This window comes from Oncorhynchus gorbuscha, linkage group LG01 (assembly GCF_021184085.1).
Source record: "Oncorhynchus gorbuscha isolate QuinsamMale2020 ecotype Even-year linkage group LG01, OgorEven_v1.0, whole genome shotgun sequence".
NCBI classification, from domain to species: domain Eukaryota; kingdom Metazoa; phylum Chordata; class Actinopteri; order Salmoniformes; family Salmonidae; genus Oncorhynchus; species Oncorhynchus gorbuscha.
In genome coordinates, this window is record NC_060173.1 from 77,029,207 (window position 1) to 77,133,180 (window position 103,974).

General features: G+C 42.4%; 2 protein-coding genes and 1 pseudogene across 6 annotated transcripts; 1 reads left to right on the plus strand and 2 right to left on the minus strand.

Moving 5' to 3' along the window:
• Positions 1-4,339: 4,339 nt before the first annotated feature.
• On the plus strand, positions 4,340-62,628 carry LOC124042573 (sodium-driven chloride bicarbonate exchanger-like). 5 transcript variants are annotated; one of them, XM_046360704.1, is made up of 26 exons: positions 22,958-23,319; positions 34,247-34,328; positions 38,470-38,613; positions 38,844-38,982; positions 39,860-40,020; positions 40,491-40,673; positions 43,656-43,747; positions 46,637-46,794; positions 47,076-47,163; positions 47,260-47,406; positions 47,529-47,623; positions 48,742-48,916; positions 49,926-50,059; positions 50,966-51,211; positions 51,997-52,102; positions 53,306-53,467; positions 53,890-54,003; positions 54,125-54,286; positions 54,699-54,950; positions 56,534-56,602; positions 56,815-56,988; positions 57,884-58,006; positions 59,242-59,309; positions 59,442-59,528; positions 60,039-60,056; positions 60,986-62,628. In XM_046360704.1, coding segments are annotated over exons 1-25 (3,219 nt in total). In that variant the 5' UTR covers positions 22,958-23,262; the 3' UTR covers positions 60,040-60,056; positions 60,986-62,628. The 5 variants fall into 5 exon arrangements, 4 of the variants coding, with proteins under 4 accessions (XP_046216658.1, XP_046216659.1, XP_046216657.1 ...); XR_006840185.1 differs by having other exon boundaries at positions 22,957-23,319; positions 59,442-60,056; XM_046360703.1 differs by lacking the exon at positions 60,039-60,056 and having other exon boundaries at positions 22,957-23,319.
• Positions 62,629-66,104: 3,476 nt separating this feature from the next.
• On the minus strand, positions 66,105-67,590 carry LOC124017502 (annotated as a pseudogene).
• Positions 67,591-81,438: 13,848 nt separating this feature from the next.
• On the minus strand, positions 81,439-96,643 carry LOC124042636 (interferon-induced helicase C domain-containing protein 1-like). The gene is made up of 16 exons (XM_046360714.1): positions 96,017-96,643; positions 93,948-94,122; positions 93,612-93,788; positions 92,026-92,097; positions 90,509-90,729; positions 89,401-89,611; positions 88,077-88,294; positions 86,810-86,911; positions 86,540-86,663; positions 84,974-85,189; positions 84,611-84,867; positions 84,217-84,366; positions 83,797-83,958; positions 83,463-83,656; positions 83,120-83,213; positions 81,439-82,560 (listed from the first exon to the last, which is right to left on the minus strand). The coding sequence occupies exons 1-16, from the start codon at positions 96,455-96,457 to the stop codon at positions 82,366-82,368; spliced, it is 3,009 nt and encodes a 1,002-aa protein (XP_046216670.1). The 5' UTR covers positions 96,458-96,643; the 3' UTR covers positions 81,439-82,365.
• Positions 96,644-103,974: the final 7,331 nt, after the last annotated feature.

Genomic DNA, 103,974 nt, shown 5'->3' on the forward strand with positions numbered 1-103,974 from the left:
AGCTCCCGCTCAGCCCAGTCAAAACTGTTCGCTGCCCTGGCCCCCCCAATGGTGGAACAAACTCCCTCACGACGCCAGGACAGCGGAGTCAATCACCACCTTCCGGAGACACCTGAAACCCCACCTCTTTAAGGAATACCTAGGATAGATTAAGTAATCCCTCTCACCCCCCCCCCCCCCCTTAAGTTTTAGATGCACTATTGTTAAGTGACTGTCCCACTGGATGTCATAAGGTGAATGCACCAATTTGTAAGTCGCTCTGGATAAGAGCGTCTGCTAAATGACTTAAATGTAATGTAAATGTAAAATATCTCAGTTGTTGAATATTGTTAATATTTACACATTTTAAGTTTGCAGAAAATAAACGCAGTTGACAGTGAGAGAACGTTTCTTTTTTTGTTGAGTTTGTGTGGAGGACAGAAATGTTAAACACTATTATTGCATGCTCAAACACAGGGATGGAAAGACTTAGCTTAACAATTGCAGTCTACTAGCCCGGCTGGCCTGTGCCCAAAAGCCTTTGTCATTTCAAATATTGCATGTTACAGATTATGGACCCGTGCTGAGAAAACATGCAGTCTACTAGCCAAGCTGGCCAGAGCCAAAAATTCTTAAATTCCATCCCTGCTCAAACATGATAACAAAATCAATACTGCTAAATTCATTGTTTTTAGAATTTTCAATTCTCCTTGATGGTCTAGCTTATTTGTTTGGTGACTGTTAGTTCTCAAAGATTATATTATTACAAAATGTATAGCTCTATTTACTTTTCTACATACTTTATCTTTCCCCAAAAAACATTTAAATTGTTTTTTATTTTATTTAGACTGTTTGAACTTAGGTGGCCTGAAAAACGCTTAGGTAGCCCGCCGGCTGTCCAAGGAGTACAATGGCAGAAAAACCCCTTGTTAAAAGTAAGAACACAGTTTATAGAAAAATGTTGGAATTTCAGTTGTGATTGGGGTATATTGACCCAATTATCAGGTCATTTTTGGATGTATTTTCCCTTCATGACCACGGACCCCCCCTAGAGGAGTGTTGACACTGGAACCCATTGACCTTGAATCCCACCCCCAATATGCAACACAAAGTTAGTCCCTGTGCAATATAAAGGGAATAGTGTGCCATTTCAGAGAGAGAGAGAGAGAGAGAGAGAGAGAGAGAGAGAGAGAGAGAGAGAGAGAGAGAGAGAGAGAGAGAGAGAGAGAGAGAGAGAGAGAGAGAGAGAGAGAGAGAGAGAGAGAGAGAGAGAGAGATAGATCATAGATCATGAAGATTATTATGGGGCTAGACTATGCAGGTATTATTTTAAGTCACTGATGGTGAGGTGGGCCAAGGGCACCATTCAAGGGCCCCATTCAAGTGTTCACAGAAAAGGCTAATAACCCCTTTTCATCACTTGGAGAAAGCATTCTTTATCTCCACAGTAAACAGTGCACATCCAAAGCACATCCACAATTGTATTACCCTGGAAAACTTTGGTAAACCTTTGGATACTGGTTTTGATGTAAAATAGTCCGTTACATTAATACGCTTACATCAAAAATTATGCAGGGACAATACAAACCGTCTCTGTTACTCAGGACATGTAGGCCTGCATACTGCATCTCTACCACTGTCACCTTGTGGCTATCACAATGCATTGCATGTTCAATCGTGTACTTATTCAGTATATGTTTAGGTAGACAATACAAACACAAGTCATAATTGAGTTATATGAGGACTATTTCGCTATGCGAGGCATTCTCAAATACAATGTCACTTTTCACAATGACTGTTGACCAATATTCTTGTCTAAATTACGCAACACTCTCTCAGTGTATCGTATTGATGCTGTTCCATTCATATACACCAGAGGGCATCAAGTACTTTCCCAAATATGAGAATTGTTGAGGTGTATCAGTCAAAACAGCATCAACTTCGCAAGTTGACTGAATGATTGTATTGATATATGTTATATCATGCCAAGCAGCAGGCATTGTGCCAAGCAAGGAGTGATTGTATTTGTGGTGGATGGTAAGCTCTTTCTGAGGAGGACATGGGATTGGTACAGAGCATAAATGACGTGTTGCGTAGAGTGGGAGCACAGTGACACCTAAGGGAGGGCAATGTGGGCTTCCCCTTTGATGCTCTTTGATGCTGAGAGCCAAGGGAGAGCTGCTGCCATGGCTTTTGAACCATGGCCAAGTTGGACACTGAATTTGGATGGAGGGAGCATGGCCCAGTAGTGAGTGGGTGTGGCCAGTCTGAGTCATGTGATGTCCTAGCTTGGTAACCTTTAGGGCCTGTCTTCATAAAAGGGGGTCTCAGAGTAGGAGTGCTGATCTAGGATCGGATTCCCTCTGTCCATGTCATTTTAATCAATTATGATAATAAACGACTAAACATTGCCCCTGTTTCTTATAGTATTTTTTTTGGTAAAGTTGAAGCTCATTTACTGCATTTCTATACAATTTTTAAAAAACGTTAAAATACTATTTGGTGAACAGCAAAAACAACCAAAAATGAACCCAGCCATTGCCTTGGCTGCTGTAGTTTCATTCACCGCAGTCGATGTACAAACACATATAGCCATACAAATCTAATGTTATACCCCTGAAAGCTGAATAATTCGCACTGACGTGTAGCATCAGCGACTCTTCAGTCCATTGTAATGATGAATTGCATAAAATCATCAACTCTTTTACATAGATATCTCTTTTCTAAAATGACATAGTGTTCACATTTGTATTCCTAGGCATTACTAATCAAGCTCTGCACAAAAAGACGTCAATAGAGCACACAGAGGATCGTATGATCACATTCACATGAATTATTAGAATATTACTTATGATTCTGTATTAATATCAGTGAAGTATTGGTAAGAAAAAGGTGGGTAATGGGAAAACTATAAACTCCAGTGGGTGATCGAGATAAGACAAACAACCACTGATATAAATGACATTTGTACAACTATATTGTTTGCCATTTAATCTAGGCCTATAGGGAAGATAGGCCACGTGAAGATGTTCATAATGAAACATATCTTTATCTAATAAAATAAAAAAAATAGAACTTGTTTGATAAGATTACTACAGATTTTCTCAGGGGACCCCACATGGGGCTCCGACAGCAAGTTTGGGAACCACTGTACCACAGGAGGTCGGTGGCACCTTAACTGGGGGAGGACAGGCTCTTGGTAATGGCTGGAGCGGAATCAGTGGAATGGTATCAAATACATCAAACACATGGTTTCCATATGTTTGATGCCATTGCTTTGACTCCGTTCCAGCCATTATTATAAGCCGTCCTCCCCACAGCAGCCTCCAATACTGACTGTACTAACCTCTCTCTGTCTCCTCTGCTCAATTGCATGCATTGCAGCCTGCCTCAGCCTCACAACTCACTGAGCGCCACATCACTGTCTGTCTCAGTAGCCTACTCTCTGTAAAGCAAAGTTATTATAAGAATTTAGTAGCCTATTTTTTGCTCATGTAAATATAGGCTCCGTTTAATGTCAGCTCCTTACTTCATTCTTCTAGCTGGCTAAGTAGGCTTGCCAGAGACCTTCAACGTTACTGCAATATAAATCTCTGCCAGCAGCCACCTTTCCATGACATATATATTTTATCTATAACAAAGCGACTATTTACCATTTGTGCACTCATTCTCCGAGAGTAGGTTTTTGGTTGTTTGAGGGATGTCTGTAGACGCGGCAGGAATCGCAGGGTGGTTTTAAAAAGGCCTTTTGTCCGGCATCTCGCAAACTCTGCCAGCAGCGTCTCTATTTGCCTACTTGAGCTGACTTCATGCTGGGGTAGGCTTGTTCGTTTCACGTCTCAGGCCCTCGGTCTGTGCCGCGAGAAGGCGGGTTAGCCGTTTAAGAGAGCGTGGTGAATGTGCTGGTAAAAGGGCACACCCGGAAGTCAAGTGCTGGGGATGCAGGAGAACATAACGAACAAACCACTGTTGATGATTCCACTCGTTCGCAAAAAGGCAGTTGCGATTAGAATGGTCAGACCAATAATATAATAAGCGTTCTGAGCTTTGATAAACTCAAGGGGCAACATTTAGATATCGACCCGTCATTTATTTTATTTATTCTGTACAAAATATATATTTTTATTATAATATACATATATATTTTTTTACAGGTGTGCTTATATGTAGTTACGTCCATGCATATGCTCTCTGTTCTAATGCAGTTTGAGTCAGTGAGTTGTGTAAAGTTTGTCTCGGGTGTCTTTTAGAATGATACTTTTGTCGTAATAAACATCAGCAAGATATGGTAGCCTACCAAAATTCTACATTTTATGAGAAACTCTCTCGATAATAAATGTGCTTACAACAATCTATTCTGCGGCGTCACAAAGCAAGAAGGATGCTTATGGTTTGTGTGTATTGATAAAATATAAACTGCGCCTATGTGAGGAATAATGATATCTACCAAGGCTTCACGACTTCTGTTAAACATGTGACCATAGCGTGCCAGTTCGTGGTTTTCCGTACTGCACTTTTCAGATCTAACACTGGGAATAGTAAAAATAACACCACCATTCCATACTCCGGGAATTAGACTATCGAACATGGACATTAAGGACCAAGGCGCTCAAATGGAGGCGCTACTGCCAACGGTAAGAAGCTACTCTTTCCCATTGTAATACACTGATTAGGCAGACGTTATCTTCTTTGTGGGGCACTCATCTTTAAGATCCAAATATTTGAGGGTGTAAGTAATTTAGATATTTGACAAGTATCATGTTCAATGTACTATAGTGTCATATTCTAGACGATATCAAAATCAGCGATATCGAACTAATTAGATCAACAGGGAAGCAGGTATAATTGTTATATCCGCTATGATCAATCACCTGCAGTTTTTTAAACATTTTATTGTATTTTTATTTAACCTTTATTTAACTAGGCAAGTCAGTTTTAAGAACAAATTATTATTTACAATAACGCTAATACCTAGCATAACATATGCCATATTCTTTTCACACATCAGACAGATTCAACCTATTCACGAATGACTTTTGTAATTTCATGTGAAATGCAATTTAATTTATTTTTGACAACTTTGAATGACGTTGCATTAAGCAGGCATTCTATTATAGGCTTCTCATAAATGTAAAATAATAACATCAGTGAAACTCGATATATTTATCATCTCCTCAATAGGCTACATACACTCATGTATGGATGCTCGTTCCTGTCATGCAAAAAAACGAACCTGACTACAAATTATGACATAGTAATTCATAATTATGAGAGTAAGACATTATTGTGAGATAGTAAGTCGTTGTTATGAGAGAGTTGGTCCTAATTATGAGATATGTCAGTATAATGATATAGTAAGTAATAATTATAAAATAGTAAGTTGTTATTATGAGAGTGCAAGTCATAATTATGAGATAGTATGCCATTATTTTGAAATAACAAGTCATTCTTTTGAGATATGTAAGTCATAATATTATAGTAAGTTGTAAGTGTGTACTAAGTAAGTTAGTCATATTAAAGTACTAGTAAGTAGTAAGATAGGGTGCATATGTGTGTGTGAGAGAGAGATAGAGAGAGAGAGTTAGTTTGTGGTGATATTGTCCTATATTAATAAGGGGTATGGAGAGTTTTGTTGACGTGAGTTGGTGCCTGTTTGAAAATCAGGGACTGGTACATCCATTTTTGGACTTTTAAATTATTATTGAAGTATATAGCTTAGAAATGCCTCATGAGCAAACAGTCTTACCCCATCAGAACCCCCAATATAAACTTGTTTAACTCCATTGTTTGTAAACAATGTAATTGTAAACAAACACTGATTATATTCAAAACATGGTTAAAACTATCATTTTGATCTCATAAATGGTCAGTCCATGCATCCATACAGGGCATTCGGAAAGTATTCAGACTATTCAGACCCCTTGACCTTTTCCACATTTTGTTATGTTACGGCCTTATTCTAGAATGGATGGATGAAAAAATCTTCATCAATCTACACACATTACCCCACAACGACAAAGCAAACACAGTTTTTCAAAATTTTAGTAAATGTATTAAAAATAAAACCTGAAATATCACATTTCTAAAGGTATTCAGACCCTTTACTCAGTACTTTGTTGATGCACCTTTGGCAGCGATTACAACCTCAAATTTTCTTGGGTATGACGCTACAAGCTTGGCACACCTGTATTTGGGGAGTTTCTCCCATTCGTTTCTGTAGATCCTCTCAAGCTCTGTCAGGTTGGATGGGGAGCATCACTGCACAGTTATTTTCAGGTCTCTCCAGAGATGTTCGATCGGGTTCAAGCCTGGGCTCTGGCTGCGTCACTCAAGGACATTCAGAGACTTGACCCGAAGCCACTCCTGCGTTGTCTTGGCTGTGTGCTTAGGGTCATTGTCCTGTTGGAAGATGAACCTTCGCCCCAGTCTGAGGTCCAGAGCGCTCTGGAGCAGGTTTTCATCAAGGATTTCTCTGTACTTTTCTCTGTTCATCTTTCCCTCGATCCTGACTAGTCTCCCAGTCACTGCCACTGAAAAATATCCCCATAATATGATGCTGCCACCACCATTCTTCACTGTAGGGATGGTATTGGCCAGGTGATGAGTGGTGCCTCGTTTCCTCCAGACGTGACACTTGGCATTCAGGCCAAAGATTTAAATCTTAGTCTCATCGGACCAGAGAATCTTATTTCTCATGGTCTGAGAGTCCTTTATGTGCTTTTTGTCAAACTCCAAGCGGGCTGTCATGTGCATTTTACTGATGAGTGGCTTCTGTCTGGCCAATCCACCATAAAGGCCTGATTGGTGGAGTGCTGCAGTTATGGTTGACCTTCTGGAAGGTTCTCCCATCTTCACAGAGGAACTTTGGAACTCTGTCAGAGTGACCATTGGCAGCCAGCTCTAGGAAGAGTCTTGGTGGTTCCAAACCTCTTCCAATTAAGAATGATGGAGGCCACAATTCCTTCGACCTTATGGCTTGGTTTTTGCTTGGACATGCACTGTCAACTGTGGGACCTTATATAGACAATCAATTATCAATTTACCACAGGTGGACTCCAATCAAGTTTAGAAACATCTCAGTTATGATCAATGGAAACAGAATGCACCTGAGCTTAATTTCGAGTCTCATAGCAAATGGTCTGAATACTTACAGTTGGACAAAAAAAGTATTTAGACAGCCACCAATTGTGCAAGTTCTCCCATTTACAAAGATAAGAGAGGCCTGTAATTTTCATCATATGTACACTTCAACTATGGCAGACAAAATGAGAAGGATTTTTAATGACTTTATTTGCAAATATGGTGGAGAATAAGTATTTGGTCACCTACAAACAAGCAAGATTTCTGGCTCTCACAGACCTGTAACTTCTTCTTTATAATAATAATAATAATAATATATGCCATTTAGCAGACGCTTTTATCCAAAGCGACTTACAGTCATGTGTGCATACATTCTACGTATGGGTGGTCCCCGGGAATCGAACCCACTACCCTGGCGTTACAAGCGCCATGCTCTACCAACTGAGCTACAGAAGGACTCCTCTGTCCTACACTCTCCTACACTCGTTACCTGTATTAATGGCACCTGTTTGAACTTGTTATCAGTATAAAAGACACCTGTCCACAACCTCAAACAGTCACACTCCAAACTCCACTATGGCCAAGACCAAAGAGCTGTCAAAGGACACCAGAAACAAAATTGTAGACCTGCACCAGGCTGGGAAGACTGAATCTGCAATAGGTAAGCAGCTTGGTTTGAATAAATGATTAGGAAATGGAAGACATACAAGACCACTCCCTCAATAATCTCCCTCGATCTGGGGCTCCACGCAAGATCTCACCCCGTGGGGTCAAAATGATCACAAGAACGGTGAGCAAAAATCCCAGAACCACACGGGGGGACCTAGTGAATGACCTGCAGAGAGCTGGGACCAAAGTAACAAGGCCTACCACCACTATGCTGCCAGGGACTCAAATCCTGCAGTGCTTAAACCTGTACATGTCCAGGCCCGTCTCAAGTTTGCTAGAGAGTATTTGGATGATCCAGAAGAAGATTGGGAGAATATCATATGGTCAGATGAAACCAAAACAGAACTTTTTGGTAAAAATTCAACTCGTCGTGTTTGGAGGACAAAGAATGCTGAGTTGCATCCAAAGAACACCATACCTACTGTGAAGCATGGGGGTGGAAACATCATGCTTTGGGGCTGTTTTTCTGCAAAGGGATCAGGGCGACTGATCCGTGTGAAGGAAAGAATGAATGGGGCCATGTATCGTGAGATTTTGAGTGAAAACCTCCTTCCATCAGCAAGGGCATTGAAGATGAAACGTGGCTGGGTCTTTCAGCTTGACAATGATCCCAAACACACCGCCCGGGCAACGAAGGAGTGGCTTCGTAAGAAGCATTTTAAGGTCCTGGAGTGGCCTATAGCCAGTCTCCAGATCTCAACCCCATAGAACATCTTTGGAGGGAGTTGAAAGTCCATGTTGCCCAGCAACAGCCTCAAAACATCACTGCTCTGGAGGAGATCTGCATGGAGGAATGGGCCAAAATACCAGCAACAGTGTGTGAAAACCTTGTGAAGACTTACAGAAAACGTTTGACCTCTGTCATTGCCAACAAAGGGTATATAACAAAGTATTGAGATAAACTTTTGTTATTGACCAAATACTTATTTTCCATCATAATTTGCAAATAAATTCATTAAAATCCTACAATGTGATTTTCTGGATTTCTTTTTTTCATTTTGTCTGTCATAGTTGAAATGTACCTATGATGAAAATTACAGGCCTCTCTCATCTTTTTAAGTCGGAGAACTTGCACAATTGGTGGCTGACTAAATACTTTTTTTGCCCCACTGTATGTAGATAAGGTATTTCTGTTTTCGCTTTGGGGCATTGTGTGTAGATTGAGGAAACATTTGTATTTAATCCATTTTAGAATAAGACTGTAATGTAATAAAATGAGGAAAAAGAGAAGGGGTCTGAATACTTTCGAATGTACTGTATTGGAGAGTCCTTTCGTCTATGTATTTGAGAGTGGTTAGATTTATCCTGTCCCATTCCTTAGCTGTTTACCAAATAAAGTTATGATTTATCATCTCATAATTTACTTACTATCTCATAGATTTTATTGGGTGGCAGGAACGAGCTTCCATACTCATGTCATTTCGAATAGAATATAATAGAGTTCTTTATTTTCTTCTAAGAGGAAATTCCTTGCACAAGGACAAATTATACCACTGTGTTCTAAAATATTAATATAAACATATTGCTAATGAATACATTTGCGAATCTGTAGGAAAAAGCTGACTTTCAACAACAGGATACCATTTTCAGTGAAGAGTGTAGCTTAGCATTGCAGGCCTGTACATATAGTTGTAATTGCTTCTCCTATGGCAGATTCCATTTAATTTTACATTTGGTAAAACCAGTGGTGACCTCATGCGCTGAGATTATACAGTAAATTAACCCAGGGAAATAGATTGTACAGTATGTTTACACTGACATTCACTGAATCACAGACTCATGAGTGCAACCTATGAACTCATAAGCCTGATGCTAGGGGATCGTCTCAGGGTGCCTGCCAAGTGCCCTGCTAAAGATCAGAGAGAGAGCCTTCTTAATACAAATTAGATAAGTGATCAGACAAATTGTATGCGTTCCAATGGCAGCCTATTCCTTTCAGTACACTACTTTTGACCAGGGCTCATAGGGCTCCCGTCAAAAGTAGTGCACTACGGAATAGGCTGCCATTTGTAACAAATATGTTGTCCCACCTATAGAGACCACCCATTGGGCAAACCATGTCATTTCAACTTGGAAATGTGGGTAATATTTGGTCGAGATGTTGATCAATGAGATTTCAACCTTAATTCACCGACTCAAAAAGACAGACAGAGGTTTTCTGATTTCCCAGTGTGTTACCACTATGCATTCAACCATATGAAAGCTCAACCAAATTCCAATGGAAAAACAATGTCAGATTTTTGGTTTAGTTGCCATCTAAATATGTTGTCACTGTGCTTTCAACCATTTATATTGCAACAAAATTCAAATGGGAACACAATGTCAGATATTTTGTATTTATACAACTTAATGTGATATCACTGTGCTTATCTAATAGCACAAGTAAATGACCTGGATTGCAGTTGAGATCACATTAAAAGGACATAGTGCAAGTGATCAATGCTGTACAAGATTCTGTGCCGATTATTATAACAATTGTGAATGTCTCCTCAGACCTGCAACCTTTGCATTGAATCAAATCAAATTGTATTTGTCACATACACATGTTTACACATGTTTACACATGTTATTGCGGGTGTAGCCAATTGGTTGTGTTTCTAGCTACAACAGTGCAGTAATATCTAAAAATTCACAACAATACACACAACCTAAAAGTAAAATAATGGAATTAAGGTATGTATATATATATATATATATATATATATATATATATATATATATATATATATATATATATATAATGTGGCATGCAATAGAATAGAATACAGTATATACATGTGAGATGAGTAAAGCAAAAACATGTAAACATTATTAGAGTAACTAGTGTTCCATTATTTAAGTGGCCAGTGATTTCAAGTCTATGTATACGGGGCAGCAGCCTCCAAGGTACAGGGTTACGTAACTGGGTGTAAGCCGTCTTGTGATGGCTATTTAACAGTCGGACGGCCTTGAGACAGAAGCTGTTTTTCAGCATCTCGGTCCCAGCTTTGATGCTCTTGTACTGACCTCGCCTTCTGGATGATAGCGGGGTGAACAGGCAGTGGCTCGGGTGGTTGATGTCCTTGATGATCTTTTGGCCTTCCTGGGACATTTGGTGCTGTAGCTGTCCTGGAGGGCAGGTAGTTTGTCCCCGGTGATGCGTTGGCGAGACCGCGCCACCCTCTGGAGAGCTCCGCGGTTGCGGGCGGTGCAGGTGCAGTACCAGGCGGTGATACAGCCTGACAGGATGCTCTCAATTGAGCATCTGTAAAAGTTTGTGAGGGTTTTAGGTGCCAAGCCAATTTTCTTCAGCCTCCTGAGGTTGAAGAGGCGCTGTTACACCTTCTTCTCCACACTGTCTGTGTGGGTGGACCATTTCAGTTTGTCAGTGATGTGTACGCCAAGGAACTTGAAGCTTTCCACCTTCTCCACTGCGGTCCCGTCCATGTGGATAGGAGCGTGCTCCCTCTGCTGTTTCCTGAAGTCCACAATCAGCTCCTTTGTTTTGTTAACATGCTATCTTGAACATGCACACTTTCTATGATTACACAAGAAAACATTTATAGTTACTCTAGGCTAACCTCAAAATGTGGCCATGGATGTGTTATTTATTTTAAGGTTGAATAAATATGGTTACATTAGTTTGTAAGATAGGCTATTTACTGTATTTAAAAAAAATATTGAATTGTGTTTGGTTGACAACTTATCAAAATATGAACATTTAAAGGATATCTAATGCTTGGAAGGTTTCATCTGAGCCACTGGCTTAATCCTATTCTTTCACTTTTATTTTTGGTTTAGTTGGAATCCAACATATAATTAAATATATTTTAAATGTTGTTAATTGATTGCGTTGTCAAACAAACACAATCCAAAATTACCTTTGTAACACATCCATGGCCACTTTTGCAAAACAGTAAACAGCCTATTAACTTGTTGACAGATAACACATTATGTTAACAAGTTAATATGTTATTTACTCTATTGCCAAAGGGATATTGAATTGTGTTTGGTTGTCAATGCAACCAAATATCAACATTTGAAGGAGATATATCTTTCGTGCCATTGGTTGTCAACGCAGTTCCATCTGTGCCACTGACTTAGTCTGGCTTTAATTCCAGTTTGTCTACAAATGAATAATTGTTGGATTCATGCCTCCATCTGAACCAAGAATCAAAGTAAAGAATAGGACTAAATCAAATCAACCTTTATGTAAAGTGCATTTAATGTTTGATTTGATTTAGTCTTATTCTTTACTTTGATTGTTTGTTGAGATGGAGACGTACATCCAACATATCATTTATTCATTTGTAGACAAACTGGAATTAAAGCCAGACTAAGTCAGTGGCACATGTCTCCATCTCAACCAAACATCTAAGTTAAAGAATATGACGAAATCATATCAAATCAAATCAAATGAATTGCACTTTGATTTGATTGAGTCCTATTCTTTAACTTAGATTTTTGGTTGAGATGGAGACGTGAATCCAACATATTAATGACTAACATTTTAATTCAACCAAAGCTTGAAACCGTAGGCCTATACATTTATGTATGGTCTATTTTTAGTTGAACCCTGGGCTGAATTGAAATGGAAGCTGTTGATGACTTTGTAATTGCTATACTATATAGGCCTAAATAGTGTCATTGATGAAATTTGACTTATAAAGTATGGTTACATTTCATTTGCGCTTTTATACCTACCCTCTGGAATGACTTCGAATACATTTAGGTCTTAAGATTGAAGAATAATCACTCTCAAGATAACACATTGGTAGTAGTCAGTGAGTACGTTTACGTGCACAGTAATAATTAGATATTATACTGATTTTGGCAGTAGGCCGATTACACAATAGTCATGTAAACACCTTAAAACATCTGGTTTTCTGCGAAATCTCAAATTGTTAGGACACCTAATCGGCATTCCAGCGGTGTTTTTGATCTGCGGGTGTGCTAGCACCAGCCAAGCGAGCCTCCCTCTTTAGCGCAAGCGAAGTGAGTTCGGAACAACTGAATCTATGTGTCTTATAGGCAGTTTTCACATACAAACGTGTATGTCTGAACTCAGAATCAAATATGTTTCCCCAAAATAGTGGTGTAGAAGAGAGTTTATTCTGATGAGTGATTTTCTGCATTTATCGGATTGCCATCAGGTAGCCTGATTTCAGATGTGTCCGTGTAAACAGGATTATTAGGGACATCGATCTTTTTGTAAAGCATGTAAGCATTTTAATCTAAATATTACATTAATCTGACTATCCACAATAATCTCCTGTAACCGTACACAGTGACAAATATTAAGCAGGGCTTGGTTGAAACCATTGGTGGGAGAACAACTGAATAGCTGTAGATAGGGCAACACTCCATAGGTAGAAGCTGCCCAGCCTATATATATTTTTCTGATAGTGGGAAAAAGGTTGAAAATCTGACTTAGTTTAAAAGGTACAAATTCAACATATTTTATAGCGGGTTTGTCTATGTTGAAAATAGGTTACAATGATGACATAATCCTGTGGTTGAAATTCCACCCTCAAACAAAAGTTTTTGTTGATGACGTTTTTCAAACAGCTTCTTTTTTTTTAAACGTTGACTTTTTGATGACAATATATTTTCCATGTAGATTCCACGTCCCAATACGTCAAAAAATTACACTAAAACAACGTTGATTCAACCAGTTTGATTCCAGTGGTTATATACAGTCATCCATCCCTTCGAGTGCAGTTTAGGCCAAGGGTGTCTGTAACCAGGAATAAAACTATATTCGACATTTGCCTGTGGACAAAGTTAACGTATCTTGCACTGCACATAACTGTTAAAGTATTTTGGTTGGCTGCATTGGTGGTGGAATGGCCATTTCTAGCTTTTTGGGGGCCCTAAGTGAGATTTGGTTGGGGATCCCCGCCACCTCACGGGCAAAACATTTTAGAGGAGTGGCGAGAAACCTTTACAGCTTTAAATATAATATCCTGCAATTCTACACACTTTGGCCTTCAGCCGTACAGAAAACCACAGAGCCACAGACTGTTCACACCGTTAACATCCAGAAGGCGAGGTCAGTACAGGTGCATCTGTCACGACTTCCGCCGAAGTCGGCCCTTCTCCTTGTTCGGGTGGTGTTCGGCGGTCGACGTCACCGGCTTCCTAGTCACCACCGATCCATGTTTCAGTTTCGTTTTGTTTTGTTTGTATTACACACACCTGGTTTCAAATCCCATATCATGTTCCTTATTTAACCCTCTGGCATAAATGTCTGTTCTCTCCGTGATTGTTGGTGTCTTTAGTGGTTGTTGATTGTGTTAGTGTGTTCCTATTTGGAATTTTGCTTGACTTTTTGAGTAAACTCAGTTGTGTTGCTCAAAACCTGTGTCCTGCGCCTGACTCCGCTACATCTCTGCACCCAATTGCTGACAGCATCAAAGCTGGGACAGAGAGACTGAAAAACAGCTTCTATCTTAAGAGCATCAGACTGGTAAATAGCCATCGCTAACCCGGTTACGTAACCCTGCACCTTAGAGGCTCCTGCCCTGTATAAATGGACTTGGAATCACTGGCCACCTTAATAATGGAACACTAGTCACTTTAATAATGTTTAAATAATGTTTACATACTGCTTTACTCATCTCGTATGTATATACTGTATTCTATTCTACTGTATTTTAGTCAATGCCACTCTGACATTGCTCAATCGAATATTTATATATTTCTTAATTCTGTTCAATTACTTTTAGATTTGTTTCTATTGTTGTAAATCTTTTTTAGATACTACTACACTGTTGGAGCTAGGAACACAAACATTTCTCTACACCCGCAATAACATCTGCTAAATATGTGTATGTCACCAATACAATTTGATTTTAATTTGATTTGAAATGTTGCAGTTTTAAAGCAGATTTTCTGCAATTCTACTCTTTTTTCCCCCTATGGGACAGAGAGACAACTTTGCAGTTTTAAAGCAGATTTTCTGCAATTCTACTCTTTTTTTCCCCTATGGGACAGAGAGACAACTTTGCAGTTTTAAAGCAGATTTTCTGCAATTATACTATTTTTTCCCCCTATGGGACAGAGAGACAACTTTGCAGTTTTAAAGCAGATTTTCTGCAATTCTACTCTTTTTTCCCCCTATGGGACAGAGAGACAACTTTGCAGTTTTAAAGCAGATTTTCTGCAATTCTACTCTTTTTTCCCCCTATGGGACAGAGAGACAACTTTGCAGTTTTAAAGCAGATTTCCTGCAGTTCATCACATTTTGCTATGACTTATGCCATGTTCATATGATATCTGAGGGAGAGTGACTAACAAAATCAATTGGGGCCCTCTAGAGGTCAGGGCCCCAATTCGGCCATGATTACTACAAGGTGTAGATAGCTGGCTAGACCAACTTACCTAGCAATCTATTAAATGTTAGCTGACATGGGTTAATTAAATGACTTTCAGTGACTGACATAACAAAAGGAAGGCTGCTCATGCACTACCAAATCTCGAAATTGCGCGTTGTGTAGCCTATTCTACTATCCAAACTAACAGTAAGTTTAGACCCAGACTGACTTCATAGTGGTCTTAAGCTGCTTATGTCGCTTATGCCTCGAAACGGCACTGGATGATGGGCTTCCTAAGAGCACATCCAGCAACTGCACAGGCCGCTGATGTCAACCTCAGTTTAGCATGTCTCTGAGTGCTTCCGGAAGGAAGGATGCAATTAACATTTTTCAAACTAGTCCAGATGAAATTAAAAATAGAATTTTGATGCACTTCCGGCATCTCTGCTGCTCTAATCACTTCCGAAGAGATTTGTTTTCATTATCCATTTGCTGTTGACAGTAAAGCAGCTTTTTATATAACCCCCAAAATACAATCCTCTTCATAGACTGCATTGACTGGTGTGATGACTGACAGGAGGACGACTGGTGGACGAGGCTGTTCTGTTCTGTTCCTGTGCGTATTGCGTACCAATTTCACAGTCATTTAGGTGTGGGGAAATAAAATAATGTATAACTTTCTCCAGATCAGTGACTGAAATAAAAGACTTGACTTTACCTATATTTTTTAGATGATAAAAGCAGGACTGGACAACCTTCTTAACATGCAGATGGAGGTTTAGGTCAGGATCCAACATTTGAATGCTCTTTAGGTTGTTTTGAGCCATGTGGAATGATGAGTACAGTAATCTCTGCTTACAGCACTATACTGTATTCCTGACTCTCTGTGCACAAAATGTTGATGTGCTCATTATCCAATCAGACCTCACACTTCATCAGCAATTTGATTTAGATCAGATTTACTTCCTTGCCTGTTGTTTACAGAAACGTAATTTACGTGCAGAAAATGACCCGTGTTAAAAATCCACAACAAAAAGATGAGATATAAAGATTTAAAAGATACATACAAAGAATTCATGAAGATGACAACTTATTTTATGCGACATCCCACGAGGCACAGATGTCAGTTCAACGTCTAGTTTTGATTTACATTTGGTTGAGTTGTCAACTAGAGTGAATTCAACGTGAAATCAACAAAACCTTTCACCACGCCATTGGATTTAGGTTAAAAGTCGGGTGAAAACAAGTCTAAATTCCCTTACCGTAATGACTTTTTGCAAATCCAAGCAGTTTTCCACATTGATTCAACGTCATCACATTGAATTGTCTTGTTGAAATGTCGTGGAAACAACATTGATTCAGCCAGTTTCTGCCCAGAGGCAGAATACATTGTACATTGATACATTGTCTTCATGTATTGCCCACATGGCTTTGCTGTATTTACTGCATTCATATATCAGACTCCTATTCAGAGGCATCATCATCATAAATATTGGATATTCTTTCATTATATTCTAGTCCAGTAGTTGCTGAAAGCTATATAGTACACAGTGCCTTCGGAAAGTATTCAGACCCATTGACTTTTTCCACATTTTGTTACGTTACAGCCTTATTCTAAAATGGATTAATTCGTTTTCTTTTTTGCAAATGTATTAAAAATAAATAACAGAAATATCTTATTTACATAAGTATTCAGATGCTTTGCTATGAAACTCGAAATTGAGCTCAGGCACATCCTGTTTCCATTAATCATCCTTTAGATGTTTCTACAACTTGATTGTCCACCAAGGTCCCACAGTTGACAGTTCATGTCCAGGCATAAACCAAGCCATGAGGTCGAAGGAATTGCCGTAGAGCTCCGAGACAGGATTGTGTAGAGGCACAGTTTCGGGGAAGAGTACCAAAATATTTCTGCAGCACTGAAGGTCCCCAAGAACAAAGTGGCCTCCATCATTCTTAAATGGAAGAAGTTTGGAACCACCAAGACTCTTCCTAGAACTGTCCACCCAGCCAAACTGAGCAATTGGGGGAGAAGGACCTTGGTCAGGGAGGTGACCAAGAACCCAATGGTCACTCTGACAACTCTAGAATTCCTCCGTGGAGATGGGAGAAACTTCCAGAAGGACAACCATCTCAGCAGAACTCCACCAATCAGGCCTTTATGGTAGAGTGGCCAGACAGAAGCTACTCCTCAGTAAAATGCACATGACAGCCTGCTAGGCACATAAAGCCTCTCAGACCATTACAAACAAGATTATTTTGTCTGATGAAACCAAGATTAAACTCTTTGGCCTGAATGCCAAGCATCACATCTGGAGGAAACCTGGCTCCATCCATACGGTGAAGCAGGGTGGTGGCAGCATCATGCTGTGGGGATGTTTTTCAGCAGCAGGGACTCTTAGACTAGTCAGGATCAAGGCAAAGATGAACGGAGGAAAGTACAGAGAGATCCTTGATGGCAACCTGCTCCAGAGCACTCTGGACCTCAGACTGGAGAGAAGATTCACCTTCTAGCAGGACAATGACCCTAAGCACACAGCCAAGACAACGCAGGAGTGGCTTTTAAGGGACAAATCTCTGAATGTCCTTGAGTGGCCCAGCCAGAGCCCGGACTTAAACACAATCCAACATCTCTGGAGAGACCTGAAAATAGAAGAATGGGATAAACTCCCCAAATACAGGTGTGCCAAGCTTGTAGAGTCATATCGAAGCAGAGTTGATGCTGTAATTGCTGCCAAAGTTTCTTCAACAACGTACTGAGTAAAGCATCTGAATACTTATGTATGTAAATGTAATATTTCAGTTTTTTCTTTTCAATAAAGAGCAAAAATGTCTATTAACCCGCTTTTGCTTTGTCATTAAAATGTATTATGGTAGCTTCACTCCCATTCCCCAGGCACTCTCATTTGTTAACTTCTGTAACTGTAAAAGTCTTGGTTTCATGCATGTTAACATTAGAAGCCTCCCTAAATTTGTTTTATTCACTGCTTTAGCACACTCTGCCAACCCGAATGTCCTAGCCATGTCTGAGTCCTGGCTTAGGAAGGCCACCAAAAATCCTAAAATGACCATCCCTAACTATAACATTTTCCAACAAGATAGACCTGCGCGCGTAATGGGTCCACAGTGAAACGACCACCCCCCATCACTGTCAAACGCTCCCTAAAACACGAGCAGGCATTTCTAATCGACCTGGCCCGGTTATCCCGGAAGGATATTGACCTCATCCCGCTAGTAGAGTATGCCTGGTTGCTCTTTAAAAGGGCTTTCTTCTCCATCTTAAATAAGTATTCCCCATTCAAAAAATGTAGAACTAATAACAGATATAGCCCTTGGTTCACCCCAGACTGGACTGCCTGTGGTGGTCTGCATTAGCATTGAATAACCCCCGCGATATGCAACTTTTCAGGGAAGTCAGGAACCAATATACTCAGTCAGTTAGGAAAGCTAAGGCTAGCTTTTTCAAACACAAATTTGCATACTGTAGGACTAATTCCCAAAGGTTTTGGGACACTAAAGTCCATGGAGAATAAGAGCACCTCCTCCCAGCTGCCCACTGCACTGAGGATAGGAAACATTGTCACCATCGATAAATCTACGATAAGTGATCATTTCAATAAGCATTTTTCTACGGCTGGCCATGCTTTCCACTTGGCTACCCCTACCCCGGCCAACATCTCTTGGATGGTCCTGTAGCTCAGTTGGTAGAGCATGGCGCTTGTAACGCCAGGGAAGTGGGTTCAATCCCCGGGACCACCCATACGTAGAATGTATGCACACATGACTGTAAGTCGCTTTGGATAAAAGTGTCTGCTAAATGGCATATATTATTATTTATATATTATCTCAGCACCCCCTGTAGCAACTTGCCCAAGCCTCCCAGCTTCTCCTTCACCCAAATCCAGACAGCTGATCTGAAATAGCTAAAAAATATGGATCCCTACAAATCAGCTGGGCTAGACAATCTGGACCCTCTCTTTCTAAAATGATCTGCCAAAATTGTTGCAACCCCTATTACTAGCCTATTCAACCACTCTTTCATATCGTCTGAGATCCCCAAAGATTAGAAAGCTGCCGCGGTCATCCCCCTCTTCAAAGGGGGAGACACTCTAGAGTCAAACTGTCATAGACCTATATCCATCCTGCCCAGCCTTTCTAAAATCTTTGAAAGTCAAGTTAACAAACAGATCATAGACCACTTCTAATCCCACCGTACCTTCTCCACTATGCAATCTGGTTTCCGAGCTGGTCATGGGTGCACCTCAGCCACGCTCAAGGTCCTAAACGATATCATAACCGTCATTGATGAAAGCCAGTACTGTGCAGCAGTCTTCATCGACCTGGCCAAGGCGTTCGACTCTGTCAATCACCGCACTCTTATCGTCAGACTCAATAGCCTTGGCATCTCAAGTGACTGCCTTGCCTGGTTCACCAACTACTTCTCCGTCAGTGTGTCAAATGGGAGGGCCTGTTGGCCGGAACTCTTGCAGTCTATGGGGGTGCCACAGGGTTCAATTCTCGGGCCGACTCTTTTCTCTGTATATATCAATGATGTCGCTCTTGCTGCTGGTGATTATCTGATCCACCTCTACACAGACGACACCATTCTGTATACATCTGGACCTTCTTTGGACACCCTAACCAAAACCTCCAAACGAGCTTCAACGCCATACAACACTCCTTCCGAGGCCTCCAACTGCTTTTAAATGCAAGTAAAACTAAATGCATGCTCTTCAACCGATTGCTGCCAGCACCCTCCCGCCCGACTAGCATCACTACTCTGGAAAACTCCAACTTAGAATATGTGGACAACTGCAAATACCTACATGTCTGGTTAGACTGTAAACTCTCCTTCCAGACTCACATTAAGCATCTCCTATCCAAAATGAAATCTAGAATCAGCTTCCTATTTCGCAAACAAATCCTCCTTCACTCATACCCTCGTAAAACTGACCATCCTACCGATCCTTGACTTCGGCGATGTTATTTACAAAATAGCCTCCAACACCCTCCTCAACAAACTGGATGTAGTCTATCACAGTGCCATCTGTTTTGTTACTAAAGCCCCTATACTACCCACCACTGCGACCTGTACACTCTCGTTGGCTGGCCCTCACTGCATATTTGTCGCCAAACCCACTGGCTCTAGGTCATCTATAAGTTTATGCTAGGTAATGCCCAGCCTTATCTCTGCTCCCTGGTCACCATAGCAACACCCACCCGTAGCATGCGCTCCAGCAGATATATTTCACTGGTCATCCCCAAAGACAACACTTCCTTTGGCTGCCTTGCCTTCCAGTTCTCTGCTGCCAATGACCGGAATAAATTGCAAAAATCACTGAAGCTGGAGTCTTATATCTCCCTCTCTAACTTTAAGTATCAGCTACCATAGCAGCTTACCGATTACTGTATCTGTACACAGCCCATCTGTAAATCGCACAACCAACTACCTCACCCCCATATTATTACTTACCCTCTTGCACACATCATCATCTGTACATCCATTACTCCAGTGTTAATGCTAAATTGTAAGTATTTCGCATCTATGGCCTATTTATTGCCGACCTCCCTACTCTTCTATGTTTGCACACACTGTACATTGATTTTTCTATTGTGTTATTGACTGTACGTTTGTTTATGTGTAACTCTGTGTTTGATTTTGTCGCACTACTTTGCTTTATCTTGGCCAGGTCTCAGTTGAAAAGGAGAAATTGTTCTCAACTGGCCTACCTGGTAAAATAAAGGTGAAAAATAAAAATAAAAATATTGTGTGTAGATTGATGAGGGAAAACATTTTAAAATACATTTTAGAATAAAGCTGTAACTTAACAAAATGTGGAAAAAGTCAAAGGGTCTGAACACTTTCTTAATGCACTGTATATGTTGGCTTCCCCCTGAGAAGTTTTTGGCCTAAAAACCATAACTGTCATCTCAACCCTGTTGAGAAGTACTGGGGGCTCAAACGGATGTGATTGATGAACCATATGGCATAGAACAGTATCATGCCAGTAATGTGCCCCACTAGACATGTGGAGGCCTTTGCTCTCGTGTATTATCTAGAGATTATGTAGAGATTATATCGTTATAGGACACATCACTGCACTCTATACTCTTCTGTAAACTGGTCATCTCTGTATATCCGTCGCAAGACCCACTGGTTGATGCTTATTTATAAAACCCTCTTTCAACACCCGTTCTGCCAGTCACATTCTGTTAAAGGTCCCCAAAGCACACGCATCCCTGGGTCGCTTGTCTTTTCAGTTTGCAGCAGCTAGCTATTGGAACGAGCTGCAACCAAACACTGAAACTGGACAGTTTTATCTCCATCTCTTCATTCAAAGACTCAATCATGGACACTCTTACTGACAGTTGTGGCTGCTTTGCCTGATGTATTGTTGTCTCTACCTTCTTGCCCTTTATGCTGTTTGTCTGTGCCCAATAATGTTTGTTCCCTGTTTTGTGCTGCTACCACGTTGTGCTGCTGCCATGTTGTGTTGCTACTATGCTGTGTTGTCATGTTGCTATTTTGTTGTCTTTAGGTCTCTCTTTATGTAGTGTTGTGTTGTCTCTCTTGTTGTGATGTGTGTTTTGTCGTATATTTGTATTTCATTTATTTGTATTTTTAATCCCAGGCCCCGTCCCCGCAGGAGGCCTTTTGCCTTTTGGTAGACCGTCATTGTAAATGAGAATTTGTTCTTAACTCACTTGCCTAGTTAAATGAAGGTTAAATAAAAAATATAAAAAATACTGATGAGCAGCACAAGTTCTGCCCTACACAGGTTACCATTTCTGCTTTTGTAATTGTTATGTTTCATGAACTGCCATGGACTTGCTAGCCTAAAAAATGCTTATAATGACAATACTGTTCATTCAGGTGTCAACACCCGGACACAGAAGTGTGTTAAGTTAGTTCTCAGAAGCATTTTTTTTATGTGCTTGAAAAAGCATTTTATTTCTGTTCACTGGTCTCTCTATCAAAGTACATTCTTATGTGTCTCTAAAATAGATTCATAAAATCAATGCTAAACAATTGAATTATCTCAGTGTCAGTGACATTGTTGTGTTTGTTCAAACTGGCATTGATACACAAATGAACATTGTTCAATATGTAAATGCATGGTACTGGTAGGCAATGCATCACGTAAAGGTCCAACGCAGCTGTTTTTATCTCAATATCAAATTATTTCTGGGTAACAATGAAGTAGCTTACTATGATTGTTTTTCAATTGAAATGGTCAAAAATAAACAAAAATAGCTTCTTAGCAAAGAGACATTGCTCAAGCAAGAATTTAGCTAGGGCTGTCTGGGAGTGGTCTGAGTGGGAGGAGAGAAACTGAACATTTGCTGTTATTGGCAGAGGTTTGGAACACAACTCCCTCCCACCAAAACTGGTGCAAATTTCAGGCGGTCTTTTCAAACAGCTCTTACACTAAAAAGGCATTATCATATTATTCCAACCTCATAGTGTAGAAATATAAAACACATGTTTTTGACTGCACTGGGCCTTTAAAATAATGAACTTACACTGTTTTAGTTGGCTACGTTGGGGTGATAGCTCCCCATCTTTTGTATTGCCTCATGGATTACCTGATCTCCAGTCTGCAGAGAGAGAGAGAGAGAGGGAGAGAGAGAGAGAGAGAGAGAGAGAGAGAGAGAGAGAGAGAGAGAGAGAGAGAGAGAGAGAGAGGAGAAAGAGAGAGAGAGAGAGAGAGAGAGAGAGAGAGAGAGAGAGAGAGAGAGAGGAGAGAGAGAGAGAGAGAGAGAGAGAGAGAGAGAGAGAGAGAGAGAGAGAGAGAGAGAGAGAGAGAGAGAGAGAGAGAGAGAGAGAGAGAGAGAACAAGGTCAGGCCAGAGTGGCTAGGCTGACAGGTCAAGGCGGAGCGGTGCAGCGATGGCAAGCTGCTACAACAGGGGCTTTACTCTGAAAGCCATACAAAAAGAGGGAAACACAATGGCTTAGCACCAGCTATCTCCCACTTAAAGAAGAGTCTGGACACCAGTGATGTCATTGTTGTAATCTCATGCAGGATTGGTGGATAAATGGTTGCTCAGTTGTTAAAATCAACAGAGGGAGTGAGTGTGCATTTGTAAGGCTGTTCCTGTCATCGTGAGAAGGTAGACTGCCTTGCAGAGTGTGTGCCTGTCCAGGCAGCAGTGGCACACAGGTACTACGGAGCTCAGATCAGCCTCCTGACCTCGGCTCAGCAGCACTCCTAAGTACAAGAGGACACCTTAAGGATATGTTCATGCATTCTGCTGGAGGCTTGGGTCCTAAAAGTCGTTTTTATTCTTTAAAGGTATAACCTTGCTCTGTTTACTCTGTAATGGTGTGACTATGCTCTGCTCTCTGTTCTGCTCTGTGTTTGGGAGGATGTTCTTAAGGCTATCTAAGGTTAAAGTGTGTGTGTGTGTGTGATGCTGATGTTTCCTGTTAATGCTAAAAGCCTTTTAGATATATCTGTACAACTCAGTGTCAAACAGCTTCACTTTATCATGCTTGCAGTATCCTGTGCTTTAATGACATCAGGGCAAAGTTAACACAGCGAAGTATATCAAATCAAATCAAATCAAATTTATTTATATAGCCCTTCGTACATCAGCTGATATCTCAAAGTGCTGTACAGAAACCCAGCCTAAAACCCCAAACAGCAAACAATGCAGGTGTAAAAGCACGTGCAAGTATACTATTTGAACGGTGTAACGTTAATATCGGAGTGAACACTGTATCGAAGGGTACAGTAAGTACACCTCTCAGAGATAGGAGAAGATAGAGGGCAGCCAGGGGGCCGAGGTGGGAGAGATAGGAGAAGATAGAGGGCAGCCAGGGGGCCGAGGTGGGAGAGATAGGAGAAGATAGAGGGCAGCCAGGGGGCCGAGGTGGGAGAGATAGGAGAAGATAGAGGGCAGCCAGGGGGCCGAGGTGGGAGAGATAGGAGGAGATAGAGGGCAGCCAGGGGGCCGAGGTGGGAGATAGCCTGTCCTGCTGATGTCAGCCATTGATCCTTGGGATACAGGAGAGGAGATGAGTGCACCCATATTAATTCCTGCTTGCCATTTTGTATTACAGAGCCTGTAGGGATGATATGTTTTTGGATGTCCTTTGTGATTCTTATAGAGGTGCCAACTTTGTTGCGGGAAAAGTGAATGGAGGTTGAAGGACTGTAAATTCTTTGTATAATGTACTATGCAAAGCTGAGCTCATCTGAGCAGTTGACGCTGATCTTGGGTCAGTTTAGCCTCCCCCCACTAATGGTTAAGGTTAGGCTTGGGGGAAGGGAAGCTGAATCTAGATCTGTACCTATGGGAAACTTCACCCCGGGGCCATCTGAGCACGGTGTTGTTGTCATTATGAGGCTGCTGGTGCTATTGCTGCCAGAGTGAACATTGCCATCTGCACGGATCAGACCCCAAATTATGTCTGCCTCATCCAATTAAATCACTTGGGCTGCCCCCACTAATCCCGCACAGTCCTCTGCTCTTAAATATGCCTTTTGCCTTTGAGTGCACAGCGCTTCCACAGTGCGAGTTAGGCCAACACTATTCCACATCACCACCCTTTCTATTTTCACCACCGTTGTTCATGTATTGTAGCCTGCTGATCTCTGGTCATCTTTTTTTCTCTCTTGTCATTCATTCCTACAGTATGTCATGCTGCTGCTGTATGCTCGAGGTCATTCTCATTGGGAGTGTTGGATGTGGTGTTGGATGTAGTCACTATCAAATCAAATCAAATGCATTTATAAAGCCCTTCTTACATCAGCTGATATCTCAATGTGCTGTACTGAAACCCAGCCTAAAACCCCCCAAAACAGCCTAGCAATGCAGGTGTAGAAGCACACATGTAGTGTTGGATGTCACACCAGGTTGGCCAGAAACACCACATAGAGAGGTGTTGTAGTTTGGGGCTAAAATGGGTCACAAGCCATTGCTTCCTAAAACACACTACATGAACACTTTACACGCGCAACAATACACGCCTTGGCCTGCTATATTGTACAGACAGCGTAGAACGCTACCCACGACAAACATGAACACTTCCGGGTGCACACAGACAAAACTGAATACAGGGAGAACACATTTCAATGGAAGCTAATGTACTGTGCAGTCGGGACAAAGAGGACTAAGTATGTAAATGTTCTGTTAATATATCGCTAAGCAAAATGCGCGGGGTGCACTTTAATCCTGAAGCACTGTACAGACTTTGATCCCTCCTGTGTATCAGCATGCAGATTACCAACCTGGGTCCTGGCCACGGAGCCTGACCCATGTGCCACAGCAGCTGTGGAAGGACAGCAGTGTCCTTCAGCATCCAAATGGGCCCTTATGTCCTTGCGCTGGTCCAGGGCCAGAGCTTCTGTTGGAACTAGGAACACAAGTATTTCGCTACGCCCGCAATAACATCTGCTAAATAAGTGTATGCGACCAATCACGTTTCATTTGATTTTGATTTGATGTCCAAGACAGGTTTCAGAGAAACATGAGCCAAGGCAAACCAGAAATGCTAGATCTATACAGCACATGTAATCAATGATAACACACTTCACCCATACTTCAGTTGTACTGTAGATATCATTTGTAGATGAACCTCTATGCTCGTGTCTGTGTTGTGGGAGTGACAGGTCTGATAGCAGAGCGTGCTACTGCGTCATTGAAGCACTACAGTAGTGTGTGATGTAATGCTCCCAAGTCCAGATGTTTGCTCGAACACAGAAATGCTGCTGCTCTGTAGTTACAGCTTGGATGTACTCTTACTGCACTTGATGAGACCTGACCATTAGTACATTATTCTACAATAGATTGGTTGCGTCCCAATGGGCACTGGTTGGTCAAAAGTAGTACGCCGAATAGGGAATAGGGTGACATTTGAGACGCGGCCATGGAGAGATATCATCAATGCTTTCGAAAACTTGATCTTTGACCTCTGAACTTTGTCTCTAATTGTCTCTGTTTTTTATTCTTTTTTTATTTAAACATTTCCCCCCCCTTTTTTCCCCAATTTTGTGGTATCCAATTGTTAGTAGTTACTATCTTGTCTCATTGCTACATCTCCCGCACTGGCTTGGGAGAGACGAAGATCGAGAGCCATGCCTCCACCGAAACACAACCCAACCAAGCCGCACTACTTCTTAACACAGCGCGCATCCAACCCGGAAGCCAGCCGCACCAATGTGTCGGAGGAAACCCTGTGCACCTAGCAACCAGGCCCGCCACAGGAGTCGCTAGTGCGCAATATATTGTCTCTGTTTTTGATGCTTTCTGAATCCGAGAACCCCCCCCCCCCACAACCTGTTTACACACATAATATATAATATAATATAATAATATATACCATTTAGCAGACGCTTTTATCCAAAGCGACTTACAGTCATGTGTGCATACATTCTACGTATGGGTGGTCCCGGGGATCGAACCCACTACCCTGGCGTTACAAGCGCCATGCTCTACCAACTGCTAAGCTAGCTAGCTTACAAAGAATAACAACAAAAAATATCTAGTTAACAGAAGAAAGGAAGACAAAATAAGGACAAAAGAAGGACAGAAGAAAAAGGAAAAGAAAGAGGACAACAAAGTGAAACAGTCAGCACTTCTATTGCAACTTCGTATTTCGTCGTCCTAACGTAGTCTACACTGCTATCTGCCCAGCAGCTAGCCAGCTAGCAAACGTCCACCGTCTACCGAATAGCAGCACTGTAGAAACTATTACACTCAACTGAACGACTTGATTAGTGTAGTGTTAGCTAGCTACATAGTTGTCTTTGCTGTCTTCGTATCCAAGATAATTGTGTAGTTTAGAGCGTGTAGTCTTAGAGTGATTATCTTAATTTACCGAGGTTAGCTAGCCAGCTATTTGTCGTCCTTAACGTAGGAGACACTGCTAGCTAGCCAACAGCTAGCCAACGTCTACTGAATAGAACTTCCGCACTCAACAACCCGGTCGCATTCCGCTTCGCTCCACAGGTAGTATCACATTTTTCATTTCATTTCATTACAGCACAACGGTTTGATTTGTTTGATCGTAGCTAGCTACATAGCTAGCTACATAGCCGTCTGTGTATCAAAGATAATTGTGTAGTCTAGAGCGATTTTCTAGGTTAGCTAGCCAGCTATTGTCGTTCTTTTAACGCAACGTAACGTAATCAACACTGCTAGCTAGCCAGCTAGCCCCGAATAGCAGCACTGTAGAAACTACTACACTCAACGGAACGACTTGATTAGTGTAGTGTCAACAACGCAGCCACTGTCAGCTAGCCTACAAAGTCAACAACGCAGCCACTGCCAGCTAGCCTACTTCAGCAGTACTGTATCATTTTTAATAATTTTAGTCAATAAGATTCTTGCTACGTAAGCTTAACTTTCTGAACATTCGAGACGTGTAGTCCACTTGTCATTCCAATCTCCTTGCATTAGCGTAGCCTCTTCTGTAGCCTGTCAACTATGTGTCTGTCTATCCCTGTTCTCTCCTCTCTGCACAGACCATACAAACGCTCCCACACCGCGTGGCCGCTGCCACCCTAATCTGGTGGTCCCAGCGCGCACGACCCACGTGGAGTTCCAGGTCTCCGGTAGCCTCTGGAACTGCCGATCTGCAGCCAACAAGGCAGAGTTCATCTCAGCCTATGCCTCCCTCCAGTCCCTCGACTTCTTGGCACTGACAGAAACATGGATCACCACAGATAACACTGCTACTCCTACTGCTCTCTCTTCGTCCGCCCACGTGTTCTCGCACACCCCGAGAGCTTCTGGTCAGCGGGGTGGTGGCATAGGGATCCTTATCTCTCCCATGTGGTCATTCTCTCTTTCTCCCCTTACCCATCTGTCTATCGCCTCCTTTGAATTTCATGCTGTCACAGTTACCAGCCCTTTCAAGCTTAACATCCTTATCATTTATCGCCCTCCAGGTCCCCTCGGAGAGTTCATCAATGAGCTTGATGCCTTGATAAGCTCCTTTCCTGAGGACGGCTCACCTCTCACAGTTCTGGGCGACTTTAACCTCCCCACGTCTACCTTTGACTCATTCCTCTCTGCCTCCTTCTTTCCACTCCTCTCCTCTTTTGACCTCACCCTCTCACCTTCCCCCTACTCACAAGGCAGGCAATACGCTCGACCTCATCTTTACTAGATGCTGTTCTTCCACTAACCTCATTGCAACTCCCCTCCAAGTCTCCGACCACTACCTTGTATCCTTTTCCCTCTCGCTCTCATCCAACACTTCCCACACTGCCCCTACTCGGATGGTATCGCGCCGTCCCAACCTTCGCTCTCTCTCCCCCGCTACTCTCTCCTCTTCCATCCTATCATCTCTTCCCTCTGCTCAAACCTTCTTCAACCTATCTCCTGATTCTGCCTCCTCAACCCTCCTCTCCTCCCTTTCTGCATCCTTTGACTCTCTATGTCCCCTATCTTCCAGGCCGGCTCGGTCCTCCCCTCCCGCTCCGTGGCTTGACGACTCAATGCGAGCTCACAGAACAGGGCTCCGGAAGGCCGAGCGGAAATGGAGGAAAACTCGCCTCCCTGCGGACCTGGCATCCTTTCACTCCCTCCTCTCTACATTTTCCTCCTCTGTCTCTGCTGCTAAAGCCACTTTCTACCACTCTAAATTCCAAGCATCTGCCTCTAACCCTAGGAAGCTCTTTTCCACATTCTCCTCCCTCCTGAATCCTCCTCCCCCTCCCCCCCCTCCTCCCTCTCTGCAGATGACTTCGTCAACCATTTTGAAAAGAAGATCGACGACATCCGATCCTCGTTTGCTAAGTCAAACAACACCGCTGGTTCTGCTCACACTGCCCTACCCTGTGCTCTGACCTCTTTCTCCCCTCTCTCTCCAGATGAAATCTCGCGTCTTGTGACGGCCGGCCGCCCAACAACCTGCCCGCTCGACCCTATCCCCTCCTCTCTTCTCCAGACCATTTCCGGAGACCTTCTCCCTTACCTCACCTCGCTCATCAACTTATCCCTGACCGCTGGCTACGTCCCTTCCGTCTTCAAGAGAGCGAGAGTTGCACCCCTTCTGAAAAAACCTACACTCGATCCCTCCGATGTCAACAACTACAGACCAGTATCCCTTCTTTCTTTTCTCTCCAAAACTCTTGAACGTGCCGTCCTTGGTCAGCTCTCCCGCTATCTCTCTCAGAATGACCTTCTTGATCCAAATCAGTCAGGTTTCAAGACTAGTCATTCAACTGAGACTGCTCTTCTCTGTATCACGGAGGCGCTCCGCACCGCTAAAGCTAACTCTCTCTCCTCTGCTCTCATCCTTCTAGACCTATCGGCTGCCTTCGATACTGTGAACCATCAGATCCTCCTCTCCACCCTCTCCGAGTTGGGCATCTCCGGCGCGGCCCACGCTTGGATTGCGTCCTACCTGACAGGTCGCTCCTACCAGGTGGCGTGGCGAGAATCTGTCTCCTCACCACGCGCTCTCACCACTGGTGTCCCCCAGGGCTCTGTTCTAGGCCCTCTCCTATTCTCGCTATACACCAAGTCACTTGGCTCTGTCATAACCTCACATGGTCTCTCCTATCATTGCTATGCAGACGACACACAATTAATCTTCTCCTTTCCCCCTTCTGATAACCAGGTGGCGAATCGCATCTCTGCATGTCTGGCAGACATATCAGTGTGGATGACGGATCACCACCTCAAGCTGAACTTCGGCAAGACGGAGCTGCTCTTCCTCCCGGGGAAGGACTGCCCGTTCCATGATCTCGCCATCACGGTTGACAACTCCATTGTGTCCTCCTCCCAGAGCGCTAAGAACCTTGGCGTGATCCTGGACAACAAACTGTCGTTCTCAACTAACATCAAGGCGGTGGCCCGTTCCTGTAGGTTCATGCTCTACAACATCCGCAGAGTACGACCCTGCCTCACACAGGAAGCGGCGCAGGTCCTAATCCAGGCACTTGTCATCTCCCGTCTGGATTACTGCAACTCGCTGTTGGCTGGGCTCCCTGCCTGTGCCATTAAACCCCTACAACTCATCCAGAACGCCGCAGCCCATCTAGTGTTCAACCTTCCCAAGTTCTCTCACGTCACCCCGCTCCTCCGCTCTCTCCACTGGCTTCCAGTTGAAGCTCGCATCCGCTACAAGACCATGGTGCTTGCCTACGGAGCTGTGAGGGGAACGGCACCTCAGTACCTCCAGGCTCTGATCAGGCCCTACACCCAAATAAGGGCACTGCGTTCATCCACCTCTGGCCTGCTCGCCTCCCTACCACTGAGGAAGTACAGTTCCCGCTCAGCTCAGTCAAAACTGTTCGCTGCTCTGGCTCCCCAATGGTGGAACAAACTCCCTCACGACGCCAGGACAGCGGAGTCAATCACCACCTTCCGGAGACACCTGAAACCCCACCTCTTTAAGGAATACCTAGGATAGGATAAAGTAATCCTTCTCACCCCCCTTAAAATACTTAGATGCACTATTGTAAAGTGGTTGTTCCACTGGATGTCATAAGGTGAATGCACCAATTTGTAAGTCGCTCTGGATAAGAGCGTCTGCTAAATGACTTAAATGTAAATGTAAATGTAACTGAGCTACAGAAGGACCATGACAGGTCTGCCTGAAGAATCAAAGCAAGCTGTCTTCAAAGTTTCATTTAGCATTTTTGCCACATCCAGCATGGTTTTCACGCACTTCATTTGGTTTACACTTTAGAAGCTTTTAGTAATTTAAAAATGTTTTCACTTCTTTTGGTTACTAAGTAGATTTAATTTGTCAGTTTCTGACTATGTTAGAGAACCCATCCAAACAAAGCTGATTCTGTCATTCTTAGTGCACACAGATGTACAACATACCGACTTTGTCAATGTTTCACATTTCTTATGCTTGGTATGAACATGGCGCACTAACTGTGTTTGAAGAATATAGCATAACTTGTTCAATTGGCTTCCGTTCACTCGCAACGGCTCGTAACAACTACCTGTGGAAAAATGTTGTGTGATATCCATGTCATGATGCCCTGTCCAAGTTGCCACAGTGAAGCAGTGAGACATGGGATCCTGTTTGTTTATTGACTGTGTTCAGGGTGTGCTAATTGTATACATAGCACTATTGACAGGCCAGACCTTCTTATTGATTTACTGCAGCGCTGGTGCTATAATACTGATATACACTGAGTGTACAAAACATTAGGAACACCTGTTCTTTCCATGACATAGACTGGCCAGTTGAATCCAGGTGAAAGCGATGATCCCTTATTGATGTCACCTGTTAAATCCACTTCAATCAGTGTAGATGAAGGGGAGGAGTCATGTTAAAAGAAGGATTTTGAAGCCTTGAGACAATTGAGACATTGTTTGTGTATGTCTGCCATTCCTGGGGTGAGATGGGCAAGACGAAAGATTGAAGTGCCTTTGAACGAGGTATGGTAGCAGGTGCCAGTCAAGAACTGCAAGAGTGCTAGGTTTTTCACACACTTTTCACAAAGTTTCCCATGTGCATCAAGAATGGTACGCCACTCAAAGGACATCCAGCCAACTTGACACACTTGTGGGAAGCATTAGAGTCAACATGGGCCAGCATCCCCGTGGAACGCTTTCGACACCTAACTCGTTGTCAGTAATGAGGTTATTACTGCTAGTTCTCCGGAACACTCCGTAGGCTTCGGCGGTTAGGGAGAAGACAGCTATTTGGGTCACACATTTCCATAGACATGCTGACATTGTAATGACATTATTTATGTCAGGAGAAGAGGGATCTGGATCATGTCTTATACAAACTAAATGTCACATTGTTTAGCACATAAAATGCTTATCTTTTGGATTAAGTGCTCTCATGTCTGTGAGCCTATGTATGTGTGTGTGTCTATGTGTGTGTCTGTGTGTGTGGTGACTCATAGAGAGCGACTCATATATAGAGCACATGGATCTTTCACATATATCTCCGCGCATTCATCAAATGTTAGCAACTTTCCGGTTAATGTTTGCAGGCCTGTCCAATGTTGCAGTATGTTTCTGACAGTTCATACTGATAAACCAATCAAAGAGTAGATCTGTCGAGCAGGATTGACAAAACATTCAAGGGCTCTTTGTTGGGGGCAGTATCATTGAAGTGCTGCACTTAGCTTACTAGAGCCTTCCCACAATTCACTTGCTCTGCCTGCTACTCCATGCCCCTGTGTGGAAAGGCCAAGGTGTTAGAGGGAATATATCTTCATCTGGCCATGCTTCTCTCTCTGCTTGTGTGCAGATCTCTCTCTTATGTCTCCTCAAAGGCTCCCTTACAGGCAGTGTATGTACCTCTTGCAGAAATCACTGAGTGGGCTGGTGACATACACTCTTCTGCTCCATCCTGCAGTACCAGATCCCCCCCCCATCTCCTGGGAGTTCTGGTCATAGACCTCCGAGCTGCCACCTGCACACATTAGCATATTAAGTGAATGGAAGGCACTCAATAAGGCATGTTAAAATATAGAGCTGTGAACTACTGCGAAGGCTTGAACAGAGTTGAGATGATAATTCAGTGCCCTTGTCCGGCTAGCTGTGTGTCTGGGGAAGCAGCAGTTCGTGATAGAGCTGGCCAATGTCTGCTAACAGAACAGCAGAAGTACTTGCATTTAGACAGCACACCATGTAGGGTTTGTGTTCAACTGAAGCAGGGGCAAGACATCTTGAAGTTGTTGGGTTGTTGGATTTCCGTGCAATCTCTGTTATTTGTACATTCTTATTGTTTGCAGCAGCAACATAATATTTGGACTTCGAAATATAACAGCCACCCTGAGACCATAGCCCAAGTCATAACAATGACAGCATAATTGTGGGATTGTAATCTACATTGGTAACACGTCACATCCGGACAAAGACTGCTCAGTTGGAGGTTGTAATTCCTAGGGTTTCGAAGGGGAAATCCCTTTAAATTAGATTTGTGAGCATCTTGCTGTGTCGTGACACCCATCTGTCCCTTCTGTCTCTCTCTCTCGCTCTCACACTGTTTCTCTCTCTCTCATCATCCTCCCTGCCGCCTTACATAGGTGGACATGTGAGGTCATCAAATCAGCAGCACTCACCACTAATACCCCCACGTCTCCCTCTCATCAGCACCACACATCTGACACGTTCACACTTCATTTAGACACTTCTTCCTCCGTCTATTGTTTTGAAGAGCAGAGGATTCGTTGCACAATGATTATGTGGTGTAAGGTGCCATATGTGTTAAAATGTGTTAAGTAACTGCATCACAGTTCATTCGCAATAGGACTGAGTGGTTGTTCGTTCTGATAAGGGTTTTTAGAAGAGGCTCTTTTAGTCAGACTGGGGCTTTGCCAAACAGGAAACGCCGTGTGTAAATCTACACTATCCAGCTGTCTTTTTGTCACCATTTAATGACCTTTTCTGAGGTCAACTTACTTCTCACAAAGGTCTTATATACCCTTTCTGTTTTGATGTTACAACCTCGCTCACTTCTATAGCCCCAATGCTTATAGTAGCTAACGTGCCAGTTTCTAATTCTTGATAATATGTAAGTCTGTCAATGTTATTTGTCAGGAATAAACTATACTTTGAGTACTTTTTGTTGTTGACCCTGGAGTAGATTATTGTTTGAGCTGGAACATTGAAATGCTTAGGTGACCTGGCTCCCATGAGCATACAGCTAAGACAACAAGCATAACGTGCTATTCTGATGAACCGAAGTGTGATATAGCTACTAAAAATATTGCCTAGTCCGACCATTACTCTGTTCCAGCTGGTTGATAGGGGTTATTAGATAAGTACTGCCATCTTGTCTATTTCAAATCTTCTCTCATTGATCGAGACAGCTGAGTGTCATCGTGACCTGCAGCACTTTGGGGTGGACACCCACCTGTCTCAGTCAATGAGAGAGACGATTTGAAAGAGACAAGATGGCGTCGTATACATTGGTGGATTACTTCATGGAGCAAAACATGTATTTTTATTTCATAACGGACATTGGTTGTCTTCCAAGTCGGGAATTGAGGAAGTATCGCCAAGTTAAGGTTGGTGAAAAAATAATCTGTGCTACGCCAAACAGTACCTAACCTGTATTGGTTAATGGCGCGTCACATTAGCCGTTTACAATCTGCTAGCTAAGTGTGATCAGTGTGATTTAGTGCACCTCAAAGCAACCATGCCAAATGAGACTCCTGGCTGTTATCCAGTCTTTTATATTCTCTTGGGGAAGATAATGACTACATGTACATAATGACTATATGGATTCAACATTCCAATTATGTAATTTCAATCATTTCAGTTTTTGTCTCTCCTTCACAGAGAAATGATGAAGAGGCTGTGGTGGACAGAGGTGGATACCGGTCCATGGTGAAAACCAATTTTGAGAAGGAGGAACTCGAAGGTACATTGACATTATGTAGTACAATACCGTAAGTTAATTGTGTGGAAGCCTGAAAAGAAGGTTAGAAGGCAACCAACCCACAGGGCCAATTGAGAGAAGGCCGTTGTTATCAAGACTGAGGCTGTCCTAATATGGACATCGTACCCATGAGACTAGAGAGGGTGGTAACGAGAGCTGCTTGAGCTCCAGTGCTCTGATTGGTCGGTTAGTCGTGACTCTTGATTTCAATAGTGTGTAGATCGCTGAAAATCACCTATCTTTGTATCTGAATTGTAAAAACCTGACGACCAAAGAGAAGACCTGCTAATTTTAGCGCATAGTAACACATTGTGAAGTTTGATTTGCCTGGTTCTTAAGTTGCTCTAATGCACAGTGGCTGGTGACTCTGTGTTGTGTGTTGTGACTAGGATTCAGCTCACGCCAACAGTGTGTGCTCAGGTCTCTTCCGTGTGAAGTCACTCACAAGCCCCCAGGCCAGAATCACAGTATCTGAACAACACAGTCTGAGAACACACCAGTGGCGGTCCGTGCCGTTTAAGATGAGGGAGGACAAATAAAAAATGTTATGAGCATGGCCTTATTTCTATTACAGCATATTGGATAACTGTCATTCATATTCCCTTCACCCAGTTCAATGTAACATTGATAGGTTTAGGCTACTATGTGATACTCACATTTTCCCTATACCTATAATGAGGTTGCTTTAACCTAGGCTATTAATGAAAGTTTACAACGTAAGTGCACAGGCCGAGAGAAAAATGTGTGTAATCAAGGTGACAGACAGTGAGACATTCAATACACCTTGCACACTCTTGCCTGCATCTAGCTGATCTAGGGTGTAAACATTAGTGCAACAGTTGCAAACTAGAGTTTCTATTGGACACATTCAGGCATGTTTATCACCGTTCCGTTTGCTTCCGTTTAAGAAACAGTTTTCAAAAGAATCGGCGGAATGATTACACCCTTGATTACCTGCAAACACTTTCATAGCACCCACATACAAACAGCATGATCACTTTGCTCATTGAATTATTCCTTCTCACATCTACGTACTCTCCTCTCACCTTTTCCATTCGCTTGTGGACTTCAGTGCACAACACAAAACAGCTGTCTCTGACCAGTCGAAAAAAACATATCATAACTGCTAACCGCTACACACAGCCTACATTGTTGTCACCATATTACCTAACGTCATAGTCAACATAGCTACTAGAACTAAAGCGTTAGAAAACCCGTTACAATCATGCAGGACAGTGTACAGTCAGCAAATTAATAAAACCAAACGCTTACCTTGACTTGGAAGAGTTCCAGTGTTGGATAGCCATAGCCAGCAAGCTAACATAGCATCCCTCTCTGTTTGAGCTGGGTGTTTCTGTAGGCTAAACTAGCTATCTGCATTCGCTAGCTAAGTAAGTGAAGAAACTACAATGAAATATATCTCTCGCTCTTGCTTTTCCTTCATTTTTGAAGAAATTAATTTGTTTAAAACTGTTGAACTATGGTCTTTCTCTCTTTTTAAGTCAACTACTCACAACACTGTATGCACTGCAGTGCTAGCTAACTGTAGCTTATGCTTTTGGTCCAAGATACATTCTATGATCCTTTGATGGAGGATATGTCAGTTCATGCTGCAAGAGTTCTGATAGGTTGGAGGACATCTTCCTGAAGTTGTCATAATTACTGTGTAAGTCTATGGAAGGGGTGAGAACCTTGAGCTCCCTAGGTTTTGTATTGAAGTCAATGTACCCAGAGTAGGATGGAAACTAGCTGTCCTCTGGCTACACCATGGTTCTACCTTACAGAGTGCTGTTGAGGCTACTGTAGACATTCATTGCAAAATAGTGTGTTTTAATTAATTATTTGGTGACGTGAGTATATTTAGTATAGCTGTAACTTTTTTAATGTTTCACTATTTACATTTTTCTGAAATTCTGAAAATTGGTCCTCTGAGGAGCCTCCACTGGCACTGGCACTGGCTCTCTCTCTCTCTCTCTCTCTCTCTCTCTCTCTCTCTCTCTCTCTCTCTCTCTCTCTCTCTCTCTCTCTCTCTCTCTCTCTCTCTCTCTCTCTCTCTCTCTCTCTCTCTCTCTCTCACGAAAACATATACACACACGCACATGAAAACATATACACACACAAACACATGCATGAATGCACATATTTATTTATGCTGAGCTTTCAAGGATGTTACTTACAAATAATTTCATTTTCATTTCCAGCTATGCATTTATCATCGCACTGAAGTTCCCAGTACTTGTGTAAATAGAGGAAGTGATTAGCAATGATACGCTAGTGTTTGTGGGATAACTGGAATTGGTTTGAACAGCAGAGGCTGCTAGCTGCCTTCTTAAAGCCCCAGGCCTGAAGGAGCTGTCACAAAGCTGTGTTTCTCCCCGAGGCAAGAGCGAGCCTGGAATCAGGGCGGATTACCCTTACACTGTCACAGCAGCACATCAATTTAGTCTCACTGATATCAGCAAGGTGACGGTCCACACCCCTGCTGCATATCCCATCTAAACTCCTTGCTGTCTCATCATCCTCCCCATTCTGCAGTTGTCTGGTTGCACAGATCCCGGTCAACTGCAAATGGTTTAGTTTCTATATGAGACTAGCGTGAATTACTCATCAATTTCATCATATTCATCTGTACTTGACTCAATATTGCATGTTATTCTAACAGACACAGCCATATTTCAAACTCTCACGGTCTTTTTACTGCAATTCATGTAATAAAAGGTGACGTCTTTTTTATTTATCGTACCAGATGATGCACTAGGGGGATTTTAAGAGGCCTGTATAGTACTTCTATGGCAGATGTTGAAGATAACACAATTCCTAGAGATGTATTTTTAGACCTCCACTGATACAAAACAACGATGTCAATAAAAGGGTTGTGTACAGTTGTTTAATGTCAGAGATTTGTGGTAGGTTATTGTATCGCTCAATGAAAAATCAGTGGCTTGACCTCAGAAGTAGAAAAACAGATTATTCTAAGATATTTATGCAATTTGTGTCTTGCTTTATTTTATAGCCGGTATGTAAGCTGGTATTTACTTATAGCTGGTTTAGAAAGTAAAGTGTAAACCACAATGTTTGTCTTTGTTGTGGGTATATCTGTTGATATTGACCTGTAAATACAAACAGAAACGGCAGCCTTAATCAGTGACCTCTTTGAATAAAATGATTTCTCCATCTCTTGTCACGTTGTATAAATGATTTGGAGACAGGCGCAGGAATACTTAATAGGGGGTTCTAATACTCTACTCAAAAATAAAACATGCCATGAAAGGCACGGGGACGAAGCCCAAAACAAACATATATATACAAAAACGCTGGTATGTAACCCGAACAAAAGAGCGAGGTAAAACCTTGAATAAATACATGGGACGTGACCTGTAATAACAAAACACGGGACGAGACCCATAATAACAAATGCACAACATTACACGGGACGAGACCCATAATAACAAGTGCACAATACACGCAGCACAGAAGCCGAAATAACAAAGCACAGGTACTCACAGACCAACGGACATGGGAACAATAACCGACAAGACAATGGTGAACAAAGCGCACATATATACAATTACTAATCAGGGGAATTGGAATCAGGTGTGCATAATGAGTGACGTTCAGTGACTCCTAGAGGCCGGTGACCTACACCTGCGGAACTGGTGCACGGAAGGGCAGAGGTACAGGGGGAATCCGTGACAGTACCCCCCTCCCCCGGGATGTCCCCCGCAGGAGCCCAGCACCGCTTCTCTGCACCGTACCCATCCCCTGATGACACCGGCCTTGAGGATGACCACAGGAATGCGGTGCGGGTCGATCAGGGCCAGTTGCAGCTGCCGACGTTGCGGCGGCGTTGGACGGACCAGTTGCAGCTGCCGACGTTGCGGCGGCGTTGGACGGACCAGTTGCAGCTGCCGACGTTGCAGCAGCGTCGGACGGGCCATTCCCGCTGTCTCCATTTAGGGTCGGTTATTCATGGCATGTTGTATTTTTGGGCAGAGTATTAAAACCCCCAATTACGCATTCCTGCGCCTGTCTCCAATCCTTTATACAACGTGACACCTCTCAACCTATTATCTTATGTTATCATCTTATCTCATCATATTTATATCCCTGTGGCTGCATCTAGGTCACAGGACACTCTACATTGGGGTACATGTCCCCATTGGGAAGAAGAGCCATCGAAGACATCGGCATCACGGACACAGACACAGGAAGAGAAGCAGGGAGCTGGACTCTGGAGTGGACAATGGAAGAGAGTCTCCCACATACTGTAAGTATTGCCACTGTCTGACTGGCCCATGTAAAAAGCAGCAGCCGGATTATATTTCTATCGTTTTATGAGCTATACGATATGTTATGTCTACATGGTGGCATAGTGCATTTCAAAAGAGGGGATGCTGTTCACACTATGGGCATAACCTGCTGCAGAGCTCCTTAGTCAGGGAGTCTGTATGGCAGACAGTACTGTAAGTGATGCCCTTACTCGACCCTGCGCTCCAGACACGCCATCCCAGAGAGTGCAGTTCCTGCTGGGCACAGAGGATGACGACGAGGAGCACATCCCCCATGACCTCTTCACTGAGCTGGACGAGATCTGCCTAAAAGACGGAGAGGACGCCGAGTGGAGGGAAACCGCCAGGTAGGGAGTCACATGACACACCCCTTGTCACTACTGAAAGCTTTTCATCGAATTCCAATGACACATCCTAGGGATTCCATGTTGGTCCATGGGTTGATTTTTTTTTAATCATGCAAAGTGATGGAATTGATATATATATATATATATGATATGATTTATTTATTTATAATTTTATTCTCTGTGATAATATCCTAATGACCAAAACTGTTACCTGAAAGACTCAATGATACATAAGGAGGGAGTGTAGACCTTGGGGACGGATGGGCTAAGTAAAGCTCTGATTATAAAGTCTGGTGCATAAAGTCTGGTGCATGAGTACAAGGGAGCCCAGATTTAAAGGAAACTAACCCTTATCTACTTGTAGTAAAAATGTCTGTACCTCTACTTGTAATCAACAAGCATAAGGTCTGGACTGGATAAATATCCTGTTGTGCACACTACACTACAATACTTTCTGTCATGTTGATATTGACTGATACACCTTTACATGGAATGTCAGGCAGTCAGTATCTTCCATAGCATAGACATATTCCTTTTGTGTTTTTAAAGCAAATCAGAGATCCAAACATCCTTTCATATTGGGTTTTTAGACAGGACAGGGGGCAGACAATTAAGGAGGAATGACTGGTAGGGAGGGCACAGACTGCAGCAGCCGGACCAAGGTTCGAACCCCATCACTGAGGGGCATGGTCCGGAGTCGAGTGCATTACCACTCGACCAGACTCCGGCACAGCATCAGCACGTTCTTGGTGTCCCCGTCTGTGTAAGCTGAGCTCTATCAGTACAGGGCTTCCAGATGGCTGGACAGCTGGCTGTCATCTATCCCCTAGTCCCCTGGAACAGTTTGACTGAAACTGGGCCTCTGTCCCTCATACAGGTGGCTGAAGTTTGAAGAGGACGTGGAGGATGGAGGAGAGCGCTGGAGTAAGCCCTACGTGGCCACGCTGTCCCTGCACAGCCTGTTCGAGTTGCGCAGCTGCATCCTCACTGGCATCGTGCTGCTAGACATGAGGGCTAGCTCCGTGGAGGAGGTAGCAGGTATTGTACAGTAGAGCAGCGGTTCCCAACCTTTTCCATTCAGGGGACCATCAAGTCACAGTTAACATTTCTGGATGACCACCATTAACTGAGTCACGGAATGTCTTAACACAAAATGTCTTAGCGTTAAAATGTAGAGTCAATTTGATCAGGGAATGTAACAGATTAAAGGCAGATTATTACAGATAGATGTTTGTTAAACAATTTGCATTGTGAAAAGTAATGTCTGCAGACCACAGGTTGAAAATCACTGCTGTGGTGCTGAGTGACATCTGGAACTACCACCTGCATTGTATTCATTAGTGCATACCGTAGAGAAACGTTTTGCAACATAACGTTTTGTTCCTAGTGAAAATGACCCTGTTCTATGATCTTCATTTCAATCTTGAATTGTAAGCATTGTAATCAGAATGTTATAGATGGTTTCCTAATTGCTGTCGAACTGTTGACTGTGTGGTCCTGTTTGTCAGACATGGTGTTGGACCAGCAGGAGACCGTGGGTCCTCTAGGGGACGAGGTGAGGAGGAAGGTGAGAGAGTCCCTCCTCAAGCAGCACCACCACCAGAACCAGAAGAAGCTGGCCAACCGCATCCCCATTGTACGGTCCTTCGCTGACAAGAAGCAGTCCGAGCCCCAGTCCATGGACAAGAACGGTGAGTAGCAGGCAGCTCTCTGCTCAAGTAAGTAGCAACAATCATCTTAAGAAGACATTTGAAAAGTTCTTATCTAATTTAATCCAGCCAGTCCCTGGATCTAAAACCTGAAAAATTACTCTTTTCATTTGATCTTATCTTTTATGTCCTCATATTTAGCCTCACATTGAAGTGTTTTCTCAGGACAACCAGGGCTACGAGAAGAACACGAAATTGACATAAGAAGTTGGCATTCTTGAGTTTTATTGACAAATGTCAATTAAAAAATAAGGTCTGTCAAGCAAAAACCTGATAGTACAGAAATTGGAAATTAATATCCAACTAGTCAGTGACAACTGTGTGGAGTTCGGAGTTTGTGACAGAAACGATGTGAGGTTATTACAATATTTTATAATCTATGTCCTGGGCGGAATTTGTCCTTGAACTTGAAATGAGGGAAATAAACGTTAATATCCACAAGATGAGTGTCTGAAATACATCTGAGAGATATAGGAAAGCTTGAGAAAACACTAGGCTGGATCGCAGTGCAATAATTGAATATGAAGCGTTTTCGAGTCTCGCAAACCTCTAGTTCAGCCCCCGTCAATTGCATAGACTAATGGTTGGCATCAGTGGATGCAGAAGAAATAGACAGATCTGATGACAACAATGAACTACAGAAGTCTTTAGCTCAAACACATAATGTTTAAGAGGGTATGGAAGCACTAAAATATTGCAGAAGATAGCGTGGGATTTAAGGATAGTTCTTAGGAATTGCACCTAAGAACTATCTTATGAACTTCTTATTTTTCTTTTAAGAAATATCCTTGATTTTTTTCCTCAAAAATGTTTGGTGAAATCTGGGCCCTGGTGCATTCAGAAGTGTTTCAGTTCTCCTCACTTTTTACTTCTGGTCACAGCAACTTTAAAATTGGAAATAGTCTTGTAAGTAGTGGTTTCAATCATCCCATGTGGATAACGGCGGCAGCGTAGCCTAGTGGTTAGAGCATTGGACTAGTAACCGGAAGGTTGCGAGTTCAAACCCCCGAGCTGACAAGGTACAAATCTGTCGTTCTGCCCCTGAACAGGCAGTTAACCCACTGTTCCCAGGCCGTCATTGAAAATAGAATGTGTTCTTAACTGACTTGCCTGGTTAAATAAAGGTAAAATAAATAAATAAATAACTTTCTCATTCTACATTACATTGTCCATATTTTACCTTCTGTTCAGTGTTCAGTGTGTCTCTCTTCTCTTGTTTCCTTGTGTGTGTCTGTATATGTGGATGAATGTGTGTATGTGTGTCTGGCAGGTGGTCCATCACTCTGTTCTACCCTTAAGTCCTCCTTCTGGTGCTCATTTATGGCAGCAGGGTCTTGCAGTGAAAGGCAGGTCTCATCCTGCACCCCACGGTCACTGTGTTGTCCCCAGTGTGTCTCCTCCTCCATCTCCTCTCCTGACCTCATCCACCACCCGCCACCCTCCAGCCACTCCACACACAGGCCCCAGAAACAGGCCCGTGGACAAGGCGGATGACCCAGACCCAGGCCACTCTTAAACCTTGACAGGACCTTTCTCTACTGCTAGCACATCCTAAAACATAACTTGTGAAGGTTGCTAATTTCAAAGCCGTTTCTGTCAATAACAGTTAGAGGTTGTGCTTTGTGCTTCAGGTCATTTAACCAAGAGTCAGTTAGTGTATAGTGTAGACAACAACTCATATCATATGAGCCGTACATTGTAAATGTATGCCATTGATCACAATGAGACATCAGTGACAGTTATTAGGCGTATTTATCAAGTCGCTGTACTTACCATGAACATTAACATCGACTATACATTGAGTTATATGTTTTTAATATCAGAATTGAAAATATGGAGATACGGTGTGATCAGTGTAGAAGATGTGGACAGGGAAACCTTCAGAAGAGAAAAGACCCTGAGCAGCAGGGTTCACCGATAACAAGGAATGACCTTATTCAGAATGTCCATCACCTTTTACAGGAATTATGTTTCGAGAAGCAAGTTTGCCAGCATTCCACATGGCAATTTGGATACACGAAGACCACCCAAAACCCTTTTAGCGAGTCACTCTCTGCTGTAATTTTATTCAGAGTGGTGTGACACAGGCACATTCATTTAGGTAGAGTGTTTATCCAAAAGCTACATTAAAGAGCGGCAAAACGGCGAGCGTGGGACTAATTAACAAAACCAGGGCCATGTTAGTGAGGGCACCCTCCTACTCATTGCAAGTAATGCCATTTAAAGCTAAAGAGGCTGTGGTGTTTCTTCATGGGCAGCCAGCTTGGTAAATAGCTTGAGGCTTCTCTCGTTGAGTTCATGTGGAACTATGAGTCAAAATGAATCATTGCAAGGCATGCTTTTATTTCTGATTATTTTGATTTGTTATGCATCTGATAGTTTCTGCTGGCTTGTGGACGGATCAAACACTGAAATTAGTATTAATCTGTGCCCTCTCACAAATAAAAAGTAATCCTTCCAATTTAAATCCTTTTGCTCTACTCTGGCAGCTGTGGGCTAATTTCCTGTTTGCATCAGTCAGTCTCCTTGACACAATGATAATGCTAAAATGATCATGCTGAAATCCTAATGGACAAGCTTTGCCCACCCATCCTCACCAAGGCCATCTATGACTCCCATCCTCCCCCATGCAGCCACTCTTAGGCTTTATCTTCAGTCCTCTCTTGGGATCTGCACTAAATAAGGGTACTTTGCCAATGTCTGATAAATACCAGATTACATCACCATTACAGTGCAAATCTATAGATATCTAAAGCACTGTTGGTCATTTTGGTATCCCAAGAGTGCGCGCTCTCTCTCTGTCTGTCTCTCTCTGTCTGTCTGTCTCTCTCTCTCTGTCTCTGTGTGTGTGACATTGTACTTTATTACCATTGGCACCTGCACTGCTGTGAAACCTTGATGTTGGTCTGATATAGAGGGCTCAGTAGTTGACTTATTGGACTCCTTCCTGTCTTTTTGTTCCAGGTCAGGTGATTCCTCCCCAGACCTCTCTACCCATCCCCAATGACGGCAAAGCTGATGTCAGCAGAGAGAACAGTGCTGTGGACTTCAGTAAGGTACAGTAAGACATTCTGGGCCCGTATTCTCAAAGAATCTCAGAGTAAGAGTGCTGATCTAGGATCAGGTCCCTCCCTCTCATTCATGATGATTTAAAAGGCCAAACTGATCCTAGATCAGCACTCCAACTCTGAGACACTTTATGAATATAGGCCTTGAACTCACTAACGTACAACACTGCCACATACTGCACATAACACACCAGCTGTTGCAGTTGACGGGTGTATGAACTTTAAAAATAATCTGTTCCATTTTCATTTGTTTGTACTTGTTGCTTTTTTGAGCCACAAAAAGTTCTCTTTTTTGTGGATTAGGATTTAAACCATTATAACCACTCTATAGCAAAACAGTCATCTCACCAACACTGCCATTAGCACTGTAGATTAGACTGGGACAACAGCAGTCTCACTTACCTCTAAATCCTAACCTTTTGTCAGTAACCATTTGTCTGTGACCTGATACCAAAGTATCAGAGCCTTTTGTTCTTGTTCTGAGAATGTATTTAAGACTGTCTAATGTGGTTGAATAAAGCCATAAATAAAATGCAACCAAATATTTTTTTGGGACAAAGAAGCTTAATAGAGAGTGTTCTACGGATGTTCTAGATTTAACATGCCTATTTAACATACTTAGGCCTGTATTTGGACTGTACACTTTAACAATAGCACCTCTATTCAAATGAAAATCAAAACAAATGTATTTATATAGCTCTTTGTACATCAGCTGATATCTCAAAGTGCTGTACAGAAACCCAGCCCAAAACCCCAAACAGCAAGCAATGCAGGTGTTGAAGCACGGTGGCTAGGAAAAACTCCCTAGAAAGGCCAAAATCTAGGAAGAAACCTAGAGAGGAACCAGGCTATGAGGGGTGGCCAGTCCTCTTCTGGCTGTGCCGGGTGGAGATTATAACAGAACATGGCCAAGATGTTCAAATGTTTATAAATGACCAGCATGGTCAAATAATAGGTCTGGGGCAGGTAGCACGTCCGGTGAACAGGTCATGATTCCATAGCCGCAGGCAGAACAGTTGAAACTGGAGCAGCAGCACGGCCAGGTGGACTGGGGACAGCAAGGAGTCATCATGCCAGGTAGTCCTGAGGCATGGTCCTAGGGCTCAGGTCCTCTGAGAGAGAGAAAAGAAAAAGAGAAAGAGAATTAGAGAGAGCATACTTAAATTCACACAGGACACCGGATAAGACAGGAGAAGTACTCCAGATATAACAAACTGACCCTATCCCCCTCTGACACAAACTACTGCAGCATAAATACTTGAGGCTGAGACAGGAGGGGTCAGGAGACAATGTGGCCCCATCCGATGATACCCCCGGACAGGGCCAAACAGGAAGGATATAACCTCACCCACTTTGCCAAAGCACAGCCCCCACACCACTAGAGGGATATCTTCAACCACCAACTTACCATCCTGAGACAAGGCCGAGTATAGCCCACCCACTAGAAGCTCATGTTACACATTTATTGTCCTATAATATTATAAATAAAATGCAATTGCTAAGATACTTCAATTTGCTACACATTCTATAGGCTGCACTTTTCTGTTCCACTTCACTACAATATAGTTTGAGGCCTCCGTATTCTGTTAGCAGTGAGCATGGAGCTTATAGTTGGGACTCCGATGCCCCTACTGCCTCTTCTTAAAGTTACCTCACTTCCATTTGACGCAGTGCGGCTCCATAGCAGGCAGACAGGATCACAGCAGAACAGAGACAGGAGGATCAGCTTGCAGGCAGCCAGGCAGGCTCAGGTCTGGATGGATGTGTCACTGCGGGGGCAGACAGTGTAACAACAAGGAGATGATAACCTCTGGAAATGTTATGTAAATGGAGATTGCACTTTAGAAGGATTTATGGTATTCTTCTGTAATAGTCTATTATAACACATGTTCATGTGTATGTTATGATGGTTATGTTATGAAATCGGATCCAGTTGGCCAATCTATGTCTAGCTATTAACATGAAATGCACTATTATCACACACAGGGTTGCAAAATTCTGGTAAGTATCCCATAATTCCTAGATTTTACAGAAATCCTGGTTGGACGATTCCAGGAATCAGGAGAAAACTAGCAGGCAATCCAGAAAACCAGGGAATTTTAGGAAAGTTACCAGAATCTTGTATCCCTAGTCACACATTTTCAGTAGAGTTATTTTTGTTTTTAGAATATATTTCAGATGTTCTGCTTTTCTTTACTTATTTATTATGGGTTGCACCTTCATCACTCGGTTACGTCATGCCATTGTTAAGAGCATTTTTACAACACCTGTGCCATTAAAGGCGACTGGTGCCCACACATAACAGGGACTAATGACTGTTTCGTTAAAATTACACTAACGTGGCCTCGATATATGATGACATTGCTAAAGTAGGCAAATTATTAGTAGGAAACAACGTTGGCATGATTATGATGTGGTCAAATTTCCTTTAGAGAGATGGCAATGTTGCCATTAGCTATCGAAGTTTGTCAAAAATAGCTAGCAATGCTAATGTCAACTAGCTAAAATTCGGTGGCGTCCCCTCAATTCTATCTAGCTAACTAAATACTGCATCTAAAGTCAATCTGGCGACATCACAATGATGACAAAAGGTTTCCCAACAAATGTTTTGCCTACTTTTGAAACGTCATCGTGATTCCAAGCCACAGTAATGCATTTTAGACAGTGCCCACTGACAATGCATTGAGTAGAATTCTCAGTTGGACATCAGTCTTAAAACAAACATTCAAAACAATATTGTGACGAAACGTGCCACCCATGAATACTCTTCTTTTGAATTGAGGAGTTGAGATACTAATACAGTAAAATGCTATATTAAGACTTCAGTCGTAAAATGCTCCACTAAACGTTGGCATATTCTATCCTGTGTCCATCCAGATAGACCTCCATTTCATGAAGAAGATTCCCCCGGGAGCGGAAGCGTCCAATGTGTTGGTGGGTGAGGCGGAGTTCCTGGACAAGCCCGTGGTGGCGTTTGTACGTCTCTCACCTGCAGTCATGCTCAACGGGCTGGCTGAGGTCCCCATCGTTACCAGGTTAGTAACACTATGACCCCCAATTAACTTTGCAGTATTCCCGTAACTCTCCCAAAATTCCCAGGATTTCTTGAAATCCCGGATGGAATATTCCTGGAATCAGGAGAAAATAAGCAGGACAACCAGGAATCTTCCAACCAGGATTTATGGAAGCCTGGGATTATTTTTTTTTAAGTTACGGGAATTTCACAACCCTACCTTCTATAAGTCAGTAACTATGGTCTTCTGTCTATGACTAACATTATACCCTCAACTGTTTCTACACCGCTCTGTTTTTTTAGGTTCTTGTTCATCCTACTAGGGCCTCTTGGGAAAGGGCCACAGTACCATGAGATTGGCCGATCCATCGCAACACTAATGACAGACGAGGTAAGACAGCCTCTCCGATAATGAACATAGCTGTTGGGCATGACTGAATTAACATGTCAATTCATGACTGAATTTATTCTTGTTCTTCGTTCCAAGGTTTTCCATGATGTTGCCTACAAAGCGAAGGACCGCAATGATCTGATTGCTGGAATCGATGAGTTCCTGGACCAAGTTACTGTCCTGCCACCAGGGGAGTGGGATCCTTCTATACGAATAGAGCCACCAAAAAATGTGCCGTCTCAGGTAAGTTGAAGCCTTTTCTTTAACAAGTCTGTCACCAGCAGACATACAAATCACAGCATTTTTCTTTCATTCAGCAACAAAAAAATGAAAGAAATAACAGATAAGTGTTCTTTGAATAACAGGAGAAGAGGAGGATTGCAGCACAGACCGGCACAGACCTAGGTGATGAAGAGGAGCACGAGGGACATGGTGGTCCAGAGCTGCAGCGGACAGGACGGTAGGTGAGGCGGGGCAGCCTGGTGCTCAGAGAGTGTGAGCGTATGTGGTCGTGGTTGTGTATTAAGAAATAACGATAGATTCAAAGTAACCAGGTTTTTCACCTATTTTTTTTGAACAACATCTACGGATCCTTGGACAGAGGACAGGATGCCATTGCATGCAGTTCATTTTAGGTGTGAACGAAAGTCATGCAATGGTTGCCATACGCTCTCAGAATAAAGGTACGATTAGGGTACAGTATTGTTCCATGGGGTACAAAAGATCAAAATACACATAATGTACTTACAGAGGTACACATATGATCTCACATGGTACTGTCCGGTACCTTTAAGGGTATATGTGAAGACAATCTAGTATAATGGTACATTTGTGTACACAACATTTTGAATGGAAAGGTATAATTATTGGAGGTGTGGCTTAGTGGGGGAGTGGCTTTCAGTTAGTTCTTTTTGCCACCCGTGAGGGGAAAATTTGCCTATAGTCTGTTAATTCAAGTTTGAGCATGGCCTATAAGGGTACAATTATGTACCTATAACTAATAGTACAATTGATGTACCTTATAGTGTACAACTATAGTGACAAGCGTTTGTACCAATTTAAGTACAATTTGCAACCTCAGAGTGTAGCAACCTATTGATGGGTTCCCAAATGCCTGGTCTATATTCTTCCGCATGAGCTCATGCGAAGTCATCCTCATTACTCTCTCTACAGTATTTCATGCTCATTAAGTAGTGTGAGGAGTACATAAAGTTTTTAAAAAATTGTATAGAAAGGCTCCAACTGCAAAATCCACACTTCACCACAAGACAGCAGATTACTTATGCGGTTGGATGTGGATTTGAAATGCAGGCAGTTGTAAGGAGGTTAGTTTCAATGTGAGCATCACAAGAGATTAAATGAATGACCATTATATAAAATAAAATCATTTTACCTGTGCTGGTATTAGATATACAGTAGGTGTTCTGTGTCTTAGTTGATAGAGCATGGAGCTTGCAAAACCAGGATGGTGGGTTTCGACTCCTGCTGGAGCCACCTAAACGTGTACGCACACAATAATATTAGTCATTTTGGATGAAAGCGTCTGCTAAATGGCTTATGTTATCATTATGTTTACAGATTATTTGGTGGTCTCTTGATGGACATCAAACGCAAGGCGCCCCACTACCTGTCCGACTACACAGACGGTCTCAGCCTGCAGTGCTTGGCCTCCTTCCTCTTCCTGTACTGTGCTTGCATGTCACCTGTCATCACGTTCGGCGGTTTACTGGGAGAGGCAACAGAAGGACGCATAGTAAGACACCATGGGTTTCATCCCAAATGGCTTCCTCTATTCCTTACATAGTGCACTACTTTTGTGACCTGGTCAAAAGTAATGCACTATATAGGGAATAGCATTCCATTTGGGATGCAACCCATCCCGATCAAGTACACAGTAATAGAATAATAAACGGCTTAGACTTTTATTGAGAGATTTCTCTTGCTCATAAATGTTATCTACGCTGTAAAACCAATTCTGTCTGCTCAAACATTTTGAGGAAACCAATTACCTAAAAAAAAATCAGTTAAGAAGATTAAATAGCTGAAGTGAGCAGTACTTCCTCCATATAAGTAACACAAATGCATTTTTTTGTTTATTGTTGTAAAGGTATACTTAAATTCAACGCCCCCACATGGGCATATCAGTCCTGCAAGTAGGGTTGCAAAATTCCACAAGCTTTCCCAAGTATTTTTTCAGGTATCTTCCAACCAGGTGTTCTGGAAAACCCTGGGACATTTAGCAGAATTTTGCAACCCTAACTGTAAATCACATTCTGTTGGCTTGCAAAGTGATGTTTAATTCCTATTGGAACCTAGCCAGCATTAGGCTATCCAACAGTTTACATTTGTATTCATCCGTAACCAGCATTCAGAATGACTGCCAGGGTCAAAAGCCATTTAAACTGGAACAACCATTTCAGTAACGGGATGTAAACATTCAATGATCGGATAAGATTCTAAAATATATTCGTGTAGCTAAACATTTAATCAATCAATCACTCAAGGTACATGCAAAAATGCAGATGTTAAAAACAATTGCATTAAAATCAACCTGCAAAAGCGCATGCTGGGATTAAAAAAAAAATGATGTTATACGTTTTTTTAAATATGTAGTTGGTGTGACTTCTCATTTAGATTTGAGTCAGTACCACATTAACATTTTAAGTAATACTGACTTCATTGAGTTTGAGTACAACTTACTAGAAGTATTTGAGTTAAAAATGCCTTGGGGTTTACAGTGTATGTTTCTTTGTGTCCCGCAGAGTGCAATTGAATCGCTGTTTGGCGCCTCAATGACAGGAATAGCTTATTCCCTCTTTGCTGGTCAGCCACTCACCATATTGGGCAGCACAGGGCCTGTGCTGGTGTTTGAGAAGATATTGTACAAATTCTGCAAGTAAGTTTGTTGACAATAGTATAGTTGTATTGTTATATATAGTTATAATTACATATACAGTAGTATAACGCTATGGGCCCACATGATTAATAATCTCTATGTATTGTCTATAGCACTCAGGCCATTTCTGTACTCACATCTCTGTGTTGTGGAAAATTCGATCCAAAGATTAAAGCAGAGATATAATATAATATAATGATATCATAGAAACATTTTTAATACAAGGAGCTGGAAGGGAGATCCCACCTCTGATTTCACAGGGAAGAACTCAAATAATAAATGGTTACATGCCCCTTATATAGTGGGAGGTGACAATACAATCATATTGTTACCCAACAGCTCTTTCAATACAAGCAACAGTCCTGGAACACAATGGCTTTGTGTTAACGTGCAGACATACCAGGAGTCTGTGAAAGGCATGACATCACAGTCCAACACATAACATATCCCTTGAGAAGTTACAACAGCTCACCCCAAATTCTGCCACCACATCTGATAATGTGCGATTTGATTTCGTGATGATCATCCGTCCCTATAACAATAGTTAAGGTCACATACTGATGGCGGATGACCGGATGTCATATACAGTACTGCCACAGTACATTGATCATTTGTTTTAATGTTCTATACGGCTTTAAATAGTATTAAAATACCATTGTGGTAATGACAACCTCAGATCCCATATCCTGCAGATACATCAGAGAGGATGTTAAAACCTCATATGTTGTCATATAATATACGAAATGTTAGTGCTGCAGTGTCAGTGATTTTTCTTCCGGTGCTGTGCATGAACTGTACTGTGAAGGATCTATGTGTTTTTTAATTGAGCTCCCCTTTTTGGGACTTCCTGAATAAAAAAGATTTACAAATATAAAATAAAAGGGATGTTTTGCACTCTGTCCTCAGGGAGTATGGATTATCCTACCTCTCACTGAGAACCTGTATAGGGCTGTGGACAGCATTCCTCTGTCTGCTCCTGGTGGCCACAGATGCCAGCTCCCTGGTCTGTTACATCACACGATTCACAGAGGAGGCCTTCGCCTCGCTCATCTGCATCATCTTCATCTACGAGGCCATGGAGAAGCTCATCCACCTGGGGGAACACTACCCCATCAACATGAACAACAACCTGGACAAACTCACACGATACTCGTAAGTGTGCACACACTCCATTGAATCAAATCAAATCAACATTTATTGATCGCGTACACAGGTTTGCAGGTGTTATAGCAGGTGCAGCGAAAATGCTTGTGGTACTAACTCCAACAGTGCAATAGAACAAGTACAACTTTTTTTTTGTACAATTTTTTTAAGAAAAATGAAATAAAAAATTGACAGAACGGGTCCAATTAATAATCCTGAGAAGATACTGTATATTAGAGTGAGCATGTGTCAGAAGCAGAATATAAATACGTGGTGTGTATAGACAGTATATCATTTGGATATAAATTGGTATGTACAGTAGTAGGTATATTAGGATGGGCTATGTCGAGAATACAGTATAAATACACCGTGAGAAAACAACAGTATATAAACAGAATATTAGGTGACCAGCGTTCAATGACTCTCTATATACAGTACATGGCACATTAGTCTCAAACTGCAGGGCAGATTCCCAGGTGGCTAGGGATGGCCTGAAGATAGAAGCTGTTATTGTGGTTATTCAGTCTCTCTTTGATGCATCTGTACCACCTCTTTCTGCTAGAAGGTAGAGTGAACAGACCGTCTCGGTTCGCTGAGGTCCTTGATCATCTTCTTGGCTTCTTAAACTGCATTTTAATCCAGAACTAGGCATAATCTGTGTCAAGCAAACCGTCCCTTAGAGTTCAGAATGACAGCAACATCTTAACTTGTGTTTGAAAGAAGTCCTGCATAGCATTTGAGATGATCGTGATCGGTAAGGGATTTGATGGTGAAGTGTTCTGTTGTTTCCATAGGTGTTCATGTGTTGAACCTCCGGATCCCAGTAATGCCACCCTACGGTACTGGGAGCAGAACAACATTACTGCTTCGGAGATCTATTGGGAGGCACTTGAGGTCAAGGTAGTGTATGAGAGGGTGTGGCATAATTTGTTGATAGGATCAAGCTAAATTAGGAAGATGATGGATACTGTAAATATAGAACAAATGGTTAGTCTTGTGGTTTTTCCAGGTTTTGTCACATGTTGAGGATAAACGTTTTACTCTACACACAAAAGGAAATGTTGTATTGTATTTTTGATTAAGCAGCACACCCCCAGCATGATGGTAGAGACCAAAAAAGAGCACATTTAGGTTGTTCCACACAAAGTGGCAGGCTCTCCCAGATGGAGCTGGCCCAGTGCAGGGGATTAAGGACATGTGGGCTGGATTACTCTGGATTACCCCATGACAAATCATGAAAACACATTTTTAGTATTAATTTAACTTTTTTGTGGACAAGCATGCTCTTATCCCAGCAGAACCCTGGGGTCAATTCCATTTAAATGTAGAAGGTTCCAATTCCAATTCCCTTAAATGCTCTGAGAATTTTTTTAAAATTGTAATTTCAGTTAATTCAAATCAAATCAAATTGTATTGGTCACATACACATATTTAGCAGATGTTATTGCGGAGATGTCCCGGAGGGCAGGAAGTGTGCCCCCGGTGATGTGTTGAATATGTCCATAAACACTCCAACCAGCTGGTTTGCGCATGCCCTGAGGACGTGGCTGGGCATGCCGTCTGGGACGGGTTAACACGCTTAAATGTCTCTCACTTCGGCCACGGAGAACGAGAGCCCACAGTCCTTGGGAGCGATCTGCGTCGGTGACACTGTTATCCTCAAAGCGGGCAAAGAAGGTGGTTAGCTTGTCTGGGAGCAAGATGTTGGTGTCCGCGACTTGGCTGGTTTTCCCTTTGTAATCCGTGATTGTCTGTAGACCCTGCCACATACGTCTCATGTCTGAGCCATTGAATTGCGACTCCACTTTATCTCTGTACTGATGTTTTGCCTGTTTGATTGCCTAACGGAGGGAATAACTACACTGTTTGTATTCAACCATATTCCCAGTCACCTTGCCATGATTAAATAGAATGGTTCGAGCTTTCAGTTTTTCGCGGGAATGCTGTCATCTAGCCAAGGTTTGGGTAGGTTTTAATAGTCACATTTGGAACAACATCCCCTATACACTCAGTCCCCTTGTCCGTGTAAATTGACTGATTTGAAATGGAATTGACCCCAACCCTGTAATACAGGATGTTTTGAATGACCACCTGTTATTGCAGGACTGCATAAAGAGGCGAGGGGAGTTTGTGGGCACCGCCTGTGGCCCTCATGGACCCTACATTCCAGATGTTCTCTTCTGGTCTGTCGTTCTCTTCTTCTCCACTGTCTTCATGTCGGCATTCCTCAAAGAGTTCAAGTTCAGCCGTTACTTCCCCACCAAGGTAAGGCAGCAGACCCAGTTCCTGCTGTAATCCCACTCATTTGTAACTGTTATGTGTTTGTCGACTGCAGACAGGGTTTCTGTCATGCTCCTGAGTTTTATGGTGCAGTGGAGCACTCCAGTGGTCATATGAGAATACTGTCGGAGTTTCTAATGGAGAAGTGTCCGCCTCCACCACTTCCTTTGGATTCTATTATGGTTTCAGGCAGCACTTTTTCTCCCGTTGTCTGAGCACAGAACCCCCGTTTTTTCTTCAAGCCAAATGTGTGGCCCATGTGAGAATTGAATCAACAACCAAGGTGCTCCGTGTTTGATTTACCTGTGCAATCTGTGATTAACATAGTAGTTTGATGTTGAACAATAATATAGATTATTCCCCCGTGCTAAAACCAGACAGTTGACATGCACCCCTCTCTTGCACAGTTGAGAGCTGTCATCAGTGACTTTGCTGTGTTCATCACCATCTTTACCATGGTCCTGGTGGACTATGTCTTAGGGGTCCCGTCTCCAAAACTAAAAGTCCCCAGTGTGTTTAAGGTAAGGTAGATAACAAGATATTACCATGTGATTCCACATTCTTAACTCAAGATACTCTACACTATGGACAGTCGCCATGCTATGTCGATGCAATATTTACCAAGAACCTAAATCCTTGCAGCCGACCAGAGATGACCGTGGTTGGTTGATCAGCCCGTTAGGCGGAAACCCTTGGTGGACCACCTTAGTGACAGTGATCCCTGCTCTGCTCTGCACCATCCTCATCTTCATGGACCAGCAGATCACCGCGGTCATCATCAACAGGAAGGAGCACAAACTAAAGGTACTGTAGACCAGTGCTTCCCAAAGTCGGCCCTTGCCCGAGCACCACACAGCTGATTCAAATAACCAAACTCATTATCCAGCTTTGATTATTTGAATCAGCTGTGTAGTGCTAGGGCCAAACACCAAAAGGTGCACCCCAAGATCGAGTTTGGGAAACCGTGCAGTAGGCTACAGTAATGGGGAGGCTCAGATCATCTGGGAGGCTTTGTATACCATAGCTGTTGACATGGATTAAAGACGCCCCCTTCAGAAGTCTTTTTTTTTAAATCATCGCAGAGTAGTCAACATTTTGACAATGGAGCACTTCTGTAAACATCATTTCTTGAAACATTCCATTTGAAAATGTTGCCATTCCTAAGTAGTGAGTAGTGCATTCTCAGTTGTGCTGTATTATCTATCAATTCCCACAGAAAGGCTGTGGGTACCATCTGGATCTGTTTGTGGTGGGCATCATGCTGGGGGTGTGCTCCATCATGGGGCTGCCCTGGTTCGTGGCTGCCACCGTGCTCTCCATCTCCCACGTCAACAGTCTGAAGCTGGAGTCGGAGTGCTCGGCCCCCGGGGAACAGCCCAAATTCCTGGGCATCCGGGAGCAGCGCTTCACCGGCCTCATGATCTTCTTGCTCATGGGCTGCTCCGTCTTCATGACCTCTGTGCTCAAGGTCAGATAGCTTCTCTGAGCTCATATTGTTTTGGCCCTAGCCTCCGGGCTGTCCAAAGGCTTTTCCTATCACAGTGTAATTCAGAAAGTATTCAGACTCCTTCATGTTTCCACATGTTGTTACGTTACAGACTTATTCTAAGATTGATTAAATCCTTTCCCCCCCTCATCAATCTATGGATGGGGAGCGTCGCTGCACAGCTATTTTCAGGTCTCTCCAGAGATTAGGTTTAAGTCCGGGCTCTGGCGGGGCCCCTCAAGGACATTCAGAAACTTGTCCTGAAACCACTCCTGCATTGTCTTGGCTGTGTGCTTAGGGTCGTTGTCCTGTTGGAAGGTGAACCTTTGCCCCAGTCTGAGGTCCTAAGCACTCTTGAGAAGGTTTTCATCAAGGATCTCTCTGTACTTTGCTCCGTTCAGCTTTCTCTCGATCCTGACTATTCTCCCAGTCCCTCCCTCTGAAAAACATACCCACAGCATGATGCTGACACCACCATGCTTCTCCATAGGGATGGTGCCAGGTTTCCTCCAGACGTGACGCTTGGCATTCAGGCAAAAGAGTTCAATCTTGGTTTCATCAGACCAGAGAATCTTGTTTCTCATGGTCTGAGAGTCCTTTAGGTGCCTTTTGGCAAACTCCAAGCGGGCTGTCATGTGCCTTTTACTGAGGAGTGGCTTCCGTCTGGCCATTCTACCATAAAGGCCTGATTGGTGGAGTGCTGCAGAGACGGTTGTCCTTCTGGAAGGTTCTCCTATCTTCACAGAGGAACTCTTGAGCTCTGTCAGAGTGACCATTGGGTTCTTGGTCACATCCCTGACCAAGGCCTTTCTCACCCGATTGCTCAGTTTGACTGGACGCGAGCCATAGGAAGAGTCTTGGTGGTTCCACTATTTTCTTGGAGACCTTCAATGCTGCGGAAATTTGTTGATACCTTTCCCCAGATTTGTGTCGAGACACAATCCTGTCTCTGAGCTCTACAGATAATTCCTTTAACCTCATGGCTTAGTTTTTGCTTTGATATGTACTGTCAACTGTGGGACCTTATGTAGACGGGTGTGTGCTTTTCCAAATCATGTCCAATCAATTGAATTTACCACAGGTGGACTCCAATCAAGTTGTGGAAACATCTCAAGTATGATCAATGGAAACAGGATGCGCCTGAGCTCAATTTCATATCTCATAGCAAAGGGTCTGAATACTTATGTAAATAAGGTATTTCTGTTTTTTATTTTTAATCATTTGCAAACATTTTTAAAAACCTATTTTCACTTTGTCTTTCTACGGTATTGTGTGTAGATTGACGAGGAAAACAAAATTAATAAATTTTAGAATAAGGCTATAATGTCTTAAAATGTGGAAAAAGTCAATGGGTCTGAATACTTTCCGAATGCAATAGAAGTATCACTGTCTTGCTCAAGTTGTATTTATTTTGCACCCAGATTATAAGTCTGCAGTGCCTCAAAATGAACAGATAATTTATACCATTATGTTTTATGTGGTTCAATCCCACATATTCGACTGTTTCCCGTCTTTACTGATGCTTGTATAACTGAATCATAATATGATTGCTCTCGTCCCTTCAGTATATTCCCATGCCTGTCTTGTATGGAGTATTCCTGTACATGGGAGCATCTTCGCTCAGAGGGATACAGGTAAGATGTCACGAAGCACACTCAGATAAAGTTCATGTACACTCTCAGTCAAAATATGCTTGTAAAGGCTAAGTTCTAACACACTTGGCTAACATCTAAAGGTAAGTTCAAAAAGACCATCTTGAGAAAATGCAGACTTATCACAACACAGTTGGCCTGAATTGAATGCTCCTGAGGTTATCATGTAAAGCCTTTGTTCTATTGCTCATCAGTTCTTTGACCGTCTGAAGCTGTTTGGCATGCCAGCCAAGCACCAGCCAGACTTCATCTACCTGAGATACGTTCCCCTGAGGAAGGTCCACCTCTTCACCATCATCCAGCTCAGCTGCCTGGTCATGCTCTGGGTCATCAAGACCTCCAATTATGCCATCGTCTTCCCCATGATGGTTCGCAAATGCCTTTCTCCTAGCTTTCTCCCTGGGTCATAGGTTACATGTAGATTTATTTGGCCACATTGTAGTTTAACACAATTAGCACCACTATGAGATGTACAGTATAGCCATTGGCTTAAGTTTTACATTAGAATGCGTCCTGTCCAGTGGGTGTACTTGTGCGTCAAGCTGCATAGATGCACACCAGAAACAGGCTCCTGCCCTATGGGCCGTTCAGGCTGGGACAAGGATTATTTACTTAGATAATTTTGTCTGAGTGTCATAGGTTGCACCTCCGTCACTCGGTCACGTCATGCCATTGTTTTTGAACGTTCTCAAGCCATCTATCATCCCTCTAAAGTGGTGATAAACTCAGCTATTCTGGACGGAGAATAACTACTGTTTCGTCGAAATGACACTATAGTGCATGGAAATAGAATGACATTGATAAAGTAGAGACATATTTTGTAGGAAACAACTTTGTCAGCATTATCATGTTGTCAAATTATCTTTAGACAGATGGCAGTGCTGTCATTAGCTAGCAAAATTTGTCATAAATAGCTAGCAATGATAATATTAGCTAGCTAAAATCCGGTGCCCCCCCCTCAATTTTAGCTAGCTAGCTAATGTTAAACGGCATCTAAAGTAAATTTGGTGACATCAAAATGATGACAAAATGGTTTCCTACTAATTATTTGCCCCTTTTGAATGGCATTCTATTTCCCAGCCACCGTAATGCACTTTTGTTTAAATGTTCATCAGCGCTCCATGATGATGCATTAAGTAGATGCATTAAGTAGAATGCTCAGTTATGCATCCGTCCAATACGAACGTTCAAAACTATATTTTGACGAAACATGCAATCCGTGAATAGTAAGTTAAGTAGTAAGTGTGTTTGTGTTCCTTGCAGGTGTTGGCTCTGGTGTTTATTAGGAAGCTGATGGATTGCTTCTTCACCAAGAGAGAGATGAGCTGGCTGGATGATCTCATGCCAGAGAGTAAGAAGAAGAAATTGAAGGAAGCCGAAGAAGAGGTATGAAAATAGCATCTACATAACAAAGCTAGAGTTTGAGACTATAAGGTTCTATCTGTAAAAAGATGATTCTGAGATAATTGGCTTTAAAGTTCCAGACTCTCATTAGTTTGAATGGTGCCAGTGATTTTTATCTTGTATTCTTTTGAAGTAACAACATGAATTTGGTTATTTAGAGTATCAAATCAAATGTATTTATAAAGCCCGTTTTACATCAGCTGATGTCACAAAGTGCTATACAGAAATCCAGCCTAAAACCCCAAACAGCAAGCAATGCAGATGTAGAAGCACGGTGGCTAGGAAAAACTCCCTAGAAAAGGCAGGAATCTAGGAAGAGACCTAGAGAGGAACCAGGCTGTGAGGAGTGGCCAGCCCTCATCTGGCTGTGCCGGGTGGAGATTATAACAGTTCATGGCCAAGATGTTAAAATGTTCATAGATGACCAGCAGGGTCAAATAATAATAATCACAGTGGTTGTAGAGGGTGCAACAGGTCAGCACCTCAGGAGTAAATGTCAGGTGGCTTTTCATAGCCGATCATTCAGAGTTAGAGACAGCAGGTGTGGTAGGACGAGAGGGTCGAAAACAGCAGGTCCGGGACAAGGTAGCACGTCCGGTGAACAGGTCAGGGTTCTGTAGCCGCAGGCAGAACATTTGAAACTGGAGCAGCAGCACGACCAGGTGGACTGGGGACAGCAAGGAGTCATCAGGCCAGGTAGTCCTAATGCATGGTCCTAGGGCTCAGGTCCTCAGAGGGAAGAGAGAGAGAATTAGAGGGAGCATACTTAAATTCACACAGGACACCGGATAAGACGGGAGAAATACTCCAGATATAACAGACTGACCCTAGCCCCCGACACATAAGCTATTGCAGTATAAATACTGGAGGCTGAGACAGGAGGGGTCGGGAGACACTGTGGCCCCGTCCGACTATACCCCCGGACAGGGCCAACCAGGCAGGATATAACTCCACGCACTTTGCCAAAGCACAGCCCCCACACCACTAGAGGGATATCTTCAACCACCAACTTACTACCCTGAGATAAGTCCAGCAAGGCCTTAGAGAACATTGAACAGAACAAGGCTATGTCAATAACTCAAAATAATGTTCATTTTTACTGTAGATATGTAACTTTTATTGTAATGATTTATCTCTGCATGTGTTTTAACCAATTAATTATATATAGTACTGTCACTATAGTTTCACAACTTCCTGTTGATTATCATATTCTTCAGGAGGAGGAGCAAAGCATGTTGGGAGAGGAAGAGGGAGTAGTGGAATTACCATTAGAAGGATATCAAAAGTAAGTCAGGCCGTTATGATGACATTATATCTCCCTTTTTAAACTGTAAAAAGACTTCAAGCTTCATTGGTAGTCAAATAGTTGACTGTTTGTTGTGTATTATAATTTCAACGATTATGTTTTGTTTTTTAGGAGTGAATCCGTACTCAACATCACAGATGAAATGTCTAAAGGCTCTTTTGGAAACACGTGGAATGTCAACTCTGACAACTCAAAATGGTATTGCATTGCCTCAAGCATGTTTCCCCAAAATCAGCACATTGGGGTTTTTCATTTAAAACGTATCTTTGTTTCTCTTCTGTCAGTTTGTATAAAAATGTGTCTTAATTTAAGATATGTGCCTGCAACTCAAACTTTCTTGCACATTTGCCCATGGCATCAATCCTTGTGAAAATATGAAGTTTGTTGAGAATATCTCAAGTTAGGATACCTCCTATACTGAATAGATACCGTGTCATAACCATTACAGTGGAAACGGATGACAATGTACCATTGAATTCATAAAATGCCTCTTATTGACCCAAGTTCCATGCTCATAGAGAATTTTCAGGATATTGATATGTCATGGCTATTGTATATGAACGAAATTGCAGATTCACCGTTCGGTTGAAACTAGATGCTACTTATTCACTGTAGAAAGGCGTTGTCTCTCCACTTTAGAACTGATGAATTTTCTTGACTGTATTTTCCCATTCCATCTCTGTCATAAACTCTCTTTTGTCCTCTAAGATGCTGAACCCCTCAAAGGTAAGAGTCTGATCCCCGTGCCCGTTTGAGCATCCTTACTCCATTTGGTGACCATCACTTTTTGGAATAAAAATAATTATGTTTATCTTTGCATGATATGAGGCAGGATTATACAATGTCTTATTCCTCAATTTACCATCAGGTTGAAATTAGATGCTGCTTATTTTGCATCTTTCAAATTGTCATGTTATGCATTTTCGAGTTCATGAACACTGGGAGAGCACAGCTCTTTGAAACTCTTTGATGACTGCCAATGTTAGGCAAAGGTAAATATTATGGATGCTAAATCCGTTACCTGTTCACTGCTTGGAATATAAACCCAGCGTATTACAGACAGTGACAAATGAATGTGCTCAGTCTAAAGTGACATGACTGAGAAAGCAAGGATGTAAAGTGCATGTAGGAGCCATCTCTGACAACATGATGCTGCTGTGCCAATCAGGCTCTGCTAGCATGACAGTCATCCCTCTACCCAATCTACTATGCTTCAGCCAATGGCCGTGACGGGCAGTTCGGCAAGGAGCACGACAGCGTACTAGCTGCAGGCTCCCATTACGCAACAGCTGGAGAGTGTAATTATATTAGTACATCTCTCTTGTGAAAACTGCTCTTTCATGAACATTGTCTGAGATTCTGATCCCATTATACTTCTCAGCTGCCTGAACATACAGTGCAACTCTGTATGGGATGGGATTACCATGCGATTTACTAAAGCACATCAATATGGTGTTAATGTTCATGTTAAAGCCCCTCCCTACTAAAACATCAGTTGATGATACATTTGGGGACACAGATTAAGCCTAATCCTGGACAAAAAAATGATTCATAATGGAGAATGTCCATTGTTGGAGCCGGACAGCTGATAGTTATAAGCTACGTTCTGAAATTGTATACTTGAAAGCACTAACAGCCAGTGTTGATACCCACAGCTTATCCAAGAACAGTGGAAGGAAACAAAAGAAGAGGAGAAATATGCAGAAGGGCTGCTTCGCAAGGGAGACAAGTCTATGACGTTTCCCCCTTCACTGTGTTGAAAACCAATCAAAATTGTGTGCCACAGTTTACCATTCCTTTACATTCGTCTTGTAAATCTTTGTGTGTTCAAAAGCGTTAGTGTTTATAGTTTATGCGTCGGAAGCTGCTTCTTTGTTTTGATTTGTTTTTGTGTTTTAAATGTCAAGTAATACCCGCGTGATATAGGAGAGGTACGTTTGACTGTATGTGAAAGCAACAGAATGTTTCTTGTCGAGGATGTACCTGTCACATTGAGAAACTGTTTTTCAACTTGTGTTTGTTTTTTAATTTGTTGAATGTATTTTGTATGTTTTTGTATTTTTTTCAATATCATAATATGACAGTTGTTTTGAAATTGCTAAATTATCCAACCAGATAAACAATCGATTAAAAAAGTGTGTACAATACTGCAGTTAAAGACTACTGTGCATCAGTATATACAATTGAGTTCATATATCTACAATATATGCAAAGTATAAATGTACTGTATGCGTACAACATTAATTAATCCACTTTTGTGAAATATACAGCATCTGATGAACCTTTTACTGCAGTGGGCTCAATCAGGGTCACTTGGAGTGTTTCTTGGTCGTCTTAAACAAATCTACTTTGAAACAAAAGTATACACCTCACATGATGGTTATGGGTTTAAACATTTTTTATTACCTTTTAAGTGTGCATCCCGGCATAAAAAACAACAACATTTCACCTATGGGGCCACTAGGTCGTTTGACTGCAGGAATTGGCTACTTTCATTGGCAAATAAAAATCTACAGTATCTGTGTTTAAAACATTCAATGCATTATGAGTTTAGCTATTTGCAATAGTCTTTAAGTTTAGAATATTTTCCAATTGTGTTACTACCAGTAAAGAGATTAGCTGAAAATAGCATTTTTATATTATTTATTGTTGGCAATTTATTCTTGTACAAAGAGCAAACATTGCATTGAGCATTTGATTAGTAAAACACCTGACTTGCGTTGTAGAATACTGTTATGCATATCAATAGATAGTATTGAAACAATGTTCAAGAAGAAAATAAAATCCTGGCATTTATTTTAAATCATAATATTTGTTGCCAAAGTTGAAATAGTTGCAGTTATTGCAGTATATCAATATTTTCAACCTGCAAAGTTAATGCTTGTTTGTTCTTTTTTTATTTGAGTTGTTTGTAATGGGGGCATTGTGCCCAGGAATGATTGTCCACTCAGTAACTAAATGTGAAGCTGAACTGATACTTGAAGGTGGGTTCTAAAGGGCAACATACATGGGCTATAAAAACAAATGCAATAGCACTTCTTCTAGAAGGGGAACATTTATAGGAGCTATATTTGTTGTTATAAAGATTATTAAACTAGATTTCCTTTGTACAATACCAACAACGAATTTGTTCACATCTAATTTTCTAAACCTATTTATCTATAACACCTTTTGCTTCATTTTAAATGATCAGTATCTGCAAAATATTTTGAAATCTCTTGTTGAGCATTTCTACTCTGCTACTACTACTCGTGTTACTAATTGTACTTAGCTCTGAATAAATGTGTTTGAAAAGTCACTCATATCAAAGTCACATTTAATCCTAGTAAAAATTCCCTGTCTTAGGTCAGTTAGGATCACCACTTTATTTTAAGAATGTGAAATGTCAGAATAATAGTAGAGAGAATGATTTGTTTCAGCTTTTATTTCTTTCATCACATTCCCAGTGGGTCAGAAGTTTACATACACTCAATTAGTATTTGGTAGCATTGCCTTTAAATTGTTGAACTTGGGTCAAACGTTTCAGCTAGCCTTCCACAAGCTTCCCACAATAAGTTGGATGAAATTTGGCCCATTCCTCCTGACAGAGCTGGAGTAACTGAGTCAGATTTGTAGGCCTCCTTGCTCACACACGCATTGCTCGCACAGTTCTTCCCACTCATTTTCTATAGGATTGAGGTCAGGGCTTTGTGATGGCCACTCCAATACCTTGACTTTGTTGTTCTTAAGCCATTTTGCCACAACTTTGGAAGTATGTTTGGGGTTATTGTCCATTTGGAAGACCCATTTGCGACCAAGATGTTGCGTCAATATATCCATATAATTTTACTTCCTTATGATGCCATTTATTTTGTGAAGTGCACCAGTTCCTCTTGTAGCAAAGCACCCCTACAACATGATGCTTCATGGTTGGGACGGTGTTCTTCGGCTTGCAAGCCTCCCCCTTTTTCCTCCAAACATAACAATGGTCTTTATGGCCAAAGAGTTCTATTTTTGTTTCATCAGACCAGAGGACATTTCTCTAAAAAGTACAATCTTTGTCCCCATGTGCAGTTGCAAACTGTAGTCTGGCTTTTTAATGGAGGGTTTAGAGCAGTGGCTTCTTCCTTGCTGAGCGGCCTTTCAGGTTAGGTCGATATAGGACTCTTTTTACTGTGGATATACTGTAGATACTTTTGTACCTGTTTCCTCCAGCATCTTCACAATGTTCTTTGCTGTTGTTCTGGGATTGATTTGTGCTTTTCGCACCAAAGTACATTCATCTCTAGTACACAGAACGCATCTCCTTCCTGAGTGGTATGATGGCTGCGTTGTCCCATGGTGTTTATACTTGCATACTATTGTTTTTACAGATGAACGTGGTACCTTCAGGCATTTGGAAATTGCTCTCAAGGATTAACCAGACTTGTAGAGGTCTACAATGTTTTTCTGAGGTCTTGGCTGATTTCTTTTGATTTTCCCATGATGTCAAGCAAAGAGGCACTGAGTTTGAAGGTATGCCTTGAAATACATCCACAGGTATACTCCAATTGACTAAAATGGTCAATTAGCCTATCAGAAGCTTCTAAAGCCATGACAGAATTTTCTGGAATTTTCCAAGCTGTTTAAAGGCACAGTCAACATAGTGTATGTACATTTCTGATCCTCTGGAATTGTGATACAGTGAATTATAAGTGGAATAATTTGTCAGTAAACAATTGTTGGAAAAATTACTTGTGTCATGTGCAAAGTAGAAAAACTATAGTTCGTTAACAAGAAATTTGTGGAGTGGTTGAAAAACGAGTTTTAATGACTCCAACCTAAGTGCATGTAATCTTCTGACTTCAACTGTATGCACATTTACTATGAAAGTATAAAACTCAAACTTAATACATTTATTTGAACATGTTTCTTTTCCCCATCAATATTACTGCATGCTGTTTGGAATGTCTGATTTGGAGTAAGTCAACTAGTGATCTGAAGTGGCCTTGACACCTAAAACAAATGCCCTAAATAGAACCCTAATTCTAAATCTGTAAGAGTTTTTAGATTTACTCTGTATGCTTTGATCTACGAGAAAGCCAAGGAGTATGCAATTTCCAGTGAATAAAGGCAAGGAGGGTCAACATTGAGTTCAAAGGTTGACTAACCTTATACACTAGGGCAGCGTTTAGACAGGCAGTCCAATTCAGAATTTTTTCACTAATTGTTTTTTTGACCAATCAGATCAGCTCTGAAAAAAATTGGATGTGATTGGTCAAAGGTCAGGTCACATTACACTGTGGGTGAAAGTGTTTGACAGAAATCCCCTCAACTGAACTGAGTCTTCCACTTCATTCACAGCCACATCTGCCTTGTTGAGCATAAGGTTGGATAAAGAGGAAGTACAATTGCTGAAGTCATTCATTGCAGGACCACAGTTTCCCTGGAGGTAATACGGTGGATTATACACTGACTTCACTTGAACATATTGTACAAAACCATGACAGCCTCATCCACAGAAGTGAATTACATATAATTTTTTATTCAACAACAAAAGAGACCCAAATTCTATTACGATAAATGCCCAGTATGATTTGGAATATAAATAGAATTGTGTGGGCAGGTGTTTTTTTTCTAAATCAACAGATGGTTTTCAATTCACTAGCTGACAGCTTAGAGAGGTATCACATCCCAAAGCATGACATATGTCTGGCACATGTGACTAATTTATTTCCATGCCAGTAACACCTAGGAAGTGCTCCCTGATCACTGATCCCTGCCAGGCTGTTGATTCACATCACGTCATTCCATTACTTGATTGAAATCCCTGGGTGTGTTTTCCCCTTGGTGATATGGCTGTCCTCAAGGCTGATTGATTTGGGTTCCACCTCCGTGATCACAGGTTCTCTACTCGAACATGATCTTGAATTGTTTCTCATAGATTGACACAGGTTCTGTATTTATATATAATACAATTACATTTATTATAAAAGTAAGGATTATATTTGAACTGAATATAGTATTTCCACAATATTTGTGTTTATGGGTTCATATGATAAGGCATCTCTCTGGTTAGTGTTTAGATACACTACATGGCCAAAATTATGTGGACACTTATTCCAAAATCATGGGCATTATATGGAGTTGGTCTGCCCTTTGCTGTTATAACAGCCTCCACTCATCTGGGAAGGCTTTCCGCTAGATATTGGAACATTGCTGCGGGGACTTGCTTACATTCAGCCACAAGAGCATTAGTGAGGTCGGGCACTGATGTTGGGCGATTAGCCCTGGTTCGAAGTCGGCGTTCTAATTCATCCCAAAGGTGTTCAATGGGGTTGAGGCCAGGGCTTTGTGCAGGCCACCACTCCAGCCGACACTTGGCATTGAGCATGGTGATCTTAGGCTTGTGTGTGGCTGCTCGTCCATAGAAACCCATTTCACGGCGTTCCCGCTCTGTGAGCTTGTGTGGCCTACCACTTCACGGCTGAGCCGTTGCTCCTAGACGTTTCCACTTCACAATAACAGCACTTACAGTTTACCGGAGCAGCACTAGCTGGGCAGAAGTTTGATGAAACTGACTTACTGGAAACATCATATGGCGGTGCCACGTTGAAAGTAACAGAGCACTGAGATTGTATGTGTGTTTGCTCGATTTTATACACCTGTCAGCAACGGGAAATAGCCAAATCCACTAAATTTGAAGGGGCGTCCACATACACTCAAAAGTATCTTTGGATATTTGAATATATTTTGTATAGCAAGAATAATGGTTTATTAACATTTTTCTCCAACAAAATTAGCAAGGTACAGACTACAGATTTTGGGCCAGTTTTACCAACATTTTTAACCTGTTTAACCTTGTTCCCCTCCTAACACTGAAAATATTGCCCTTGAAGTACAAAGTGAAGCATTTAGTTAATACAGTATGTCACCATTTTATGTTAACAAACCAAAAGCAGTTGACAGGCAACACAATTTCTTGTCGGGGGATTTATTAGCATGACCAGAGGAAGGAGGATACAGGTTATGAAACAGGAAATTGAACAGGGGGAGTCATTCTGGATGAGTTGCATTCTCTCTTGACTGGGGCCTCATAAGACATAAGACACTGGGACTCTGTGACTGAGTAGAGGAGCCCTATTCTCGTCTGCCTCGGCCATTTTCAGCCAGGACACAAACTCCTTGGCTGCCTGGTCCTGCAGGTAGGAGCTCACGTCGCTGGTGTAGGTACCCTCTGCATGTCGTTTGATGGGACCCCTGAAAATAATATGGAGAGATTTTATAGTGTTGATAGTAACTATATAAAAATAATAATATATGAGAAATAAGCAGTTGTTAAACACAATGATTCACTGTGCATTATTAAGCTGCTATACTAAGATTTCTCTGAGCTGTAACTGAAAACCATGTAAAACCATGAAAATCACCAACATGTAGTAAATATCTACAGTATGTCATAAAAATTTAGGGCATTTTTGTCTTTGTTTATAGCTCATTATAGCTCATTCATCCTATCGCTTAAGTACTGCATTCTTACAGTTTCAGGTTAAGCTGGAACAAATTGGAAGATGATCTACTGCTTTTTGAAATGGAATGAGGAAAACAGACACACACAGTAGGAGAAAAAGAAAGACACACTCACCCACTTCTCTTCGAGTTCATTAGCCACTGGACAAAGTCTTGCACTCGTCTCGACTCGAGATATTTACTGTAGTCGTTAGAGAAGGTTCCCTCTGAATGTCTCTTCGTGTTCGAAAGCTCCCTTGGCTCACTGAACATAGAGTCCTCTGTCAATAGGCTGCAGAAACAGTAGTTAGTTACAGGATGCTGAGAGAGAGAGAGACTAAGCCTGATTGGTGCAGAGTTCAAAAGTTTCTCAGAGTTTGAGGCTCCTACCTGGAGTTGTCCTCTGTGTCCTCCTGCGGGATTTGCAAGCTGCTCTGAGCAATGATCAAGAGCAGAAGTCCAGCGAAAGAGTGGGTGCCTTTCATCTTTTGACCTCCTAGATATTAGCAGTGGAAATAGGAGATTGTTAAAAACAAATTCAGAGAAACTTCCTGATGTGAAGTATCAGCGGTTGAAAATTAGTTTTAGGGGTTTGGTGCTGCTCACCTGTGTTCCCTCTGTTGAGTGTCGGTGAGAAAGGGGGAGTCTGTGCCTGGCTGCCTGCTGTGCGTAGGTAGATCTCTGCTGTTTTTTTCTCTCTTTGGCTCCCTGGAGCTGCTTCTTGGCCCCTTCTTGGTCTGGCCAGCCTTTATATAGTTGAGCTGGGTGACTGTCTGCTCAGGTGGCACCCTCCTCACAGACGCACAAGCACATTCGTTACTCTCAATCCATTAGTCAGAACTCGACTCAACGCACTAGATACATTTCCAGTGTTTAAATGTGGAACTGTCCAGAGGTAAAAGCTGTCACTTAGGTGTCGAAATCAAACATGATTTCATCCTGTCCAACAAATCCAAATACTTATATAACAGTCTACCATCTGTTTTCAGATAGCCTGGTTTGCACTGCAGGTTCAGTGTTTGTGGAACGTAAGAACATGGAGTTAAGCAAACATTGAAACACCTCCTTTCAGCATTTTATCCCTGAGTGGAATTTAGAGACTGATCAGATATTTAGGTGATCAAGGAACGAACACAATGTAATTCAGTATTATATGAATTTGTTTATTTGTTCAATACTAATGTTATCTTATGCAAAACACACAGTCTGTATCAATAATGTGTCCAGACTGAAGAATCATATACCATGTGAACTTGGTATATACTCATATACACTACATGGCCAAAGGTATGTGGACACCCATTAAAATCAGTGGATCAGCTATTTCAGCTCCACCCGTTGCTGACAGGTCTATAAAATTGAGCACAGAGCCATGACATTTCCATAGACAAATGTTGGCAGTAGAATGGCCCGTACTGAAGAGCTCAGTGACTTTAACGTGTTACCATCATAGGATGATACCTTTCCAATAAGTCAGTTCGTCAAATTTCAGCACTGCTAGAGCTGCCCCGGCCAACTGTAATGTTGTTATTGTAAAGTGCAGAGCAACAACAGCTCAGCCACAAAGTGGCCAAGCAAGCTCACAGACGGGAAGCAACGTCAGCACATGAACTCGTCGTCGGGAGCTTCATGAAATGGGTTTCCATGGCCGAGCTGCAACACACAGCCTAAAATCACTATGCGCAATGGAAAATGCATTCTCTGGAGTGATGATTCACACTTCACCATCTGGCGAATCTGGGTTTGGCAGATGCCAGGAGACCACTACCTGCCCCAATACATAGTGCCAACTGTAAAGTTTGGTGGTGGAGGAATAATTGTCTATTTTTCATGGTTTGGGTTAGGCCCCTTAGTTTCAGTGAAGGAAAATCTTAACGCTACAGCATACAATGACATTCTAGACGATTCTGTGCTTCCAATTTTTGACAACAGTTTGGGGAAGACCCTTTCCTGTTTCAGCAGGACAATAACCCTGTGCACTAAGCGAGGTCCATATAGAAATGGTTTGTTGAGATCGGTGTGGAAGAATGTGTCTGACCTGCAAAGATCCCTGACCTCAACCCCATTGAACACCTTTGCGATGAATTGGAACACCGACTACAAGCCAGGCCTAATCACCCAACATCAGTGCCCGACCTCACTAATGCTCTTGTGGCTGAATGGAAGCAAGTCCCTGCAGCAATGTTCTAACATCTAGTGGAAAGCCTTCCCAGAAGCCTTCCCATATTAATGCCCATGATTTTGGAATGAGATGTTTGACGAGCAGGCGTCCACATACTTTTGGCAATGTAGTGTACCATGTGAACAATCATATACCATGTAAGCAATCATATAAAGTGTCTTCAGAAAGTGTTCACACCCCTTGACCTTTTCCACAAAATTAGGAATTAAAATTGATTTAATTGTCATTTCTAATTCATCTCCCAGTGTGGTGGAAAGCAGACTGAACCAGGTTTTCCTCTAGGATTTTGCCTGTGCTTAGCTCCATTACATTTATTTTTTTATCCTGAAAAACTCCTCAAGCTTTAACGATTACAAGCATACCCATAACATGATGCAGCCACCACTATGCTTGAAAATATGGAGAGTGGTACTCAGTAATGTGTTGTTTTGTATTTGCCCCAAATATAACACTTTGTATTCAGGAAAAAAATGATAATTGCTTTGCAAATGGTTTTGGCAGTCTTACTTTAGTGCCTTGTTACAAACACGATGCATGTCTTGGAATATTTTTTATTCTGTACAAGCTTCCTTCTTTTCAATTAGGTTAGTATTGAGTAACTACAATGTTGTTGTTCCATCCTCAGTTTTCTCCTATCACAGCCATTAAACCGTGTAACTGTTTTAAAGTCACTATTGGCCTCATTATGAAATCCCTGAGCGGTTTCCTTACTCTCCGCCAACTGAGTTAGGAAGGACTTCTGTATCTTTGTAGGGACTGGGTGCAATGATACACCACCCAAAGTGTAATTAATAACTTCACCATGCTCAAAGGGGTATCCAATGTCTGCTTTCATTTTATCAACCATCTACCAATACGTGCCCTTTTTTTTGCGAGGCCTTGGAAAACCTCCCTGGTCTTTGTGATTGAATCTGTGTTTGAGATTCACTGCTTGACTGAGGGACCTTGCAGATAATTGTATGTGTGGGTTACAGAAATGAGGAAGACAATCAAAAATAAGGTTAAACACTATTTTTGCACATAGAGTGAGTCCACGCAACTTATTATGTGACTTGTTAGGAAAATTCTTACTCCTGAACTTATTTGAGTTTGAATAATTATTGAATCAAAAAATTTCAAGCTTTTCATTTGTAATTCATTAAAAAAAATGTATGCCTTTCTAAAGGCACTTGGTACATTATACTCATACCAATGTTTAAATTACAATACAGTTGAATTACATTTCTCATACAATTTAAAATACAAACAAGATTAACATTACACAACTAATTCAGTGCAATAAATAGTTTAACCAATACCACTGAAATCATTTATATGAAAATACTATACAATACAAACATGCATTGGCTTTCAGTACATACTGGCGAATTCAATGGTCACATTTTTCTTGTGATCAACAAAATAATTTAATATCAAATACAAATAGTCAATACAAACAACACAATGTTAATTACAGCATATAACTTGTAAAAAAAAATGATAGCCTTCAATCACATTGAATCCTCACTTCAGAATATCAATAAGAACATAATTAAAGAAAAGCGGTCAAACATTTTATTGTAGCAATTATACTATTTACAGTGCATTTGGAAAGTATTCAGACCTCTTGTCTTGTACCACATTTTGTTATGCTACAGCCTTATTCTAAAATGTATTTGCCAATCTTCCATAAAGGCCTGACTCTAGAGTTCTGTCAGAGTGACCATTGGGTTTTTGGTAACCTCCCTGACCAAAGCCCTTCTCCCCCAATTGCTCAATTTGGCTGGGCAGCCAGCTCTAGGGAGAGTCTTGGTTGCTCCAAACGTATTCAATTTAAGAATGATGGAAGCCACTGTGTTCTTGGGGACCTTCAGTGCTGCAGAAATGTTTTGGTACTGTGCCTCGACACAATCTTGTCTCTGAGCTCTACGTAAAATGTATTCAAACTCATGGCTTGGTTTTTGCTCTGACATGCACTGTCAACTGTGGGACCTTATATACACAGGTGTGTGCCTTTCCAAATCATGTCCAGTCAATTGAATTTACCACAGGTGGACTCCAATCAAGCCCGCTAGAAACATCTCAAGGATGATCAATGGAAACAGGATGCACCTGACCTCAATTTCGAGTCTCATAGCAAAGGGTCTGAATAGATATGTAAATAAGATATTTCTGTTTTACGTTTTTTACAAGTTTGCAACATTTAAAAAAAAAACTGTTTTTGCTTTCTCATTATGGTCATTGTGTGTAGATCGATGTGGAAAAAGTCAAGGGGTCTGAATACTTTCCGAAGGAACTATATATGTTGTTTTTTTGCTGAACAGGTGGGGCTCAAAACAGGTGTAGGTCTGCTCCACCTAACCTGAATGACGGGTCGCCACTACTGGTGAACCATTCTTGATACAGGGGAAACTGTTGAGTGTGAAAAACCCAGCAGCGTTGCAGTTCTAGACACAAACCGGTGCGCCTAGCATCTACTATCATAAACCACTCAAAGGCACTTCCATTTTTTTGTCTTGTCCATTCACCCTCCGAATGGCACACATACGCAATCCATGCCTCAATTGTCTCAAGGCTTAAAAATCCTTCTTTAACCTGTCTCCTCCCCTTCATCTACACTGACTGAAGTGAATGTAACACGTGACATCAATAAGGGATCATAGCTTTCACCTGGATTCACTTTCTCCTGGATTCACCTGGTCAGTCTGTCAATGAAAGAGCAGGTGTTCTTAATGTTTTGTACACTCAGTGTCATTCATATCATAGATACAGTTAGGTCATATTCAAAACCACTCAGTGAAGGGTATGCAAAATGTCTTATAAACTGTCAAATGTGTGTAATGAAAGTTGTAACATATAGTTTGCATGTAACATACAGTAGTAACTCCCCCAAATATTATTACACGTACTATAGTTAGCCCTATGACTATCAAACATAGGCATACTGTAGATCAGAACCAATGTAGAATATCTGACACTCCTCACGCGGACTCCAAGTGTAACTCATCCTCCCCACCACCTTCCTCAGGTTGTCCTCCCCAAACCAATATTTACCATTGCCTCAAAGTCTCTCCACGTGAGTAGGGTTATCTAGGAAACTCTATGGTTGCCTGAGGCGGTTCTTAATCAGAGGCAGGTGATTATCGTTGTCTCTGATTGGGAACCATATTTAGGCAGCCATATTCTTTGAGTGTTTCGTGGGTGATTGTTCCTGTCTCTGTGTTAGTTGTCACCAGATAGGCTGTTTAGGTTTTCACGTTCCGTTTGTTGTTTTTGTATTGTTCGTGTTTTTTTCGTCTATTTAAGATGTATCGAATTAACCATGCTGCTTTTTGGTCCGACTCTCTTTCAACGGAAGAAAACTGTAACAGAATCACCCACGACAAGAGGACCAAGCGGCGTGGTGACAGGCAGCGGCAGCAGGAGCTACGAAGTTTGGAGTATACGACTTGGGAGGAAATAGACAGGTGGGCGGTCGACCCAGAGAGAGTGCCAGAGCCCGCATGGGATTCGCTGGAGCAGTGCGAAGAAGGTTATCGGAGAATGGAGTTGGCGAAGCAAGCATGGTGGCGCGGACGGAAGACCGAGAGTCAGCCCCAAAAATGTATTGGGGTGGGGGGGGGGCGCTCAGGCAGAGTGTGGCAGAGTCAGGGTTCAAACCTGAGCCAACTCCCCCTGTTTATCGTGAGGAGCAGCGATCAAAGGACTTCTGGACTTGGGAGGAGATATTGGACGGAATAGGACCCTGGGCACAGCCTGGAGAATATCGCCGCCCCAAAGAAGAACTGGAGGCGACAAAAGCGGAGAGGCGCTGGTATGAAGAGGCAGCACGGCGACGCGGATGGAAGCCCGAGAGTCAGCCCCATAAATGTATTGGGAGGGGGGCTCAGGGAGAGTGTGGCAGAGTCAGGGTTCAGACCTGAGCCAACTCCCCCTGTTTATCGTGAGGAGCCAAGTAGGAGACCAGAACCAGAGCCGGTGTTGGAGGTGAGTGAAGCAGAGACTGTGAAGGAGTTAATGGGGAAAGTGGAGGAGAGAGTTATGAGGGAGTTGCTAGTTTGGTGCTTTAAGTACGATATTCGCCCGACGGAGTGTGTCGGGGATTTAATGGCACCTGGGTCAGCGCTCCATACTCGTCCTGAGGTGCGTGTTAGTCGGCTGGTGAAAATTGTGCCAGCCTCATGCACTAGGCCTCCTGTGTACCTACCTAGCCTTGCACGTCCTGTGCCAGTCCTGCTCTCAGGCTCTCCAGTACGCCTTCACGGTCCGGTCCATCCTGTGCCACCTTCACACGCCAGTCCTCTGGTGGCAGCTCCCCGCACCAGGCTTCCTGTGCGTGTCCTCGGCCCAGTACCACCAGTGCCAGCACCACGCACCAGGCCTTCAGTGCACCTCGCCTGTTCAGCGCTGCCAGAGCCTTTCTTCTCTCCAGTGCTGTCGGAGTCTCCCGCCTGTTTAGCGCTGCCAGAGCCTTTCTCCTCTCCTGTGCTGCCGGAGCCTCCCGCCTGTCTAGCGCTATCAGATCCTTCAACCTCTCCAGCGCTGCCGGAGTCTCCCGCCTGTTTAGCGCTGCCAGAGCCTTCCTTCTCTCCAGCGCTGCCGGAGTCTCCTGCTTGTTCAGCGCAGCCAGAGCTGCCAGTCTGCATGGAGCAGCCAGAGCTGCCAGTCTGCATGGAGCAGCCAGAGCTGCCAGTCTGCATGGAGTAGCCAGAGCTGCCAGTCTGCATGGAGCAGCCAGAGCTGCCAGTCTGCATGGAGCAGCCAGAGCTGCCAGTCTGCATGGAGCAACCAGAGCTGCCAGTCTGCATGGAGCTGCCAGAGCTGCCAGTCTGCATGGAGCTGCCAGAGCTGCCAGTCTGCATGGATCAGCCAGGGCTGTCAGTCTGCATGGAGCAGCCAGAGCAGCTAGAGCCGCTCAGTCCCGAGCTTCCCCTCAGTCCCGAGTTTCCCCTCAGTCCCGAGCTTCCCCTCAGTCCCGAGCTTCCCGAGCTGCCCCTCAGTCCAGTGGGGTCCTTGGTGAGGGTTATTAGGCCAAGGTCGGCGGCGAGGGTCGCCAATCATAGGACGCGTTACAGGGGGACTAAGACTTGGTTGGAGTGGGGTCCACGTCCCGAGGGGGGGGGGGGGTCTGTCACGCCTTGGTCTTAGTATTTTGTGTTTTCTTTCTTTATTTGGTCAGGCCAGGGTGTGACATGGGTTTATTTTGTGGTGTGTTTTTGTATTGGGGTTTTAGTAGGTATTGGGATTGTGGTTGAGTAGGGTTCTCTTGGAAAGTCTATGGTTGCCTGAGGCGGTTCTTAATCAGAGGCAGGTGATTATCGTTGTCTCTGATTGGGAACCATATTTAGGCAGCCATATTCTTTGAGTGTTTCGTGGGTGATTGTTCCTGTCTCTGTGTTAGTTGTCACCAGATAGGTTTTCACGTTCCGTTTGTTGTTCGTGTTTTTTCCATCTATTTAAGATGTACCGAATTAACCACGCTGCATTTTGGTCCGACTCTCTTTCAACGGAAGAAAACCGTAACACACCAGTACTTCTCAGAGCTGGATTGGGAATTGCGAGAAATGCCTGGATGTCAAGTGACAACAGCTGTGTGTGCTCAGGTCAGCAGCCGATCCCTTATCCCTTTGGAAACGTAGATGCGCTCAGGAGGACAGTTAGTGGGTGTGGGCTCCCTCTCCAGAGTTTGGCGAATGTGCACATCTACATCCAAGACCACAGGAGCTACGACTCGGGAGGATGGGATTATTGGTGCATTCTGGACAGGACCCTCTCCCGAATCGTAGAGACAGAACAGGGAATCGGCCTTGGTGGTTTTTAAAAACATGGGCGACAGGTCAGCTTCAAGTCAAACCTTGTGAAGAAAAGGGCCCACCTTGCTTGGCGCGGATTCAGCCTCCTCGCTGTTCGTATGTACTCCAGGTTCCGATGGTCGGTAAGGATGCCGAATGGTTCCTTGGCGCCATCCAGCCAGTGTCTCCACTCCTCTAATGCCAACTTCACCGCCAGGAGCTCTCGATCACTGACGTCGTAATTCCTCTCTACGGGGGACAGTTTCTTAAGAGTTATATTCACACGGATACAATATCTGTGGATGACCCTGTCGTTGAGACAGAACTTCCCCCATGCCCACCTCTGAAGCGTCCACCTCCACCGCAAAGGAGATCGTGGGATCTGGGTGTATACGAGTCGAAAAGCAAGTTCAGGTGGTGAGTTTAATAATAATAAATGGAACATCGAACAATATAACAAACACGAGTAGCGTGTAGACATGAAACACATCAACAATACTGACTGGGGAAACAACCTAAGGGCGTGCCAGATATAGGGGAGGTAATGATTGATGCCAGGTGTGCGTAATGATGGATGCCAGGTGTGCGTAATGATGGATCCCAGGACCGGTGGTTAGTATTCCCGGCGACGGGAATTACAGTATTATGTTGATCTCATCAGAATCAAAAACCGATGAGAGCAGATTATTAATGAGAACTTTTTCAAGAGTAACAGATAGCCCACTTTGGGGTATTCCAATTTGCATGAATTATCAGAAATGAATACATTGCTGAATTTGTAAATTGTTTTTACATACTGTTAAACAGATGTTATACTTGACACACTGAAGTCTCTGTAGTTCAATGGCATTTTACCCCACGGCTGTTATTTAATCATCCACCTTCCACGTTCCAAGACGTTGGTAGATGGAGTGCATTATTTTGTCCCCTTGGTAACTGCTTCCCCATCCATCGAAACTGGCCACTATGATCCCCTGTGTACTGGAGAGGTACAAACCCCCAGTTCAGTCTGTAGCGATAATCTGCCTTCTGACTACAGGGGCCTCCATATCTGCAAGGGAAATCAGTATATAACTTGACCAATTACAATTATTGTAATATAATGTACTGGATCTGGAGGCAGTAAAGTGAAGTGGAATGGGTAATCAACTCTCTGCAAATCCTGTAAGATGCTTAGACCTGTGTACTTACATATCAATTAGAAGAGGGTACTTTTAGTTTTTTGGGGAAATTAGGGCGTAACATCATTTGATACCAAAGATCTGTTGGCAAAAAGGTAGTGAAACATGAGGCCAATAGAGATACATTTGATTTAGCGTGGTATGATTTGATCTGCCAGTCTGTAAAACTTCAGTCCCACCAAATTCTGCTACCCTCAGGGTCTAACACTGCATGGTCGGCATTTGGAATTATTTTTATCATGTCTTCAAGAACTTTGTTGTCACGAAGAACCAGGAGCTTTAAAACAAAACTTCTTTATCAATTAAAAGTCATATCAGAAGTTGGCCCGTTTGTGGTGAAGATTCATGAACCTGAGTATTGGTCAGTTACAAAGAGTATTTTCATAACCTTCACCTGAGCCTCTATCGTCCCCGAGTGTGAACAAAGGTGTTCCAGGTCCTGATAAGAAACAATCAACACACACAATACATTAAAAACATCACGTAGGCTAATTGTTCACCACATAACCTTAGGTACTAACTGACCTGGAGGTCAGAGGTCAGAACTGAGACTGTGGCCTATAGGCCCTGGTCAAAAGTAGTGCACTGCATAGGGAATAGGGTGTTATCTGGGACACTTATTGTGTTACTCATTGATATTGACCAGCACAGTTATTTTTGTGCATTGATCACGGATGGGTTAGTGCTCAGGGTGTGAATGGGGAATGGGGTAACTGACCATAGCAGTCCATGCGGTAGTAAGAGGCATCGTAGCTGAAGTAGGCTGAGTTGTACTGACACCTGTCCTTATACCGGCCGCAGGTGAGGCACTGGGGAGCAGAGTGGCTCCTTCCGATCATAACCCTCACAAACAAACAAACACAGGTTCATACGAGTTAACATCTCCATCTGAACGATGAACAATTGAACATACTTTCATGGTTTATTTGGTATTCAGGATCATGAATTTAGAGAAACCACTTGAAATGAAATATCCATGGGGGTTATGAGAAACACATTAAAGACAATGTGGTCAAAGTGATAGATAAATAGTAGGTTTACTCTATTTTGTTATCTAATTAAGTGAAATGGATTTGCATCTGTACTTACATAGCGCCTTGGGTGAGTTTTGAAATGTAGATGACCTCCCATTTGCCTGAGGTAATGGGTGTTGCCTTTCCCTTTGGAATGATATACACTTTCATACTGTAGGTATTGAATTCTGATATTGCTAACATTTACAGTAGACTGGAATCAATCCAAAGCCTTGACAGATTTGTTGTGTCCACCACAAACAGCTTTGCCTTAGAATTTGTTGAACCAGCCTTGATAGGAGATAACACGAATAACAGAAATGATGAGCATTCTTTCAGGATACAGTACATATACAGTGGGGCAAAAAAGTATTGAGTCAGCCACAAATTGTGCAAGTTCTCCCACTTTAAAAGATGAGAGAGGCCTTTCATTTTCATCATAGGTACACTTCAACTATGACATATTTTTTTTCAGAAAATCACATTGTAGGATTTTTAATGAATTTATTTGCAAATTATGGTGGAAAATAAGTATTTGGTCACCTACAAACAAGCACGATTTCTGGCTCTCACAGACCTGTAACTTCTTCTTTAAGAGGCTCCTCTGTCCTCCACTCGTTACCTGTATTAATGGCACCTGTTTGAACTTATTATCAGTATAAAAGACACCTGTCCACAACCTCAAACAGTCACACTCCACTATGGCCAAGACCAAAGAGCTGTCAAAGGACACCAGAAACAAAATTGTAGTCCTGCACGAGGCTGGGAAGAGTGAATCTACAATAGGTAAGCAGCTTGGTTTGAAGAAATCAACTGTGGGAGCAATTATTAGGAAATGGAAGACATACAAGACCACTGATAATCTCCCTCGATCTGGGGCTCCACGCAAGATCTCACCCCATGGGGTCAAAATGATCACAAGAACGGTGAGCATAAATCCCAGAACCACACGGGGGGACCTAGTGAATGACCTGCAGGGAGCTGGGACCAAAGTAACAAAGCCTACCATCAGTAACACACTATGCCGCCAGGGACTCAAATCCTGCAGTGCCAGATGTGTCCCCCTGCTTAAGCCAGTACATGTCCAGGCCCGTCTGAAGTTTGCTAGAGAGCATTTGGATGATCCGGAAGAAGATTGGGAGAATGTCATATGGTCAGATGAAACTAAAATATAACTTTTTGGTATTTTTGTACAACACACACATAATGTGTGATCACGGTATACTGTATATTTGACGTACTACCTGCTATCTGTGGTATATATATCATTCTTATGACATTCATACCATGTTTTAAAAGGGCACATATTACAACATCCCACCTTAGGGTATGGGACAACCACCGTTCTGAGGTATTGTCCATATCCATACAAAAAGAAGTTGATTGTGTCATTAAAATCAACATAAGACAGACACTTTCCAGTTGGTGACCACCATATTGCCTCAATGGATGAGAAAACCTCCTCTGACAAAAAGTGGAAGATATCACGTTACTCAAAAGCCTTCTGTGTGATGAAACACACCTTGTCCCTTCCCTCTGACATGTGTCAATGCTACTCAGTACTCACCCTCATATGCCCAGTCAGGGCCACCGTTAAGTATCTGATGATCTCTTCCATTATGGGTGACTTGCATGGCTTCAGCAGGGGTGTTGGGTTTCAAATAAATGTTGTAATTCCAGATATAAGCCTGGCAGAGAGACCGATAGTCAAGTTAATGTCAGCATTCCATTCGCTTTAGTTTACACTTTAGACAGCCTACTGGGACTTCCTCTTCAGTGGTTTCCTACTCCAGATTCTTTTGGTTGGTGCAGCGCTAACCCCACTGTGCTTTTGCATGTTTATCGCTCAGGGCCATTGCCCATACTTGACATGGGAGAGAGAGCACATCTGGTGTTTGGGTGAAAAGTTAAAGATAAGATGTGCCTTTGGCATCAGGCCTTTTGCACAATTTGATATATTGATATATGTTCTAGGGGGGGAAAAGATGGAAACATCAGGGCCTCGTTTCCCTGAGCCTTCGTTAGTAACTTTGCTCTTAAACACCTTCCCACATCGCAGAGTGATCTAGACCACTCATAGAGCAGTCAAATGACATTGTTAGACGTTTTTCTTCTTCCCTATTTATAACTACTTTATTCACAGAAGATCTCCGCTAAACATAGAATCAAGATGTTTAGGCTAGGTATCTGTTTGACCGTGACCGCAGAATCAGAATGAAGTTGACTACAGGTACAAAGTTCCCAAAGCTTTTTACAAATGTTACAAACAACAACAAAACTTTATAGGCTAAGATCTTTTGTGAAAGAGCACAGTTTGAAATATATGGCAAATAGAAATCAAACCGGATGGACATCAGAAATAGATGGGGGAGGTTGAGAGTAGAGGAAAACAAACAGAATATAACTATTGTAAAACAGACTGTGTCCATTAAATGTATATAGTATATATAAGCTGGAAGTAGAGGCCTAAGCATTGTTGTTCACTATATATATACATTTACCCCAAAATATATCAGCGATTGGAAATGATGCAGACAATCACATTGATGGATGCTACAATCTATCTGCAATATTAAAGCTGGTCTACCACCTAAAAAAATAAGAATAACTAACATCACACAGAAATTCCCATCAAAATCGGTCTGTTGAAACTAGAGATATGTTGTTGTTGCACGGGCTGCGTCTCAATCCACCACATCCGCTGACATCGCCCTGAGAGGTGGCAGAAATAGAGCAGTGTTTGTCAGATCATGAGATATCCTGAAAATTGGTCTCCTCACAAAAACGTCTGTTGTGTCCGAACGGTTTGGTCTAACAAAACTATTATGACCCCTCTATTGAAAGATGAGACACTCACTAACAGGATGATGTTCTCTGTTTGGCTTAAGGTCTCGGTGCCAGTCTATATGGAGATAGTTTAGTGCCTTAATTAAGGGGATAAATACATGCAAAAACATTTTAAAATAGTTTCCTGACCTTTCTTATGGCTCTCAGATATACAGTACCAGTCAAAAGTTTGGACCCTCCTACTCGTTGAAGTTTTTATTTTATTTGTACTATTTTCTACATTGTAGAATAATAGCGAAGACATCAACGAAATTACACATATGTGATCATGTAGTAACCAAAAAAGTGTTTGACAAATCAAAATATATTTTATATTTGAGATTCTTCAAAGTAGCCACCCTTTGCCTTGATGCCAGCTTTGCACTCTTGGCATTCTCTCAACCAGCTTCATGAGGTAGTCACCTGGACTGCATCTCAATTAAGCGGTGTGCCTTGTTAAAAGGTGTGCCTTTCCTTCTTAATGTGTTTGATGCGTTTAACACGTTTGAGCCAATCAGTTGTGTTGCGTTGTGACAAGTTAGGAGTTCGCTGCAGCTAGCAACTGGAATGAGCTGCAACACTCAAACTGGACAGTTGTATCTCAATCTCTTCATTCAAAGAATCAATCATGGACACTCTTACTGACAGTTGTGGCTGCTTTTGCGTGATGTATTGTTATCTCTAAACCTTCTTGCCCTTTGTGCTGTTGTCTGTGCCCAATAATGTTTGTACCATGTTTTGTTCTGCTACCATGTTGTGTTGCTACATTGTTGTTGTCATGTTGTGTTGCTACCATGCTGTGTTGTCATGTGTCGCTGCCTTGCTATGTTATTGTCATAGGTCTCTCTTTATGTAGTGTTGTTGTCTCTCTTGTCGGGATGTGTGTCTTGTCCTATACTTATATTTTATTTATGCTTTTAGCCCCCGTCCCCACTGGAGTACTTTTGCCTTTTGGTAGGCCGTCATTGTAAATAAGAATTTGTTCTTAACTGACTTGCCTAGTTAAATAAAGGTTAAATAAAAAATTAAAAAATACATTTGTTAAAAGACCAAGTCCATATTATACCAAAAACAGCTCAAATATGCAGAGGGAAATAACAGTCATGAAGGTCAGTCAATACAAAACATTTCAAGAACTTTTCAGGTTTCTTCAAGTGCAGCCGCAAAAATCATCAAGTTGCTATGACGAAACTGTCTCTCCGCACACTCTCTGGATGTCAAATAATTAACATAACGCAGAAAAATCGAAACTTAAGCACCGAGATATATATATATATATATACACATGTTACTCCTTCCAATTAAAGTTGCACTTGGCTTCCCTTATTAAACTCCAGGATGCAACCGTAAGGAAATGCTTGGAAATTGTAACGCATACTAGTCACAGGGATGCCTCCTCGAAGTCAGCAGCCCAAATAACTTTCAGAGGGCGCTGAATTGGCCAAGTTTTAGGAAGTGGCTTTTCCATTCACCACATATCATAAGCAGTTATTATCAGTGAACATGGGCAACCTTTTGGAATGATATAGAATACATTCGCAAGTTGTGGAGTTCTAGGCATTTTGTGAATAAATAAACATTAATTTGTATGTCTGCAAAGTATATACAGTTTATTCCATGCAGGGGTGTGCCAAGTGACAGAGAGGATTGAAAGCAAACACACAGAGGCAAATTGACTGCTCAATTTATTGTCTCATACACTTCACAAATGGCAGACATTTGTATTATGGAAATATTTTGAAAGCTATGAATTTAGGATTAAACAAAACAATGAAGAAGAAAAAAGTAATGACGTGGACACCCATATTCTTTCCTTTTATTACTCCCTGAACTATCAAGTCACAGTAGCCAGGGCAACACATCACCATACCCCTGGACAGGTCACACCTGTGACATTGGGCAAAGTGATAAGTGAATTTACCGACAATACACACAAAAAAAAACCCCACCTGTCTAGTGTTAGATCTAAACATAAACGTGTGCTGACCGGTGCGGACCATAGGGTCCGGGAAAACACCAGCGGATCACAAGGGAGAGGAAGTGTGTCGAAGTTCAGTTTCATCTTTAGTTTGACCCATTCATGATGTATTATGTGGTGTCTGACACAACAACAGCTCGTCTATGAGTACAGATTAGAAATGTTTTTAAAAGAAAAATGTTTGCACACCATATTCAACTAGTAATCGCTCTTCCTGCTGAACCCGTTTTCCCCAATCAGTGATTAAGCATGGAGATATCTAGGGCACATAGTAATGTCATGTTTTCTTCACAATCTTTTTTTCAATCAGAAAAATACATTATTCATTTGATTCAACATTTACTGATAGCCATTGACAATAAATTGAATAATACAATGATTCATTCATGACAATTAAAAGCAGCAGCTTGTAAGACACCTGAAACCCCCCCGTATCATACTGCATCAATGACGGCTTTCGCAATTAAAAAGATACGAGCGAAGTCACATTGTAAAAGCTTCTTCAAGTGAACATGTAAGGCTGATTTATTCAATCCAACTACCACAGATACACGGAGCTGCATGCATTCGTTTTGATTCTTACTTTTCGCAAAACAATCCTTGTCGTTACCATATTATTACATTGATTCTTCATCCTCCGAGCTTTCGGCCACAGATCGAGCGTGTTCAGCATAGTCAAAGGCAGGTAACTGGATACCCAGCTCGCTCCACTTGTTGACGTTCTTCCTCTTTTCATCATACGTCACCAGGAAGTTCTTGACGTGAAGACAGGGACACTCGATTCCACGGTAGAGCATCATTGAACCCCACCTCTGTGGGAAGAAATCGACGTGAGTGAACAGTTGGCTGTGTAACATGCACTTACAGTGGATATAGATTGAGATGTTTGAATATCTATTCAGGGATTGACATTAAGGGGTACCCTATTGCCTTTGGCAAATGAACTAAGCAGTCACGCAAGTTGAGCCTGCTCTGAAAACAACCAAACAGAAAGAATTCTAGCAGCCTAAAACTGATCGCTTGGGTTTCTCCCAATTGTTTAAGTGAAAGACAGACACTTTATGGCAGTCGGACAAGTTGAGCCTGCTCTGAGAATCTTTTACTGATAACAACCAAAATACAATAATTCCAGTACTGATCTTTCTGATTCGTCCCATATGTGTAGGTGTAAGGTAGGCCATATGTGGCTCTCCTGCATGTAAAAAGCAAATGTACATTTTTAGGCAAATCTTAAGGCAACCGAAAAAAAAAATACTCCTTACTTGCTAGATTGGCAAGTGCCTTTCAAACTTTAACGTCAATTGTTGTCTATTATAGGTCAACACCAACGTCTTTCTCTCTTTACAGAATTAGGACAGGGCATAGGCCTACCTGTCCACAGTCTTTGCATGCTATGAAACCATTGGTCTCATAGTCCAGTAGCCTTTTAACAAGTGAGGTGTTTTCTCTTTGAATGAAAAGTTCCCTGCAAAAGAAAGAGAACAGACATTGTTTCAATAATAACTGACATCTGTGGTTGAGGGGCTGTATGCAGACTAAAGGCAAGCATTTTAAAATGTGAATATAGGGGTTTTGGGTATATCTTTTAGTTTTCTAATGCTAGAACGTGTGTACTACACATCTTTACCAACAACCGTGTACTGTATAGTAGGCTACAAACTTGCACAGTTTGGGTTACTTTGACAAGAGGGCAGCTGTTTGCAGCAGAACATACTTAAATTGGGGTGTTACGTTGACTCTGTGCATATTTTCAATGATTTCAACATCTTCCCCAGAGCAGACTGGTTTGTTGCAGCTTCTACAACTGAACTTCACTTTGGACGGGCTCTCCTTTTTCATTCCTTTCTGCTTCTTCTTGGTTGTTCGCACTTTTTCCTCCATGATCGCCTGAATCTGGAATTCTTTAATCTGGCAACAAACAATTAAAACGCAATTAGTATATAATTTTTTTTATTTTTACGTTACTCAACTAGGTTTAAGAAATCAAAATCTTAAAATATATTCCATTTAATATCAAGCTGGCAGTTAAGAGTTGAGAGGATACTTACCCTCTTTTCATATTCCTCTTGATCTAATTTCTTGACTTTATCGATAGCTTTGCTCATCATCTTCTCACGGTACTCGTTGACACTCTCTCGTTCAGCGACCCCAGAACCCTCCCCTGCCACTAAGGTATAACTACTGTCCTCAGCTCTGCCTCTGCCTCGGGCCTACAAGACACAAACACAGTAAACATGTTCTCATTAAACCATGGCAGTGAGCGCTTGAAGTCAGGCTAACAGCATGATAACGCGGATTGAGTAATACAGTGAGTACATCGTCTGCTAACCAGTGAATACTATTTATTTGGCGCATACCGAAAGAGTTAGCAGACGATACAGAATCTAAGTTCATAGTTCTCAGTTAATAATGACACTGTGGATATTGACATGTTTTTGGCAAAGCCAGTTAACCTTTAAATCACTGACCTGAATCATAGCGATCTCATTGGTCACAAGCTCATATCGTATCACAAAGTTACATGCTGCTATGTCCAGACCCTCTTCAGCCACTGTTGTTGCAATCAGCAAGTTGATCTCCGCACTCTGAAACTTGTTCAAAACATCCCTTTGTTCTGCCTGAGAAACACAAACGTGGGCAAAATATATTATTCAATACAATGTAATTAAGCACAACTTTACACAGAAGAGGATGTATGACACTGTGCATTAGTCAAAAAAATATGAACTAATTTGATGTAATACTACTGTCATCCACTTAAGTACATTTTCACAGTGAATGTTTTCAAAGTGATCTATTTAAGTATAAAATGCAGACTTGGCTGACAGCCAGCCTTTGTAAAATGTGAAACCGTGCACTCACAGCGGTCATTGGTTTCACGACACTCTGGCCTCCTCCTCCAATCACATGGCAAGCTTTTACTCCGACCTCCTCGAACTTGGAGTTCTCCTGAACCCATTGAGCTAATGCGATGGCACTGCGACGGGTTTTCGTGAAAATGATCCCTCTAGCCTTTTCTCTAGATGTAAACTCATGCAGGATTTTGGTTCTCAGCTTAGCTAGGCTATTATTTTCATACTGGGTAAGCTTAGCCAACTCCTGCAGTTTCACTTTGCTATCTGCAAGAAAGTAGATTTTGAAGAAAGCCGTGAAAAATACACTCCCAGATATCTATGTAGGGCTACATTACAATGTACTAAAAACATTAGATGTACAGTAAGCTACCTTTAAAGAGTGTGAAAAGGAATCGCTCTGTATCAGTCTTAATGATGGCCTCCTCGTCCTCTGGGGCCACTTTCTTCTTCAGCTCCTCGTCAAAGTATTTGTCCAGGAAGCTGAAGGCATCCCACATGCGGATGGTTTTGCCTAGGTACAGGGCCTCGTTGTACTGCCGTAGATGCTCAGCACAAACTCGCACTTTTTGATTCTCCTCTTTTGCAGCTGTAGGAAAACATCGATAGTTGCTTAGGAACGTACACTGAACAAAAATATAAATGCAACATGCAACAATTTCAAATATTTTACTGAGTTACAGTTCATATAAGAAAATCAGTCAGTTTAAATAAATAAATTAGGCACTAATCTATAGATTTTACGACTGGGAATACAGATATGTATCTGTTAGTCACAGATACCCAGTCAGTATATGGTGTGACCACCCTTTGCCTCATGTAGCGCGACACATCTTCGCATAGAGTTGATCAGGCTGTTGATTGTGGCCTGTGGAATGTTGTCCCACTCCTCTTCAATGGCTGTGCGAAGTTTCTGGATATTCTGGGAACTGGAACACACTGTCGTACAAGTCGATCCAGAGCATCCCAAACACGCTCAATGTGTGACATGTCTTGTGAGCATGCTGGGCATGGAAGAACTACATTTTCTGCTTCCAGGAATTGTGTCCTTGCGACATGGGATGTGGATTATCATGATGAAACATGAGTTAATGGCGGTGGATGAATGGCACGACAATGGGCCTCAGGATCTCGTTACTACGCAGAACTGCAGTCAGGTCAAGACCCTGATGAGGACGACGAGCCAGCAGATGAGCTTCCCTGAGATGGTTTCTGACAGTGTGCAGAAATTATTTGGTTGTACAAACTCACAGTTTCATCAGCTGTCCGGGTGGCTAGTTTCAGACGCAGGTAAAGAAGCCGGCTGTGGAGGTCTTGGACTGGTGTAGTTACACGTGGTCGGCGGTTGTGAGATCGGTTGGACGTACTGACAAATTTTCTAAAACTACGTTTTATGTTAAGAGAAATTAACATTGAATTCTCTGGCAACAGCTCTGGTGGACATTCCTGCAGTCAGCATGCCAATTGTACGCTCCCTCAAAACTTGAGACATCTGTGGCATTGTGTTGTGTGACAAAAATGCAAATTTTAAGTGACCTTTTATTGCCCACAGCACAAGGTGCACCTGTGTAATGATCATGCTGTTTAATCCGCTTCTTGATATGCCACACCTGTCAGGTGAAAGGACTGTCTTGGCATCGGAGAAACGCTCACTAACAGGGATGTAAACAAACAAGTGCACAAAATCCGAGAGAAATACGCTTTTTGTGCGTCTGGAAAGTTTCTGGGATCTTTTATTTCAGCTCATGAAACATGGGACCAACACTTTACATGCTGCATTTATATTTTTGTATTATATTTTACTGTTGGGGTATAATAGGGTGTCTATTTATTAAACTATGACACTTGGTATAGAGAACGGTTGAAATATATTTTGATTACGCCTCTTATTAGTAGCCCTCCAGTACAAAAGAACATGAAAATAAATGTGATCCCTCACCATTTTGTTCTTTCTGGACCACCCACTGCTCATAGTTCTGGGTGCCTAGGTCACAGGTAGGGTTCAGTTCAGCATGGATGTGAATGGCATTCATGACTCCTTTGAGAACGTCACCAAAGGGATCCTGACAAGAGATAATTAAACAGATGTAAGCACATAAATACATTTACACACTTCAAAAACTCAGGATGATGTATATATATTATTTCATGAAAATCCACATCTCTCTCTACTGGGAATACATTTATTATCATTTTTTTTGACGAGTACCTCTTTTCTCTCTTCGGCAGTGGCAATTTTTTTGTGCGGTTCTTTTTTGTTTTCCCCAAGGTTCCCCGTCATTATTTTGTATGCGTCCAAATTTGCGCAGATCTACAAAAGACAGAACATGAATTGAACCAATGAGCAAAAACATCAAAACAAATACCATGAGGTTTTATTAGAAACCACCTGTCCTCTGTAATACAGTCACAAAGCTTAGCAATGCAATACTGTACTTCCAAAGTAGTGTTCTATTAATCAATCACACAGTATATTCAGTGGTGGAAAAAGTACCCAATTGTCATACTTAAGTAAAAGTAAAGATACCTTAGTAGAAAATGACTCAAGAAACCATTTACAAACGAAGCACTTGTGTTTAGTGAGTCCGCCAGATCAGAGGCACTAGGGATGACCGGGGATGGTCTCTTAATAAGAGCATGGATTGGACCATTTTCCTGTCCTGCTAAGCATTCAAAATATAAAGACTACTTTTGGCTGCCAGGGAAAATGTATGGAGTAAAAAGCACAAGAATGGAGTAGAAGTTGTCAAAAATATAAATAGTAAAGTACAGACACCCCCAAAAAACAACTTAAATAAAAATATTTTAAAGTACTACTTCAGTACTTTACACCACTGAGTATATTCAAATAAAATAACAATAATATTACTTTGCATCACCACTTCAGTGTGACCCATTGAGAGTTAAACCAAAAGCTGTTTCCAATTCTTTCCTGTGTGGTGAAAAAGTTTTTATTTAACCTTTATTTAACTAGGCAAGTCATTAAGAACAAATTCTTATTTACAATGACGGCCTACCCTGACCAAACGAGGATGACGCTGGGCCAATTGTGCGCCGCGCTAAGGGACTCCCAATCACGGCCTGGTTGTGATCCAGTCTGGATTCGAACCAGGGTGTCTGAGGTGACACCTCTAGCACCGAGATGCAGTGCCTTAGACCACTGCGCCCCTCAGGAGCAAAAGCCAAACATAGGCATTAAAAAAAGGCATGGTGAGGTTTACGGCTGCCTGGAGTGCAGAGGCCATGTGGAACATTGGAAACAGCTTGGCTGAGCAGGGGTGAGCACTTAGCAGAGTAGTAACTGAATGAGGGAGGGACAAAGGGCGGGTGGGGCTTGACAGGGAGGGAGGAAAGTGCTTAATGAAAAGAGGAAGGGCAAGAATGAGAATGATGAGGGTGTGTGTCTAGAGAGAGAGAATGAGAAAGAGGGAGAGAGAAAAAAGAGATGTAGCCTAGTAGTAGTGTATGGTATTTACTCGTAGAATGTGCTCTTCTGCTTTATCAATTTTCTTGGCTCCCCCGACGCCGGGTGAGGCGGTCAAGCCTAGGATTTGTGGGATGGCCACTGTATCCTTCTGCTCTTTCTTTAACTTGGCGTTCTTGTGCTTCTGCTTGAGGTAGCGGATCATGATGTGGTTATAGACTCCTCCCTTCTGTGTGTGGTGGCACTCATCGATCACAATCAGTGACAAATCTACACGGCAGAAACAAGGAGCAAATACACTCAATGTGATTGTTGGAAGACAAAAGGAAACATATTGGTTTAACGTAAGAACGTGTCATATAATGGATATAGGAGACAGCTGGTGTACATTTCAAATTGCAAACGTTCCTGCTGTTACTCATTCAACAATCTAAAACCGTCTGACCCTCATAGACCGTAGAAAAGCTTCCGCCCAGGCCAGATTGGTCTGCTGATCACTTTGTCTCCTTATCCATTACATTGTGCCGTGGGTCTGGTTACATTGCTGTAGGGCTCCTAGGAACAATAGTTGGCTCTAGCTTTACTACCTGATTTCAACATTCCCTTTGTTTGATCTCCCATAATGCTAGTGCTGTAAATATACTTAAGTGGCTTATTGACACCCACAAATTACACCCTCCCTGGTCTGGCTCTATGTCTGAGGCCCTCCCACACTAACCACTACTTTTCTAGGAAGTCTACGATGCATTTACCACCACACTGCCTGACTGCTGTGTCGCTAGAGTCCATTTCTCAGAAAGGTTTAAATGTGTATTTCACAGCACTGGGAGACGTGTGACGAGGTATGAACATCCACAAATACAAAACAGAAGTGCTATAATTCCCTTCCCCAGAGGGCATAAGAGTCTGGAGTGGAACATTCAGTCTGATGCAGTGACAGAGGCTCTCATGTGAATTTGATCAGCCACACACTGATGGCTTGAACAGACGTGTGGCCTGGAAAGCACCAGAAGAAGAAAAAAAACTAACCCTCTCAGGCGTTTCAACAAACAGCATATGTTACACCGAGGGAAATTCCACCTTGGACTGGCGAGTGCCAGCAAGAGCAAGCAGGAGAGCCGGAAGCAACTGACTGACAAGAACCTGTCAAATTAATTCTCAGAGGAGACACGTCCTGTTTACTTTCCAATTCGAAACCTCGCTAACGTCCATAGCTGTGGCCAGCAAGCTGACTTTGGACTAAGGCGGAGATAAAAATCCACGGTCAAAGTTTTACATAAACATGCCTAGCTTACTGCAGATACGTTTCCCATTAACGTTACTCCCATCCCAGATGTAGTGATTAGGAAACTAAATTCAGGAAAATGATGACGAACCTGAAAGTTTAATCCCATCGTCATCTCCACTGTGAGCCCTTTCCAAGTAGTTCTCCAGAAGCTGGGCTGTACAGATGACAATATCGTTTTTCTGGACAATGTCTGTGAAGGAGATTTTGAGCTGGGAGTCCCCACTGACCCTCTCAACTTTATATTTGTTTTTAAGGAACTTCCAGAACTCTGTGGAGTAATGCTGCTCGACCAGGGGCACCTGAAGGAGAACATATCATTATTAGAAAGACTAGAGGTTACTCACATTCAATATGCGAGGGTCTGCCTCTAAAAAGAAAGCTATACTGTATTTCTCACTGTCAGTATGCACTTAGCTGACGCATATGCACAGTTCTTTATGTTTGAAAGTACAACAACTTATGAACAGAGTTCATTTTTAAAAAATGGTTTAGACTGACAAATTGGACATGTGTTACAATAATGCGTGCAAACAAGATGACATATTCAGTGTTTTTGAGTTTGGGGAGGTACTCACTTTCCTGCCAAAAGCAGCACTAGAAAAGTGATTTCTACTTCAACGAAGATGCATATCATGTTGTGTGTTTTATTTCATTAATTTCTCAAATTGGATCGGGATGTACATTTTAGATGCTGAGAAAAAGAACACTAAGTAACTCCATAACACAGTCACACTTATAGGGGTGTGCATCGTTAAATATGCAGTGCTCGACTTGGGCAGGTGCTCACTGGAGCTGAGTACGGGGACCTACATTGTTCTACTGCTGGACTTCATGCACCTCATATAATATTAGCTCAAAAGTATTGTGAAGCTCCCGCACTTAAATATTAACAGTACCCAAAATGAGTACCACCATACCCTACATGTGAACCGTGCTAGATGTGATATGACAATGGTCTTTCCAATATAGAAAAAGAACATGGGAATGTCTGTGCCAAACGTTGTAAAGTGGTGTATTCTATTACTCTTAAAAGGTCATTATTTGTGAAGAGTAGAGACTGTGTCATGCCCAGTACTGTACTGTGCTAGCAGCTTTCTTTGTGATCTCTATAGGCCTAGCTACAGTATGTTACAATACACACACATACAGTTCAGACAGGTTGTGTGCATGGAACATTGTATGGGAAACTGGAGTACCTTGTTCACCAAGACGACCACTTTCCCTGGTCGGCCCTCTTTCCTCCTGCTGTCCAGATGTTCTTTGGTAATATAGACAGCAACTCTGGTTTTACCACTTCCTGTCGGGAGGCATATGATGATGTTTTTTCCCTCCAAGGCGGGCCTGGCCACGTCCATCTGGTAATCTCGAAGAACAATGACAGCTTTTGGGGGGCTTCCAGCAGCAGGGGCAATGCAGCCTGTTAGAGCAGAGGAGCGAGGTTCAGATCAAAATTGCTGTCCACATCAGCACCCTGAACATCCTTCTTTATCTCACCTACACCAACATTGATTGAAGTGGATTTAAGAAGTGACATATAAAAGGGGATCATAGCTTTCACCTGGATTCACCTGGTCAGTCTATGTTATGGGAAAAGCAGGTGTGCTTCCATGTATAACTACAAGGAAAACATTTTAATCTCTCTACGCATACATTGTATGTTAGAGGTCTCTTGTCTCAACTAGCATTATTAAATTGGACTCCGGCAGCAACAAAAACCAATGGAGAGATATGGTGTCCTAAACTCAACATGAAATAGACAGTGAACGTTGTGGTCTCCTGGTCTTTTATAAGCAAATCCCAGACTTATTAGAGAGGAGATTCCACCATGGTTAATGCCATGTCAATAAGATGTGAATCCCACACAGTGGTTTTCCACCTGATGGAGAAAGCAGAATGCAATATACTGTATTTTAATTAAGTACTCCCAATGTCTTCTTTAAGCCGCAGAGCACACATGCAACTGGTTTATGGAAACGCACCATATCCCCATATGTATTGGATCTGCTCACATCAGGCATTCTGCCCAACTTCCAGAGTAGCTAAATAAATAAAAAATCCCCAACATGTGGCTGAATATGGTGACTCACGGCCTCGATAGCAGAGTAATGTAAGCAAGATTGAGAGTAACTCAAACTAAAGGCAATACAAAACAGGCACACAGCGGTGTCATCAGAGGCTGGTTTGAGTGACAGGAGCTGTCCGCGTCGGTGTGTTAGGCTTCACCTGGCCGAGGCCTGCTGCTGGCTCATCTGCCACGTAACATTGACGTCCCATGACTCATCACTCCGCATCATCATCATGATGTCACAGACCCCTTGTGGCGGAATCATGGCATAAATATAAATTGGCTGATTTATAAAAAGCCTATTAAAGTGAACTAATCAGTCACCTTTTTTAATGTGAGGTGAGAAAATTAAAAGTGTTGCCTCTAAAAGGACCAATTCCTTCGTGGTTCCCCCTTTTGTACATGGTGGAGGAGTACAGTAGGTCTATATTAGGACTATATTTGTGATTGACTGATGACTCGCAATAGTTCAAACTGTTTTAAAAAGAGCCTATGCTATGAATCTAACATGTAATCCAACTGCATTATTTTCTAAGGTAATGTCAGATACAGTTTCTAACTTTTGTTCAAAGAATGATTAGGGGTTGAGCTATTTTCCAAAAATTGCTGCATATGAAACAGAACAGGACAAGGTGAATTAAATATTACCTGACATTGAGAGATCCAAGCTATTTTCCGGTTTCCCATTTTCCATTGGTTCTTCTGTGCCACTATATAGGTCTAAAAATATCAAACAATAATTATTTACACAACTGGCGTGTTAATAATTTTCAAAGGTTAAAGTCATCCATCTCAATGTGATATTTTCAGCTTAATGTGTTAACATTTGTTTACACAGATTTTATACTGCACAAAATATAAATGCAACATGTATTGTGTTGGTCGCATGTTTAATGTGCTGAAATAAAAGATCCCAGATATTTTCCATACGCGCAAAAAGCTTATTCGTCTCTAATTTTGTTCACAAATTGGTTTACATCCCTGTTAATAAGCATTTCTCCTTTACCAAGATAATCCATCCACCGGACAGATGCGGCATATCAAGAAGCTGATTAGACAGTATGATCATTACAGAGGTGCACCTTGTGTTGGGGACATTAAAAGGCCACTCTAAAATGTGCAGTTTTGTCACAACACAATCACACAGATGTCTCAAGTTGAGGGAGCATGCTGACTGCAGGAATGTCCACCAGAGCTGTTGCCAGAGAATTTAATGTCAATTTCTCTACCATAAGCCGCCTCCATCGTCATTTTAGAGAATTTGGCAGTATGTCCAACCGGCCTCACAACCACAGACCACATGTAACCATGCCAGCCCAGGACCGCCACATCTGGCTTCTTCACCTGCGGTATCGTCTGAGACCAGCCACCTGGACAGCTGATGAAACGGATAAGTATTTCTGTCTGTAATAAAGCCCTTTTGTGGGGAAAAGCTCATTCTGATTGGCCGGGACTGGCTCCCAAGTGGGTGGGCCGATGCCCTTGCAGGCCCACCCATGGCTGCACCCTAGCCCAGTCATGTGAAATCCATAAATTAGGGCATTATTTATTTATTTCAATTGTTTGATTTCCTTCTATGAACTATAACTCAGTAAAATTGTTGCATGTTGCGTTTTTTTTTGCGTTTTTTTTTTTGCGTTTTTTTTTTTTTTTTTTTCAGTATAAATACTGTACAGTTGAAGTCGGAAGTTTACATACACCTTAGCTAAGTACATTTGAACTCAGTTTTTCACAATTCCTGACACTTAATCCTAGTAAAAATTCCCCGTCTTAGGTCAGTTAGGATCACCACTTTATTTTAAGAATGTGAAATGTTAGAATAATAGTAGTTTGTAAAACAAGAAATGTGTGGAGTGGTTGAAAAACAAGTTTTAATGACTCCAACCTAAGCGTATGTAAACTTCCGACTTCAACTGAATTTACTGCTTTGAACGAGTACTGCTTCAGTGTTTCAAAAATGTGTCTCCAATGCACCTTCCTCTAGCACTCTACTTATTTATCCTTAAAGGTTGAATATCCAACCTGTTCATAAAGTGTCTCAGACGAGGAGTGCGGACCTATGAACAGGCGTGTCGCCCGTGTCCATTAATTATAATCTAAAATGCAAAACTGACCCCAGATCAGCATTCCTACTATGAGACGCTTTATGAACAAAAGGCCCAGCACTACAACCTTGACTCTCATGATCAATGCTGTAAAGGTCAGTAAAAGGGTATGACTGTGTTATATTGGACCTGCAATTTCTGAGTCAGCCTCTGAAGGTTCATCCAGATTCATGCTGGTCACACTGCTATCCAATGTCTCCTGCTCTGGGAGAAAAGATTTCCCCGCTGCTTCTACAGGACCCTCCTCCACCATGGGATCCACATTCCCTGGAGCTTCATTCACAGCCATCAGGACACCTGGCTCATCTGGTGTATTGGTCATGTTATAAATGATATCATGATGAGAAAAAGACAGGGATAGGTTAGTCAATATTTACATCTTATTCAAAGCTACTATTCAAGTTCAAAGGAGCATGGTTTAGGCTAGCATGAAGGACAATGTATGGGCAATCTATACATTCTTACCTATCAAGTTATCACCAGGTGACTCCCCTGTCAATTCTTTACACAGGTCCTTGTGTTCAGTGACCTGTAAGGAATTCAAGAAGGTGGAGAACCATCCGGGCGGGAATCTCACGATTCTCCTGAGCAGTTCACGAGCACCACCCATATTTCCTCGGTTTTGACATTCAGCTAAAATCTAAAACAGAAATAGAATGGGTTAAAAATAGGCTAATGTAAGCGTTATGTACTCACATCAAAGCTGCAGTGCAGTTAGTGGCATTAGTCTGCCCTCATCTGGTCCAGAGATATATTACATAAATACACTAAGTGGACAGTTTATTAGGTACACCCATCTAGTACCGGGATGTATCCCCCTTTGCCCCCAGAACAGCGTGAATTCTTCGGGACAGTAAAACATTGATGAATTGCCATCAAGGGATGTAACGTGTGCTAGGAAAACATTCCCCACAACCATTACGCCACCAGTCTGTACCATTGACACCAGGCAGGATGGGGCCATGGACTCATGCTGCTTAGCCAAATCCTGACTCTGCCATCAGCATGACGCAACAGGAACCGGATTTCCTTGGACCAGGCAATCTTTTCCCACTCTCTTCTTCCACTCCTCAACTGTCCAGTGTTGGTGATTGCTGCCCACGCTTCTTGTTTTTAGTCGGCTCCGGTGTGGTCGTCTGCTGCAATAGTTCACCCGTGACAAGGACCGGCGCGTTGTGCATTCAGAGATGCCGTTCTGGACACCGTTGTACACTGCACCATTATTTGCCTGTTTGGGGTCTGCATGTCATCTTGATGATTTTTTGCCATTCTCTTTCTGGCACTGACGAATATACCACGCTCAAAAATGATTTTCTCTGATTGTCTATGCTATTCAAATGTGGGTGAAAAGGTAAACAAATAATACATTCTGAGTTTTTGGGAGGCGAAGGTCACGGTCTACCAGTTTCCTAGCTAGCTGTGTTACTGGTGTCCTCCCGGTGGGAGCGAAGGACAGTGTGTTAGCTAGCTAGATAGTTATCTCTAGAAGGACTCTGGTACACAGCAGGAGGGCGACACCGGTAGCTCAACAAGGTCTCACTGCAGAATTAGACATTCATCCACATTCTCCAAAAGTCAAATTACGAAGTGTTTAGGCGAGCATGAAGGACAATGTATGGGCAATCTATACATTCTCTGTATCATTTAATTTCTCCAAAAGGTCAAATAGATTTTTTTTTAAATTCCAAAACACTAATATAAAAATTAAAAACAGTATCCACGACTGGGATCGAACACGGAACCTTCTGATCCAGAGTCATGGGATTGTTGCTCCTGCTGCACTCTATCGTTTCCATTTCTCAAAATGTCTAATTTTAAGGGTTAAGTTGAGGCACTCATTCCGAATGGTTACGGTAAGGGTCAAAGTCTGGGATAGGGTTAAAACATTAAAACAAACCTTTGGACCAGAGCCACGGGATTATGTCCATCCACCACCCCCACCCATAACACTCTTGTTACAGAATCCCCCTGCATGTTTTGTTGTTGTTTATGTGTGACTGGAGCTGCGCTGACTGACTCCCACCAAACCTCACCCTTTCTCGCCTTCACATGAGAGATTAATATCACCTCCAGCTCATGGCTTCAGCCAATCGGACCAATAGCCATATGTCGCACCCCTGTGCACGCTCTAGGCCCGGATTGGCTTTGCAAATCATACTTTACAAATATCTATTCGGGCCTGTGTATTTATCTCGTGTATAGCATATTTATTATATATCTGTTTCTGTTCATTCTGTTCACAGCTAGTTAAAAACGCAGATCATACTGTTATTTCCTTTTTGACCCACATTGTAAATCGCACAGACAATCAGGGGATATCCAGACTATTGCCATGCAGGAATGCCCTGATTGCGAGCCGAAATTACACCCTTCTTGTACATTTAGGTCATCATTAATAATCTGATTTAATAAGAGTTAAAAAATAAATAAAAAACGTTTTTTATTTAACCAGGCAAGTCAGTTATGAACAAATGCCTATTTACAATGACGGCCTACCCCGGCCAAACCCAGATGACGCACATACAACTACTTACAATTTGACGGTCCTCTGTGGTGAGAATACCTTTCGAAAAACAGTCCCAGCAAACATCAGTAGTCTTCATCCTCAAAAGACTTGGCGACAGAAGTTCAATTAGTCTGACGCAGTTGTCATTCTCTGCCTCCAGAGCAGGACATGGAGGGCTATCGTCCACGTAGGTGGCAGCATGTTTACAACCCCCAGCTGACAGTGCATCCACAAACTCCCTGAACCAACCTTTCGGAAGTGGCCGGATCCTGATGATTTTATCAATAAGTAGATCCACTGCCTTTAGATTGCTCTCTTTTCTCGCCTTAGTTCGGATCAAGTCCTTGTTGTCATTGTCTAAGAAGTTCAGGTGATCCAGTACAAACTCGATTTCAATGAGTTTCCGCAGCCTAGGCCTGAAGTTCTCAATCAGACTGATGTTGGCGGTGTCATCTTTGTCAGCGGCCATCGATCAGGTTGATCAGAGATACACACGAAATGCCTGGTCACATCGAAGTCCAGAGTCACGTAGAAAAGCACACGGAAGAGTAGGCTAACTGCAGTGCAAATAGTTAAATCAACATGAGTCAATCGAGATTCTATTCCCGTCAATGCAGGCACTTTCAGTTTCGTTTCTCCCTCTTCAATCTGGTTTCCACCAGTTACCACAGCCACAAAGTCAAAATATTAATGAAAACTAAAATGAGCTATTTGGTCTTATTTTAAGGTTAGAGTTAGGCATAAGTTAAGCAGTGTGGTTAGGTTTAAAATAACATTTTAAGAAGATACATTGTAGAAATAGGCGAGGTTTATTATTATTATTTTTTTTTTTAATTAACAACAAATCAATACAGGAAGTACATGTGGGAACACAAGTATATATGAATAATATACAATGGACAATTGGTCTTGGAGCGGGGCTAGGGGGTACAATATCACATTACACCTTAAGGGACAAACACTTATAATTGTAACAGTTTTTTGTTAGTAAAGTTTTTAATTGTCTTAAAATACATTTCAATTACTTTTTGTAAGGTAAGCTTTTTTTTGTAAGGTAAGAAAATGTGTTTTTTGTTTGTTTGTAAATTTACACGTGTGAATATGAAATTTGACCAACATAATTATGAAATTAATTACATAAAAATGTTTCAGTTTATTTCTATCGTAGGTAAAGATTCCAAGCAGTACATCCCGCCATAGGCGAGGTTTAATACTTTGTGGCTGTGGAAACTAGTGACGACACTGCAGTCTCGAGGAAGCACTGCATTGCCTACCACTGAATTGCCTACCACTAGAGCAATGTATTGATAAAAAAACGAGCTGTTGACTACTAAACTTCCAATAAATGGAACGATTGAGGAACACCAGTGTGAATCCACCTATGGATTCAGGGACCAATCAAAATACAAAACAAACCAGCCCCGTCTCAGAGCGTTTCGTATTATTCTATTCATAAATCTCAGACACTCGATTTAGTATGATATAATGTTTGGAATGGTTAAGTAAAAATGATGGGTGGGTGTATATCGCAAACATCTAGCAACCCAAAGGTTTTGAGTTAAATTTTATCATGGATAACTTTAGAATTTTAGCTAATTCAACTACTTACTACTTTTTAGCTACTTTGTGCCTACTTAGCATGTTAGCTAACCCTAACCTTAACCCTTCCCCTAACCTTAACTCTTTAACCTAACTCCTAAACCCCTAGCCTAGCTAATGTTAGCGAGCTAACTAACGTTAGCCACCTAGCTAGATTTTGTAACACATCATACATTTTGCAAATTCTTAACATATTGTACGTTTTGCAAATTCGTAACATATCATACAAATTGTCATTTGTAACACATCATAAGAAATGGGTGATGAACATCGTCGAGCACAGTGAATGTCTCCAGGGCTCGGTCTCCGTTGTGAAGTAAGACCTTCATGAACTTTAGCATTAGTTTCTGTGATCGGTTGGGACTGTCCAAGTATACCTTGGTCTTAGGGACACTCACCATGAGCATGCTTTTCTGGTTTTCCTGTATGGTGTCATGAAAGATCGTTAGGTGCTGCTCTTTACATGTCTTGCAAGGTCGTCTGAGGGTGCAAGCATCAGCTTTGTGGGATCGTCCAGCTTTTTTTTCTCCATTCTTTATCCACTTGACAATCTGTCCTGTGTTACGCTTCTTGAACTCTTTACATGAGTTGAAAAAGGGTTCTTTATTGTCACAGTGGGGACAGTATGGCTTGGGTTAGGATTTCTCCTTGGATTGAGCAGGCTCCTTGGGGTTTGGATCTCCACTTGCGTTGAAAATGATTTAAGCAAATTTCTCCTTCTGTCTCGTGAAGTCATGGTGGTCTTTCTTGAATGGCTTAGGCATATCACATTGATAGAGGGCTGAGGCTCTGCTTAATATGCGCCTAGCCTGGGATTTCTTCTGCAACCAGGTTGACAAGTTGTGCTGGGTGTACGTCTGGTCCGTGCCAGTCCTGAGGATGCCACGATCGAAGCAGTACTCAATGAATTCATCCCGGTAGCTCTATGGCATCTTGCTCAAGAGCCGGTCGATGTTGGATCCACATCTGAGCTCATAGCCGTTCTGCCCCTCAAGGGTCCTGAGCATGCCTACCAGAGTGGATAGAGAGTACTGACCATACTTGTCCTGTAGGGCTTGTAAGGCAGAAGTGTACGGTCTCGTGTTGTCCATGTAGGCCTTAGTGAGCTCGACTGCACTCTGTAATTTCAGGTGGGCCATGAGTACTTGATACTTATATATGATGAGGCAATCAGCTTATCCATGCCAGGTGGCGGAGCAGGCTCCGGGTAGGGTGCCATCTGTCCCGGGGCAGGATAATGTGCATCTGGACTGGGATACAGCTAAACCTGAATGGAAGCCTGGTGTTGCTGGAACTGGATAAGGCATGCTTTGTCCCGCAGGTAAGTAAAACCTGGTGCAGGATGTGTCGATGGTGCTGACAGAGATGGCAGCATCGCGGACTAGCTCTTAGAAAACCTTGCAGTATTTTTTTTTTTTTATGTACTTTTTACATTATTAGTCCAGAAAATGTTTTGTGTCATTAAATACAGCCGGGAAGAACTATTGGATATTAGAGTGGCGGTAACTCACCAGGACTACCAGCATTATGACCGGGAATACGACTTCCCTGGAGCAGATCCTTTGTTCACTCTCCCCAGAGCAATTGAACTTATTCAGGAGGCCGACCCAAAACATCACCGGTGGAGGAGAGGCACTCGTGGCGGCCTGCTGGTTCGAATTAGGAGGCGCATACACCACCCACCGCTTCCGAGTATATTACTCGCTAATGTTCATTCTTTGGATAAGAAAGCTGATGACCTTAGAGCAAGGATTTCTTTCCAGAGAGACATTGAGGCTTGTAACATACTTTGTTTTATGGCTCTCTCGGGATACTGTCAGAGTCAGTAAAGCCAGCAGAATTCTCAGTACATCGCGCAGACAGGAATAAATATCTCTCCTGGAAGCAGAAGGGTGGTGGGGGGGGGGTTCAAGATTAACACCTCATGGTATAATTCTCGGAACAACCAGGAACTAAAGTCATTTTGTTCACCCAACCTAGAATACCTCAAAATTAAATGCCGACCATATTATCTCCCAAGAGAATTCTCCTCCTCCTCGCGCTACTAAGACTCTCGACCATTGTTATTCAAACTTCCGGGATGCTAACAAGGCCCTCCCCCGCCCTCCTTTCGGCAAACCTGACCACGACTCCATCTTGCTCCTCCAGTCCTATAGGTAGAAACTCAAACAGGAAGTGCCTGTGCTTCATACTTTTCACGCTTCAGAATTGTTTTGATCACGTCGACTGGGATATGTTGCAGGTAGCGTGCAAAATGTATCTAGATGCATACACGGATACGGTGACTGAGTTCATAAGGAAGTGTATAAAACCTACCCTAACCTGAAACTGTGGATAGATGGTAGCATTCGCGTGACACTGAAAGCGTGAACCACCGCATTTAACAATGGCAAGGCAACTGGTAATATGGCAGAATATAAACAGTGTAGTTATTCACTCCGCAAGGCAATCAAACAAGCTAAACGTCAGTATAGAGATAAAGTTAGTCGCAATTCAACGGCTTAGACACAAGACGTATGTGGCAGGGACTACAGACGATCACAAACTACAAAAGGAAAACCAGTCACGTCGCCGAGACTGACGTCTTGCTTCTGGACAGGATAAATACATTCTTTGCACGCTTTGAGTATAACACAGTGCCACCGACGCAGCCCGCTACCAAGGACTGTGGGCTCTCCTTCTCCATGGCTAACATGAGTAAAACTTTTAAACGTGTTAACCCTCGCAAGGCTGCCAGTCCAGACGGCATCCCTAGCCGCATGCGCAGACCAGGTGGCTGGTGTGGTTACAGGCATATTCAGTCTCTCCCTATCCCGGTCTGCTGTCCCCACATGTTTCAAGATGGCCACCATTGTTCCTGTACCCAGGAAGGCAAAAACTGAACTTAATGACTATCGCCCCGTAGCACTCACCTCTGTCATCGTAAAGTGCTTTGAGAAACTAGTCAAGGATCATATCACCTCTACCTTACCTGCCACCCTAGACCCACTTCAATTTGCTTACTGCCCCAATAAATCCACAGATGATGCAATCACCATCACTTTGCACACTGTCCTCTCTCATCTGGACGGGAGGAAGACCTATGTAAGAATGCTGTTTATTGACTATAGCTCAGCATTCGACACCATAGTACCCTCCAAGCTCCACTCAGAAACATTATTTTGGTATTTTTTAAATTAATCCCAGAGATGTGGACTCGAGTCATGTGACTTGGTCCCGAGTCGCTAATTTTGCAACTTGAGACTTAACATGGCAAAAAGAAAGATACTTAAGTCGACTTCGACTTGTGTATCTATGACTCAGGACTGAAATTTTACTTGAGCTGTAACACTCAAGAGACTTGAGAGACTTGGAGTTCCCCCTCCCAAAAGAACAGCACCACCTTCCTCTCCTGTTAAATGATGTTATTACACCGTAAACAATTCCGTTGCTCAAAGTGGAGAATCGCATATGGGAAATTATCATTAAATTATGTTCTTAGCACCACAGTGTCGGCAGGTGCGGAAACGCAAGGGGAAAAATAGAGCACTCTCCTATACTTTCAATGCTTGTCACTTGAAAATATGCGCTCTGAGCAAGAGTTTATGTGAGTGTTTATTCTCAGTTCACCACAGACCTCTCAACGTGCATGTAGTGGGCGAGGAGAAAACACTTGATTCTAACTGGATATTTCACAATGTCAGTCGAACGGTAGCTGATTATCAACACTAGCTGTAAATCATCATTTGGATGGCATTTGTATGAGTAATGATGATTCAAAAACTTGGGGACTTGACTTGAGACATTAAAGTTAAGACTTGGCCCCATCTCTGATTAGTCCATGGTTGAGGGAAGGGAAAACCTAGTTCACGTGACGGGCCATAGTCCGGTGCTCCGGGGCTCAGCATAATCGAATCTGCCAATTCCCATCTGTAAAACCATGATGGAGGGGGAAAAGGGGAAAAAATAAGCATTTCTATAAACTTTTACTGTCCTCCAAGCAGGCTCAGTCCTGGCCATTCTCTTTCCCTAGGCGAGACAAAATAAATACCCCCCCGGCATCCCACCTGGGCGAGCCTGAAGGGCCGGCCAGGGCATGGGCGCTGGACGAGCCGGCTGGGGCGTAGAAGCCCGACGAGCTGGCAGAGGTGTGGGAGCCTGGCGAGCCTGCTGAGGCGTGAAAGCCTGACAATCCGGCTGAGGCGTGAAAGCCTGACGATGAGGAGGGGGAACCTGACGAGCCAGCTGAGGTGTGGGAGCCCGATGGACCGGCTGAGGCATGACCTTGGATGGGAGCCCCATGAGCCTGCTGAGGCGTATGAGCCCAACGAGCTGGCTGAGGCTTGACGTGGTATGGGAGCCTGCCGACCCAACCGGGGAAAGGAAAACTCTCGAGCCAGCTAAGCCTTGAAAGCCTGACGAGCCAGCTGAGGCACCCCCGGTTCCATCAGCGGCGGCACCCAGACCCGACGTCACCAACAAAACAAAAAACAAAAACCTCCCTGATACTTCGTATAGTGGTGTCAGCATTCTGTAAGGATCATGAGCGCTGGAGACGAGAAGCAGGTACAGGGACAAAACATTTAATAACCACAGACAGGAGCAGAATAGGCCCTCGAGCGCCAGAGAGGGAGAGCGGGAGCAGGCGTAACAGAATAGTCCCAATAAGCAAAATGAGCTGCATTCAATCGAAATGTGTCTTCCGCATTTAGCCCAACCCCTCTGAATCAGAGTGGTTTGCCTTAATCGACGTCATCGACAAGTGACACTTAATCGATGTGGCAAGTGACACTTTTGGGACTGAGTCAAACAGTGGATAGATTTTGGTTGAATTCTTCCTTTGTCATTTCCACTTTACTTTACCGACTTTACTGTCCACGTTGGGAAATGTTGTTGCAGTATCATGTACACATTTAAAGTGGTGTTTAAATACAATAGACAACAATTTGACAATACAAAACGAATAACAGTTACAGTAGATAGATACATTATACACAGATGAAAGAAGATCAGGCTGCTGGCCTTACTGGGTGAATAGAATCATTAACCTGAGCTGTTTAGGAGGGATATCACACCTGGCTCAAATGATTGTCTAGTTCTGTTTTTTCCTGCCGGGGGGGTGCCCTATACCTGCACCCAAAGGGGAGTAGTTCAAAGTCCAGGTACAGGGGGTGGCTTAGGTCTAAAAGGATTTTGTGAGCCTGATGAGGGCAATGACCTTAAAGATATCATCCAAGCCTGCCCGTTTGACTCCAAGTGGCTTGCTTGCTGTGGTGATAAACCTTCTCAGCATATTTTTCTGGCTGACAGTGGCATTCCCAAACCATCAAACAATACAAAAAGTTCAAATTCTCTCATTGAACGATTTCTACAACAGAGTCAGTGTAGTACAGTCAACATTAACAGATCCCAGCTTTTTGAGAAAGTACAGTCTCTACTGACCCTTTTTGTAGATCTGGTTTGTACATTTACTCCACCGAAGCTTATTGTCCAAGAGGACACCCAGATATCTGTTCTGACCTCTAATAGATATTCAGTCAGTATAGTACAGTACAGTCAACATTAAAAGATCCCTTTAAGTAAAAACAGCTCTTAATTGCCATTTCCACTCTAGTCAGTCAAGCTCATAGAGTGTGGAGCACGAGATAAAGGGCGTTGAAGTGTAGCCATGGAATCGATATTGAGCTCAGCACTACAAAACGTACCTTTAATTGTTTTCTTGTGTTAATTGTGCAGTGGGATTGTCTGAGGAAGTGCTATGACGCAAAGGCGAAACAATAGTGTTAAGTATAAACCTATGTCCCCGAATTACTTACGAATCGATTGGGATTACTTACGAATCGACCTTATCGCTTGAGAACCTTGCAAACCGTGAAATGGAGGCTGATAGTGGGAGTTCAGAGATAGAATCTGACAAAAGTGAAGAGGAAGAACCTGTGTTGACAGGTGTGGAGAAGGCTTCTGAGCCTTACCCCAATGATCAAGAAAATGCTTGAGATGACTCTGGCCCAGTGGGAGTGCATTTTGTGGAGAAAGTGGAGTCATGTCTTTTGGCCGACCCATTTGTGGCATCTGTCGGAGTGGAAAAGCAGTTGGCTGTTGTTAACACACTGAAAGTATCCAGAAGTGGATATTCTGTATATCTTCCACCCTGAAGGAGCGGGCGCTCTGCCTCGCGCCCTCAGGACAAGAGCTGTATATTGCTTTTCTCTCAGGAGCAGAGTACCACTGAAATGAATGATTTCCATGGTGGCTTTGAGTGTGAAGATGGATCAACTGAAGTTGAGGATCCATGGAGTCTGTGATGTATGCAGTTTGGTGAGACGCAGACCTGGTGGAGAGCGCGACACCGAGGAGACCACGTCTATCCTTTAGAGTTTTGATATTGAGTGCCTGATAAAGTCATGC

Excerpts from the sequence above, each read along its gene's own strand:
- LOC124042573 (XM_046360701.1), top strand. The coding sequence starts at position 23,263 with ATGTTCATGCATTCTGCTGGAGGCTTGGGTCCTAAAAGTCGTTTTTAT. Across the intron at positions 46,795-47,075 it reads GAGGTCCCCATCGTTACCAG|GTTCTTGTTCATCCTACTAG; the intron begins GTTAGTAACACT and ends CTGTTTTTTTAG. Across the intron at positions 52,103-53,305 it reads GGGAGGCACTTGAGGTCAAG|GACTGCATAAAGAGGCGAGG; the intron begins GTAGTGTATGAG and ends CTGTTATTGCAG.
- LOC124042636 (XM_046360714.1), bottom strand. The coding sequence starts at position 96,457 with ATGGCCGCTGACAAAGATGACACCGCCAACATCAGTCTGATTGAGAAC. Across the intron at positions 88,295-89,400 it reads CGATGGGATTAAACTTTCAG|ATTTGTCACTGATTGTGATC; the intron begins GTTCGTCATCAT and ends TCTGCCGTGTAG. Across the intron at positions 86,664-86,809 it reads CTGCCGAAGAGAGAAAAGAG|GATCCCTTTGGTGACGTTCT; the intron begins GTACTCGTCAAA and ends ATCTCTTGTCAG.